General features: G+C 46.4%; 1 protein-coding gene across 1 annotated transcript; it reads left to right on the top strand.

Moving 5' to 3' along the window:
- Nucleotides 1-32,226: 32,226 nt before the first annotated feature.
- Nucleotides 32,227-105,975, top strand: P3H4 (prolyl 3-hydroxylase family member 4 (inactive)). The gene is made up of 7 exons (XM_063959838.1): nucleotides 32,227-33,127; nucleotides 55,208-55,357; nucleotides 58,196-58,367; nucleotides 59,644-59,772; nucleotides 83,102-83,247; nucleotides 85,970-86,056; nucleotides 105,307-105,975. The coding sequence occupies exons 1-7, from the start codon at nucleotides 32,660-32,662 to the stop codon at nucleotides 105,442-105,444; spliced, it is 1,290 nt and encodes a 429-aa protein (XP_063815908.1). The 5' UTR covers nucleotides 32,227-32,659; the 3' UTR covers nucleotides 105,445-105,975.
- The last annotated feature ends 23,469 nt before the right edge of the window (nucleotides 105,976-129,444 follow it).

Below are 129,444 nucleotides of genomic sequence, written 5' to 3'. Positions count from 1 at the left end.
CATCTTACCTGTGAAGCGGCTGGCTGTGGCTCCTCAGGTTAATAATGGGCTGGGAGTGGTATCACAGCCCTGTGCCAAACTCGCTGGAAGAGAAATATCACCCCTCCCCATTACCTTTTAAAACACACCTAAAATATACCATGCAATCGGTAATATTCAAAAGTCAAGTCATCAAAATACTGGACAAAAACCTGTTGTAGTCTGCAAGAATAGACCTACACAGGTAGGACTTTAGAGAAGATTCACATTCCAGAAAGACAGCAATACAAAAGTTATACAACAGAGTGTGGATCATTGTGTTGACCAGAATTAGGTCAACAATCAGTCAACCCCATATGGTCAACATGCAATAGGTTGACCGGGTCAATAGGTCAACATGTAAAAGGTAATACAAAAGGTCGGCAGGTACAAAAGGTCGACAGGGTAAAAAGGTCAACATGGAAATGGTCGACACAAAAAGGTTGAGAAGCTTATTTTTGCATTTTGGGTGTTATTTTCTGTTAAACCACATGTGACCCCCAATTAGTGTACCACTTCGCTTGCCACGCTTCGGGAAAGGCACCTCGCTGCACTTGGCACAGGTTACTATTCCCAATCATAGTTCACGTGGATGGTAAATAATGAAAAATTTGAAAAAGATCCCAAAAATTTATATCAACCATATGTGTGTCGACCATTGTCATGTTGACCATTTGAACCTGTCAACATTTTGTACCCGTTTACCTTAAACACTGTCGACCTTTTGACCATATCGACCTTTTGTACCTGTCGAACTAATGCATATCGACCACATAGGGCCAACCTATTGACTGTCGACCTATCATGCAGATCCCATACAACAAAAATCAGACTGGAGTAGTTTGAGCCACAAAACAAAATCAGTGGTTCAGTCAAAGCTCAGACCTCAATCACATCTACAATCTGTGTAATGATTTGACAATTGATAGTCACCCATGGCCCAATCCACCATAATGGATTTCAAGAAATATTAGGTAAATATGGATGAGCTTTGCAGTTCTTAAACCAATGGTGTATATTAGATTGAAACTAATAGTTTAATAATGCACTGGGTATTGTTTATAGCTCCACCTAATTGATAGATATCTATTTTATAAAGTTTTCTTGTAGTGGAACAAAGACAACATAATCTGAAAAATAAAATGTATAATTTATCTTGTCACATGCAAGAATAGCAGCATCCTCTGTACTACTTACACACTGGGACAGGACTCTATGTGTGTATCTCTCACTAGACCTGAATGCTCTCATTACGTAACATGTTACACAGGACCCAGGCACCCAGGCATTGAGGAGGAGAGGCTGTGATCCCTTGGTCACATACAGCTCTCTCCGCTCTCCTATCTCTCCTCTGGTTGGGAAGCTCCATCAGTAGCTCATGAAACCTGATACTCCTGTGTGATTCTGCCTGCACTGCATACTGTCCTGCTCGCATTCTGGCGGGTTGGTTCTGCTTCTGCACAAGAGGGAGAGCTACTGATGTCAGCATACTAAAGCCAGGGGTACCCCGCTGACAGAGGGGGGCCTGGGGTACAGTATCCCCTGTGCCCCCCCATTAATCTGGCTATGGCTGGCAGAGACTTAGCAAAATAGACTCACAAATGTAATTGTAGTTAAATTTGCTTCCAGAAAGTTTCAAAATATAGGGGTTGATTGCTTGTGTTATTGTCTGATTACTGTTTATTTGCGATTTAGAACATACAGTATGACAAGTTATTTTTTTATTTTATTTTATTTAACATTACAAGGTATTCAGTGTTTGATCTGTTGAAAGAATAAATCCATATTCTATTGCTATTGTCATAATCTGAGTCGCTGGCCAAGAGGAGAGGGGTTTCCAGGCAACCGGAAACACCCCCCCCCCCCCCCCCCCCCTGCGTTTGCCTATGGGATAGAAGAAATCCAACATTTTGGAAATCCTCAATTTGCCTAATAAATTATTGGGATCATTGAGTTTTGGATTAACATGATTTTTTTTTTTTTGCCAATTCCCAGATAGATTGATTATCATCAATAGGGAATCAGGCTGTAGATGTATGATCCACATTAGTGCCTGGTGTTAAGCAGCTCTGTCAAATCCCAAGACTTGTGATGTATTCTATTCACCAGTAATCTGTTCAACGTTACATGATCACAGGATCAATGAAAGAATGTCACCTGCATTAATAGTCAAGAATACATTGGTATAATAGACCTTCTGTTAGAGGTAGAATATAGGGCCTAATTCAGAAATGTACGCAAACCCCTTTTTTTTTATCAATCTGCGCATGTACAGATCTGTGTCTTTGACCACAGTTGAAATGCCCCCTAAGCCACAGCATGAGTGACATGCTGCACCTATTTGGGGGCAGGGAAAGGGCAGCGAAGGCCAGCGATTCACAAAATGTGGGCATATTTATCTCATTTTCTGGGCATACTGAGGCTTCACTGGCCCCGGCAGCATGAAAATACCGGCCATCCTGTGTAACCTGAGGGTTACTCAGATGTCGGATGTTCACGCAGATGATCCAATGCAGCGTCTTTGGATGCAGCAGCGGGTCACAGAAGCCAGCAGGAGGCATCTATTTACATTAGTTTTAGCATATTGTTTTGTACAACAGCTGCTTTATGAACTGCGTCCATCTCTGAATCAGGCCCATAGACAAAGCAGCATTTCTACGTAAAATACTATTCCTATAATAGTCACATTTAGTTGCTACAGTGCTTTTAATTAAACCAAGGGTGTTCAATGCAATAATCACGCATATGCTATTTGGAACCCTGCGGATAAGTAAATGGTGTTGGTGCACAGTGGATATATAGTTAAGAAGAACAGTGTTTGCTTGAGAAAACTTACCACATGCAACAGCTGTCAGCAGCAGGATGTGCAATTCCCTTGGGAAGACTTTGGGATAGATACCTAGCAGAGCTTATATTTAGATTTCCCTAACATTGTATGAAATCTCCAATGATTTGTATTCAGTACCGTCATTACATCCATGAAACATGAAGTTTGCTCAGCCTATGAAATCATCTTTACATTTTATTTTAAGTTACAGATACTGTAAGGTGAAGTGTTTTAAGAAACCATTTCCACTTACGTTAATACAGGCCTAATTCATGTTTGCACACAAATACAATTGCAATTCTCTAAGCTACGGAGCCATACACTCCAACATTTCCCACAAAAAAAACAGTACAGGGAACGTGGCCATGGGTAAAGAAGGCTCAAGAAGAATCAGCGCTATTCTTTCTATGATACTAGAAGCTGTTCCTGGGGGCTGGAGACACCCGCTACAAATGGTACAGCCCCTGTTTTGCCGGTACAAATCATAAAAAATGGTACTATACCGGCTAAAAGGGTACAGTCGGAGGTGTGCAGAGCTGCTAATGTTAGCAGTGGAAGCTGCCACCCAAGAATGAAAAAGGATGCTGCTGGTGCCATCGCAAACTCATTCACAATTGTGTACACGTTCAAAATCTATACGCAATAAAGGAGAACATCGACTGCTAGGGTAGCCCTATGGCTATGCAGACTGGATGCCATAATAGCAATGCTGGCGCCATGTTTCCCTGCATATATGATCGCAGATGAGTGAATGTACATGGCCTGAAACCGGCAATGGAACGCCTGCATTTTTGCACTCCCTGTAAACTCACAGTTAACATCCAAATAATCACTTCCTGTTAATCACTTCTCCATGAAAACCTCATTGTGAGCGGGATGAAGTCAGTGGCACCTTGGAGCATGCGCATTGGAAGGAGCACTGACAGCGCTGTATGTAAATGCAGCAGGAGGCATCTATTACAAGCAGAGCCCTTCTGCTGCAGTAGTGATCCGAGCTGTGTCCTAGGACACAGCAACAGATCAAAGCACCCACCATTGGGCGTCTTGCGGCACCCATGGTGCAGCGCAAGCCACCCGTCACAGAGGTCAGGAAGCCTCCATCCTATGACGGAGATCTCTGGCCTCTTACCACCTCTTAAATGGCGGCGACGTGCCTCCGTTTTCCCAAATGGAGTCCATCACCACCCCCTCTCCACCATCAAAACAGCATCAGACCGTCAATGACAGTCTGATGCCGGCCTGCATCCTATGTGAAAATCAATACTTTGTAATGATGGGAGCATTGCGTGATCATCGACCATTGCGTAGAAAGTGCGGAGTGGAAGTATTATTGATAGCCTAAGCAAACATCGTATTTTTTTTCTTCAGAAAATTAAACAGCTAGGTACACACTGAACGATTTATCTTGCAATCATGGTACCTGCAACCACTCTGTATGACTATCATGTAGTGTGTACACACAATTCATTTTTTGATGAATTGTGTGGTTGCAACTCCCATCTGATATTCTGCTTATCAGATGGGATGGTGCGATACATGATGCGGTGCAGTTACATTATTCATGTAACAATATATTGTATCATTGTACAGTGGATCTTGTAGTGTGTATGCAGACACAATGGGGGTAATTCAGACCTGATCGCTGGGCAGCGATTTTTGCAGCCCTGCAATCAGATAGTTGCTGCCTACAGGGGGAGTGTATTTTAGCTGTGCAAGTGTGCGATCGCATGTGTAGCAGAGCTGCACAAACTGATTTTGTGCAGTCTCTGCGCAGCCCAGGACTTACTCAGCCGCTGCAATCACTTCAGCCTGTCCGGTACCGGATTTGACGTCAGACACCCTCCCTTCCAATGCTTGGACACGCCTGCGTTTTTCCAGACACTCCTTGAAAACGGTCAGTTGACACCCACAAACACCTTCTTCCTGTCAATCTCCTTGCGATCGCTAGTGCGTTCGTAATTTTCGCACCATCCCATCGCTGACTGCCGATCCCTGTTGCTGTGGTCCATCGTGCCTGCGCACTGCGGTGCATACGCAGGCGCAGTTCAGACCTGATCGTAGGCTGTGAGAAAACACAGCCTAGCGATCAAGTCTGAATCAGCCCCAATATTACATTGTATCAGTCCGTGTGTGTACCCAGCTTTAAGCTTCAGGCTGGATTGAATTTATAATTAGGCTGGAGGTGAAGTTGATGTTACAGGTAGGCAGGCGTCAGACTGAGTCGAAGTTGTTGTTCTCAACCTAAACCCTCAAGTTTCCAAACAGGTCTGTGGAAGCAGGTGGGATAATTACTGACCCAGCAAAACAGATTTAGGGGTCTATTTTTACTAAGAATTGGACAGAGCTAAAGTGGATGAAGATAAAGTACCAGCCAATCACCTCCTAACTGACATTTTTCAAACCCAGCCTGTGACATGGCAGTTAGGAGCCAATTGGCTGGTACTTTATCTCCGTCGACTTTATCTCCATACAAGGCTTAGTAAATAGACCCCTAAATCACTGGATAAGATTAAAGAAATCCACAAAACATGACCTATTGGTAATACTTCAGCACTGGAATTGAGAACACCTGGGTCCTGGGTTAGAGTTAGACTGCAGACTAGTTTGAAGTTAGAGTAGGCTGTACGCAGGGCTGACAGAGTATAACGGAAAAATCAAACACTTTAGAAAGCACTATTGATCCTGTTAAGGTTCCTGGTTAATACTAAGATTATTACCAAGTTCCACCCTAGAATCAAATATATAAAGAAAGAAAAATAGGTAGAGTATCTTACCAGGAGTAGACTTAAAATACAATATGGTGGATGATGGTAGAGTAAGGCTGCAGATGGGGTTCAGTTTATTGGTAGGCTGCAAGCTTGACTGAGGTTAGAGTCAGGTTTTAGGCAGGGTTGAGGTTATAGTTAGGCTGCAAACAGGGTTGAGGATGGATGTAGGCTGCAGGCTGGGATGAGGTAACAGTCAGTTTGAAAGCTGGGCAAAGTTAGACTTAGGCTGTAGACAGGGTTGAGGTTGGAGTTAGGTTGCAGACAGGGTTGAGGTTGAAATCGGTAGCTGGCAATGCTGAGGTTAGAGGCAGGCTGTATGTGATGCAGAGGTTTGCGTTAAGTTGCAGGTAATGTTGCAGTTAGGCTATAGGTGGTGTTGAGGGTAGAGTTAGGCTGCAGGCGGGGTTGAGGTTAGAGGCAGGCTGCAGGTGGTGTTGAGGTTAGAAGCAGGCTGCAGGCGGGGTTGAGGTTAGAGGCAGGCTGCAGGTGGTGTTGAGGTTAGAAGCAGGCTGCAGGCTGGGTTGAAGTTAGTGTTAGGCTTAAGGCAGTTTGAAGGTACATTGAAGGTGAGGGTAGATTGAAGGTGGGACTGAGTCTATAGGTACGCTGCAAGCCAAACTAAGGTTAGAGTCAGACTGAAGGCTACCTCTAAGTTGGAGTTAGGTTGCAGGCTGCTCTAAGGGTATGTAATAAACTGGAGTCTTAGTATGTCATTTCCTGTACAGCGCTGCCATATTCAGATGGGCTGCTGTATTCCAGGCCTGTCACATCATTCCTGATTGTTGCTAAACCACCTGCATGGGCACAGCCGTGTTGTTTCCAGGTCAGGTGAATACACCTTCCAATCATGTCCTGCTGCTGCACTCACATGATTCCTGCCTCCAATTGCAGCCAACGGCTTGCCATTTAAACCTGCACCTGTGTCTCAACATTAATCAGAACCACTCACTTCCTATAAGTGTATGTGCGCTCTGACCCTGGTCACTCTGTGTGATTATCTGCACTTAGCGCCTATCCAGCTTCTGCCAGTGCTCCTGTTTGTTGTCTCCTATATCCAGCATCCTATTTCTCAGTCTGAGCCATTACTCCTGCTAATCAACCTGGTCTCAGTACTACTGCCAAATGCAGGTGTCAGTACTCCTGTTCCAAGCTGTATCCAGCGCTTCTGTCATTGCGAAGCACTCAGCGTACTGTCATTCCAGCACTCAGTGCTCCTATCACCATGGTGCCTGTGTTAACTACTCAGCATCTCCAGTGTTTCTCACAGCACTTCTACTCATGTCATCTCAACTGCTCAGGTTCATGCAAATTGCCTCACTATCTGTGCTACCAGTACTCAGCATCTGCACTAACTCTCAGAAAGTATGTATTGCAACCAGTACTAGCTTCTGAGATAGACTCTAGCCATCAGTGGCACCATCAATGGTGGTAAATTGTACTTTTGGTTTACTGAGGCCTCTGCTGCATTCCTGGTGGTAGAGCTAGCCCCAGGTGCTGAGGTGTGGGTCCTGAGTTGTGTTCCTTTATTAGAAGACAAATCCCAGCTGTCCAGCCTGAGTTCCTGGGAAGTGCACAATTTACCAGTTTCAAGGTTGGTCACTGGGCCTAATTCAGAACTGATCACACCGAATTTGCAGAGGTTTGCAATCAGATAGTCTAGACAGAGTGAAATACCGCCCCGTGCAAGTCTGTGTACGCCATGTGAAAAGCTTTGCAAACGCTGGCCAGCTGCAAATCCATTCGCAACTCTCTCACCATCACATGATTTTTCCAGTCTGTGCAGTCTTACTCCTACTGTGCGAAAGAAACAGGCTGATCGGGTCGGAGCTGACTTCACACACCCTCCCTGAAAACATTTGGGAATGCCTGCGTTTTTTCAGGCACTCCCAGAAAACCTCCAGTTACCACCCCCAAACGCCCGCTTCCTGTCAATCAGCCGGCGTGCGCTTAACAATCAAAAAGATGCAGGATTTTTTAGCAGTTTGGCCTCGCTACCTGTGCATTAGGATCGTTCAATAATCGTCCGCTGTGCGATTTTGCACAACAGTGATCAGGTCTGAATTAGGCCCACAGTTCGCTGAGTTCCTCTAGTTCAGTTCTCTGAGTTCCTGGTTGAGGGTTCCAACCTCAGGGTTCTGGGGTTCAGACCTGAGGTTGAAGTCCTTTCTCTATGTTCCAGGAGCCTTCTGGTTATTTCCAGTTACATGGTTCAGTAACCATCATGGGCCAGAGTCACTCAAACTTGTTGGTTCATACTGGTCTATGCAGACAAGTCAAATCCAACCTCCTACTGTAAGTTCCTATTTTCCTTGACAGTCTAGTCTAAGGGTGCTGTTTCAGATAAACCCCAGACAATGACAGGATAGAGTTAAGCTGCACACAATGTAAATGTTCGAGTTGAGATGCAGGCATTTCAGAGGTTAGAGTTAAGTTGAAAGTAATATAGAGGTTTTTAATTAGGCTGTAAGAGGGGGTTCAAGTTAGCGTTAGACTGCAGGCAGGATTGAGTATAGAGGCAGACTGCTGGTGGTGATGAGGATGGAGGTAAACTGCAGACAGGGTTGAGGTTAGAGGTGGACTGTAGTGGGGTTGAGTTTAGAGACAGGCTGCAGACAATACTGAGGTTAGAATCAGGCTTAAAGCTAGTCTAAAAATATGCCTGAGCTTGGTTTTACCCATATTTTACGTGGTGCCAGCTGGATGGCAATATTAATGCCATATATGTGTACAAAACAGAAAGACTTTTGTTATCAGTGCTAATAATAGTGTGCTGTAAATCTGGGTGTATCTATCAAAGAAAAGCATGGGGTTGTATTGATATTTATAACAAAACATTTAAGCCTGTAGTCCGTTGTCAAGGGACCCCAATATCTGTAAATGCCTAAGACACCATTAAATTACAATTAAATACACTCCCCTCTCAAGTATATAGGGTGCCATATAGACAAGAACTGCTACACCCAACTAGGTCTTATATAGCCCTGACTGGAAGAATTCATGATAACACTAGGAAATGTTTTCAAAGAAGACTCGTCTGCAGCTAAAGATGGACTTCAGGCTGGTATGAGCTTAGCGGTAGGCTGGAGATGGTTTGATGACAGAGTTAGGTTGCAGGCGATGATGACAGTAGAGGTAGGCTGCAGGTCATGTTGAGGGTAGAGTTAGACTATAGGCAGTGTTAAAGATTGAGGTAGTATGCAGGCTAGGTTGAGGTTAGAGGCAGTCTGAGGGCTGGGATGAAGTTAGAGTTAGGCTATAGTCGAACTTAAGAACAGAGATAGGCTGCAGGTGGGGTTGAGGTTAGACAAAGGCTGCAAGCTAGACTAAGGTTGGAGTCAGACTGAATGCTAGGCTGAAGTTGGACTTGGCAAAGGATAGAGTTAAGCTTCAGGCTGGCTTATAGTTAGTGTCCAGGCTGGGTTTGGTAGGCTACTTGGTGGGATGATGTACAGGTGTGGATAACGCTAGCGATAGCAGTGGCAAACGCAGGATTTCTAGAGGGGGGTTTCCAAACGCAGTCCACAATCTCCAATTGGGGGAGTGGCTGAGGAACCTAGTAATTACCCTTCACATTAATGTACACATTTGTCTTTTTATACACTGTATACTGTATGGAATGCTTTATTAATATTTAACAATATATATGGTCTATAGTATAGGCTGTATCAAACATATTTAAATAATCTAAATAAGTGGTCAGGAAAAGGTTAAACATACCATAATAACTAAATACACAAACATAATACAACCAGTACTGCACTTTCTAAGCACACATTCTCCCACCTCATGGTATGGCTCCTGTCTCTTTTTCCTGCTATCTACTGTACTCTCTGGTCCAGTGTACTGATTGAGCACTCAGATCCACACACACAGTAATCTCGGTAGAAGAAGCTGCTACCACTGGGCATGTGAAGCAGCTCTGGTCTGTCCCTTAAACTGCAAGATGTGACGGCAGTTCTAGTAATCGTATTATATACCATTGATATTGCGGTTAGAATTTCCACTTGCCAAGAGGAGGGGGTTTCTGGGCAACCGGAAACCCCCCTGCGTTTGCCTATGGATAAGCTGCAGACAGGGATGATACTAAAGTAAGCTGCAGGTGCATGTACTGACTATAGGCTTCTGGTATGTTTGATGTTAGAAGTACGCTGCAGTGTTTAATGAAGATTATGGTAGGCTGAAGGTAGAGGCTGGTAGGCAGGCTGCCAGCAGGGAAGAGGGTGAAGACAAGCTGCAGTTGGGAGAGAGGCTGGAAGCAGGAAGTTATGAGAATGAGGTAAGAGGTGGGCTACAGGTGGGAATGAGGCAAAAGGTAGGTTGCAGGCAAGGAAAAGGCTAGTGACAGACTTGGGTCAGTGATGATGCTACAGGCAGGCTGCAAGCAGTAATGAGCCTACAGATAGGATGTAGGCGTGGATGAGGCTAGAGGTAATCTTCAAGTTGAGAGGAGGTGAGCATTACGCAGCATGTGGTGATGAGACTAGAGGTAAGCTGCAAAAATAGGTTAGAGGTAAATTGCAGGATGGGATGATGTTATAGGTACTCTGCAGCATGGGATAAGGTTAGTGGTATGCCACAGTGTGGGATGAGGTTAAAGGTAGGGTGCAAGGTGGAATAAAGCTAGAGTTAGGCTGAAGTTAGATGCAGATAGCAAGGCAGGATGAGGTTAAAGCAGGATAATGGTAGGGATAAGGCTATTTGTAGGTTGCAGGCAGTGATGAGATTAGTGCTAAACTGTAGGCAGGTATGAGACTAGAGGTAGGCTGCAAGTGTGTATGAGGTTACAGGCGGGGATTAGGCTAGTAGAAGGTTGCAGGTGAGGACAGGGCCGGTGCACGGTCTCTATGCACCCTAGGCAAAGCATCAGCCTAGCGCTCCCTAACCTGCAAACATCCCCTTCCCCCCCCCCACACACACACATACACCTAACAAGGGAAGATGCAGGTGGCCACTAGGTGGGCTGGGGTAAATTGCATCTTCTACTGTACATATACAGAGAAAAGGGACAGCACTCAATGACTTTTAAAGTGATAAAGTATATTGTAAACAAAAATTTTGTGACTTTCTTTACAATATACGTTTATAAATACACTGTATAATACTGTATATGGGGTCTGGTGGGGATATTCAATTGCGGTTGGGTACAGGATGCCGCCGGACAGAATACCGACAGCTGCATCACGACCACCATAATACCGACATTTTTAATGTAATTAATGAAACTTATCCTAACCCTCCCCAGCATATTAACATTCAGGATGCCGGCTGTCGGGATTCCAGCGTCGGCATTCTGACAGGTGTCGTGATTCCGGCGCCAGCATCCTGTCTGCCGGGATGCTAAATACATCCCTTTAATTGTATGGGTGTATATACACTGCTCAAAAAAATAAAGGGAACACTACAATAACACATCCTAGATCTGAATGAATGAAATATTCTTATTAAATACTTTGTTCTTTACATAGTTGAATGTGCTGACAACAAAATCACACAAAAATTATCAATGTAAATCAAATTTATTAACCCATGGAGGTCTGGATTTGGAGTCACACTCAAAATTAAAGTGGAAAAACACACTACAGGCTGATCCAACTTTGATGTAATGTCCTTAAAACAAGTCAAAATGAGGCTCAGTAGTGTGTGTGGCCTCCAAGTGCCTGTATGACCTCCCTACAACCCACACAAGTGGCTCAGGTAGTGCAGCTCATCCAGGTTGGCACATCAATGCGAGCTGTGGCAAGAAGGTTTGCTGTGTCTGTCAGCGTAGTGTCCAGAGCATGGAGGCACTACCAGGAGACAGGCCAGTACATCAGGAGACGTGGAGGAGGCCGTAGGAGGGCAACAACCCAGCAGCAGGACCGCTACCTCCGCCTTTGTGCAAGGAGGAACAGGAGGAGCGCTGCCAGAGCCCTGCAAAATGACCTCCAGCAAGCCACAAATGTGCATGTGTCTACTCAAACGATCAGAAACAGACTCCATGAGGGTGGTATGAGGGCCCGACGTCCACAGGTGGGGGTTGTGCTTACAGCCCAACACCGTGCAGGACGTTTGGCATTTGCCAGAGAACACCAAGATTGGCAAATTCGCCACTTGCGCCCTGTGCTCTTCACAGATAAAAGCAGGTTCTCACTGAGCACATGTGACAGACATGACAGAGTCTGGAGACGCCAAGGAGAACGTTCTGCTGCCTGCAACATCCTCCAGCATGACCGGTTTGGCAGTGGGTCAGTAATGGTGTGGGGTGGCATTTCTTTGGGGGGCCGCACAGCCCTCCATGTGCTCGCCAGAGGTAGCCTGACTGCCATTAGGTACCGAGATGAGATCCTCAGACCCCTTGTGAGACCATATGCTGGTGTGGTTGGCCCTGGGTTCCTCCTAATGCAAGACAATGCTAGACCTCATGTGGCTGGAGTGTGTCAGCAGTTCCTGTGTAAGGATGTGCCCTGTGGGCACATCTGTGTTGTCCCTAGTTGGGGACAGCGCTGGGGCAGCTTGTCTGTCCCCAGCGCTGGGTGCGTGGCGGCGGCGGCGGGTGTCCGGTGCAGGGATTACCCTTTTCCCTGCACCGGACCCCAGGCTGGAGGGTTTGAATGTTGGCGCCCTCCGGGAGCCAATCGCGGCTCCCGGAGCGGCGGCCAATCAGGAAGAGACGCGGCGAGCCAATCAGCGCTCGCCGCGTCATAGGCCCCGCCCCCGGCGTCTGACGTCAGACGCCGGGCGGGAGCCGTTCGGACAGGAGGCCGCGCCGAAGAGCGGCGAGGAGGAGGAGCCCGCGCGCAGGAGGAAGAAGAAGAGGATCGCGTGGCTGAAGAGAAGACACGGCCGGGAGCAGCGGAGGAGGTCGTCGGCGCGCCGGAGCGCAGAAGAGGATCCGGCGCCGAGGAGAAGACGACGACCGCGGGGAGAGGAGGTCCTGAGGCCGCGGAAGAGGCCAGAAGACGTCGGCCTGCAGAAAGAAGATGTCCAGCGGCGGCTGGACGCAGGGAAGAGACGGAGGCGCCGCTGGCCAGGACGGGTCAGCGGCAGAAGACGTTGGAGGCCCCCAGGTTAGGTAAGGCCTCAGTGAGGCTATCCTCCCCCTCCCCTTTTCCTCCCTCGACCACCAGGGACGGGCATTAGGCCCGAGGACACAATTCAGGCGCTAGGCCTGGGCGCAGTTAGGAGTTTGGGCCCCCAATATTTGATGAGGTGGTTTGGGCATTAGGCCCAAGCCACCCCACTCATGCGGCACCAGTTAGGCGGGCACTAGGCCCGGGGGACAATCTAGGCCTGTGGCTAATAGAGGGCGTTAGGCCCTAGGGTATTTGTGGCCAAATCAGGGATACGATAAGGTGACCCTGGGCACAAGGCCCAGGTCACCCAACGGGCGGCAAGTAGGCGGGCGCTAGGCCCGTGGGTAAAGTCAGGCCTCCGGCCTGTGGGCAGTTAGGGGGCGCTAGGCCCAGCGAAGCAGTGTTTCCCTGAGGTGAGTAAAGGTGGTACTGGGCGCTAGGCTCAGGCCACCCTGAGAGTACGGTAGGTGGGTGAGCTGTGCGGTCCCCACTACTGGGTGTTCTGGGTCGGGTAGATAAAGGGACAGCACCGTTTTATGTTGTAACTCCGATAGTGTGTTATATGTTGTTACCGTGCAGGGCAAAGTGTATGTGTTGTGTAAGTTGTGCATAGTTGTGTTGCACCACACCCACAGAGCTAGTTTGAGGGCTCCGCTGTTGTAGATAGTATAGGGTGTGACACTAGGTCAGAGTTAGGCCCTGCACGGCTGTTTCTCTTTGCCTCCTTACAGGGACCTGTAAGTGGAGAAGATCGGAGTGCAAGACTCGTGACGGTGAGTAGCATCCGTGTACGTCTGTCCCTTGTTTGTCCCCGAGCGCCGGAGTTAGGATTGCTCACGGACGTGAGAATCCCTTTCATCACACTACGTGCGAAAGCGCGAGTGTGTGAAAGCTGGGTAGCTGAGGCTTTGTGCCGGTGATGACCATTCACCCAGCCGGTGAAGGTCGCAGCCACCCCTGGGGTATCCCCTGTTCCACCGGAAGCAGGGTCGATACCCCCTTTAATGTAGACCATTCTCTCCTCAGCTCGGTCGTCGGTCAGCTCCGAGAGGGAATCGCCGTGTCCGGATCCGAGTGAAGATTTCCAGGTCCGTTGAAGGTTCCGGTACCTGAAGGTGAGAGAGAGCGGCGCCTGGTGAGTACCGAGTCTACACCTGCACGGCAGCAGGCACCACCACACGCACTCGCAGGCCCCCCGCACCTCTCACATTTGGCGTAGTCGGCAGGATCAAAGAGACCGGATCACGGACACGATGTGGAACGCCACCAAGAAGACCTCCCTGCGGACGGCTCCGGAGAAGACTCACCCCCTGACGTGTGCGGACCAGAGCGACTGGGTGACGGTGTCTGGGGCAGACATCCTGAAGATGGTGCAGCGGTCGGTCCAGCGTGAAAAAGAAGAGCGCCGGGAGAAGGGGCGCAAGTAGGCCGCTGTGACGCCCTGCAAGAAATGTCGGCAAACAGGTCACTTTGCCGACGAGTGTACTTGGCGAGAGACGTCCCCAAAGAAGGTGGTTCAGGAAGCGGACCGAAGACGTCAGAAGGGCCAAGCGAAGGAGTCCTGGTGTTTGCTCTGCGGAAACTACGGGCATGAGCACAACAGTTGTCCCTGGGACGAAGAGTCGAGCGAAGACGAGGTTGATTCCCGGTGTGAAAGCTGTGGAGATCCCCGACATCGGCTCCTGGAATGTCCATGGACGGAAGACAGGACGGACTACGAGGCCACGGTGAAGCAGCTGACGGAGTCTCGTCAGCAGCTTTGGGACCGGGTGGCTGCAGAGCCTGTGTGTGCGCTCTGCGAGGCGAGAGGACATGCGCTTCCCGATTGTCCGTGGAACGAAGACCGGATGATTGCGGATGGTCGCGCCCAGAGATGGGAGGAGGAAACCAGGGAAATGGAGCGGAAGGCCTTGCTTGAAGTTAATTCGCAGGTGCCCATTTCCTCTGAGCCGGAACCAACGGGTGAAGATTCCCCAGTGAAGGAGGTGGACCAGGAACCCGTCTTGGAGAAGGTGGCAGTGGCCCTCCCTTGTTGGAAGTGTCGGCGACCAGGACATGCGGCCAGTGAGTGCCCTTGGGAAGATGCCGCGGACCTACTCTGTCCCAAGAAAGTGACCCCAGTAAGGCAGAATCCTTTCCCGCATGAGGCGGAGGTGGACGACTGGGAGGTGAAGAGACCACGCTGCGAAGAAAAGCGTGAAGACCCAGTGACTGAGACGTCCGGAATCTCCCCGCGATGGAACCGTCCACGACCAGGACGTGCGGAACAGGAGTGTCCTGGGTACCAAGAAATGCCAGCGGAAGCAAAGGAGTACGCTGAGGAAGTAACGATGCCAGCGGAAGCGAAGGAGTATGCTGAGGAAGTAACGATGCCAGCGGAAGCGCAAGAGTACGCTGAGGAAGCAGAGGTGCCAGCGGAAGCGAAGAAGTACGCTGAGGAGGAAAGTAATACCCCAGTCCAGATATCGGAGGAGGACTCGGACTACGGTGAGCTGTCCGCCGACGAATCCCTCCCTGAACAGATGGAGGACGACTCTGGCATCGGAAGCGCCGACGAGAGTGACTGGCAGGATCGGGTGGAGTCATGCTCCCAGTTGAATGCCCTCCGGAAAGAGGAGGAGATAGTCCTGGAGCAAGAATACCTGCCAGGAGTGCCGAAATGGACCGACGTACGGGGACAGGACTGCGATGCCGTGGGAGGACCCGTTCCAGAGGAAGAGATAGGACCTTTGGAGATGCCCCACGAGGAAATGCGACATGTGGTGGCTGTTGCCCGGGAGGAAACGGATGCCCCGGAGGATTCCGCTGTTGGGTGGTGGTCGATACCACACCCGGACGACAGGGACGAAGCCACAGACGATATCGGAGGCCAAGAGTGGGTGACTGTTGTCCCCGTGGAAGAAGATTCCCCTTGGTGGCCAACGTCAAGCGACCGTGAGGAGATGCCACTCCCCCAGAGGATCCGCCGATGGAGGTCAGGACGCAAGAGGAACCCGGAGCTGGAGGAGGAAGGATGTGGGGTCACAGCTGGTCCAGGCTGGGCCCCCGAATGCACCCTCGCCGGAGGGACCTCGGAATTCCCTGACCCGCGGACAATGGGCGTCGTGAGGAACTTTGTAGGGACTACAAAGGAAAAAGGGGGGGGAAATGTAAGGATGTGCCCTGTGGGCACATCTGTGTTGTCCCTAGTTGGGGACAGCGCTGGGGCAGCTTGTCTGTCCCCAGCGCTGGGTGCGTGGCGGCGGCGGCGGGTGTCCGGTGCAGGGATTACCCTTTTCCCTGCACCGGACCCCAGGCTGGAGGGTTTGAATGTTGGCGCCCTCCGGGAGCCAATCGCGGCTCCCGGAGCGGCGGCCAATCAGGAAGAGACGCGGCGAGCCAATCAGCGCTCGCCGCGTCATAGGCCCCGCCCCCGGCGTCTGACGTCAGACGCCGGGCGGGAGCCGTTCGGACAGGAGGCCGCGCCGAAGAGCGGCGAGGAGGAGGAGCCCGCGCGCAGGAGGAAGAAGAAGAGGATCGCGTGGCTGAAGAGAAGACACGGCCGGGAGCAGCGGAGGAGGTCGTCGGCGCGCCGGAGCGCAGAAGAGGATCCGGCGCCGAGGAGAAGACGACGACCGCGGGGAGAGGAGGTCCTGAGGCCGCGGAAGAGGCCAGAAGACGTCGGCCTGCAGAAAGAAGATGTCCAGCGGCGGCTGGACGCAGGGAAGAGACGGAGGCGCCGCTGGCCAGGACGGGTCAGCGGCAGAAGACGGTGGAGGCCCCCAGGTTAGGTAAGGCCTCAGTGAGGCTATCCTCCCCCTCCCCTTTTCCTCCCTCGACCACCAGGGACGGGCATTAGGCCCGAGGACACAATTCAGGCGCTAGGCCTGGGCGCAGTTAGGAGTTTGGGCCCCCAATATTTGATGAGGTGGTTTGGGCATTAGGCCCAAGCCACCCCACTCATGCGGCACCAGTTAGGCGGGCACTAGGCCCGGGGGACAATCTAGGCCTGTGGCTAATAGAGGGCGTTAGGCCCTAGGGTATTTGTGGCCAAATCAGGGATACGATAAGGTGACCCTGGGCACAAGGCCCAGGTCACCCAACGGGCGGCAAGTAGGCGGGCGCTAGGCCCGTGGGTAAAGTCAGGCCTCCGGCCTGTGGGCAGTTAGGGGGCGCTAGGCCCAGCGAAGCAGTGTTTCCCTGAGGTGAGTAAAGGTGGTACTGGGCGCTAGGCTCAGGCCACCCTGAGAGTACGGTAGGTGGGTGAGCTGTGCGGTCCCCACTACTGGGTGTTCTGGGTCGGGTAGATAAAGGGACAGCACCGTTTTATGTTGTAACTCCGATAGTGTGTTATATGTTGTTACCGTGCAGGGCAAAGTGTATGTGTTGTGTAAGTTGTGCATAGTTGTGTTGCACCACACCCACAGAGCTAGTTTGAGGGCTCCGCTGTTGTAGATAGTATAGGGTGTGACACTAGGTCAGAGTTAGGCCCTGCACGGCTGTTTCTCTTTGCCTCCTTACAGGGACCTGTAAGTGGAGAAGATCGGAGTGCAAGACTCGTGACGGTGAGTAGCATCCGTGTACGTCTGTCCCTTGTTTGTCCCCGAGCGCCGGAGTTAGGATTGCTCACGGACGTGAGAATCCCTTTCATCACACTACGTGCGAAAGCGCGAGTGTGTGAAAGCTGGGTAGCTGAGGCTTTGTGCCGGTGATGACCATTCACCCAGCCGGTGAAGGTCGCAGCCACCCCTGGGGTATCCCCTGTTCCACCGGAAGCAGGGTCGATACCCCCTTTAATGTAGACCATTCTCTCCTCAGCTCGGTCGTCGGTCAGCTCCGAGAGGGAATCGCCGTGTCCGGATCCGAGTGAAGATTTCCAGGTCCGTTGAAGGTTCCGGTACCTGAAGGTGAGAGAGAGCGGCGCCTGGTGAGTACCGAGTCTACACCTGCACGGCAGCAGGCACCACCACACGCACTCGCAGGCCCCCCGCACCTCTCACATTTGGCGTAGTCGGCAGGATCAAAGAGACCGGATCACGGACACGATGTGGAACGCCACCAAGAAGACCTCCCTGCGGACGGCTCCGGAGAAGACTCACCCCCGGACGTGTGCGGACCAGAGCGACTGGGTGACGGTGTCTGGGGCAGACATCCTGAAGATGGTGCAGCGGTCGGTCCAGCGTGAAAAAGAAGAGCGCCGGGAGAAGGGGCGCAAGTAGGCCGCTGTGACGCCCTGCAAGAAATGTCGGCAAACAGGTCACTTTGCCGACGAGTGTACTTGGCGAGAGACGTCCCCAAAGAAGGTGGTTCAGGAAGCGGACCGAAGACGTCAGAAGGGCCAAGCGAAGGAGTCCTGGTGTTTGCTCTGCGGAAACTACGGGCATGAGCACAACAGTTGTCCCTGGGACGAAGAGTCGAGCGAAGACGAGGTTGATTCCCGGTGTGAAAGCTGTGGAGATCCCCGACATCGGCTCCTGGAATGTCCATGGACGGAAGACAGGACGGACTACGAGGCCACGGTGAAGCAGCTGACGGAGTCTCGTCAGCAGCTTTGGGACCGGGTGGCTGCAGAGCCTGTGTGTGCGCTCTGCGAGGCGAGAGGACATGCGCTTCCCGATTGTCCGTGGAACGAAGACCGGATGATTGCGGATGGTCGCGCCCAGAGATGGGAGGAGGAAACCAGGGAAATGGAGCGGAAGGCCTTGCTTGAAGTTAATTCGCAGGTGCCCATTTCCTCTGAGCCGGAACCAACGGGTGAAGATTCCCCAGTGAAGGAGGTGGACCAGGAACCCGTCTTGGAGAAGGTGGCAGTGGCCCTCCCTTGTTGGAAGTGTCGGCGACCAGGACATGCGGCCAGTGAGTGCCCTTGGGAAGATGCCGCAGACCTACTCTGTCCCAAGAAAGTGACCCCAGTAAGGCAGAATCCTTTCCCGCATGAGGCGGAGGTGGACGACTGGGAGGTGAAGAGACCACGCTGCGAAGAAAAGCGTGAAGACCCAGTGACTGAGACGTCCGGAATCTCCCCGCGATGGAACCGTCCACGACCAGGACGTGCGGAACAGGAGTGTCCTGGGTACCAAGAAATGCCAGCGGAAGCAAAGGAGTACGCTGAGGAAGTAACGATGCCAGCGGAAGCGAAGGAGTACGCTGAGGAAGTAACGATGCCAGCGGAAGCGCAAGAGTACGCTGAGGAAGCAGAGGTGCCAGCGGAAGCGAAGAAGTACGCTGAGGAGGAAAGTAATACCCCAGTCCAGATATCGGAGGAGGACTCGGACTACGGTGAGCTGTCCGCCGACGAATCCCTCCCTGAACAGATGGAGGACGACTCTGGCATCGGAAGCGCCGACGAGAGTGACTGGCAGGATCGGGTGGAGTCATGCTCCCAGTTGAATGCCCTCCGGAAAGAGGAGGAGATAGTCCTGGAGCAAGAATACCTGCCAGGAGTGCCGAAATGGACCGACGTACGGGGACAGGACTGCGATGCCGTGGGAGGACCCGTTCCAGAGGAAGAGATAGGACCTTTGGAGATGCCCCACGAGGAAATGCGACATGTGGTGGCTGTTGCCCGGGAGGAAACGGATGCCCCGGAGGATTCCGCTGTTGGGTGGTGGTCGATACCACACCCGGACGACAGGGACGAAGCCACAGACGATATCGGAGGCCAAGAGTGGGTGACTGTTGTCCCCGTGGAAGAAGATTCCCCTTGGTGGCCAACGTCAAGCGACCGTGAGGAGATGCCACTCCCCCAGAGGATCCGCCGATGGAGGTCAGGACGCAAGAGGAACCCGGAGCTGGAGGAGGAAGGATGTGGGGTCACAGCTGGTCCAGGCTGGGCCCCCGAATGCACCCTCGCCGGAGGGACCTCGGAATTCCCTGACCCGCGGACAATGGGCGTCGTGAGGAACTTTGTAGGGACTACAAAGGAAAAAGGGGGGGGAAATGTAAGGATGTGCCCTGTGGGCACATCTGTGTTGTCCCTAGTTGGGGACAGCGCTGGGGCAGCTTGTCTGTCCCCAGCGCTGGGTGCGTGGCGGCGGCGGCGGGTGTCCGGTGCAGGGATTACCCTTTTCCCTGCACCGGACCCCAGGCTGGAGGGTTTGAATGTTGGCGCCCTCCGGGAGCCAATCGCGGCTCCCGGAGCGGCGGCCAATCAGGAAGAGACGCGGCGAGCCAATCAGCGCTCGCCGCGTCATAGGCCCCGCCCCCGGCGTCTGACGTCAGACGCCGGGCGGGAGCCGTTCGGACAGGAGGCCGCGCCGAAGAGCGGCGAGGAGGAGGAGCCCGCGCGCAGGAGGAAGAAGAAGAGGATCGCGTGGCTGAAGAGAAGACACGGCCGGGAGCAGCGGAGGAGGTCGTCGGCGCGCCGGAGCGCAGAAGAGGATCCGGCGCCGAGGAGAAGACGACGACCGCGGGGAGAGGAGGTCCTGAGGCCGCGGAAGAGGCCAGAAGACGTCGGCCTGCAGAAAGAAGATGTCCAGCGGCGGCTGGACGCAGGGAAGAGACGGAGGCGCCGCTGGCCAGGACGGGTCAGCGGCAGAAGACGGTGGAGGCCCCCAGGTTAGGTAAGGCCTCAGTGAGGCTATCCTCCCCCTCCCCTTTTCCTCCCTCGACCACCAGGGACGGGCATTAGGCCCGAGGACACAATTCAGGCGCTAGGCCTGGGCGCAGTTAGGAGTTTGGGCCCCCAATATTTGATGAGGTGGTTTGGGCATTAGGCCCAAGCCACCCCACTCATGCGGCACCAGTTAGGCGGGCACTAGGCCCGGGGGACAATCTAGGCCTGTGGCTAATAGAGGGCGTTAGGCCCTAGGGTATTTGTGGCCAAATCAGGGATACGATAAGGTGACCCTGGGCACAAGGCCCAGGTCACCCAACGGGCGGCAAGTAGGCGGGCGCTAGGCCCGTGGGTAAAGTCAGGCCTCCGGCCTGTGGGCAGTTAGGGGGCGCTAGGCCCAGCGAAGCAGTGTTTCCCTGAGGTGAGTAAAGGTGGTACTGGGCGCTAGGCTCAGGCCACCCTGAGAGTACGGTAGGTGGGTGAGCTGTGCGGTCCCCACTACTGGGTGTTCTGGGTCGGGTAGATAAAGGGACAGCACCGTTTTATGTTGTAACTCCGATAGTGTGTTATATGTTGTTACCGTGCAGGGCAAAGTGTATGTGTTGTGTAAGTTGTGCATAGTTGTGTTGCACCACACCCACAGAGCTAGTTTGAGGGCTCCGCTGTTGTAGATAGTATAGGGTGTGACACTAGGTCAGAGTTAGGCCCTGCACGGCTGTTTCTCTTTGCCTCCTTACAGGGACCTGTAAGTGGAGAAGATCGGAGTGCAAGACTCGTGACGGTGAGTAGCATCCGTGTACGTCTGTCCCTTGTTTGTCCCCGAGCGCCGGAGTTAGGATTGCTCACGGACGTGAGAATCCCTTTCATCACACTACGTGCGAAAGCGCGAGTGTGTGAAAGCTGGGTAGCTGAGGCTTTGTGCCGGTGATGACCATTCACCCAGCCGGTGAAGGTCGCAGCCACCCCTGGGGTATCCCCTGTTCCACCGGAAGCAGGGTCGATACCCCCTTTAATGTAGACCATTCTCTCCTCAGCTCGGTCGTCGGTCAGCTCCGAGAGGGAATCGCTGTGTCCGGATCCGAGTGAAGATTTCCAGGTCCGTTGAAGGTTCCGGTACCTGAAGGTGAGAGAGAGCGGCGCCTGGTGAGTACCGAGTCTACACCTGCACGGCAGCAGGCACCACCACACGCACTCGCAGGCCCCCCGCACCTCTCACACCTGCAAGACGAAAGCCTTGATGCTATGGACTGGCCCGCCCGTTCCCCAGACCTGAATCCAATTGAGCACATCTGGGACATCATGTCTCGCTCCATCCACCAACAGACTGTCCAGGAGTTGGCGGATCCTTTAGTCCAGGTCTGGGAGGAGATCCCTCAGAAGACCATCCGCCATCTCATCAGGAGCATGCCCAGGCGTTGTAGGGAGGTCATACAGGCACGTGGAGGCCACACACACTACTGAGCCTCATTTTGACTTGTTTTAAGGACATTACATCAAAGTTGGATCAGCCTGTAGTGTGTTTTTCCATTTTAATTTTGAGTGTGACTCCAAATCCAGACCTCCATGGGTTAATAAATTTGATTTCCATTGATAATTTTTGTGTGATTTTGTTGTCAGCACTTTCAACTATGTAAAGAACAAAGTATTAAATAAGAATATTTCATTCATTCAGATCTAGGATGTATTATTTTAGTGTTCCCTTTATTTTTTTGAGCAGTGTATATATATATATATATATATATATATACATATATAATGTCAGAGGTAAGCGGAACTCCCGGACTTATACTTATCACTCAACAGGTCATCATCTTGGAAATTTTTGCAACGTTTCGATTTATTTCAATCGTCATCAGTATATGCCTGACGACGATTGAAATAAATCGAAACGTTACAAAAATTTCCAGGATGATGACCTGTTGATTGATAAGTATAAGTCCGGGAGTGCTGTATCCAAAGTGGAGTGCCGAGTACCTGCATGAGTTATTTATATATATATATATATATATATATATACATACATACACACACACACACACACACACACACACATATATATATTTGTATACTCCTTATTGTTTTCCATCCCCCCCATCTGTATGTTCATTACTGACCCGCATACAGAGACATCCTTCAGTTTTTTGCTAGATGAATTCAGTGGTGCCCTCCAGTGGCCGGCGCCCCTAGGCAGCCGCCTAAAGCTACCTAATGGTAGAGCCGGCCCTGGGTGAGGAGGAAGCTAGAGATAGGCTGCAGGCAGTTATGATTCTAGAGGTGAGTGAAGGCACATACAGTATGAGGCTGCAGGTATCGGCTAGATAATTGCAGCATGTCCAGCATGTCCCTCTGATACAATATTTTCTAAGTGTCCAGCCGGCCGCATCGGGCAGTGTATACCCTACCATGTCCAACCGACAGACATTCCCCTGTTGTTTCACATAGGAAGGAACATGGAAATGTCTCCTCCTGCGAGAGATCTCTGTATGTCCCGGATATCGGCAGTGACAGATAATTGGCGGCCTGACAGGCATTTTATCTGCCCATGTTTGCCTGGCATTAGATATACAGTATGTAACAGGTTTTTGTAGACAGATTGGATGTGGAAACAAAGGGCAGTCCTAACTCAAGGTTAGCAACTAGGTAACATGTTGCTAACCTTGACTAGGGTAGGTAGGGTTTATTATTATTTTTTCTTTTTAAGAATCACTACGTACATGAATAATAATGGCAAGATACCAGTGGAGAGAAAGCAGAGATGAGCACAGGAGGCAGTTATCAATTCTTATAAGGGGACAGAGAATACAGTGGAGGAGAAGAAAAAAAGTACATATTTCCTCTTCTTGTTTGGTGTCAAGCGAAGAACAGGTGTCAAAGGGTGCAGGAAAGGAATTGAGGGCCTAATTCAGCATGGAACGCTGCTGCGGCAGTATTCGCATGCTGATGCCCTGTGAAGTGTGTGCATGCGCACAAGCCGCACTGCACGTGTGCACACTATGAGATGCGACGGTATCTCACATCTGCGAACGCCTCTGCCTGATTGACGGTAGAGACGTTCGTGGGATGGGAGGGGGTGTCGCGTTGGCGTTGAGGGAGGCAGGGTCCGAGCAATGCAGGCGTGTCTGGATCTTTTGCAGGGCAGGCCACGGGGGCTGCAACACGTCACACGCAGCCACTGTGACCCGAAACATGGCGCGTAGCCGCTTGCCTCCGCAGCTAGGCTGCGTAGGAAGAGAGCTACCCTAAACATGCGAAAGCATTGCCGCCGTGTGATGCTTTCACATGTGTGCGGGGTGGCTGAGTCTGGCATGCGGGGCAGACTTGCCCTGTGCTGGGCGTACTCCCGCATGTCAGAGTAATGGATTGTAGATGTGCGTTTTTTCGCACATTTACGATCCATGCTGAATTAGGCCCTGAGTTACCTGTTGCTCAGATAAGGGAATATCATTTCATGTTCCATGTTGTCAATCTTGTCCTTGAAGTAGGAATCCATATCTTGAGCAGTGGTTGTGGTCAGAGGGGTGGGAGGGCTAAGTAGAGGTATAACTATTATGGGTTAGAAGCATACGTGGATATGATGGACTGGGAGTTAGTGTGTTAGCAGTTAGCAGCATTATTGAGGAAAGAGTGGCTGGAGCCGCCTGATCAAGGGTTGCTGCTGGCCTTTAAATAAGATAGGTACTGTAAATTCAGGACAGGAGAATCTAGAAATTGGGAAGCAAAGTTGTTTCATAGTCATGTGGAAAGTTGTTGAAAATGAATAGAATTGACATTTCTGTGATATGAGTGTAAGTGTAGAGGTTATAGCTGTGGAGAACAGATTGTAGGTGATACGGTATGGGTCAGAGAGGGAAAGGGTGATAAATAATATCCTCTGCAAAGTCAGGCTAAAACAATATGGAGGCAATGGCCTTTATAATGAGGAGAAACTGTAAGTCAGCCCCATGGGAGATACCCAAAGAGGAGATTAGAGAGAGTAGTTTGGAGGCACAAGGAGAATGCGGATAATCAATAGGGATGTTGAGATCATCCGAGATGATAGTGGGGATGTTGGAGGATAGAAATGAGGGACAGGCCCACTGTTAGTGTGGTCCAGGTCAATGATAGAAGTACCATGCGCTTGTGGTATTTTGGACTAAGGGGCCTTTTTGTTAACATTATTTTTAGTAAAAAAATTTTTGAAAAAGGGTGTTTTCACACGCGTTTCACATTATTTTAGTATCACTCAAATGTATTATAGGGCTTTTGGTGCAGTTTTCGTGAAAAACTGCTCCAACTCCTTTAATTCACTTTTTTTTTTAGTAATCAGATCGCATTACCCATATTTATAATGGTAAATGCGATCTTGGCAAATTTACTAAAACAAAATTTTTTTAAAAAATGCAATGAGTCCTGTGATAATTACGCCAGCTTCAGCTGGCGTTTATCACAGGGCACCACTGCAATATGCAGCCTTCAATGCGGGGACCAGGCTCCCCTGATCAGCAATATGTGTGATCACAGTTTTAAAAAAAAAGTTGAAAAAACAAACATACTTATCAGTCCCAGGAGCCGGTCATCGGTGCTCTGGTGTGAACTGCCAGTCATCGGGTACTGCTATGCGCTGCTGTGACCCCCAGTGCAGTAAAGTGATGCTGCAAAATGGCAGCCCACTTTACGGCACCAGGGGTCACAGCAGCGTGCAGGATCCGATACCCAGAAGCCCTGCAGGAGCACTGAACGCCGGCTCCCTGGACTGCTAAGTATATTTACCACAGGGTGGGGTTCACGGCGCATGGGGGTAGTCATGACGGGGGGATGACCTGGCAGCGATGTTGTTGAATGCGCAACTGGACATCGGGGAATTGTTTTACAAAAGAAACTTTTGACACGTTGACTGCTTACCTGTGTGTACAGAGTCTGATTTCCTGAGTGCCACCGAACACTATATATATATATATCAGGGATTGGGAACCTTTGGCCCTCCAGCTGTTGTTGAACTACACATCCCAGCATGCCTTGCTACAGTTTTGCTATTTGGGATGTGTAGTTCAACAACAGCTGGAGGACCAAAGGTTCCCCATCCCTGATATATATATATATATATATATAAAGAAAACAAATGCTCAGTCGTTACACATGCACTGCGCTGGCCCTACTCTGTACTTTGTACCATTGAAGAGCCAGGCAGCCCAGCAGGACCTGCTCACGGACAGTCGTTGAGTCAGAGGCAGCCCATAGAAGCCACCCACAGCCCCACCACTGTCACAACTCCCTACAGACAAGTGACACCCCATGGTGAGTCCCTTTACATATATAAATTATATATATATATATATATGTATATATATATATATATATATATATATATATATAGAAATTGTATAGCCCGGCACTCCCCCAATTAGGTTCGTGCCCCGGTGCCTTCAGAAGAAACACTCAATAAAGAAAACAAATGCTGCGGCACTCAGGGTCTTGTATCAGAAGTTGTGTATTGGTAAACAGTTACATCAACCGCGCACCAACTTTTCGGGGAGTTCAACCTACACCTTGACAAAGGGGTTGAACTCCCCGAAACGTTGGTGCGCGGTTGATGTAACTGTTTACCAATACACAACTTCTGATACAAGACCCTGAGTGCCGCAGCATTTGTTTTCTTTATTGAGTGTTTTTTCTGAAGGCACCGGGGCACGAACCTAATTGAGGGAGTGCCGGGCTATACAAGTTTATATATATATATATATATATATATATATATAATTTATATATGTAAAGGGACTCACCATGGGGTGTCACTTGTCTGTAGGGAGTTGTGACAGTGGTGGGGCTGTGGGTGGCTTCTATGGGCTGCCTCTGACTCAACGACTGTCCGTGAGCAGGTCCTGCTGGGCTGCCTGGCTCTTCAATGGTACAAAGTACAGAGTAGGGCCAGCGCAGTGCATGTGTAACGACTGAGCGGGAGAGGGGGGCGGGAACTCCCGGACCGGACCAAGTGACGGCAGGTATGATTTTTTTACTTAATTAAAGGGCAGCTAAGGAGTACATTTTAAAAACCATTATTAGGCATAGTGGCCCCGTTTTTGTTCCCCTGATTCTTGAGGCCCACCAGAACCTCGGAGCCCTGTATGGGTGTCCCCTTTGTCCGTCCCCCTGTCACCGGGCCTGGCCATGCAGAATGGTTGCTGGAACTGAGATACTGGTGTCATGTTTTCTGCATATGAGATTCCAGATGCAGGCTGAGACACACCACAAAAATAGTTGTGACAAGCCTGTGTATTTTGCACCACTCCTCGAAACTGTACTGGCACATTCACAGTCTGCAAACAATTGTTTAATTGTGTTGGCATTGTGCACATCTCTGAATAAGGGCCTTAGTTCAGGAGTATTCCTGAAGAGGGCACCCTCTGTATAGTATAGCAGTAGGATACTGCTACACTACCCACATATTCAGTATGATGAGTTCACTTTATTCTTTAGGGAACTCCTTTATAAAGTATAACGCTTTGTGCCTCCAGGACTACTCAGAGCCATGCACAGTATTGTTAATGATCCCGTCTCTCTCTCTTGGGTATGGTCCAGTCAATAGGTACAGTATAGTCCAGTACATGTTACAGTAGTGAAGTCCACACTTAGATAGCATACCAGAAAGATGCTCCTCCGGTGCCCCAAAGGTTAAGGAAGGGTGGAAGTGCAGGTATTACTGCCTCTAAGATGTCATGTATGCCAACTACCAGGGAGCCTTTCTGGGCCCAAGTCTCTAGTTGGCATCAACCAGTTCTCAGAGAGTTGGTGGTGAAGGGGTTATCATTAATCCTTCCAGAGATGGATCTGTGATGTCGTAGTATTGTGGTATGTTCCGTGATACAACGTATTTAAGTTGTCAAGTCTTACTTAAAGATACGGTAGTCTTTAAGTGTCTTGAGACTCATTCTGATTGGTGCGGATTGAAAAGTCCCACTTCCTTGGGCTGGACTTTATTAAATGTTGTGGATGGCTCTATATTAATGACGTGGGAGTTGTTTGGTCTGTGGGACCTGACATATGTAGTACCATCATCTGAGCCAATCTACCAGTGAGTTGGAAGCATTCCTAAGTTGATTTGACTCTGTCTTACCTCTGCAAGAGAGTAGGTTAGAAAGAACAGTTTGGAGGCACAAGGATGAAAATAACCAGCAGAGATGGTGAAATCATCCCAGATGATGGTGGGGATGTTACAGGATAAAAATGAGAGAGATGATTAGAAATGTTCAAGGAGTTGTTGGTGTGGTCAAGGGAATGATAGTGGTGATTGAACATCAAGATAATATCTGAGTGATGGAACAGTTGATAGGAACTAATGTGTAGTGTGGTGAAAGGAGACTTTTCTGCATCTTGGCTTGGAGGTCTGTGTGAAGTAGTTACCACTTTTCTCTAGATCACTAGATCAGGGAATCCAAGAAAAATATCCCTTTGAAGAACAAAGTACATTCTCGTGTTTTTACACATCAGAACACAATAATCATCTAGTCTTCACCAAGTTCTAACATTTAATAAATCTAACCATATTTGACTAATATCACATAATAGATTTTATTGTTGTGTGCTATTGTTGTTACATAATTAATAACATGAAGAAAAAATTTATTGAAAGAAAGTACACCCCGTGATTCAGCAGCAGCTACTAGAGCAAACTTTATCAGGTAGAACTTGAAGTAAATATTTTCTGCATGAGTTTCAGACTTTTACATCATATTTGAGGAATTTTGAACCAGTCTCCCTCACCGCACAGTTTAAGTGCATTGATGTTTGAGGGTAATCACTTATACGCAGCTCTCGGAAGATCCAAACACAGCATCTCAATAGTCTTGATGACTGGACTTTCATTCCAAAACTTTGCTCCATTTGCTTTTTTAGACTTTAGGCTGTTGAGTTGTGGATTTTCTTGTATGTCTAGCATCACTGTCCTATTTCATGATCCAATTTCATGCAAGCTCCAGTTGTCGAACAAATGGGTGCAGTTTCCTCTAGAATACTTTGGTATAAAGAAAAATTTATGGTGGATTTTGATCAGAGCCGTTTCTAGAGCACCTGTATAGGAAGCAGCCTCTCAGACTGGTAAGTATGAGGCTGCCATACATAAAGGGCATTGCCATACCTCCCAACAAGACCCTCTCCAGGAGGGACAGAATGCTCTGCTCCTGGACTTCCCTCTTAATTTATGATTGCCATCTCCTGTGCTGAAACGCCTTTCTTATACCTTAACCTGTTCAACACAGGTGCCAGAAATCATAAATTAAGACAAAAGTCCAGATGCAGAGCATTTTGTCCCTCCTGGAGAGGGTCATGTTGGGAGGTATAGCATTACTGTGAGGCTTAATGTGTAAGGGGCATTACTGTGAGGCATAATGTGTAATGGACATTACAGTGTGTGACATAATGTGTATTGGGCCTCACGGTGTGTGTGGCATATTTTGTAAAGGGCATTACGATGTGTGGCAAAATATGTAAGGGGCATTACTATAACAGGAAAAATTACAAATAATGGAGTTTTCCCCTCGTGGTGGCCAATGTCTAGAGGTGCAGGGTGCAAAACTGGGGTGTAAGGTAGTCTTTTCCTGCAAGGCCATGCCCATTCAGAAAGACATGCCCCTCTTGTTTGCCAAATTGTCTAGAAACGGTCCTGGCTTTGATTACAAAGTGTCCAGATCCTGTAACTGTAGAAAACTACTAAAATCATCATCTCTCAATTACCATGCTGGAAGGTTGGTTATTGTGTTGATATGCTGTTTGTTTTTTTTAAACATGACACTGGACCTTATTTAGCTTCAGTTATAGTTTTGCTAAAATAGCAAAACTGCAACTGGCTGCAATCGCATGTGGGGCTGCCCAGCACAGGGCAGGGCCGCCCAGCATGCAAATGCCCGCCAGCGATACCATCGCAATATAATTGTGATCACATCGCTGATTTGTGGAAGCCCCCTTGCCTCTGCCGCCAGGCTGTGAAGGCAGTCACAGGGCGCCCATTTTTCAGGTTGCAGACGTCATACAACTGTTCCGAAACCCGCCCCCATTTTTGACGCCACACCAGCCCAACACTGAGTCGATGTTCCAGCAACACCGTCCTGCGAACGCCTCTGCCTGTCAATCAGGCAGAGGTGTACGCATAAGTGATATGTGATCGCCTCTCACTGTGCACACACGCAGTACAGCTGCTGTGCATGCGCACTGTGCACGGGATTGTCAGTATTCAATTGCATCGCTGATGCGTCGCATACTGAGTTAGGCACACTGTGCATTAAGACCAATCACTTCCACTTTGGTTTTGTCTATGCAGAGTACATGGTTTCATTTAAAATCAACTATACAAATGTCCTTTGGGGGGGAGAAGGACTTTTCTGCTGAGTAACCTTCCATTAAAGCCATACTTGTTCATTTTTTACCAAAGGTCATAACCTTTAACATTTTTTTGTGTTGACAGATGTCGGTACATTCCTGGATGTAGTTTTTGGGCTCTCTGTGAATTTCTGACGATGATACAGTTTGATGTTTGGTTGAAACTTCTGGGACACACATTCCTGGTCTTCAGTATACTCAATCGGCACATAAGCTTTCTCACAGTCTGGTGACAGACTTCAAATTGTTTGGCCTTGTAAGTTATAACCTTTTCAAAACTGTTGTGAAGCATCAATTGCTTCTTTGAGATCACAGTTTTACTTTCTCCTTGGTGTGTTATTAATACTGGGGGTAATTCTGAGTTGATCGCAGCAGCAAGTTTGTTAGCAATTGGGCAAAACCATGTGCACTGCAGGGGGGGCAGATATAACATTTGCAGAGAGAGTTAGATTTGGGTGGGTTATTTCGTTTCTGTGCAGGGTAAATACTGGCTGCTTTATTTTTACACTGCAATTTAGATTTCAGTTTGAATACACTCCACCCAAATCTAACTCTCTCTGCACATGTTATATTTGTCCCCCCTGCAGTGCACATGGTTTTGCCCAACTGCTAAAAAATTTCCTGCTGCGATCAACTTGGAATTACCCCCATAGTCAGACTGTTCCTGACCAAATTGCTAAACATTCTGCTTTTCTCTAAATGTGATGATCAGCAGCACCTGGCTCAGATTATTTTCTTAATTGCTATAGAAGCAGTAAGGATGTACTTACTTTTCACACGTTTTCAAGTTGGCTTATTTTCTGTAGAATAATTAGAAACTGTTATGGTTTATTTATGATCTTAGTGTTAGGACTTGGTGACAAACAGATTGTTACTTATATCCTAACAAATAAATACAGATGACTGTTGTGGTGGAAAAAACACCAGGTCCGGGATGTAATGCCACCCGAGATGCATGGTTTAGCCTTGTAAATAATTGCCCCTTTAAAAAAACTGTCCGAGTTTGGCCAGCAACCAGCACAGCCGCTGAACTCAGGGGCAGATTTATTAAGCCTGGTAAAGGGGTATATTCAATAAGAGTCAGGTCCATTCCGACATGCAGTTGTCGTAATTGCCCCGACAACCCCTATTCAAAGGAGCGGCCAAATCCGACTGTCGGATTTGGCCGCTCCCGTTGTCATGGCCTGCTGCTGCTGTCAGTGGCGCCTGGGGGAGAGAGCTGTCTGCGGCGCCGGGGGTTAGCTGCCCGCCGGGAGGAGGTGGGGATGGCCGCCCGGGGGAGACGGAGCGGCCGGCGGAGGAGAGGAGGAGACGGGGGACCAGCGGCTGCAGCAGCGGAGACTCATGGCTGCATTCACCCGCCTCCATCAAGCGGGACTTCGCTTGCTGGAGCCGGGTGGACGCTGCCGCTGGGTCCCTGCTCTCCCCGCTGCTCCCCCGTCTCCTGCTCTATGCTCACTTATCTCAATCCGACTTTTTTTTAAGTCGGATTGAGATTGTCGGAAACGGGGCTAAAACCTGTCGGGTTTGGCCCCGCTTCTGACAATGCACGCTGATCAGTGGCTGAAGCCGCCGATCAACCAGCATTCCGACAAGTCGGGTTTCCCGACTTGTCAGAATAAATGGGGCCGTAATGAATAGGTCGGAACCCAAGTTCCGACCTAAAACTGTCGGAAGCTGCCGTCTTTCCGACAAGACGGCAGCTTCCGACAGTTATTGAATATACCCCAAAGTGATCAAGTGGAAGGTGATAACGAACCAGCCAATCAGCTCCTGTCATTTTTCAAACCCACCCTGTTACATGGAAGTTAGGAGCTGATTGGCTGGCGCGTTATCACCTTCCACTTTATCACTTCACCAGACTTAATAAATCTGCCCCTCAGACTTCATTATATCCCGGCCCTGTAGTCTATTTTGTACATGATCCGACTGACCCTTTATATAAAGTGTGATATAAACATGTAACAAAATATATAATTTATTTTTGTAAACATTGTTTTGTACATATGAACAGAAATCATTTGTCTGGTATTTTCAGATGACACCAGGTGGTAGGTAACTATTGCAGCATCTACAGTTGGTGACAGATGGTATCCGTTTAGATGGTCGACCATGTTATGGTCGACAGTCATTAGGTCGACCACTATTGATCAACATTGACATGGTCGACATGGACACATGGTCGACACATGAAAAGGTCGACATGCGTTTTTCACTTTTTTTTTACTTTTGGGGAACTTTTCCATACTTTACGATCCACGTGGACTACGATTGGGAATGGTAATCTGCCCGAAGCATGGCGAGCGAACGCGGTGCACTAATTGGGGTTCCCCGTCACTTTACGCAGAAAACGACACCCAAAAAAGTAAAAAAAACTCATGTCGACCTTTTCTTGTGTTGACCATTTGTCCATGTCGACCATGCCAATTTCGACCAAAAGTGGTCGACCTAATGACTGACGACCATAACATGGTCGACCATTCATACCGCAACCGTGACAGGGACCTTTAAAATATTTTGTCCTAATTATTTTTAAGATACATGCTTTTTTTAATTTCTACAACAAGAATGCAAGTGTAACAAACCTACCCACTGTTTAATCTGTATTCTAGTTGTAAAAGTAGTCTGAAAATCTGCTAGTGTCTTTAAGACCCGGTGGAATCTGAAGAGAGCTCTGCTGCAGCACTTACCCTAGAGAGCACTCAGATCACACATCATCATCATTATCACCCAGCACTCCCCTATGTTATGTGTTACAGGAGGATGGGTGCTGTGAATGGAAAGAGTTTCTGAGGGACATGTGGAAAGATCTGAGTGATGCAGGAGGAGCTGATGTGGGGTCCCAAGGAGAGAAGAGCCCTGCAGGGAACACACTGGCGTCTACTCCCCAGTACATGGCCTGTTCCTGGCTGTTCTCAGTGTCCCAGCCAGCCTGGCAGTAAGAGACCCCGCAGCCCCCCTGCTCTTGGCTAATTCCTTCTTCGTCTCAGTCTGCTTATACCTCGCTGGGCTACACAGTTCCCCAGTCCTAGCTCCGCATTACAGGAACTTCTTATCCCCCTGCTGAAACCTGGCTCTCCCTGTGCTCCTGGCATCCCCTCTGCCCCCGGCCATGCTGCCCCTCATCCTCAGCGCACTGCTCCTCTCTCTGTGCCCCAGCCGGGCACAGTATGAGCAATATAGTTTCCGCGGCTTCCCCCGCTCCGAGCTGCAGCCGCTGCAGCCTACCTATGCCAAGGCTATGGACCTGTACGAGGCGGAGTCCTGGAAGGAAGCTACCCGCACACTGGAGGCCAGTCTGAGGCTTCACCGGCTGCTGGAAGACAGCGAGGCTCACTGTAGTCAGAGCTGCACGGAGGGCTCCCCCATTCCCGGGCTAGAGGCTGAGGAGGGGACGGAAGAGCCCCGGGACTGGAATCTGGAGCAGAAGTTATTTGGGCGGGTGCTGTCACGGGCTGTGTGTCTGAGGAAGTGTAAGGCTACCCTGCCGGTCTTCCAGCAGCCCTACCCCGACAAGGAGACCCTGCAAGCCTTCCAGAGGAGGGACCCGTACCAGTACCTGCACTACACCTACTTCAAGGTCAGAGGGGAAACGTCTCCTTACTGTATGTGTATTTGGGGAAGATATACTAAGCCTTGGAGAGTGATAAAGTGGAGAGCGGTAAACTACCAGCCAATCAGCTCCTGTCTCAATTTTTCAGTCAGCCTGTAACATGGCATGTAGGAGCTGATTGGTTGGTAGTTTATCTCTCTCCACTTTATCACTCTCCACATCTGCCTCTGTGTGAGGTAAAACCGAGGGATCAATTAAAGCAGGGGTGGGGAACCCTTTTTCTACCAAGGGCCATTTGGATATTTATAAAATCCTTCGGGGGCCATACAAAAATTATCAAATTAAAAATTAGCCTTCCCCCAGTCAGTAGTTATGCCCCCAGTCACTTGTTATGCCCGATTAGATTTGCCCCCCAGTCAGTTGTTATGCCCCATTAGATATGCCCACTGTCGGTTGTTTTGGCCCATTAGCTATGCCCCGTCAGTTGTTATGCCCCATTAAATATGCCCCATGTAGTTATGCCCCATTAAATATGCCCCCTAGTAGCGCCGCTTACACACACACACATTTAAAGAAAGAAGAAAAAACACAATGCTCACCAGCCCTGCGCTTGCTTCCGGACCGCTGCCCTCCCTCTCCTCGAAACTATGGGAGATGTCATGACGTCTCTCCCATAGCGCCGCACAGTCGCACATGTACACTGCCTGAGCCAGAAGCTGGAGCTCAGGAGTGAGCTCCTGCCTCCGGCTGCTGCTGAGGAGAAGGGCGCCCGCTGGTGGTAAAATCTCAGCGGGCGCTCGGCATCTCCTCTCATTTAGGTGAGCCTGGCTGGGCCGGATCAAGTGGCTTTGAGGGCCTTATACGGCCCTCGGGCCTGAGGTTCCCCACCCCTGTATTAAAGGATCAATTAAAGATATTTGAAACCATTCTTACAAGTAGTTCCAGTTTAAAATTCCAGTTCTTTATCCCGGGCCTCTACTGCTGGGCATCAGTCTCAGATTCTCTAGGAAGAGATCGATGTATCACTATTTTTAGGGGTAAATTTACTAAGGTTGGAGTTTTTTTAGAACTGGTGATGTTGCCCATAGCAACCAATCAGATTCTACTTAACATTTATCTACCTGCTTCTAAAAGATAATAGAATCTGGTTTCTATGGGCAACATCACCTGTTGTAAAAAACTCCTGCCTTAGTAAAACTCCTTTCAGGTCGCACCCGGGAGCCTGACACGGGAGCTCCCATGGTGCGAGCCGCCTGTCCACACACAGTGAACAGGAAACGGGTCGCATAGACCCGGTTCCCGTTCACACTGCACAGTAAGCCGGGTTCAACCCTGCTCGCAACCCGAGTTGGAATACCGGGTTGCGCAATCCGTTATTTCAACCCTGGCACCTTTCAGACCGCACATGAACACAGGTTTTGCACGTTCATGTGCTAATAACCCGTGTTCATAGCAGGCGGTCTGAAAGGGGTATAAATTTACCCCTTATGGTGTGTACACATGGTGAGATTTTTTCTTTCGATTTTGACTATATAGTCAAAATCGCAAGAAAAGTTAGTGCAAATCGCAAGGTGTTGTGCCACTTGCGATCCCGATTCGATCCCGATGCGCGGTCCCCCCAGGTCGGTATCGCAAGAAAAGATAGACTGTGCAGGCAAGTCAATCCTTGCTAGATCGGTGTATCTAGTTCATCTCACATGTCAATTAAATCTCACATAAGCCAAAATCTCACATAAGCCAAATTTATAAGCACACATAGGGGTATATTCAATAAGAGTCGGGTCCATTCCGACATGCAGTTGTCGGAATGGACCCGACAACCCCTATTGAAAAGAGCGGCCAAATCCGACTGTCCGCTCCGTTTGGCCCCGCTTCCGACAATGCACGCTGTTCGGCGGCTGAAGCCGCCGATCAGCGTGCATTCCAACAGCATTCCGACAAGTCGGGTTTCCCGACTTGTCGGAATAAATGGGGCCGTAATGAATAGGTCGGAACCCCTTCCGACCTAAAACTGTCGGAAGCTGCCGTCTTCCCGACAAGACGGCAGCTTCCGACAGTTATTGAATATACCTAATAGTCCATATCTCAAGAAAAGTTAGTCAAAATTGGTGGTGCTGGGCTCCGGGGAGTTCAGGGGAAATCGCAAAGTGAAAATCGGGCATAGCAAGGATCTCACCGTGTGTACACACCATTAGAGCGATTCTGGAGACATTGGGGTATTTATCCAAGAACTGTAAGCACTAACCAATCATCTCCTGTCATTTTTCAAACACAGCTTGTAAAATTAGAGTTGGAAGCTGATTGGATAGTGCTTTATATCTTTCTGCTTTATCTCTCTCCAGGTTTTGAAAAATAATCCCCATGATTTTATTTACAAAAACACGTTATTTACAAAAACATTGGGTTTATGCACAATATTTAAAATAGCAATGCTTGGGGCATATTTAATAAGCAGCGCTAGCAGATTTCTTATTAAAATATTTTTATTTTCATAAAGTTTTGTAAAATATAAACAATGTCCTTTTCTTACCCTGAATAAAGATATTAATTTCTAAAAAACAGCAATGTTATATAAAATAACCATAATGGCACACACAACTATATGCTCTATTGTGTGGAGTATCTCCTTTCCACAAACACCCACAGCAGTTAACTGGATACAATTAGCTCACACTTTAATGCTTCAATGTTACAAACGTGTCCAAATCTCCTATTCAGAAACTTGGTTGCTCTTTCGGCTCAAAAGCCAGACAAGGTGACAATTTATCAGACTTCTATAACAGAGCAGTTGTCGCAAGATCTCTTATTAGAGTATAAATTAATATTCACATGTCCATACTTTTAAACACACTGATCCTTGTTTCCAGACAGATTGAATTGAAAGACAAAGTCTCAATGGTTATTCTCTCCCCTTGAGAGTAATGGTATTTTCAGTGCACATCAGCAATCATTTAGTTGTTATTCAGCTGATACCGGTATATATTTATATAATGCTTTTCTCACGATAGCACAATCATTCATGAGTCTCAGCAATTTAATTTAAACATGGCCATGTTCAATGTAAATATTACCACAGTCCTCAAGGGTTCCGTCGCTTTTATACTCCCGGCTCTGGTGCTCAGAAACCTTTTAAATAAGCCTTATCAGGAGATCTTCAGCGTTGTATCCCAGCATGGTGGAGCGGACTCATGACGTGCTGATTAGCGGGTAAGTAGGGTTAAATGAGACGCGTTTCTCCGCCTATGGATGTCAGCGGCTTCATCAGTCAGAGCATATAGTTGTGTGTGCCATTATTGTTATTTTATATAACATTGCTATGTTTTTTAGATATTAATATCTTTATTCAGGGTAAGAAAACGAGATTGTTTATATTTTACAAAACTTTATGAAAATAAAAATAGAAATATTTTAATAAGAAATCTGCTAGCGCTGTCTATATTTTTTTTTTCTTTTTTAGATATATTCGAGGGGCAGAGAAGGTCCCTTTTTTATAGTGAGCTGCAGACGGATTTCTTTTTTTAAGATCTTTTTGAAAATTTACGTTACATATACACTAATTGAATTATTTAAGCAGCGCCAGGGAGTTATTGTGTTGTGTTTGTGTGATATTTAATAAGCAGCTGTAACCCCTTTGTCTGCAAAAAAAAAGGGTAATCAATTTAAACAATGGGTTGCTGCCAAGAAATCATAGATCCCCGTAGGACGTTACTTGGATTGTGGTCTTTTGTCAATTAGCGCAGCTTTTGAAACAAACCTAAAACCATCTCAGGTTGGTGCTATGCTTAATTACCTTCCTGTGCCACTGCAATGTAAGGATGACTATCGATGGTAGATGTTTTTACCAACGATGGTGGAGTTCCAATGGTTTTCTGACATTGATGGCACAAAGCCCCCCACTGTTTTTTTTTTCTTTTCTCCTTGGATCCAGGACAGAGGTTCTCAAACACGGTCCTCAAGGCACCACAACAATCCAGGTTTTAGGTATATATATGGCTCAGCACAGATGGTTAAATCAGATTGACTGAGGTGCTAATTAAGTCACCTGTGGCCAAGAATGGATAAACTTAAAACTTGGACTGTTGGGGTGCCTTGATGATCGCATTTGAGAACCTCTGCTCCAGGACACAGTCTATACGTAGCCCTTGATGTGACCAATGAAGCCCCACCCACTTCTGATTGGCCCGCTGCTCGATAAGTCATAAAGCAAAGGTTAACCTTGGTGAAACCATAGATGTTCCCCAGTTGATGGTTTCATACCATCAAGAGTAAACAATGGTCCCATTGCTGTTTAACCCACCGATGGCCATCCTTAGTGCAGTTTCTCATTGCAATGTGTTGTTTAAGGAACATGGAATACAGTTGGCATGTGCAGCATTATTGACTTACACATGCCAGGTATGTAGATAGGTATACTTTTAAATACTCCCTGCCATGAAGCCTTACGCTAGAGCAGTGATGGGGAACCTTTGACACTCCAGCTGTTGTTGAACTACACATCATAGCATGCCCTGCTACAGTTTTGCTATTTGGCTATGTTAAAACTGTAGCAGGACATGCTGGGATGTGTAGTTCAACAACAGCTGGAGTGCCCAAGGTTCCCCATCACTGCGCTAGAGCAATACGCTGTTGGTGTAGGTTTCATATTTAGACAGAATGCGCTCAGCGTCCCAGTGGTCGGGATGCTGGCGGTCATGTGACCATGGCCGGATTATGGGAGGGGCGATAGGGGCGGCCGTTCCGGGCCCCCACACGCTGTCCCCCAGACTCACAAGTGTTAGTAACATAAAACCGGAGTACAGCATTTAGCTGCGCCTCCAGTTTCTTCCTCCGCGGCGGCTCTGGCTCATATATTTTCTACTGGCCGTCGAAGAGCTTCATACATTCAGAGTCTCGCGGGATAATGACGTCAAATCACGCGAGACACTGACTGTCCAGAGCCGCGGCCGGGATCAGTACTAAATGCCGCCGGCCGGAATCCCGGCGGTCGAAATACCGTCGCCGGAATCCCGACCACACAATCCCGACAGGGGTGGCGAGCGGAACGCAGCCTCTTGCGGGCTCGCTTCGCTCGCCATGCTGCGGGCACGGTGCCTCGCTACGCTCGGCACACTATTATATTCTCCCTCTATGGGTGTCGTGGACACCCACGGAGGGAGAATATGTCGGGATTGTGGCGGTCGGGATTCCGGCGTCGGTATTTCGACCGCCGGGATTCCGGCCGGCGGCATCTTGACCGCATCCCCCGCGGCCACAGCGGCACGTTTGGTTCTAAATCGGAGTGGGATAAGGAACCTTTGACATCACCAGGGGGAGGAGCCACGTCACCAGGGGGAGGGGCAATGCCCGGACAGGGTACCCGAAAAGTACCCTCGCGGGCTTGCTTCGCTCGCCACGCTTCAGGCTCTGTGGCTCGCTCCGCTTCGCTCGCCACCAAGTTACTAAGGGTAATAGTTGGTGGCGTGGATAGTAGAAGAACTATCCCGCTGGCCTAGCTCCTTCCCCTGGTGACATGGCTCCTCCCCCTGACGTTATAGGTCCCTTAGGCCACTTGGATCTAGCATCTACATAACCAGCGGCACAGGCAGCCACAGCTCATCATCAACAACTCTTCAGTGCAAGTCTCCCCACCGTTGTACTGAGCACTCCATGCAATCTTCAGATGCAGGTATCCTGCAATCCGACTCCCACACTGCCATCAGTGTCCACATAAGGCTGCCTTTGTATGTGTGTGTGTGTATGTATATATATATATATATATATATATATCTCCTTATAATAGCCCTGTGACTCTGTGCCTGGAGCTCTAACGCTGGGCGTGGCTAGGAGCTCTCCTTGGGTTAGTGCCAGGTCTATCACATCCAGTCCACACCTGATTGGGCGAGAAACGCCCTCCCACACAGGTTACATCCAATGGGAGGCTCTGCCCTTTGCCTGCTGTGTTTTCACAGAGCAGGATTAGCAATGGGACTGATGGAGCTGCAGCTCAAGCTCCACACCCCAAAATAGGCACACTGCATCTGCAGCAAAATACCCTCCAACCATTTACACATAAACATTGATACACATTCGAAAAGGGGGCGTGGCCATGGGTACAGTGGTGTGGCCACGCCCTTCTCATATACTTTCAATGGAAGTTTGGAGAGCCAAAAAAATGGTACAGACCATTAAAAAAAGTACTGTACCCGCCAAAAAGGTCCAGCTGGAGGGTATGCCACTGCAGCAAGTCTCTGCGCTGTACATAGGGAAAAAATAATCCTTTTACTGCAGCGTCCTATGTCCTGCTGCCAGTCCAACTGCACCCTCCACCATCAACAATCCCCACTCCCTAGCCGCAGCGCAGGTGGAACAAAAACTGCTGTGGCCACCGGCATAGATGTGTATGAAAGCGGCGCAGCGGAAGGCTTTCATAGCCCTACCTGCGCCGCATACTCTCTGAGCCCCGGAGACTCCTCTGCGCGTTGTGTCACAGAAGTGCCTCCCTGCCACAGCCGCGCCCAGATTCCCAGAGGCCCTGACTCCGCAACACAGCACCTGGGCTGTCGGCCTGGAAGCCCCAAGTTGGCTAATGTAACAGATAGAGTGGGTGATATCGCGGAGGGTAATGTCTGGATGCTGAATCAATGTAAAAGGTGACAGTGCTGTGCAGTGCAGTGGGTGTGCAGTCAGGGCCGGTGCTACGGTGTTCGCCGCCCCCCTGCAAACTATAAATTTGTACCTTTGCATACTTTACAAAGGCACAGCGCACATAATACCCCCTGTAGTAGAGACACTTACACATGTAATGCCCCCTGTACAAGAGACGCTTACACATGTAACCAGTGACGCTTACACATGTCATGCCCCCCTGTACCATTGACGCTTACACAAGTAACACCCCCTTTAGCAGTGACGCGTACACACGTAATGCCCCCTGTAGCAGTGCCTCTTAGACACGTAACACCCCCCTGCACCAGTGACGCTTACACACGTAGCGCCCCCTCTACCGGTGCCACTTACACACGTAACGCCCCCTGTACCAGTGCCGCTTACACACGTAACGCCCCCTGTACCAGTGCCGCTTACACAAATAACGCCCTCTGTACCAGTGCCGCTTACACACGTAATGCCCCCGTAGCAGTGACGCTTACACACGTAACGCCCCCCTGTAGCAGTGACGCTTACACACGTAATGCCCCCTGTAGCAGTGATGCTTACACACATTGGGGGGTAATTCTGAGTTGATCGCAGCAGGAATTTTGTTAGCAGTTGGGCAAAACCATGTGCATTGCAGGGGAAGCAGATATAACATGTGCAGAGAGAATTAGATTTGGGTGGGTTATTTTGTATCTGTGAAGGGTAAATACTGGCTGCTTTATTTTTACACTGCAATTTAGATTGCAGATTGAACACACCACACCCAAATCTAACTCTCTCTGCACAAGTAACACCCCCTGTAGCAGTGACGCTTACACACGTAATGCCCCCTGTAGCAGTGATGCTTACACACATTGCACAGGCAAACGCAGGGGGGGGGGGGGGGGTTTCCGGTTGCCCGGAAACACCCCTCCTCTTGGCAAGTGGCTCAAATTATGACCACAATAGCAATGATGTATAATACAGTTACTAGTGCTGCCGCCACATCATGCAGTTTAAGGGACAGAGGAGAACTGCTGCACATGCCCAGTGGTAGCAGCTTCTTCTACCAAGTTTGCTGTGTCTGTGTGGTCCAGATCCATGCTCTGGACCAGAGAGTAGCTCTCAGGAATAAGAGACAGGAGCCTTACCATGAGGTGGGAGAATGTGTGTTTGGAAAGTGCAGTTCTGGTTCTATTATGTTTGTGTATTTATTTATTATGGGATGTTTGACTTTTTCCTGACCACTTATTTACATTATTTACATATGTTTGATACAGCCCATACTATAAATTTTCCAGTATATAAAAAGACCAATGTTTAGGGTCATTACTATTTTCTTCTAACGCTCACCTAGACTCCTGCTCTTACTCCATTGTTCCGCTGAGTAGAAAATTGTGGTTTGTATTTGGAAACCCCCCTCCAGAAATCCTGCGTTTGCCACTGCATTGGGCGGTAATTCTGAGTTGATTGCAGCAGGAATTTTGTTAGCAGTTGGGCAAAACCATGGCCCTCATTCCGAGTTGTTCGCTCTGTAAAAATCTTCGCATCGCAGCGATTTTCCGATTAATGCGCATGCGCCATGTCCGCACTGCGACTGCGCCAAGTAAATTTGCTATGCACTTAGGAATTTTACTCACGGCATTTTCATCGTTCTGGCGATCGTAATGTGATTGACAGGAAATGGGTGTTACTGGGCGGAAACAGGCCGTTTTATGGGCGTGTGGGAAAAAAACGCTACCGTTTCCGGAAAAAACGCAGGAGTGGCCGGAGGAACGGAGGAGTGTCTGGGCGAACGCTGGGTGTGTTTGTGACGTCAAACCAGGAATGACAAGCACTGAACTGATCGCAGATGCCGAGTAAGTCTGGAGCTACTCAGAAACTGCTACGAGGTGTGTAATCGCAATATTGCGAATACATCGGTCGCAATTTTAAGATGCTAAGATTCACTCCCAGTAGGCGGCGGCTTAGCATGAGCAAATCTGCTAAAATCCGCTTGCGAGCGAACAACTCGGAATGACCTCCCATGTGCATTGCAGGGGAAGCAGATATAACATGTGCAGAGAGAGTTAGATTTGGGTGGGTTATTTTGTTTCTGTGCAGGGTAAATACTGGCTGCTTTATTTTTACACTGCAATTTAGATTGCAGATTGAACACACCCCACCCAAATCTAACTCTCTCTGCACATGTTATATCTGCCTCCCCTGCAGTGCACATGGTTTTGCCCAACTGCTAACAAAGTTCCTGCTGCGATCAACTCAGAATTACCCCCATTATGCAGTAGACACACACACACACACACACACACACACACACACACACAACAGACACACATATATATATATATATATATATATATATATATATATGGGTGTGGTTCATCAAATCGACAGTATCTAGGTCGACAATGTTTAGGTCGACCACTATAGGTCGACAGTCACTAGGTCGACATGGATGGAAGGTCGACAGGGTTTCTAGGTCGACATGTGCTAGGTCGACAGGTCTAAAGGTCGACATGAGGATTTTTTTTTTTTTGTGTGTCGTTTTCTCCGTAATGTGACCGGGATCCCAAATTAGTGCACCACGTCCCCTCGCATGGCTCGCTTCGCTCGCCATGCTTCGGGCATGGTGCCTTCGCTCCACTACCGCTTCGCTCGGCACAGATTACCGTTCCAATCGTAGTCCACGTGGATCGTTAAGTATGAAAAAATTCCAAAAAAGAAAAAAAATGTGAAAAACTCATGTCGACCTTTAGACCTGTCGACCTAGCACATGTCGACCTAGAAACCCTGTCGACCTTCCATCCATGTCGACCTAGTGACTGTCGACCTATAGTGGTCGACCCAAACATTGTCGACCTAGATGCTGTCGATCTTCAGACCGGATCCCATATATATATATATATATATTCAAACACACACATACATACTGTATGTACAGTATACACACATATGTACAGTATACACACACACACTCACTCTCTTTCCAGACACTTATCTAATGAAGTCTGGCTGCCCCAAGCTGTAGCAGCTCATCCTCCTGCTGCAGCATGGTCCTGTCTAGCTCCGCCCCCTTTGGCTCCCGCCCGGCCACTGAATGTCATACATGGGAGGGGAGAGGAGGCTTTGTGCTGCCGGCGCCGAGGGGGAGAGGAGGTTTTGTGCTGCCGGCGCTGCTGCATGTGTGACAGCAGTCGGCAGCAGCAGCAGGGATAGCAGCAGCAGCTCAGCACAGGAATGCAGAGCAGGGAGAACGCCTCTCCTTCCTGGTGCCTCCCTGCACTGCATCCCTTTGCTGAGCGGCTAGCGCCGAGCCTGTGTGCAGTGACACTGACACTGCACAGCACTCTCACCTTTTACATTGATTCAGCCAGTCAGTCAGTTCTGCCAGCCAATCACTATTGCTAGCACCAGTGTCCCAACGCGCCGCATTACAGGGAAGTAGACGCACTAAATAAACTACAGCTCCCAGCAGCCCTTAGCGCCAAAGCATTCCGGCCCTTAGGGCTGCTGGGAGCTGTAGTTTATTGCATACATCTTCTACCCCGGAATGCGGCGCGTTGGGACACCGGCGCTAACGATAGTGACTGGCTGCTGGCGAGTCTCTTGGAGAGCCACTGCCAAAGAGAGGACAGCAGCTTAGCTGCTGACAGGAGGAGAAGCATTACCCGCCCCTCCCCCACTCGCAGCACCTCCGGGCCCCATCCGGGGCACCCCCACACACCCCCTCCAGCACCCGCGGTAGCTCCGGACCCCCTCCCCCACCCGCAGCAACCCCGCACCCGTACCTTCCACCGCATCCGCCCCTCCCCCACCCGGGGCAACCCCGCAACTGCTCCTCCCCCACCCGCAGTAGCTCCGGACCACCACCCGTGGCACCCATGCACCCTCCCCCACCTGCGGCACCACCGCACCAGCCCCTCCCCCACCTGCGGCACCACCGCAACCACCCCTCCCGCAGCACCCCAGGATCCCATCCGCCTCTTCCCCGCACCCCCTACTCCCCCAACCAAAGCACCTACTAGGTGATTCACCAGGCCCTGCGTGCGCTGTTCACGCCGTTGCAAGGGGCTTCCACCCCTTAACCATTGCAAGCCCTTTGTCCGTGCAATATTTAACCACTCACACAATTACGATTGGATGTAATACTCCATATAATAAAAATATAGCATGCCACAAGGGTGTGCAAGGGTTAAGGGGGCGTAGCCCCTTACGACGGGGTGAAGAGCGCCCGTAGGGCGCGATGAATCACCTAGTATATATATATGTTATAAAGACATATGATATGTATGTCTATATATGTATGTATAGTGTGTGTGTGTGTGTGTGTATGTATATATATATATATATATATATATAGAGAGAGAGATCTATATAGATCGCTAGTACATTGATAATTTGATTGATATGGGCCCCCACAAGTTTGTTGCCCAGGGGCCCCCACAGATCTTAATCCGGCCCTGCATGTGACCGACACCGGAACACCAACTTCCCGAAGGTAAGTATCGAGGTGACGGTTAGGGCCCAGGGGAGGGAGGGGGTTAGGCACTAGAGAGGGTATAGCCATAGCAGCCCACCCCTTCCCCACCGAGTCTTAGTCCTAACTGCCACCCCCGGTGACTTAGGGGGACATTTACTAAGCAGTGATAAAAGTGGAGAAGTGAGCCAGTGGAGAAGTTACCCATGGCCACCAATCAGCTGCTCTATATACTTTTATAATATGCAAATTATAAATGTTATGTCAATGCTGATTGGTTGCCATGGGCAACTTCTCTACTGGCTCACTTCTCCACTTTTATCACTGCTTAGTAAATGTCCCCCTTAGTCCTAGCTGCCGCCCCAGGAGGGTTAGGGTAGGGGACAGTGGAGGGGTGAAATAATTACCCCGTCACCTCTACGCATTCTAATTGGCGGGATGCTGGTGTCGATCATGTGACCATCGGCATCACGACAACTGGGAACCTGTATCACACCCGTTTGGACCAGATTGGCACTTCACATAGCAAGAGTACTTTAGTGAATTGCAGCAGTAACCTGTATAGAGCACCAGTACATATTAATTGTTAGCGCTGGATGTTGGTATATACATGCCTACTGTATGTCTTCATACATATGTGATTTATATTGGCCTTGCATAGGACTGTATTGATATCACGTAACCTGTAAAATAATTCCTAGGGAAAATAATCAAATGCAAATTCTTGAATTTTACAGTAAAAGATGCAACTACTTGTGCATATAATAATTCCACTTTAAAATAGTCAATACCTGATTTTCTGCAAGAGTTCAAGAAAAATGGCTCCAGAGGAGGAACTATAGAGCTCCATGTGGCAGTGAGTTTTAAGTTAAGTGCTTATAATTATGGAACATAAGCGACACCTAATGGCATAACTAGAGGCTTGGAGGCCCCTGGCAAACTCTCAAGGCGGCCTCCTATTTGATTTCTTTAAACCCTTAGGTCTACATGTGCAGCTGCAGCGGTATAGGTACCAACTAAGCCAATCAGGGAACCAGCAGACGAGGAGGGAGCTGTAGAGAATGCTGCTCAGAGGCACTTCCAGGGGACAAACAGGGGTACCTGTGGAGATACCAACCTCCACAGAAGGACCCCAACGACAGGGGAGCCCCCTCAGGTAAGCTACAGACAGCTGGGGGTCAGGAAAACCTAGCAGGCAGCTGCATCGGCGTGATCATGGTAGATGATCTGGAAATCCAGGCCGCGGCTTTGGGCCTATCCAGACACCGGAGCTCAGATGCTGGAGTTCGGTGGTCCCCCTTCACCTTGTGGGTCTTAGACATTTGCCAGTCTAGCCTCCCTGTAGTTACACAACTGGCAACGCCATATTTTAAGGACCACGAAACCTCAAATTTCACATTTAACATTTTACAATACAAGGAACCATAAAAGCAAAACATTATTCAGTGCTAATCACACATTCCAGTACATATTTCTACTGATACCGCCACTAATATATCTATCTATGGAAATTTTAAGTCATGTGGTAAAGTTATTTAGAGTCATTGAAACTTTTGTGACATAACTGACTCTGCCCCATTACGTGAATAAACCATTCTTTCCAATGCAGTCCTGCAAAGCTGACTGTTCACGGAGAGAAACACATCCCTCCAAAAATGCCTAAAATGGCAATACACCACCTTATATATAGTGTGTGTATAAAGAAGTGGGTGTTTTCTTGCTCTTTATAGCAGTCTTGGAGAGTGCTGATCCACATGGCACGTAAGGTAAAAAGGGTATAATTGTCTGAATCTATACAATTTAGGGCAAGGGTTATATTTTTAAGATGGCTTTAGGTAGCCCTTTTTACTCGACTACCTGTGGTTTTCTCAAATGTTTACTACATGCTTTGTAATTGTCGTGAGGCTTCTTAGGCAACTATTGGGTTTCCCTAGCTGTAAAGGTGACATGGAAAGCACAACAATTACTCCATCTAAGGTCAGACATAGACAACCTGTGGCTGTCTAGCTGTTGTTGAACCATAAATATCAGCATGATGCACTGCTAGGTATAGATTTATTTAGTGCAGTGGTTCCCAAACTCAAGGATCCCTAACGGTTCACATTTTCCGGTTACAGATTTACCACTTCTCTTCTGGTGCGTGCAGCAATCAGTGGGTATTTCAAGGGGCGTATGTGGCCATGCACACATTGTGATGTATTCACACCCTCTGTTATTGTTACCTCAACCTCAACATGACATGGGCACGCTAAGTGTCTTCACGGGGGGAGTGAGCACAGTTACTAGATACAATGCTTCCATCCCCATGTAGAATTTATGTCATTTTGCGCCTTAGGTGTCAGATGTATTAATGTACATGTAGTTTGTGTATTAAGCCTGAAGAAGTGATAAAGTGGAAGGTGATAATGCACCAGCCAATCAGCTTCTGACTGTCATGTTACAGGGTGGGTATGAAAAATTACAGTCAGGAGCTGACTGGCTGGTGTGTTATCACCTTCCACTTTATCACTTCTCCTGGCTTAATACATTTGTCACCAGAAGTCTTAAGAGAAGCAGAATTAGGTGGGAAATAGGCATGCTTTGGCCTAATCCAGTAAGGATATGTTTACTTAAAAGTGGCTCAAGCAGACCACAACAAAACATTCACATCCAGGGCTGCCGAGAGGTTGGGAAGAGGCACATCGGGCAGGATGAGAGAGGGTCCTGGGAGTCTGCTGCCGCAGAGCATCGGCACTCTCCTCTCCCTACATCTGGGATGGGGAACCTTCTGCCCTCCAGCTGTTGTTGAACTACACATCCCAGAATGCCATGCAACAGTCTTAGCATGGCCAAATAGCAAAACTGTAGCAAGGCATGCTGGTATGTGTAGTTCAACAACAGCTGAAGGGCCGAAGGTTCCCCATTCCTGCCCTACATGATGTGTGTGTGTGTGTGTGTGTGTGTGTGTGTATGGGGGGGGGGTTTGTAATGCCTGATTGCCCTCCTTCCCCCCCTGGGTGGATCCACCCTTGGCTGAACAGCGCGCAACACCCCCCTGGGCAGCGTGGGATGTCCATCTTTTTTTTTTTTTTCACATTTTGTTGTAGGGGGCGTGACCATGCCTCCCCAATTTGTACCTGGGTCCATCCCCACTTTTTACAGGTCTGTGTACATCTGTCCAGCTCTACAAACTGTTCAAGATGTGTTTGACTGTACATCAGCACCTAATGCTTTGTTAAAGCAAAAACTAAGGGGTCTATATATTAAGCCTTGGAGAGAGATGAAGTGGACGAAGATAAAGTACCAGCTCCTAACTGCCATGTCACAGGCTGTGTTGTGAACAATGAGAGTTAGGAGCTGCTTGTTGGTATCTTATCAACGTGCACTTTATCTCTCTCCAAGGGTTAGTACACAGACCCCTTAGTACCAGGTGTTGTGTATACTTTTTTCGGTGCCCTTGTGTACAAGCACTTAGCAGCCTAGGGAGCGGCCGGTGGTAATTATGCCTGTCTATGCCATAATGAAGGATGTATTTTCACTTTTACCTATAAAATACAGAAATTGAAACAAGTGAGTAACAGACCAGTATCATATAGAAATTAATTTTGTGTGTGAAATCTGTTTACTTCTACATTCTTGAACAAATGTTTTCATATTATATTATTTATTTGTTTTTCTAAATCCCTTTTTTGTTCAAGTAAGTGTTAGCATAAATGTAAAAGGCATCAGCAATCATAGTAACTGGGCAGGGAGGCTGCGATGGTGGCTGCCAGTGACTTCTGTAATTCGGTGTATGTGTGGTTGACCTGCAGCTCACATTTCACAGCAGAGGACTGGGACTGCCACGTCTTCAGATATGCACTGAATCTGCCTGAAGGGTTCCCTTCTATCCCATAGGCACTTTCTGCTATATGATTCCCAGATGCAAAAGTTTGTGTTATTACACTTAGAAATCCATATGGACTGCACATTGCAGCCTGTCACTGCTTATTTAAATTTTACTAAACCTAAAATACTATTTTATTCATAGAATTTATATGTTCAAGAGCTTAAGATGTTTCAGATAAAGTAAGAGATGGTAAGGGAGATCATTTTCCTTTGCACAGCAGACTTCCTGTCCTATACACCCATCAGAGGACACAGCAATCGTACTGTTTTTTTACTATTATAATTATGCAGCATACTACACACTATTCATGTTACTTCATAGCTGCTGGGCGGTGCCGTAGACTCTTGGCATGCTCTGCTGGACTTCCTGGGAGTTTGATGATGTGATCCACAATGCATTGCATTATCATGGCTTCAGAGCCATTACCCCAGAATCCCCTATCTGGACTGAAAATAAAATATTGGCAAGTATTGTGATATTATACAATTCTAAGGTAATGTAATTCCCCAGGTAGTCTTACCCGCCTGTGACATATTTAAATATGTTTGTGCATTTCATGTAAGCTGCACTGTTTTGAATGATGTACGCACTACGGCCCTCATTCCGAGTTGTTCGCTCGCTAGCTGCTTTTAGCAGCATTGCACACGCTAAGCCGGCGCCCTCTGGGAGTGTATCTTAGCTTAGCAGAATTGCGAACGAAAGATTAGCAGAATTGCGAATAGACATTTCTTAGCAGTTTCTGAGTAGCTCCAGACTTACTCAGCCATTGCGATCAGTTCAGTCAGTTTCGTTCCTGGTTTGACGTCACAAACACACCCAGCGTTCGCCCAGACACTACCCCGTTTCTTCAGACACTCCTGCGTTTTTCCCAGAAACGCCAGCGTTTTTTCGCACACGCCCAGAAAAAGGCCAGTTTCCGCCCAGAAACACCCACTTCCTGTCAATCACAGTACGATCACCAGAACGATGAAAAATACTCGTTATGCCATGAGTAAAATACCTAACTTTTGTGTAAAATAACTAAGCGCATGCGCTCTGCGAACCTTGCGCATGCGCAGTAAGCGACTAATCGCAATATAGCGAAAATTGGCAACGAGCGAACAACTCGGAATGACCACCTACATACGTTCATGGATAGCTTTTCATTCAGCTGCATGTGTTGCACTTATTCTAGATTAAGGAAAAGGGGAGAGGGAGATTCTCTGCACTAGACTTTCATCAATTTATTTTTACTTATATTAAACTGATATGATTCCCCAATTTTACTATTACAAATCAATTCATGATATTGTCTGGGGGTGCTGCCATAGACAATGAGGTAGAAGACAAGTACGGGAAAGGAAAGGATTGTCTCTTTGTTGGCGCACTTGAAAGAAAGAGGTGAGTTTATTAAAATGTAACTTTTAATTTCATATATTAAAAATGCCTGAGATGTGAAAAATAACAGGACACCAATTGCAAACAATACACTAAATAAAAATAAATTAAATCAAATTCTCCTATGTGTCTTTATTGTATTCATATAGTTTTCCAATTCTTGAGTGTGTGCAAAAGTTTTTCATGAAACCAACCATAAATTGTTTACTACTGTGATTGTCTCCTTATTTACTAAAAGACTCTTATTAATTCCAAGTCGTAGAGGGGTACAACACAGTTGTCTATCAAATGCTGGAAATGTGCGGTTGAACCATTATATTGTATTTTTTAATTATACATATATACATGGATCCGATCGTATCAATTCTAATACACAGTAACAATATCCCGTTCCTGTTTATTACAGTTTGACAGTTGTGGTTCAATTCTCTCTCTCTCATGTGGTCATTCTATTGCTACCACAAAAGTGGCAACAGTCACAATAAATGTTGCAAATTTGTTATTTGACAGTCATAGGCTTTACATTAGTTATTGGTTGCCTGAAATGCCCCAGGCAAATGAATAATTGTATCTGTATCCACTTCTAATGCGGCCTACAAGACGTGCAAAATGTTATGAAGAGTGTGTGGGGATACACTGATGCTGCATTGTTCATAAATCTTAGCACTCACGGTGAGGGCATACTAAAAACATGCCAATACTGAACCTGCCGCAGATTTGCTGTTTACACGTCTAGGCACCCAAATGCTATCTCATATGACGTGACAATTGCGGCTTATGTTGATCCTTGCCAGTATGGCTATTATGGTACCATCATGAGGAGTGCATCCGTGATAAATGGGTTACAGATGTTTATAACCTCTATCAGATATCAATAAGTGGCCCCTATGTCCGTTTGTTACTAGATGTATTCTGAGCAGGCGTGAAAATAAATCAATATAATACACTGATTACGATCCTGCTGGAAATGCCTGTGTTAACACAACGGAAATGCAGCTCTGCCGCATTGGCGTTTTTTGATAAATAAATGAAAGTTATTTGCTACATGCCAAGGTGGCTGTTACATTTCAATGTTCAGCCTCTCTAATGTAGCTATTGTAACGCTGTCCTAGAAGTTGCAACAATTATAACTGGAGTTGTAAAAAATTGTTTCTATATTAAACAGGCAGGGATTGATTCCTGTGTCTGTTTATTACATAAAGTAATCTGCATGGGATGCTCACGTTTGCACCCCAAAAGGTATAGCGCTCTACCATGTGAGCTTTTACTATTGAGCAAGTATTAAATTAACCACTGTGAGCATTTATTAAGCAAAATTGTCCCAGCTTGTATCAAAATACTTCTATATATTGAGCTGGTTAAATTTACATCACATCAGTGTGAGCATACCTTATTAAATTTAACCAGCTCAATATATAGAAGTATTTTGATACAAGCTGGGACAATTTTGCTTAATAAATGCTCACAGTGGTTAATTTAATACTTGCTCAATAGTAAAAGCTCACATGGTAGAGCTCTATACCTTTTGGGGTGCAAACGTGAGCATCCCATGCAGATTACTTTATGTAATAAACAGACACAGGAATCAATCCCTGCCTGTTTAATATAGAAACAATTTTTTACAACTCCAGTTATAATTGTTGCAACTTCTAGGACAGCGTTACAATAGCTACATTAGAGAGGCTGAACATTGAAATGTAACAGCCACCTTGGCATGTAGCAAATAACTTTCATTTATTTATCAAAAAACGCCAATGCGGCAGAGCTGCATTTCCGTTGTGTTAACACGGGCATTTCCAGCAGGATCGTAATCAGTGTATTATATTGATTTATTTTCACGCCTGCTCAGAATACATCTAGTAACAAACGGACATAGGGGCCACTTATTGATATCTGATAGAGGTTATAAACATCTGTAACCCATTTATCACGGATGCACTCCTCATGATGGTACCATAATAGCCATACTGGCAAGGATCAACATAAGCCGCAATTGTCACGTCATATGAGATAGCATTTGGGTGCCTAGACGTGTAAACAGCAAATCTGCGGCAGGTTCAGTATTGGCATGTTTTTAGTATGCCCTCACCGTGAGTGCTAAGATTTATGAACAATGCAGCATCAGTGTATCCCCACACACTCTTCATAACATTTTGCACGTCTTGTAGGCCGCATTAGAAGTGGATACAGATACAATTATTCATTTGCCTGGGGCATTTCAGGCAACCAATAACTAATGTAAAGCCTATGACTGTCAAATAACAAATTTGCAACATTTATTGTGACTGTTGCCACTTCTGTGGTAGCAATAGAATGACCACATGAGAGAGAGAGAATTGAACCACAACTGTCAAACTGTAATAAACAGGAACAGGATATTGTTACTGTGTATTAGAATTGATACGATCGGATCCATGTATATATGTATAATTAAAAATACAATATAATGGTTCAACCGCACATTTCCAGCATTTGATAGACAACTGTGTTGCACCCCTCTACGACTTGGAATTAATAAGAGTCTTTTAGTAAATAAGGAGACAATCACAGTAGTAAACAATTTATGGTTGGTTTCATGAAAAACTTTTGCACACACTCAAGAATTGGAAAACTATATGAATACAATAAAGACACATAGGAGAATTTGATTTAATTTATTTTTATTTAGTGTATTGTTTGCAATTGGTGTCCTGTAATTTTTCACATCTCAGGCATTTTTAATATATGAAATTAAAAGTTACATTTTAATAAACTCACCTCTTTCTTTCAAGTGCGCCAACAAAGAGACAATCCTTTCCTTTCCAGTACTTGTGTTGTTTTCAGAGCGTATCTTGTGTACGATCTGCACATGCTCTGGAAGATGGCATACACAAGTACGGGTGATGCAGAATTGTATGTATTTTAGTTGCATCTGAAATACTGTAACATTGTTCTCATGCAGATAAAGGGCCTAGCTCATGTTTCTACACAATGCCGATGTTCACGCAACTGAGCGATTATGACAGACTGCACATGCACCGCACTCGTGCTGCGTACGCGCCAAGATACCGCTGCAATGCCGCTCGCAGTCAGATTTTATATCGGAGTGATTGACAGGAAGTGACCGTTCGGCTGGAGGTAACAAGGAGTGATGGCAAAAATGCAGATGTGTTATGGCCGTTTTCGGGGCATGTATCTGCGTTCAGCTGAGATCATGTACGTAGAGAAACAAGGTGACAGCCTCACTACTGCTGTGGCCAGTCTGCGTGACCATAAACTCACTGGGAGAGTGTGTGTTCCTCATTATTGCTTCTGTGCTGCATATGTGTATGCAGTTGCTGAGGACTATGCGATGGCTCACTGGTAGTCTATTTTCTTTTCTGGGTGGCAGCATCACTTGCGATGATTAGCAAGTCCTTAGTCTGAAAACTGGCAGCTGCGTAGGCATGTGCTTACAAACATGAATTAGACCCAAAGTCCAATGAGTGCATGGCGACTGGATTGCGGGCTCTGTAGAGTTTACCAGAAGTGTATTTACGCATGTTTTCAGAAGTATCTTTTACGCCAAGTGTAGAGCCGGTTTAAGTGTGCACTGCTGATGATTAAAAGCATTTTACAGAACAGTGTGATAACTTCTCTTTCAGCCACTTTTGGGCCGATGCGAAGTTGCACATATGCCTGTTAGCAGAGCATATCTTACGTATTTTCACGCGCTCTGGAAAAGAGCACAAACAAAATTGGGTGATGCAGAATTTCAGGTGCACATGTAGGCTATGTAGTGCTGACCAGAAGTGTAAATATGGTCGTTTTCAGGTATATCTTGTGCACAACGTGTAGTTCTGGTGTATGTGCAAAACAGTTCTGCTAAAGATCTATTTGGTAATTACTGCAGACCATTGCTACTTTCTTACTAAAGATCTATTTGGTAATTACTGCAGACCATTGCACATTACATTGCATGTTTACAAAATTGTTTTAAGTGGATTAATATCTGTAGTCTGCAAAAACTTATAGTGATTGACTGGAGTTTACTGACCTCACATTTGGTAGTTATGATTAACACCTTTTGGTGGAGGGTTGCTGTGTGGGGGAGGGGGTTGTAATCAGAAAGGACATGTGTTTGTAGACTTATTTATTCAGTATCGCCTAGGACGCCAGTCCTATAGGATGCTGCAGTGGCTAGTTTATGAAGTGGCTATTTATCAAGTGGCAGCTAAAATCAAAAGCAGTGTTATACCTGTGTTAAACCGAATGAAAACAGAAGGCAAACAAACTTACAAGTTAACAGAAGGACAGCATTACAACCACAAAACTCTGAGGAGAGGCCACATAAAGTTACAAACATGAGAACACCAAGACCGGGCTTACCACCACTCTGGCTGAGAACATCAAGTCTGCCCCTGGGCCTAACCATCAAGATGAACAGGGAACTGTGGGGGCACAGCACCAGGACCAGGCTCAGCAGGGACATCCCCATTGCTTCTGAGTATGCCCCCCGCATTCTCCTACCCACCCGTACTAAGATCTTATCAATATAATGTTATCCCAATCCTACTTCTGCCACTAGTTACCTGCTATTGTGGTTTTTGTTTTTTTTTTCCCATTCCTCGCTTCCACCCCACCATGTGTTTTTCTTGTAATGTTTACCTCCACTGATTGCACACCTTGCCATTGTGCCCTACATGCACGGTACATCATACTACTACATAAGCGTCAGTTTTCCCATATATGAACTTGGCCCTTGTATGGCTCACCGCCCACAGTGTAACCTTCAAAGTGCGCCCAACATGGCTGCCCCATATGGTACACTTGTGGATAAGATGAAAAATACATAGGCCTGATGGTTTTGATGGAACCCTACTCTGAACTGTAGGACTCTGAAATCACCCCCATTTTGTGTCATCTCTTCTAGGGGTGGACTATTCCACCCTGGGTAATCCTACGCTGAGCGCCCAAGATGGCTGCCGCACTTGGTACCTTGTGAGGGTGGAATACACAACCCTTGGAAGTTATTACCCAAAATGCCTACACCAATCCTGCATTATGCTTTCTGTGTGCTTAAGGTTTTCTTTTATGTCTGTGTGGCTTATCTATTGTTGTATTACTCAAATCCTCTGTATTATGTGCAATGTTTTTGATATCTGTAAAGCGCCTTGAGTCCTGTTGGAGAAAGAGCGCTATATAAATAAAATTATTATTATTATTATTATTATTAATGATGACAAACATACAGCTGTGCATTTGGACTGAATGTGCACGTAACGTAGGAGTATTTGCAGCTGAATTGCCCTGAAGTGCGCTGCAGTCTGGGATTTATTTATGAAGCCTCGAGTTGTAAAACCTGGCGATTCTGATCATGTTTATGCCCAATATTTAAAAGGACAATGCTTTTACTAGCCTGTCTTGCCAGTAAACATGATCAGAAGCTGGGGTTTTACAAAACTTTGTCATAGTTAACTTGCAAAAATAAAATACATTTTTAGTACAATAACTTACTGAGGTTGGGCAGCACTTGACAGCTGATATGACTATAAACTAAGAGGACAACTGTTCGCCTTTGTCAGCCTGTCATATCTTATGGGTTGACTACAGTACTAGCGTTTAAGGAGTTTCACATTTTAAGCTTATGTTTTAAAACTTGTGGCCAGGAACTCTCAAATACATAATTGCACATTTTTGTCCGGTGTGGGGAATCCAACCTTTCCGGAGAACTCTGTAGGTCAAAGATCTCAAACGCTCGTATAGGCCATCACAAACTGAAAGTAACTCGTTTGAGTCCTACCATGTTTTCTAGACCAATGCATTGGAAAAGGCAGTGTCTGCAGCCCACACATATTTGCAGAAGAACCCCGACCATGAGATGACTGTGCGATATATGAATTACTACAAAACCTTGCTGGACGTTGATGAATTTCTTATAGATCTGGAGGCTAAACCATTTGAGGTAAGTTGTTTTGCAGGTAATTAATCTGGTAAGTATATGCTGCTTGGTTGCCATTTATGTTTCCCTGAAGCATTGAGGTGAAGAGAAGACAATCTAATCATGTTGAGAGATACAGTGTATTAACAAGATGTACAGTGTATTAAAAAGTTACAGGATTTTGGAATACATTCACTAACTGTATATGAAGAGAGCACCTTGCAGTGCATCTGAGACATTCTCATCCTGTAGATGTACTTTCAATGGAACGCTGGCCACATTGTCGGGCTACCAACAAGGCACAGCCCACGAGAGTCAGAAAAGCGGGTACTGTGTACAAGGGCATTAGGATAAATAATAACTTTGGGGACAGTCTTAGGTCGTGGTAGGCTTAAGGAGCAAAGACAGTCCAGGGTCAACAATACAGACAGAGTAGGACCATGTCAGTATAAGGTAAATTCAGTAAGGTATAAATTAGAAAACTAATAAGGAGACTATAAATCACTGAAATTAAAACCAATCTATGCAAGGTGGAAGGAAAATGCTTTTGTTAAATAGGTTACCCCTGTGATATCACAGATAACATGCCATCAGTATGTACCTGCAAATAGAATGTGGGTGATAGAACACCAATTTAAAATGCAGATATGGCATTGGGAGCAGCAGAAAGATAACCAGTCATATAACCCTCACATTATTTAGTGGTTGTCTCAGGGACATTGGGGTACCAGAGAGGTAACAGAGTCTCCAGACATTTTTAGCCAATTGGACTGAGTGAGCCACAGCTGTGAGAGATGGACATGTTTGTGGAAGGCAATCCCAGACCTTGCAAATATAGATATCTATTAACTTTTGACTCAAGTGCATGTTGTCTTCATGAGGCATGGTAGTCTATACAAAACCCCTCTACAGCTTGGTTTACAGCCAAATTGTCTCAGTTGTTTGCTAGATTATATAACAAAAACCCTATTTTCCCCACTTAGGGCTATATTCAGTTGACGTCGAAAGCTGCCGTCTGCCGAAAAGACGTCAGTTTTCGACTTTTTTTTTGGTTGGATGGGGTTCCAACCTATTTAGTATATTCAACAAGTCGAGGAATTCGACTTGTCGAAAAGCACGTTGATCGGCGGAATAGCTGCCGATCCACGTGCTCGTGTCGGAAACGTGGCCCCCTTTTCGACCATCTCAGTCTGACATAAAAAAATGTCGGACTGAGATGTGGGACCCAGAGGAGGAGAGAAGGGGGGAGCCGCGGGTAGACGGGGCAGAGCTGCGGGCATACAGGGCAGAGAAGCGCTACAGCATAGTACTGCAGCAGGATGTCTCACAGCCACGCCGCTCACGGCAGCGTCCACCCGGCTCCAGCAAGTGAGGTCACGCTTGCTGGAGCCGGGTGGACACTGCCGTGAGGTCGGGCAGCTGTGTGACATCCTCCTGCAGCGCTACTGTAACGCTGCTCTCCTCCGTCTGCCTGCGGCTCTCCCCGCTGCTCCTCCCCCCCCTCCTCCTCTGGGTCCCTCATCTCAATTCGACTTTTTAAAAGTCAAATTGAGATGAGATTGAATAGGGGTTGTCGGATCCATTCCAACAAATGCATGTCAGAATGGATCCGACTCTAATTGAATATATTCCTTATACCCCTTTCACATATGCAGCTATATCCTGGATTTTTGTACGTGAACGCGTATTAACCCGGGATTTTTGCATGTGTGAAAGGAAACAACCCAAGACTAAGGGGGTCATTCTGAGTTGATCGCTCGCTAGCTGCTTTTAGCAGCATTGCAAACGCTAGGCTGCCGCCCTCTGGGAGTGTATCTTAGCATAGCAGAATAGCGAACGAAAGATTAGCAGAACTGCTCGAAAATCTTTTCCTGCAGTTTCTGAGCAGCTCCAGACCTACTCCTAGATTGCGATCACCTCAGTCCGTTTAGTTCCTGCTTTGACGTCACAAACACGCCCTGCGTTCGGCCAGCCACTCCCCCGTTTCCCCAGCCACTCCTGCGTTTTTACCTGTCACGCCTGCGTTTTTTAGCACACTCCCTGAAAACGGTCAGTTTTCGCCCAGAAACACCCACTTCCTGTCATTCACACACCAATCAGCAGAGCGACTGAAAAGCGTCGCTCGCCCCTGTGTAAAATTGCTTAGTTTTGTGTGAAATAACTTGGCGCGTGCGCCCTGCGGCACATACGCATGCGCAGAACAGCCGGTTTTTAGCCTGATCGCTATGCTGCGAAAAATGGCAGCGAGCAATCAATTCGGAATGACCCCCTAAGTCCTGGGTACACACACTGCTTCAGACCAGGGTCATAGAACAGAGACCCGAGAATTTGCTGGCTTGCTAGACTCTGCAAATTCATGTCTGAAAGTGTCTTACATATCTGTAGTGCACTTTGAATCTTTTCCTATAATTCAGACTCCCAATGCATCCATATGAGCAGTATAAGTGGAAATAGGTGTAGGGTAGGTCATATCCGAATATTCACATGAGTGAACCTATTTTTATTTGAACAATTTGGAAGCACTTCCCCAGTAGAATATTTTAATATATCAGAATATTACATGTATTTTCTTATCTGAAAAGACTGCAAAATATGCAGATGTTGTAAGTTTTGCATAATGCATTTAGCATAAAAAAATGTGCATAAAATATATGATTTTCAGCCCTAAATTTGGATTTTAATTGGGTTCACTGGTGGATGCTAATGATCCCATCCAAGCCTACTATGCGACTCAGATCCTGTAGATTAGACCATTTGTATTGGGCAATAGTGTAATAGAACACTAGGTTCATCTCACCTTCTTTGGGTCTGTCAGCATCTTTTAGTAGCCTCATAGTTAACAGAAGTCCTAACTCTCTACAGGGAATATTTGTGAAAGCCGTAAAATCTTACAATGCTGGAGACTTCAGACTCAGCATCGAGGAAATGGAGCAGGCTTTACCACTTTATTACAAAGCATACAACAGCTGTCTGACTGGCTGTGAGGGAGTCTATGAAATGAGGGAGTTCAAAGACTTCTACCCAGCAGTTGCAGGTAAGAAAAGGCCACAATTATATATTCTATTTAGAGAATCAGGGATTCATACATTGATGGACAATCAAACAATTAGCTGCTAAGTAAAGGCATTTTGTATTTCCTGAAATCCTGGCCTGTAGATAAGAGTTGTTCTGTAAATCACATCCGTGGCACTGTACTATTTTTCAAGAGATTAATGGGACATTATAGCAGATAATTTATTTTTCAAATGATAACATTTATTTTTGTGTTGAATAAAAACATGGTACTCCCATATGTGAAACAATAAAAAAAAAACCAGCCAAGTGTAGTACCATTAGCGTGTAAGTGTGACCACTGGGTATGCGGTTGCTTTGCAGTGTACTGTATGATCTAAATCACGGTTTCCCAAACACAGTCTTCAAGGAGCACGAACAGTCCAGGTTTTAAGGATATTTATGTTTGTGTACAGATGGTATAATTAAACTGACTGAGGTACTTATTAAGTCACCTGTTCGTAAGCATGGATATCCTTAAAACATGGACTGTTATTGTTCCTTGAAGACCGAATTTGGGATACACTGATCTAGCTAGTATTACATAAAGGGTAACATAGAAACAGAATTTGACGGCAGGTAAGAACTTAATGGCCCATCCAGTTTTTCCCTTTAGGGTTAGATTTTTAGGGTTGGTTTAGTGGTTAGGGTGTAAGGACTATTGTATAACAATGTACAAGTGTAAGAAGCTACTCTAGATTTTAGCCAATACATCAGCGAATTAGGACATTCCATAAATACAAAATATCTTTCAACAGCAACATAACTATTGTTATGGAGAATATGTGATAGCAGCAGAAATGTGACGTATGCTACTGGCTGAAAGTACTGATACAGCAATCTATGGGGCAGATGTATTAACCTGGAGAAGGGATAAAGAAGTGATAAACGCAAGGTGATAACGCACCAGCCAATCATTACGGATTTGAAAAATGACAGGAGCATTATGGTGCACCTTGCACTTATTACTGCGTTATAACTTATTTATCCCTTCTCCAGGCTTAATACATCTGCCCCTTAAGTGTCTGACTAGTGCTGTTTCGTTATGACATATTAACTTGACTGAGGAGAAAGCTATAATGGCAGCAGAGTACCCACTGGCCTATGATTCGTGGGGGCTATTCACCAACATCTTCATTTGTAGGCCCCTGGGCCATGGACTGTACAGCATGTTTCTTCCACTGTGTATAAAACCACTTCAAGCATCATCTTCCAATTTATCTCAGCGTAACCTTCTCCATATTGTTTTTTCCTTTCAGATCATCTTGCTGATGCCCTTGAATGTAAAGTGGAGTGTGAGTCTAGCCTGACTCCCAATGTCGGGGGATATTTTGTTCAGAAATTTGTCGCCACCATGTATCACTACTTGCAGTTTGCTTATTATAAACGTAAGTAACAATAAAACAGGTTGTTAATGCCTAATTATTTTAAAAGAATTAGGGAGTCTCCATTGTGATAATATTCAGCATATAGAATTTATTATCAAAGAAGAGGTCATGCCCATATTTTCTGCGCAGAGAAACGTGACCCAAGACAGACTTCATCAATGATGCCCGTCCCTTCAGGGGATTTCGGGCTTACATATATAGTGCATAATTATACAATAATTCATAACTGATTAATCAATGGGGCGTGTATTCAGATAACAAGGGGATCATGCATTGGTTGATGGTCACCAAGAGGAAATCTCAAATATGGTCAGCTGGGCTAGATGTAATGGCTGATCTTTTCCTGAAGATGGCAGACTGGTTCCATGAGTCTTGGATCTCCTATTCACACCAATAGAGTCTCTCAATAAGCTTTATCAGCAAAGAGGTTATTCCTGTTCATATGTCATGGTGTTCTTTTCAGAGCCGAAGGTTCATCTGATATTTATTTATCAAACCCCATAAAGTGTCATTAAGTTCTGGTTATCTAAGTACAAGGGTCTCTATTTAGACACGTATGCTCTTAGTCACAAGCTAGGATAAAGGTTGACAGAAAATTCCACTGTAAGAAAGACTGACCATTATGGGAATTAAAGTGTCAGTTACAGATATCTAACTATAAGTTTGAAAGCACAATTTCTGAGGCAATACAGATGTATATTAGATTTTTTCTCCATCATTCCTGTCTTTTGTTTAATCTCTAAACACAACATATAGTAAATCAAATATTCATCATGTTCAAATTAATTTTCAAATGAATGTGATGTGAGATGTGAGATAGGAAAAGGAAAATCCGTTCTCTGGATGCGATCGCTGGCACGAGTCCATTGAGTATCGATGCGAAAAGTCTCAACCCTCCAGAAAACTTGGACAGATAAGAGAAATGAAAGAGGTAGCGACAGGCTGTATTCTTGTCTTCTTCAACCTGGCTATAGGTCGAGGTTCCTTCTTACTAAGTGTACATATATGATGCATGAGTGTATAAGCACCTATTAGGGTATATTTCTGATAATCTGACTATGTGTAATAAACTACTGATTCACTATGCGTGGGCTACTGCAGTGTAGGTAACGGGAGTCATTACCATAAGCTTGGTTCTTGGCTTCCTTTCAGGCCGTGTGAGTACTTTCCCACACGATCGTCCAAGAATAGGCAGGCATTTGATTGTTACATAAATTATAAAAATTATAAGTATTATTATCATAACATAGTGTAGTATGTGGTAAAGCCATTTTGAAATTCCGGCTCCCATCTATCCGAAGGGGTCCCAATCAGCCGATTGGGTCATATGTTCTTGTATATCCTGCAACAACTTAACCTTTTGTTCAATGGGATTATAATTATCTGAGATGTTAAAACAACACATTCCTTTAAATTGCTCACAACCACTTCCTGCTTTAAGTAACAGGTAATCAATGGCTACTCTATTTTGTATCATACCATCTCTTACTTCTCTGAGTTCTTCATTTATGAGAGCTATAGCAGTACGTGGTGCATTGATAGTTGTAGCTAGTCTATAAAAGTTAAACTTCCTAGGTCTATCACAAGTCTGTATAACAAGCAAAAAGGCATATCAGTATGGGTATGGTTTTATAGTAGTTTAATTGTAAATATTTTTATTTTAGCTCTATAAACACAGATATTTTTGATAAACGTCCGAGATGTAGCTAACAAGATACAATTGGTGCAATTTAGCCAACCATATAGGGGTTGATTCTTGAGTCAGATGCAGTGGCGGTTGCATGTGTGTCTTTGCCGCAGTCGTGTCTACAGCTTCATGGTAATGCAGCTACAGCGCCTTTCCCACTTTCAGCATCTTCAGACATGGCAATCATGCTCTGTGCGTCTTTAGATGCCACTATCGGTTGCACCATCGAAACTTCCACCAGCCCTATATTAGGTGCAGAATCTCCATCTGAGTATGGCCTCCAATTTACACTATTAAGAGTCTGAGAGGGAGATGTATTAAGCAGTGAATAGAGTGGAGGAGTGAACCAGTGGAGAAGTTGCCAATTGCAACCAATCAGCTGCTCTGTATAATTTTATAGTATGCAAATTATAAATGTAACTTCAATGCTGATTGGTTGCCATGGGCAACCTCTACACTGGCTCACTTTTCTACTCTTTTCACTGCTTAGTACATCTCCTCCTGAGTATGGATCACTTTCGTCTGCACGCCGAGACACTACCATAGGATGCAACATCTCTGTATCTGAATAGCCACCTTCCAGTCACTACCAGGAACAACCAATGCATTTAAAATACATTTCAAAGATTGTGCGTCTGAATCAGTGCTATGACTCTGTGCGCTGACAATTGGGAAGCATGCGGGGTGCAACTTGGATGCATGTGCAGAGGAAAAACATTGTCCCACTGTGTCCAACATCGACAGTGTCTGTGACTCAGAATCAGGCCCATAGGGTTTTGAAACGCGTTTCATTATATTCTTTGCTATTATATTTTGCATTGGATTGCCATTGACTGTTAGTGACACTGTACAATTGGAATAGACATTAGAACATATTCTTTGGCGCAAGACACTGCACATCACAGCTACACATATTATTATTATCCTTTATTTATATGGCACCACAAGGGTTCCGCAGCGCCCAATTACAGAGTACATATGCACATAAAACAGGAAAACAGTGACTTACAGTTGAAGACAATATAGGACAAGTACAGGGTAACTAAGCATAACTACATCAGTAGACGACACTGAGATTAGTATCAAGGTGGCCGAAAAACTGCAGGATTTGGGCAGTTGAGGATTATTAAAGTAAGAAGAGGATAAGCACATGAGGGAAGAAGGCCCTATGCGTGAGAGCTTACATTCTAAAGGGGAAAGGTAGACACGCAGGGCTGACACAGATGGGGTAGACTGAGCATGGAACAGAGGGTTAGGATGAGATTTGGCTGGGTTTGGTAAAGAAGTGGGTCTTAAGAGCCCGTTTGAAGTTCTGTAGAGAGGTGGAGAGTCTGAGGGGGGAAGGTAGAGAATTCCAGAGTAAGGGAGCAACATGTGAAAAATCTTGGAGATAGGATTGGTAGGAAGTAATCAGAAGACAGGAGAGTTGGTGTGCATTGGCAGAGCGAAGAGGACGGGTGGGAGAGTAAAGAGAGATAAGGTCAGAGATGTAAGTGGGAGAGGAGTAGGTGAGTGCTTTGTAAGTGAGTGTGAGAAGTTTGAATTAGATTCTGAAAGGGAAGGGAAGCCAGTGAAGAGCTTGTAGGAGAGGGGAGGTGGATGTAGTGCGTTTGGTGAGGAAGATGAGCCGGGCTGCAGCATTGAGGATAGATTGGAGTGGAGGGAGGTAATTGTCAGGAAGGCATGTTAGGAGGAGATTACAGTAATCCAATCTGGAAATAATCAGTGAGTGGATAATGATCTTGGTGGCATCCTGGGTGAGAAAGGGTCTGATCCTGGAAATGTTTTTGAGATGAAAATTACAGGTTTGTGAGAGGTGCTGAATGTGTGGTTTGAAGGAGAGGGAGGAGTCAAGGGTTACGATAAGACAGCGTACTTGGGGGCTAGAGGAGATAGTCGTGCCATCAATGGAGAATGAGATTGTGGGAGGTGAGGTTGTGCGGGAGGGTGGGAAGATGATCAGCTTAATCTTGGACATGTTGAGTTTAAAAAAGCGCTGAGACATCCAGGAAGAGACAGCAGAGAGACAGTTGGAGGTACGAGTGAGGAGAGCCGGGTAGAGATCAGCGAAGGAAAGGTAGATTTGAGTGTCATCAGCATAGAGGTGATATTGGAAGTTAAAAGAACTAATTAGTTCACCTAAAGAGGACGTATATAGAGAGAAAAGGAGAGGACCAAGAACAGAACCTTGGGGGACACCAACAGACACCAAATCTCCCAGCTATTGAAGATATATATCCGGCAAGGGTTACTAAGCAGGCGGAAAGGATCATCGGTGATCACTCCCACCCCGCTCACGACATGTTCAGAAGGCTGCCGTCAGGGAGGCATTACAGCTTGTAACTGGTGAGAATTGACAGACACAGAAATATTTTTTCCCCCCAAGCAACTATCCTAATAAATTCGGTGGGCGCCTAGCCCATTCCATTTGCAATTCAACCTGGCACATGTATCTACGTACCTATCATGCTGCTCTTCCTCATGTGTGTTTGGTCTTGTTATGTATGTATACTGGGGGGTCATTCCGACCCGATCGCTCGCTGCAGTTTCTCACAGTGCAGCGATCGGGTCGGAACTGCGCATGCACGCCGGTGCATGCCAGCCATCCTTGCCTAGCGATCGCCTCTGGGGGCCGGGGAGCGACGAGTAGCTCCTGGCCAGGACGCTAAATCTGCGCTGGACGGGAGCTACTCTTGAAGTGCAAAGGCATCGTCGCTGTGCAGTGCCTTTGCACTTCTGTGGGGGGCGGGCCGCACTGACATGCGGGGCGGACTAGCCCTGTGCTGGGCGTCCCCCCGTATGTCAGTGTGAATGATCGTAGCTGTGCTAAATGACCCCCACTATCTGAGAGCGGTGGCTATCTGAAACAAATTCCTTGTGTATTGTGCACTGATATACTTGGCAATAAAGTGATTCCAGTTCTGAGTTTGTGAAAGTGGGTGGGGGGGGGGGGGGGGGGTAGCGTCATGAGAGGAGACAGAGAAGGAACTATCAGAGAGGTAAGAGGACAGCCAGGAGAGGGCAGTATCATGCAGACCAAGAGAGTGAAGGATTTGCAGAAGGAGAGGGTGGTCCACAGTGTCAAAAGCAGCAGAGAGGTCAAGAAGAATAAGCAGAGAGTAGTGACCCTTAGATTTGGCTGCATGGAGGTCATTGCAGACTTTTGTGAGGGCGGTTTCAGTGGAGTGGAGAGAGCGGAAATCAGAATGGAATCGGTCAAGCAGTGAATGGGAGGAAAAAAAGGCAGTGTGGCGGTAATAGACCATATGCTCAAGGAGTTTGGAGGCAAAAGGGAGGAGAGAGATGGGCCGATAGTTGGAGAGGGTGTTTGGATCAAGGGTAGGTTCTTTAAGACTAGGGTAGAGAAGAGCATGCTTAAAGGCAAAGGGGACAGTGCCTGATGAGAGGGAGAGATTGAGAAGGTGGGCAAGATGGGAACAGGCAGAAGGAGAGAGGTAGCGGAGGAGGTAGGAGGGGATAGGGTCAAGTGGGGAGGTGGGGGTTGATGAGGGCCATGACTTCCTCACCAGATACATGGGAGAAAGATGTCAGAGTTGTTGAGAGGAAAGGGGATGGGTGGTTGCTGGTCTGGTGGGATGTGATGTCCTAAAGAATGGAGTCAATCTTGGATGTAAAATAAGAGGCAAAGTCAAGAGTAGACAATGAGGATGGGAGAGTAGGTGGTAGTGGGCAGAGGAGGGAGTTCACAGTGACGTAGAGGCGCTGGGGGTTGGAAGACTGGATACACATGAGAATTTTGAAGTATGATTGTTTAGCAAGGGAAAGGGCAGCACTGAAGGATGAGAACATAAATTTAAAATGGAGGTAGTCTGTCCTAGAGCGTGATTTCCTCCACTGTTGCTCGGCAGTACGTGAGCATTTTTGAAGATATCTGGTGCATTTGGTGTGCCAAGGTTGAGGTGTTGATCTGCAATGGTGAATAGTGGTTGGTGGAGCGACAGAGTCAAGAGCAGAAGTAAGAGATGCATTGTATAGAGAGATGTGTCTTGTTCAGGGCATGAGAGAGAGAGAATAGGAGAGAGAAATGAGTCGAATAGGGAGGATAGGGATGAGGTGTTAATAGCCTCAATGATATGCTTAGTGACGGTAGCCTTAGGAGGGAGAGATGGGGAAGCGGAGATAGAAAAGTTGAAAGAGAGCAGGTGGTGGTCAGAGAGGGGAAAAGGGGAATTGGAGAAATCAGAAATATTGCAGCGGTGAGTGAAAACCAGATCCAGTGAGCTCCCGTTCACATGGGAAGGTGAGGTGGTCCACTGGGAGAGACCAAGTGAAGAGGTGAGGTTAAGTTTAGAGGCAGGTGATGTTGTGGGGTTATTGATAGGGATGTTGAAATCACCTAGGATAATTGAGGGAATGTCAGAAGAGAGGAAGTGAGGTAGCCAGGAAGCAAAGTAGTCGAGGAATATGGAGGAAGTGTCAGGTGGACGGTAGATGACAGCAACTCAAAGATGAGTAGGTTGGTAGAGGCGTATCGCATGGACCTCAAATGTAGAGAATGTAAGGGATGGTTCTGGAGGTATAAGTTGGTATGTGTAGCTAGAGGGTAAAAGGACAACAACACCACCACCATGGCATCCCCGGGACGGGGTGTGTGTGAGAATGTGAGCCCCCCAGCAGATAGAGAAGCAGGAGAAGTGGTGTCATAGGGAGCAATCCAGGTTTCTGTAATGGCCAGGAGATGCAGGGAGTTAGAAACATAGAATTTGACGGCAGATAAAAACCACTTGGCCCATCTAGTCTGCTCCTTTTTTTTTATCCTTTAGGTAATCTCAACCCTTTTTGAACCTTAATTCTTTGTAAGGATATTCATATGCCTATCCCAAGCATGTTTAAATTGCTCTACAGTCTTAGCCTCTACCACCTCTGATGGGAGGCTATTCCACTTATCCACTACCCTTTCTGTGAAGTAATTTTTCCTTAAATTTCCCCTGACCCTGCCTCCCTCCAGTTTCAGTGTATGTCCTCGAGTTCTAATACTTCTCTTCCTTTGAAGAATGTTTCCCTCCTGAACTTTGTTAAAACCTTTGGTATATTTGAAAGTTTCTATCATGTCTCTCCTTTCCCTTCTCTCCTCCATACTATACATGATAAGATCTTTTAGCCTTTCCGGGTAAGTTTTGTGATGTAGGCCATGCACCATTTTAGTTGCCCTTCTTTGTACACTCTCTAATGTATTTATATCCTTCTGGAGATATGGTCTCCAGAACTGGACACAGTATTTCAGATGAGGCCGCACCAATGACCTATACAGTAGCATTATTACTTCTTTTTTCCTGGTACTGATTCCTCTCCCTATGCAACCAAGCATCTGCCTTGTCTTTTTCATTGCTTTGTTGCATTGCTTTCCTGCCTTTAAGTCGCTTGAAATAGTGACTCCTAAATACCTTTCCTCCTCAGTAGTTTCCATTATAGTACCCTTTTTACTATATTTAGCCTTTGGATTTTTGAGTTGGAAATGAAAAGGTCATGAGTAGGGGCCAGTTTGTTACAAACAGATCTGTCATCCCAGAGGGCACAGGATAGGGGGTAGGAGTTTGTGGGAGAGATGTGAATGAGATTATCAGGGTTGCTGTAGCGTTGAGGTAAGTTTAATTTGTAAGGAAGGGATATAGAGGGTGTAATGATGGTGCTGGGTCCTTGGCTAGGAAGGGAGACTGCAGGAGTGAGGCATGGAGGGAGTGCAGTATGGAAACAGTAGGCCTGAGTCACAGCTGCACGCAGTGCCAATGTTCACGTAGCTAAGCAATGTATTTTTACTGCATGTGCATGAAAATCCCCAATAACTTGTTACACATAGTGTACGCACAAAGGCGCTGTTGCAGTCAAGATGCACGGTGCTAGAAATGTCTAGGAGATGATGGGCATTCCTGGATGGGTACTGGGAGGTGTCTTAGCACAGCACGGAGGTGGTCTGTGTTATGGGGGTGTCGTTGGGTGTACCGGTGAAAGAGGCCATACTCGTACGAAAAAACTGCACCTGCCATAGGGCTGGTGCAAGTTTCAATGGTGCAACCGATGGTGCATTTAACATGCACCAATCGCTATTTCAGCATCTACAGACGCTGACAGAGGGTGCCTCCTTGCACATTCGGACACAAGGATGTACAAATAGGAAGGACTTTGTAGCAGTATTTGCATAAAGCCGCAGACAGGAGACTGCCAATAAGTTGCAGTCACGGCAGCTTCTGCATCCACTTCTGAATCAGACCCTGTACCTTTATTGGTGAGTAATGCTGCAATCATTTCTGCTCTATTTATAACTTTGCATTGTGATTTCTGCTGCGGGGTACACTGGGCTCCACAAGGATTCACATCGGGGTGTAGAGTAGGATCTTAATCCGATGCACCAACAGGCTCAAAGCTTTGACTGTTCCCAAGATGCACAGTGCTGCCTCCTCTATAACCCGCCTCCGTGCACAGGAGCTCAGTTTGTAAGTTGGTGCCATGCAGTAAGCAGGCACTTAACAGGAGGGCTGCCTTTTGCAGCCTATTGATAGCTTTTTTTGAAGAAAAAGCCAGAAGAATACTTCTACAAGACTTCAGGGCTGCAGCGTGTAAAGTCGCATAGACTTTTCTGACTGCAGCTCCATCACCCCCAGCGGCACTGTATACTCCCGCGCCCTGGTTGCCGGGTAACTGCAGCGGAGGCTCCGGTTCTTTCCAGCGTCAGTCACACACACACCGCTGTCCTCCTGGATCGCGTGGCCGCAGGTACAGGGGAGGTATGGGGTCTCTTTGTCTACACTTTACCGCGATCCAGCGCGGCTGTGGGAGGTGGGCCGCGCGTGTGCTGGCGTGGACACTGTTATTGGGCAGCCGCTCTACTAGCCACCAGGGACATTAAAAGGGCACGGGTCTGGTGGTCTTTACTCAAATAACCCCGTTTTCAAAGCCCGCAGCACCCGGTGGGGAGTCCAGCAGGGAGAGCAGGTGTAACCTGTAGCCCCTCCCCAGCCCCAGGGCGCCATTTCTGTAAATGTTCCCGCCCTGGAGCTGCATTTCTCTCCCTCACTCCCTGTCAGCAGCCATCACAAACGGAGCTGAGCTGTTCCTGGGACTGCTGGGGCAAATCCTCCTCTGTAAAGCCGCCTGATCGCCAGCGCTGTGCATATTACAGGACACCTAAGTATTCTACCTGTCACTGGGACAGTGTTAGTTAAGAAATAGTGCATACATTCAGGGTTGTGTGGTACAAACACCCTGTGATATACATCCAGGTTCTACTGTGCTTTGTTATATCTATTGTTGACACATATAGCCATACTGAGTATTACTTGTATTGCTAGTCCAGTGCAGTTTTATGGTACATAATTTCTGCATGGTACACCTGTGACTATGTGTGTGTGTGTGTGTGTGTGTGTGTGTGTGTGTGTGTGTGTGTGTGTGTGTGTGCATATAGCTGCTGCGTGGCTGCCTTATTGGGTATTTCACTCAGCGTGCTACTCCTATATTCCTATACCTGAGGGGGCTAAGTGTATCAGTTTTTTTCTATATGATATAGGATTTGTTTCACAAGATATACTTGCTGTGTATTTTTACTTGTGATCTATAGTCACCCTGTATATATCTTGGATTCCCAGTTTGTGCTGTCATAGTCACACTTCACTGGGTGTTCTTGCTAGGTATATCGCTGCTAAGACTTGTACAAGGTTGCCTGATATTGTGCACATTAGTATGTCAGCTACACGTGGCAACGGAGCTGGGGCTTCTCCCACATTGCGTGGTGGTGATGCCGCAGACGCGTTGGAGGAAAATATGGCAGCTGCGAGTTCAGGTTCAGGGGGTTCCTTACCTCCCAGTGGGTCTGTAGCACCGGGGGCATCACAGGACCCACCTTGGGCTACCTTTTCCACGCTGTTAAACACGCTTGTAACTAAATTGACGCCCCTTGTGGGACCACCTGTGCCACTGCAGCAGTTTATGGTCCCTGCTATTAATCCGCCATGGGCAGATCAAATCTCCACTCAGTTACAGCATTTGAACCGGTCATTGATTAAATCTAAGTGTCACTCTCACCCGCCTAAGACTAAGTCATCTTCTAAACGGGCCATTACCTCCTCCCAATCCACTGCTATCCCAGACATGTACTCTGAGGAGGATGGTGCATATACTGATCCCACAGACACTGACTCGGATGTTTCTGATGGGGAAGGGAAATCATTGGTGGATGTCCCGGATTTTATTAAGGCAATTAGGTTCATTCTTTAGGTGTCTGATGATCCTGAGCCTGAGGCTGTCTCTAAAAAGCCGGATAGGTTTAAACATAAGAAGGTGGTTAAACAAGTTTTACCTCATTCTGAACATCTGGTTGACATATGTCAGGAATCCTGGGAAAATCCGGGGACAAAATTCACACCAAATAGGAGACTGTTAGCTCGCTATCCTCTCTCTGCGGAGATATGTAAGAATTGGGAAACTCCTCCTCCTGTAGATTCTCATGTGGCGTGCATGGTAGTTTCCTCTGCTCAGCCAGTAACTACCGTCACCTCTCTGAAGGAACCGACGCATAGACGTGTGGAGGGTTGTTTGAAAGCGATTTACACCCTAACGGGGTCTGTGCATAGGCCAACCATTGCAGCGACATGGGCTGCCGAAGCTGTTGAGGCGTGGGCTCAGGAGCTTGAGGCGGAAGTGACTTCCAACGCATCTGAGCATGCTCGACAATGTCTCTCATATATTACCATGGCTTCTCTGTACCTTAAGGAGGCGGCCTCCGATGCCGGGGTGCTGGCGGCCAAGGCTGCTACTACGTCTGTCTTGGCCAGACGTATCCTTTGGTTGAGATCCTGGTTGGTGGATATGGATTCCAAGAAAACCCTGGAGGTGCTTCCTTTCAAGGGAGCCATTCTCTTTGGAGAAGACCTCAATAAGATTGTGACTGATCTGGCTACTGCTAAAACAGCTTGTCTACCTAGTACGGCTCCTTCCGCACAGAAGGCTAAAAGTACTTTCCCTCGGCCCTTTCATCCTCCAGGTAAAGCAAAAGGTCAGGCGTACCCAAAGCAAGCTCGTGCTTTCAGACCTGCAAAGCCCAGACCGAAGCATGCCTGGGCTGCCTGTCAGCCTGCTTCCAATACTGACAAGCCTGCCGCATGACGGGCGGGCCTCCCTCTGGGGGATCCCAGCAGGATGGGGGGCCAACTTCTAGGTTTTGCCCAGGAATGGTTAAAGACCACTTCAGATACCTGGGTAAGAGAAGTCGTCACTCGAGGTTACGCCATACCCTTCAAGAATCGTCCCCCTCATCGATTTTGCCTGACAGATGTGCCTCTGGATCCGGCAAAAGCAAACACTTTGCACTCGGTGGTACATTCCCTCCTGACCACAGGAGTGTTGGTACAGGTGCATCTGGCTCAGAGAGGCAAGGGGCACTATTCACCGCTGTTCCTAGTACAGAAACCGAACGGGTCCTCGCGGCCCATTCTCAATCTGAAGTCCTTGCACAAGCGTATGCGGGTCGCCAAATTTCGTATTGGATACTCTGCGCTCTATTGTTCTAGCCTTGGAGCCTGGGGACTTTATGGTCTCCCTGGACATACAGGATGCCTACCTACATATTCTGTTAGGGTCTCCTGCCCTGTGCTGCCACGTCGTCATGGCAACCGGGAGACAAGTGCTAGCGGAGTAACCTGAGCGCAGCTGATACTCCGGTTCGGGTCTTTTGCTGTGCAGTGGTTACAGGCTCTGTGCACGGCAGGGGATCCGGTGCTGGTTTTTGTGCTCACAGTCTGTGAGGTCTGTGTGGGGCGTGGACAGCACCTGCTATATAAGGCCTCTTCTCAGGTTAAGCAGAGGCTGCTGAATCTTTGTTGGTTAGTCAGTTCCTAAAAGTTAGCCAGTACTGTGTAGCTTTGTATTTGTTGTTGCTTACTGCAAATAGGCCTGGGGATTTGGTATTACACTCTGCCAATCCAGACCTAGCAGTAAGACTGGAGTCAGTCGTTTAACTTGCTGGGGTTCTTTTGCTACTCTGTGAACTTAGCAAGTTTGCGGCTGTATTCTCAGAATTGCCTGCCTAAATCCTGTCTCACTGTGCAAGGTGTTCAGGGGTCAGTTTAGTGGCAGTAAGCTGAACCTGTGCACTGCAAGTGAGGATTAGGATTGTGGAGACTCTCCTTGTGTCTATCATTCCATCTCTGACCAAGGAGTTTACTGCCACACCCGTTGGTAACCCTTTAGGGTTTTGCTGTTGCCCTTAGCAACAGCATTTCGGGTTCTCTACGTATTAAAACACAACATCTTGCTTTTTCCATCTGAGCATTACTAATACTAGGGAGACACCCAGTTTCTTAGCCTCTGGGCTTCTCTGTTCACTTTGTGTTTATTTTGTTACCCTATCACCTTCTGTGTACGTAATGTCATATTCCCCAGTCTGTCTGTGAGTTCATTTGTTTTGCATCCCTATCCGTTCAGACACCAGTACATTCCTGCAGGCACTGGTGTGCATAACAGTTCAAACACCAGTACATTCCTGCAGGCACTGGTGTGCATAACATATTCAGCAGCCTAATACTCCTGTTGAAATTTTGTGGGAATATGGAGCATACCCCTCAAAATACGTTGCAACAGGTGGTCGATCAGGTGCAGGTCCTGACTCGACAATTTAATGATTTGTCCATTAAAATGCACACCTCCCTGGCCGCTGGCGGAGCTCCCGCAGCAGCAGCACCTTCAGGGGTTAAGGAGCCGAAAGTAAATCTCCCGGATCGTTTTTCTGGGGATCGCTCGCAGTTCTTTTGTTTCAAGGAGAGCTGCAAGCTATACTTCCGGCTTAGGCCTCAGTCTTCTGGGTCGGAGATTCAGCGGGTGGGCATAGTGATTTCCTTGCTACAAGGAGACCCACAGGTCTGGGCATATGGGTTGCAGCCTGACTGTCCGTCGCTTAAAAGTGTTGATGCTTTTTTTACGGCACTGGGCATGCTGTATGATGACCCTGACAAGACGGCCTCAGCCGATGCTCAGATTTCGATCCTTAAGCAAGGGCGAAGGCCAGTTGAGGTTTACTGTACGGAGTTTCGGAGGTTGGCCCATGATACCCAGTGGAATGACCCAGCCCTGAGACACCAGTACCGAAGAGGTCTTTCTAACCAGATAAAAGACCAACTGGTTCAATATCCCTTGCCTGATAGCTTGGATCAGCTCATGCAGTTATCCATCCGGGTGGATAGACGGCTGAGAGAGCGTAGGCTTGAAAGGGAGACCGAGTTTTCCTTCTTTCCCAAGGGAACCTCAGACTCTGAGGAATTTTCCAAGGAGCCTATGCAGATTGGGGCTACCCGCCTCTCCTCGCGTGAGAAGACGCGGAGGAGACAGCAGGGGTTGTGTTTGTACTGTGGGAATAAAGGTCATGTGGTAGTATCATGCCCAGAAAAGCCGGAAAACTTCAGGGCCTGAGGGTGATGGGAAATATCCTGTCAGGCCAGAAGTCAGAATTTCCCAAGAAGACTTTTATCATTCCGGTGACCTTGAAGATCCTCGGTCAAACTGTCAAGACAGAGGCCTTTGTGGACAGTGGGGCCGACGGGGTTTTTATGGACCGCCAATTCGCCCTGAAACACTCTGTTCCCTTAGTACCCTTGGCATCGGAAATTGAGATTTGTGGGTTAAACGGGGAACCATTATCCCAAGGTAAAATTACCTCTTGCACTAGCCAGATTTCTTTGTTTATTGGAGCCACACACTCTGAAAAATTGTCCTTTTATGTGACTGTCTGTACTTTTGCCCCATTGGTGTTGGGGTTACCCTGGTTAAGGGCCCACAATCCTCAATTTGACTGGGTCTCTGGGGAGATTCTTAGTTGGGGTACTGATTGTTTCAGGAGTTGCTTGAGCCTTCCAGTCAGGCTCTCGCAGCTAAGTTTGCCAGGATTGCCAGGGTGTTATGCAGATTTTGCGGACGTGTTCTCCAAAAAAGTTGCAGAGGTACTACCTCCCCATCGCCCCTATGACTGTGCCATTGATTTGTTGCCAAATGCTAAGCTTCCCAAGAGCAGGTTGTACTCCCTGTCACGTCCTGAGACTCAGGCTATGGCCGAGTACATTCAGGAGAACTTGGCTAAGGGATTTATCAGACCTTCACAGTCTCCAGTTGGGTCGGGGTTCTTCTTCGTGGGTAAAAAGGACGGTTCGTTGCGACCCTGCATCGACTTCAGGGAATTGAACCGTATCACGATTAAAGACTCATACCCACTGCCTCTCATTTCAGTCTTGTTTGACTAGCTTCGTACTGCCACCATTTTTTCTAAGATTGACCTACGCGGTGCGTACAATCTAATCCGAATAAGAGAGGGGGATGAATGGAAGACTGCCTTTAATACCCACTCAGGGCATTATGAATATTTGGTGATGCCTTTTGGGCTCTGTAATGCCCCGGCAGTCTTCCAGGATTTCATGAATGATGTACTCAGGGAATATTTGGATAGATTCTTAGTTGTATACTTAGATGACATCCTAATCTTCTCCCATTCCCTGGAGGAACATCGGAAGCATGTACGCTTAGTCCTCCAGAAACTCAGAGACCACCAGCTTGGGGCGAAGCTGGAGAAGTGCGAATTTGAAGTTCAGCAAATCGCATTTCTAGGATATATTATCTCCCCAGAAGGTTTCCAAATGGAGGGTTCCAAGGTACAGGCAGTCCTGGATTGGGTGCAGCCCACTAGTTTGAAGGCGCTTCAGCGTTTCCTGGGCTTTGCAAATTTTTATAGACGATTTATCGCTGGATTTTCGTCTATAGTGGCGCCCTTGGTGGCACTCACTAAGAAAGGGGCGGATGTTGCTCACTGGTCTTGTGAGGCTAAAGCGGCTTTTGCCCGTCTCAAAATGGCATTTGTATCGGCCAAGGTGCTGCGACACCCAGATCCAGAGCGTCCTTTTGTGGTGGAGGTGGATGCCTCTGAGATGGGTATTGGGGCAGTGCTCTCTCAGATGGGAGTGTCTGATAATCGCCTTCATCCCTGTGCTTACTTTTCCCGTAAATTTTCGCCTGCCGAGATGAATTATGACGTGGGTAACCGGGAATTGTTGGCTATTAAGGATGCACTCGAGGAGTGGAGACACTGGCTTGAGGGGGCTAAGTTTGTGGTCTCAATTCTCACCGACCATAAGAATCTGGCATATGTAGAGTCAGCGAAGCGTCTCAATGCCAGGCAGGCATGATGGGCTTTGTTTTTTGCTCGCTTTAATTTTTTGATAACATATCGCCCTGGGTCAAAAAACATCAAGGCTGATGCGCTCTCGCGGAGTTTTGCTCCAATCCAGGAGACCACCGAGGAGCCGTTGCCCATTGTGTCCCCATCATGTATTAAAGTGGGCATTACCCAGGACCTCTTATCATTAGTCCTTAGAGCACAGGAGCAGGCTCCTCCAGACCTTTCGGTAGGTCTTTTGTTTGTGCCTCCTAGGTTAAGACAGCGAGTGTTCCTGGAATTCCATGCCAAGAAGTCGGCAGGTCACCCGGGTATTGCCAGAACTCGGGAGTTGCTATCTAGGGCGGTGTGGTGGCCCTCGGTGGCTAAGGATGTGGATCAGTGGGTTCGGGCATGTGACATCTGTGCCCGAAATAAGACTCCTAGAGGGGTTCCTGTTGGCCCATTACATCCACTCTCTATCCCATCTAAGCCATGGACCCACATTTCAATGGATTTTGTGGTGGACTTGCCCAAATCCTCGGGGATGACAGCCATCTGGGTTGTCGTTGACAGGTTTTCGAAGATGGCGCACTTCGTTCCACTGGTTGGGCTGCCATCGGCCAGACGCCTGTCTGAATTATTTATGCTGCATGTTGTGCGTCTCCACGGGTTGCCACTTGATGTGGTCTCTGACCGCGGATCCCAGTTTGTGGCCAAATTCTGGAGGGCATTTTGTTCCGATCTCCAGATTTCTGTCAGCTTGTCGTCAGGCTACCATCCGCAGTCTAATGGGCAGACTGAAAGGGTGAACCAGTCCTTGGAGCAGTTCCTCAGGTGTTATGTCTCCAAGTGTCAGACTGACTGGGTTGCTCATCTGTCCATGGCGGAGTTTGCCTATAACAACGCGGCTCACTCTGCTACAGGGATCTCTCCCTTCCTTTGTGTGTATGGGCATCATCCTAAGGCCAATTCTTTTGACCCCCTGGACTCCACGCCTGGTGGTTCCTCTGTGGTTTCGGTCCTTAGAGGTATTTGGAGGAAAGTGAAGAAAGCCCTTGTGTCTGTGTCATTAGTGACCAAAAGGGTTTTTGATAAGCGGAAAAGACCCTGCAGCTTCAAATTAGGAGACTTCGTCTGGTTGTCTACCAAGAATTTGAAGTTGAGACAGCCATCTCATAAGTTAGGCCCCCGGTTCATCGGCCCTTATAAGATCACCAGGGTTATCAATCCGGTGGCATTTCAGTTAGATCTGCCCCGTTCTTTGGGTATCAATAAAACATTTCATTGTTCCCTTTTAAAACGGGCGATTAGTAATCCTTCTTCCAGTGGAAGACCTTCTCCTCTTCTGATACGTGGCCAGAGGGAGTTTGTTGTTGAAAGGATTCTTGACTCCAAGATGGTTCGGGGTCGGCTGTCATTTTTGGTGCACTGGAAGGGGTATGGCCCGGAGGAGCGGTCGTGGGTGCGCAGTTGTGATCTTCATGCCCCCAGACTGATACGCTCTTTCTTCTCGCAGTTCCCCGATAAACCCGGTGGTAGGGGTTCTTTGACCCCTCGTCAGAGGGGGGGTACTGTTAGGGTCTCCTGCCCTGTGCTGCCACGTCGTCATGGCAACCGGGAGACAAGTGCTAGCGGAGTAACCTGAGCGCAGCTGATACTCCGGTTCGGGTCTTTTGCTGTGCAGTGGTTACAGGCTCTGTGCACGGCAGGGGATCCGGTGCTGGTTTTTGTGCTCACAGTCTGTGAGGTCTGAGTGGGGCGTGGACAGCACCTGCTATATAAGGCCTCTTCTCAGGTTAAGCAGATGCTGCTGAATCTTTGTTGGTTAGTCAGTTCCTAAAAGTTAGCCAGTACTGTGTAGCTTTGTATTTGTTGTTGCTTACTGCAAATAGGCCTGGGGATTTGGTATTACACTCTGCCAATCCAGACCTAGCAGTAAGACTGGAGTCAGTCGTTTAACTTGCTGGGGTTCTTTTGCTACTCTGTGAACTTAGCAAGTTTGCGGCTGTATTCTCAGAATTGTCTGCCTAAATCCTGTCTCACTGTGCAAGGTGTTCAGGGGTCAGTTTAGTGGCAGTAAGCTGAACCTGTGCACTGCAAGTGAGGATTAGGATTGTGGAGACTCTCCTTGTGTCTATCATTCCATCTCTGACCAAGGAGTTTACTGCCACACCCGTTGGTAACCCTTTAGGGTTTTGCTGTTGCCCTTAGCAACAGCATTTCGGGTTCTCTACGTATTAAAACACAACATCTTGCTTTTTCCATCTGAGCATTACTAATACTAGGGAGACACCCAGTTTCTTAGCCTCTGGGCTTCTCTGTTCACTTTGTGTTTATTTTGTTACCCTATCACCTTCTGTGTACGTAATGTCATATTCCCCAGTCTGTCTGTGAGTTCATTTGTTTTGCATACCTATCCGTTCAGACACCAGTACATTCCTGCAGGCACTGGTGTGCATAACAGTTCAAACACCAGTACATTCCTGCAGGCACTGGTGTGCATAACAGTTCAGACACCAGTACATTCCTGCAGGCACTGGTGTGCATAACATATTCCTATTGCAGTGTCTCATCAGCAGTATCTGAGGTTTGCAGTGGTCAACCTCCATTACCAATTTCGGGCGTTACCCTTTGGTTTAACAACGGCTCCCTGAGTTTTCACCAAAGTTATGGCGGTCATGACGGCTACACTCCGCCGTCAAGAGGTCAGGATCCTACCGTATTTGGACGATTTGTTGATCCTGGCGAATTCCCCAGAACTTCTCCTGTGTCATCTCGATCTGACGGTCCAGTGCATGAAACCCACGGGTGGCTGATCAACTGGAAGAAATCCTCCCTGGTTCCTGCTCGGAGCATGGTACACCTGGGAGCGTTATTGGACACTCACAACCAGCGGTTGTTCCTGTCTCAGGAGATGGTCCTGAAACTTCAGGACAGGATTCAATGCTTCCTATCTCGTCCGCAAGTGTCGATTCATTCGGCGATGCAAGTGCTAGGTCTCATGGTGTCGGCTTTTGACATGGTGGAGTATGCTCAATTCTATTCTCGTCCTCTACAGAAGTTGATTCTGTCCAAGTGGGACAGACTGCCTCACCGGATCAGATCTCACATGATCTCCTTGTCTCCGAAGGTCCGCCAGTCATTGAGCTGGTGGCTTCAGGACCAACGATTGAGCAGGGGCCGTCCCTTCTGGACATCCAGCTGGGTCCTGCTGATAAAGGATGCCAGTCTGAGAGGTTGGGGACAGGTGTTGGAACAACACTCTCTCCAGGGTCGGTGGACCGCGGAGGAGTTGCTACTCCCGATAAACATTCTGGAATTGCGGGCACTGTTCAATGCGTTGACAATGGCCCAGCATCTGATACAGAATAGACCTGTTCAAGTACAGTCGAACAACGCCACCACGGTGGCGTACATCAATCATCAGGGCGGCACTCAAAGCCGCAGGGCAATGAGGGTAGTATCACGGATTCTTCAGTGGGCAGAACGCCATCTGCCGGCAATATCCGCAGTGTTCATTCCGGGCATTCTGAATTGGGAAGCGGACTATCTCAGTCGTCAGACCGTGGAGCCTCCATCCGGAGGTGTTTCAACTTCTCGTGGACACGTGGGGCCTTCCAGATGTGGATCTGATGGCATCTCGAAACAATCACAAGGTTCTGGTCTTCGGAGCAAGGACAAGGGATCCTCAAGCTGCGTTCGTGGACGCTCTGGCAATTCCATGGAACTTTCAGCAGCCGTATGTGTTCCCTCCGGTGTCACTCCTGCCCAGAGTAATACGGAAGTTCAAGCAAGAAGGAGGAAACCTACTTCTGGTCGCTCCAGCGTGGCCCAGGCGGCACTGGTTCTCCGATCTACAGGACCTCTTGTTGGATCGTCCCCTTCTACTTCCACAACAACCAGACCGCCTTGTTCAGGGCCCCTGTGTATATCAGGATTTAGCCCGGTTGGCTTTGGCGGCGTGGCTCTTGAAGCTTCCGTCTTGAGGGCCAAAGGTTTTTCTGAGGCGGTCATTCAAACTATGTTGAAGGCCCGGAAACCGGCTTCTGCTCGGATTTACCATAGGGTCTGGAATTCTAATAAGCCCTACACACTGGGCGATAATAGTCAGAGATATGAACGATCTCCTTCATTAATGAACGAGATACCGTTCATATCTTTGAGTATGGAGGCACCAGCGATGAACGATGCACGGCCCTGCGCTCATTCATCGCTGGTGCCCTGTCGGCTGTGCATGCAGGCCAATATGGACGATCTCATCCATATTTGCCTGCACTTCTATGGAGCCGGGTGACGGGGGGAGTGAAGAAACTTTACTCCCTCCGTCACTACCCCCTCGCCGCCGGGTCGCTCGGCAGCGGATCGTTAAATGTGTAGCGCCCTTTACTTTGCTTTGTGCGCATCTAACAATCATGATGCTTACAAGTTTAGTACAGCCAAACTTTTGGCCTTTCTACAACAGGGCCTGGACTTGGGCCTTCGTCTGGCCTCCATCAAGGTTCATATTTCTGCCTTGTCAGTTTGGTTCCAGAGAAAAATTGCGACTTTACCTGATATTCATACGTTCACTCAGGGTGTGTTGCGGATTCAATCTCCTTATGTCCCGCCTGTGGCTCCTTGGGACTTGTCGGTGGTTCTAGAGGCGTTGCAAGAGTCTCCGTCTGAGCCCCTTGAATCTGCAAACCTTAAGTGGCTTTTTCTTAAGGTTTTGTTTCTGCTGGCTATTGCCTCTGCTAGACGGGTGTCGGATTTGGGTGATTTATCTTGTAGGTCACCATATCTGATTTTTCACCGTGATCTGGCAGTTCTTAGAACACGTCCCGGGTATTTACCTAAGGTGGTGTCTTCTTTCCACCTTAATCAGGAGATTGTGGTTCCGGCCTTTGCCTCTCCTGAATTGTCTTCCAAAGAGCGGTCTTTGGATGTGGTACGGGCTCTCCGTATCTACGTGAAGAGAACTACCTCCATTAGGAAGTCGGAATCTCTCTTTGTTCTGTTTGGTTTTCACAAACGTGGCTGGCCTGCTCACAAGCAGACCCTAGCCAGATGGATTAGAATGGTGATTGCACATGCTTATGTACAGGCTGGCCTTCCAGCTCCTGTTACCATAAAGGCCCACTCTACTCGGTCGGTTGGACCTTCTTGGGCGGCCCGTCGTGGTGCGACCCTTGAACAATTGTGCAAGGCGGCTACGTGGTCCTCAGTGAACACGTTCATAAGGTTTTATGCCTTCGATACTTCCGCCTCCCAGGATGCTTCCTTTGGACACAGAGTTCTTGTGCCCGCTACAGTGCGTCCCCTCCCATGAGGAACTGCTTTAGGACATCCCCAATGTCATTCCCTGTGGAGCCCAGTGTGCCCCGAAGCAGAAAATGAGATTTATGGTAAGACTTACCATTGCTAAATCTCTTTCTGTGAGGTACACTGGGCTCCACAGGGCGCCCACCCTGACGCACTTTGCTTCTTTGCGTTGGTATGGCATTAGCTGCTGACACTTTCTCCTGTTGTGAGAATGTGGTGTATGTGGCTACTAACAGTTGTCATCTCTTTTGCCTGCTACTGCATTGGACTGGTTAACAAAAACTAAGCTCCTGTGCACGGAGGCGGGGTTACAGAGGAGGCGACGCTATGCATTCTGGGAACAGTCAAAGCTTTGAGCCTGTTGGTGCCTCGGATCAAGATCCTACTCTACACCCCAATGTAATTCTCTGTGGAGCCCAGTGTACCTCGCAGAAAGATTTAACAACGGTAAGTTCTTACCATAAATCTCTTTTTTTTTCTTCTTTTTTCTTTTTTGAGCATGTGTTTTGAATATTTTGTTCAAAGTAAATGTTGTTTGTGTGGTACATGATATGCTTTAATTTTGATGCAAAGTTTGTCATGAAAACTGGTAACAAACATTACATAAATAGACCATTTTCATGGAATGACCCTCTAGTCGTACTCTTATATACTTTCACTAAAGTCTCTCAATGTACCAGACAGAGCTATTGTTTCTGTTTCCGTGACATCCCTTTTCCACTGCTTCCCGGGATATGGCCGGCTGTATCAGCCCCGGCAAATTCCTGGGTGTCAGCTTCATGATCCTGGTCAGGAGGAGGGTGGGGGACCCAGGACTTAGTCCCAGGTTGTCTCCTTTTATACTGACCAAAATCGTGTGATTTTATTGTCAGTGGAAAAGGGATAGTAGATATGCTCTTCTGTGTTCTTTGGATACATTTTTTTACTGGGCAGTTTATGTTGAATGCTAAGGCCTAGATAATATAAAGACTATAGTTTAAAGACACAGTGAAACAAGAAAGATGAAATAAAGCTGTCGAGGTCATTAACACAGGGGTTCCAAATAGCTGTCCTCAAGGTACCCAAACAGTCCAGGTGTTAAGTATATCCATGCTTGGCCACAAATGACTTAATTAGTATCTCAGTCAGTTTGATGTAACCATCTGTGCTAAGCCATGGATATACTTAAAACCTGGACTGTTAGGGTGCCTTGAGTACTTTTTTTGGGAACCTTTGCATTAACACACAAATGAAAGATATCTGAAGGTGGAACAACCCTTTAAGGCAATGTTTCTCAAACTTGGTCCTCAAGGTTATAGTTCAGGTTTTAAGACTATCCATGCTTGAACAGGTGACGTAATTGGTATAGCTTTCATTTTAATGTAACCATTGCTTAGGGACTGTTAGGGTCACTGGCATATTTCTAATTGGTGCAGTGCACACGGGTTCCAGGGGGCACACCCTGCACCTATTTATTTCAATACTTATCCTCCTGAGTCCCACATCAAGGCAACAGCAGCAGTGCAGAAATCACTGGGAGAATGGTGCATTGGCCATTTTTTCCTGGTGTTTCACGCATGCGCGGTAGTAAAATCATTGTGAGACTTGCGCGTGTGCACTGGGATACGGTCATTAGGTCGACAGTCCACGTGGACTACAATTGGGAATGGTAACCTTGCCCGAAGCGCAAGCCATGTGAGTGGACACGGTGCACTTATTGGGGTTCCCCCTCACTTTTACGAAGAAAACAACACCAAAAAAGTAAAAAAACTCATGTCGACCTTTTGAACTGTCGACCTAGTACATGTCGACCTAATGACCATGTCGACCTAGTGACCCTGATGACCTAATGCATATCAACCAATAGTGGTCGTCCTAGTGACTGTCGATTTAAGTCGTGTCGACTCAACGACCCATACCCGTGTGCACTAGACGCTGGGGCAGTGCTAGGGTCACCTAGTGACCTTCGTGCCCACAGTCAAGAGCGCTACCGGAAAGAGAGGAGGGGGCTCAGAAGGAGACTGCACACGGAGCTCCTTCTCTCTGAAGGCACCCCTGGTTAGGATGTCCTGAGGATGGAGTTTGGCAAATACTGCTTTAAGCGTAAGTAAAACTTTAAGCTAAAAAAATATTAATACATTTTCTTTTTTTATGCACATTAATTAAATTCATGACTCGACAAAAGATGAAATGCTACCCCAAGATGGACATTTCCACTGTCCCAACAAATCTCTGGTCTGACCACAAGGAAAACAAAATAAAGTTCTATAACAAAAATAGCTTTAGGGTGCGTATACACGGTGAGATCCTTGCTATGCCCGATTTTCACTTGCGATTTCCCGGAGCCCAGATAGCACAGATTTTGACTAACTTTTCTTGAGATATGGACTATGGCCCTCATTCCGAGTTGTTCGCTCGCTAGCTGCTTTTAGCAGCATTGCACACGCTAAGCCGCCGCCCTCTGGGAGTGTATCTTAGCTTAGCAGAATTGCGAAGGAAAGATTAGCAGAATTGCGAATAGAAATTTCTTAGCGGTTTCTGAGTAGCTCCAGACTTACTCAGCCATTGCGATCAGTTCAGTCAGTTTCGTTCCTGGTTTGACGTCACAAACACACCCAGCGTTCGCCCAGACACTCCCGGGTTTTTCCCAGAAACGCCAGCGTTTTTTCGCACACGCCCAGAAAATGGACAGTTTCCGCCCAGAAACACCCACTTCCTGTCAATCACAGTACGATCACCAGAACGATGAAAAATCCTCGTTATGCCGTTAGTAAAATACCTAACTTTTGTGTAAAATAACTAAGCGCATGCGCTCTGCGAACCTTGCGCATGCGCAGTAAGCGACTAATCGCAATATAGCGAAAATCGGCAACGAGCGAACAACTCGGAATGACCACCTATGTGTGCTTACGATTTTGGCTTATGTGAGATGTCATTGACATGTGAGATGAACTAGATAGTACACCGATCTAGCAAGGATTGACTTGCCTACACAGTCTATCTTTTCTTGTGATGCCGACGTGGCGGGACAGCGCATCGGAATCGAATCGGGATCGCAAGGTGAACGTCACCTTGCGATCTGCACTAACTTTTCTTGCGATTTTGACTATATAGTCAAAATCGAAAGACAATATCTCACCGTGTGTACACACCCTTAGAACTGCTTACATTGGGAAGTGGTATACATTTATTTCCATAATATTTATATATTGCAGTTAACGATGTTAAGAAAGCTGTTCAATGCGTATCAAGTTACATGCTGTTTGACCCTCTGGATACAGTGATGCAGCAAAACCTGGCATACTACAAGTTTTACAAGGAGAAATGGGACCTTGAGGACAAAGATTTCAATCCTAGAGAGGTGAGATAAATGGGCAGCTGCACAACACATGTTATTTTGGTTCAGTGTGCCTATTTGTTGCTGTGGACAGAAATTAGAGCTTGCTTAGCAGGACCACATGGGCCAAGGACTGAAACTGATCAAGCACCTATAGTGAGAAGTGGAGGCATTATATATGTACACACCCATACACTATTAGCACTATAAATGTCTCCCAAAATGCATAGAATAATAAAAATGCGTAATTTTGTGAGGAATAAAGATATAAAATGTTAATACAGATGATTTATGGACGGACCCTGTTGCCAGGTGGGTGACTGGTCATCATCATCATGCTGTCATGATGGTGGGCCTATTTTTATGTGCAGGCCTGGGGCTATAGTCCCACCCTCCCCATTGTTAATCTGGCCCTGACACTCACATTCCAGTTCTTGATGTTTCTCTGTACAGATGCTCTGCTTATTATTTTGAGATGCAATGTATACTAGCTAACAAGATAATTGCTTATTCCAGCCACACGAGTCACTCCTCTCTCTGTTGCCCTCAGGAAAGCGTTTAAGGTATATTGGGTGTCATACTAGCAGATTGTGGATTAGCTTCTTCCCATCTATGATTGTTAGTGTATATTCTGAAATTGTTGAATTTTTGTGTCATTTTATTAAGCTGTGAGTTTGCATTGTACTTTTGCTGATCCATTTTTGTAATGTGGAAATGACAATAGATTAATTGATTGATGCAATCTCTCCTCTAAGTATTGCCTACTATAACCATTCCATAAGCACCCTTTATGCATGGGAATGTGTTTCTTTTTGCTAATCATTTATATCTTAAATATGTCATAATAGTAAGGAGATGCCAGTGTCACTTCTTTAACCTATTAATGTTGATTTCATTGTTTTATGTGGTATTGTACTTCCTTTATAAAATGTACCTACAGTAGATGGAGCAAAAGGCATTACGTAGCTATTAATGGAAGCAGCGGTTCCATTCCTGCAGCAGTCACCTGTGAGTTGGTGTAGAAATGTTGCTGTGGGATCAATATGAAATGTCAGCGCACGGGATCCCAGCGTTTGAAATACCGACGCCTGGATCCCGTTGGTGAAAAAGCTGACAGGAATGAGTAAGGGGTGTTCTCCCCTAACCCTAGCCCTCCCTACCCGCAGTCTAACCGTAACCTCCCCCCTTGGTGCCTAAACCTAACCCTCACCCCCCACAGCCTAATCCTAAACCTCCCCCCGGGGGTGGCTAACCCTTACCCGCCGGGACGCAGCCTAACCCCCCTCCCCCCCCCCCCCCCGTAAAACAACCTAAACACCCCCACACACACACACACACACACACACACACACAGCTTACCTCTCCAGCACTGCGGTGTGTCTTTGTTCAGCATCCCGGCTGCCGGGATTCAGGTGCCGGAGTAGTGCACCCACTCTGAATGCCGGTGTCAGCATTCAGAATAGGGCCGGGATTCCATCATTGGTATTCTGACTGCCGGGATCCCGTTGCTGTTTTGAATGAATAAGAAAGCTGTGTGCAGTGCTGCTACACTGGGAATTTCTCCAAATACAGTATGCACAGTCACGACCCTTCGAAGTTTATTAAAATAATTCCTCCACAAAAATACTATCACCAAGTTCATTCTTTCAATGACTCACATTCCGTATATACTGTATATCATGACTAGCCATGCCCAGCAAATTGTTCTAATCGTAAGAAACAAGAACCTGCTCCCCTGCAATCAGCGATACATCTCCATATTAATCTATGCTCGCATCTGAAGCAAATACCTCTTGTATTGTATCACTATATAAATTCAAAGCTTGCCATCTGGAATATTGTTTCTTTCACCCCATTCTGTATAGTGCCAACATTAAATAATATCCACGTACAGCGCGCTACTGGAAATTATGTTAGTTTGAGTGTTTAATGGACCGTGGCAAAATACTTATCCAATCAGAACAATATGTTGTCTATCAATTGAATCTAATCATAAAAATAGTGATGTATTTCCTAAAAGAAAATGATGGATATGGCTTTACAGTATTTTCGTAGTACAGGTTGAGTATCCCATATCCAAATATTCCGAAATACGGAATATTCCAAAATACGGACTTTTTTGAATGAGAGTGAGATAGTGAAACCTTTGTTTTTTGATGACTCAATGTACACAAACTTTGTTTAATACACACAGTTATTAAAAATATTGTATTAAATGACCTTCAGGCTGTGTGTATAAGGTGTATATGAAACATAAATGAATTGTGTGAATGTAGACAAACTTTGTTTAATGCACAAAGTTATAAAAAATATTGGCTAAAATTGCCTACAGGCTGTGTGTATAAGGTGTATATGTAACATAAATGCATTCTGTGCTTAGACTTGGGTCCCATCACCATGATATCTCATTATGGTATGCAATTATTCCAAAATACGGAAAAATCCGATATCCAAAATACGTCTGGTCCCAAGCATTTTGGATAAGGGATACTCAACCTGTAGTAATGATCTATGGCTCATTTATAATTTACTAGCATTGCATTTATGTTCAAAGTTTGCGCAAAATTTTGGCAACCAATCAGACACTTCCTTTCATTGCCTAATTTGCACTCATCAGATAAAGGTGAATTCTAACTGGCTGCATTGGTTCACTGTAAAGTTTGCACGTACATGCACCTAAGTGTTGGTAGAGAGAACCTTCTGACTTTCTTCCCTCCTCTGGGGGCAATGTTTGTTTTGTTGACAGGAAGCTCTGCAATATCATAACCAGACCGCACGGCACAAGGAGCTATTACAGTTTGCTCAGGACTTCTTACACCGGGATGATGATGAGGTAAGCCAGAGTTCTGGAAAGTAGCTTAAACCTAATGTGTGATACCAGAGGTGGTCCTGGTATCAGTGGACTTTCTAATTGATGAATATACACCTCTAAGGGTTTTGTAGAGTCATGTTGTATTTGTTTACACAGACTTAGTTTAAAGGAGTCATGTAATGTGCAAGTACTAAAGCATACAAAAATGGTCTGGGTTCAAGAAGCCTTCAGCAGGGCTGCCTCTACAGTAGATATGGTATTCCCTTGTGAAAGCTTTTTTGTCTCCAAAACATTGAATTAAATAAGCTGCGATTATGGATGCCCGTTATCCTCCAAAAACAGACTCAAGAGATGACACCCCTTGGAAATTCCTGTTCCGAATATCATGTTAAGCCACCCAGTAGTAGTATCCATCCATGTACATGTTACACCACACAGTAGTTGTGCCCCATTATACTCGTTACACCACACAGTAGTAGTGGCCATAATACACATGCTACACCATAGTAGTGGCCATTATACACATGCTACACCATAGTAGTGCCCATTACACACATGCCACACAGTAACAGTACCCCATGCACGTTACGCCACACAATAGTAGTACCCCATGTACACGTTACGTCACAGAGTAGTAGTGCCCATTATACACATTATGCCACACAGTAGAGCCAATTATACACATTATGCCACACTGTAGTAGTGCCCATTATACACATGCCACACAGCTGTATTACCAACTATAATTGTTATGGCACATAGTAGTAGTACCCCATATACTCAATACGCAGTGGTGCACCCAGGGGGGGTTTCCGAGTACCCAGAAACCCCCCTCCACTAAAAAAAAAAAAAAAAAAAATGTTTTTTTTCTGCATGAGTATTATTAATGACTGTCTAGCGTCCTCTGCAGCCTGCTGTCTTCCTGGTGGCACTTGCAAGTGCAATAAAAGTTTACTTTATTTTAATTATAGTACATATGTATCCATGTGCATACATATATACACATGTATACATACATACATATAAACACACACATATGATATATATATATATATATATATATACATGTGTATATATATGTGTACTGTATGTGTGTGTACATATATATATATGTATGCATGTTTAATATGCTATGTATATGTGTATATGTATGTGTGTGTGTGTGTGTGTGTGTGTGTGTGTGTGTGTGTGTGTGTGTGTGTATGTATATATATATATATATATATGTATATGTGTAGATATATGTATGTATATATATATATATATATATATATATATATATATACACACACACAGACACACTAGTTTTACGGACCCAGCATATACTGGGTCACCTCAGTCCCCACCCCCGTGATTGGCTCCGCCCAGTTCTGGAAACCCCCCCATGCAAATCCTGCGTTTGCCACTGATACGCCACATAGAAGTAGTACCCCATATACATATAATGCCACACAGTAGTAGTACACCATATACATATTACATCACACAGTAGTAGTACCCTGTGTACACATCATGCCAAACAGTAGTAATACCCTGTGTACACATTACGCCACACAGTAGTAGTACCCCATGTACACGTTACACCTCGAAGTTGTAGTGTCCATTATACACATTACACCACATAGTGCAGGTCCACCATCCACCTTGAGGCAGTGGGTGATGCTGGGGAGAGGGAGTGGGTGACGCTCGGGAGAGGCAGTGGGTGACAAATATACCACAGTTTGTTTACCTGGACCCAAAACTGCAACGTCCCATCACATTTTATTATTTTGACCTCCCCATGTGCCTCCCACATTCATCATACCATGCCACATGCCCTAAACATTCACCATGGCAAGACACACTTAAATATTTAGTACTAATAATGCTTATAGATGCATTACCTTGATCTCACATAGCTAACCGGTTCAGTGCAAGGGGCAGAGATGGACAGGAAGCAGTTGGGATAGTGCTGGGGTGGTGTCTGCTGGCATCTTTGGCAGTGCAGCATTTGGGGTAGAGCTGGGGTTGAGGCAGACGGCAGCTGGTGTAGTGTTGGGTGTTGAGGCAGGGAGTAGTGTAGGCAGGGAGGGGGGTCAACGAAGCTAAGGACAGGCAGTGCTGGGGGTAGAGAGGGTGTAAGGGAAGATAGTAGTTGGACAGTACTGGAGTCAAGGAAGGAGTTCGGAGCAGGCAGTACTGGGGCCAGTATTTCCCTCCCTCCTCTTCCCCAGTGGCCAGCAGTGTAACCAGAGCCGTCTCATCCAGCACCACTGCTATGTCCTCCACACACTGTAGGGAGCACCTATCAGCACCCCAGCATGCCACATATTATAGAGGGGCCCTGTGACAACCACAGCAAATTGCCACACATTAGAGGGCACACCTAAGAGCACCCCAGCTTCACACTATATTATAGGAGGCACCTATGAGCACCCCAGCATGACAACACATTATAGGGGGCACATATGACTACCACAGCAGGTCACCACACATTAAATTCAATGAGGGCAGCAGGATAAGAACAGAGAAATTAAAAGGTGGAGAAATCTGTGATTTTCTCTGAACTTTTCGCTTTACTTTAAATGGAGAACTGGTAGTTTAGGCTTTCTCCAGTTATCTGTTGGAGAAAAGCCTTTTTTATTTTATTAAAATGATCTATAAATGTTGTGGAATAGACAAAAATCAGTATATTGTAGCCAGCTGCAATTATGAAAGAGAACTGACTACAATATGTATTTAGGGTGGGCTTTCACAAGTTTTATATTCACCTTCAGTATAATCATAACTTAGAATTAATGATATTTGTGCCTCATTAATTCTTATACTATACCGCCTCCTCTATATCCCCGCCTCCAGGCACTGGAGCTCAGTTTTGTTAACCAGTCCAATGCAGTAGCAGGTAAAAGAGACGATAGTAGTTAGTAGCCACAGATAACCATATTCTCACAAGAGAAAGTACCATACATAAATAGGGCTGGGGAGCACAATATGCACTTGGGTCAGTATTTGGTTAGATAATAGAGAGCAGCGCGTTGTGGTAAATTGATAATTTTCAAATTGGACTACAGTACTAAGTGGTGTGCCACAAGGGTCTGTACTCGGACCACTTTTGTTCAACATTTTCATCAGCGACCTAACAGTAGGTCTAGAGAGCATGGTGTAAATTTTCATACACGATACCAAATTGTGTAAGGTTATAAATATGGAGGGGAATGCTGAGTCTCTTCAGAACGACTTAACTAAACTGGAAGCATAAGCGGCAAAATGGAGAATGAGATTCAACACAGACAAGTGTAAGGTAATGCACTGTGGGGGCAAGACCAAAAATTACACCTACATACTAAATGGGGTAATATTAGGGGATTCTGTACTGGAAAAAGACTTAGGGGTTCACATAGATAACAAATTAAGCATCAATACCCAAAGTAGGAGTGCAGCAAAGAAGGCTAATAAGATATTAGCATGCATAAAACGGGGAATTAATGCAAGGGACGAGAGTATTATACTCCCATTATATAAATCACTAGTGAGGCCACATCTTGAATACGGTGTGTAATTTTGGGCACCATATTACAAAAAGGTTATCCTGGAGCTAGAAAAGGTTCAGAGACGGGCGACCAAACTAATCAAGGGCATGGAGACGCTGGAATACGAGGAAAGGCTTGCATGGCTAGGTATGTTTACATTGGAAAAGAGAAGACTAAGAGGGGACATGATCAACATCTACAAATATATAAGGGGTCAATACACAGAGCTTGGGAGGGACCTGTTTTTTATAAGATCAGCACAGAGGACACGTGGTCACTCGCTTAGGTTAGAGAAGAGGAGTTTCCGCACATTGAGGTGAAAAGGTTTTTTTTACAGTAAGGACAATATGTGTTTGGCATTCCCAGCCTGACAGAGTAGTAATGGCTAACTCGGTTAACACCTTTAAGAATGGGTTAGATAAATTCCTATTGGATAAAGATATTCAGGGTTATGGTGCGTAGGAACGCATTATAGTTAATATAACTAGTACTAACATAAAAATAACTAGTCCTATAATAAGACTGCATAGGAGACCACAAAAAGGTTGAACTCGATGGACAATTGTCTTTTTCAACCTTATTTACTATGTTAGTTACTATGTTACCAGCGGCTAATGCCATACAAACCCAAAGAAGCTAAGTGCTTCAGGGTGGGCGCCTTGTGGAATCCAGTGTACCTCGCAGAAAGAGATTTAATAATGGTAAGTCTTACCATAAATCTCCTTTTCTGCAGCGGGGTACACTGGTATTCCACAGGGAATAACATCGGGGATGTCCTAAAGCAGTTCCTCATGGGAGGGGATGCACTGTAGAACCCGGCGTCCAAAGGAAGCATCCTGGGAGGCGGAAGTATTAAAGGCATAGAACTTAATGAACGTGTTCACTGAGGACCATGTAGCTGCCTTGCACAATTGTTCTAGGAACGCGCCATGGCGGGCCGCCCAAGAAGGTCCAACAGACCGAGTAGAGTGGGCCTTGATAGTAGCAGGAGCTAGAAGTCCAGCCTGTACATAAGCTTGTGCAATCACCATTCTAATACATCAGGCCAAGGTCTGCTTATTCGCAGGCCAGCCTTCGCAGGCCAGCCACGTTTGTGACAACCAAAAAGAGAGAATCAGATCTCCTAAGAGAGGCGGATCTCTTCACATATATACGGAGAGCCCGTATCACATCCAAAGACCGTTCTTTGGAGGACAAACCAAGAGAGATAAAGGCCAGAACCACAATCTCCTGGTTAAGGTGGAAAAATTACACTACCTTAGGCAGATAACCAGGGCAAGTTCTAAGAACCGCACGGTCACGGTGAAAAATCAGAAAGGGTGACCGACAGGATAAGGCACCCAAGTCTGAAACTCTTCTAGCAGAGGCAATAGCCAGCAAAATAAGACCTTAAGTGTAAGCCAATTAAGGTCCACAAACTCAAGAGGTTCAAACGGAGACTCTTGTAGGGCATCCAGAACAACTGACAAATCCCCAAGGAGCCACAGGAGGAACATAGGGAGGTTGAATCCGTAAAACACCCTGAGTGAAAGTATCAACGTCGGATAGAGTCGCAATTTTTCTCTGAAACCATACCGACAAGGCTGAAATATGAACCTTGAGGGAGCCCAGACAAAGGCCTAAGTCCAGGCCCTGTTGCAGAAAAGCCAAAAGTTTGGCAGTACTGAACTTGTACGCATCATAATTCTTAGCCGCACACCAGGTGAAGTAAGAATTCCAGACCCTATAATAAATCCGAGCCGAAGCCGGTTTACGGGCTTTCAACATAGATTGAATGACCGCCTCAGAAAGTCCTTTGGCCCTCAGAACTGAAGTTTCAAGAGCCACGCCGTCAAAGCCAGTTTGGCCAGATCCTGGTAGACACACGGGCCCTGAATGTGGAGATCTGGGCGTTGCGGAAGTAGAAGAGGACGCTCTATCGAGAGACCCTGCATGTCTGAGAGCCAATGCCGTCTGGGCCACGCTGGAGCGATTAGAAGTAGTAATCCTCCTTCTTGCTTGAACTTCCTTATTACCCTGGGCAGGAGTGACACTTGAGGGAACACGGATGGCAGCCGAAAGTTCTATGGAATTGCCAGTGCGTCCACGAACGCTGCTTGAGGATCCCTTGTGTCAGGTCTGTAACTCTGTCTGTTCCCGGAGGGGGCACTAGTGGGTCAGTGGTGGTGCAGTGGAGAAAACGAGGAGGCTGTAGAAAGTTCCTGTGCATGTGCGCATTGCTGTTTATTAACACACAGGAGTATAAACAGTGACTGGAACACAAAGGTAATGCTGATGATTAAAAGTCAATGAGAGTAACTAAACGATGATTAACTTGACGGTCGGCAGTAACAGAAATTAATATGCAGATGGAAACAGATGCAATTGATGACAGGAATATCAGGCAGTAAATAACTCTGGTAAATGGTTTTAAAAAGTCAATGATATTAAATAGCAATGATTGGTTTTGTAGTAGATAAAACTGAAACAATATGCAGATGAAGCAGATGCAACTGAAGACAAGATTATAGGCAAAACATAACTCCGCTGGATAGTTTGGAAACCAACAATGAGGATACACACAGTCTGTATATAGGCACATGTCCACTAAGCCAAGCAAGGCCCAAGCAGGAGACAGTCTATAACGCAGCAAGTTGATAAATTAAGTGCTGAATGCAATTGCACAGTGCAGAGTTGCTGGTAATTACTACACAGGTAAGAATGGTGAGAAACACCTGGAGAAAGTCTCTTACTGCAAGTAGTGTGGAGGCTGACTGTGGCAGGAGTTCATAGGAAAGCTGGAGTAAATGCTGGTACCTGTAGTTCCACAGGAATACTGGAACAGGGAGATTACTTGGAGATACCAGAAATAAAAGATCGCTGGAAACAGGAGATTGAAGACTGGAGATTCGAACTGGAAACTGGAGATTGGAAACTGCTGGGACCTGTAGTTCCACAGGACTAATACACAGGGGAATCTCTGGAGACAGGAGATTGAAGCCAGGAGACACTTGTTCACAGGATGTGACACGTTGTCCAAGGCAATGATACTGAGCAGGATCTCTGAGTATATACCCCCTGGTCAGCAGGGATTGGAGAATCAAGTCATGTGAGCGCCCAATGCTCATGAGTGAATAGCACCAAGTCAGCTGCCTGTAGGTGTCATGGCGGCGCCCATACTCTGGAGATGGTGGGAATCCATCGAGGTACATGCTGTATGGCAAGCGGGGTACACACTGGAGAGAGTCTATGCGCATTGCAGGCAATCATAAAATACGCTGCCAGGCTGAGGATGTGGGTTCCGGTATGAATGGTCGACCATGTTATGGTCGACAGTCATTAGGTTGACCACTATTGGTCGACATTGACATGGACACATGGTCGACACATGAAAATGGTCGACACATGAAAGGTCGACATGTGAAAAGGTCGACATGAGTTTTTTAACTTTTTTGGGTGTCGTTTTTTTGCGTAAAGTGACTGGGAACCCCAATTAGTGCACCGCGTCCCCTCGCATGGTGCCTTCGCTCCGCTACCGCTTCGCTCGGCACACTTTACCATTCCAATCGTAGTCCATGTGGATCGTAAAGTATGGAAAAGTTCCCCAAAAGAAAAAAAAGTTAAAAAAACTCATGTCGACCTTTTCATGTGTCGACCTTTCATGTGTCGACCATGTGTCCATGTTGACCATGTCAATGTCGACCAATAGTGGTCGACCTAATGACTGTCGACCATAACATGGTTGACCATGTGAACGGATACCGAGGATGTGACCTCCGGAGGCCAGTACATCAGAGCACTGGTAAGTGACGTGATGCAAAATGCAGAGTCCTGACACCTTGTCCTTGCTCCGAAGACCGGAAACTTGTGACTGTGTCGAGACGCCATCAGGTCTACATCTGGTAGACCCCACTTGTCTTCCAGATGAAGGCTCCACTCTCCGGCGTGTACGTCCTGACAACTGAGGAAGTCCGCTTCCCAGTTGTGGACCCCTGGATTGAACACTGCCGATATGGCTGGCAGATGGCGTTACGCCCATAGAAGATTCTTTGACACTTCCATCATTGCCATGCGGCTTTGAGTGCCACCTTGATGATTTATGTACGCTACCGTGGTGGCATTGTCCGACTTGACTTGAACGGGCCTGTTCTGTATCAGAGGCAGGGCCAGTTTCAGAGCATTGAACACTGCCCGCAACTCCAGAATGTATATCGGAAGGAGAGATTCCTCCCTGGTCCACCGACCCTGAAGAGAGTGTTGCTCCAACACCACGCCCCCAACCCCGCAGACTGGCATCCGTTGTTAGGAGGACCCAGTTGGAGATCCAGAAGGGACGACCCCTGCTCAATCGTTGGTCCTGGAGCCACCAGCTCAAAAACAGACAAACTTCCATAGTCAAGGAAATCATGTGAGACCTGATCCGGTGAGGCCGGCCGCCCCACTTGGAAAGGTTTAACCGCTGCGGAGGACGAGAATGAAATTGAGCTTACTCTATACCATGTCAAAAGCCGACAACATGAGGCCTAGTATTTGCATCGCCAAGTGTATCGACACACGAGGGCGAGAGAGGAAGTATCGTATCCTGTCCTGAAGTTTCAGGACCTTCTCTGGAGACCAGAACAACCGTTGGCTGTGTGTGTCCAGTAACGCCCCCAGGTGTTCCATGCTCTGACCAGGAACTAGCGAGGGTTTCTTCCAGTTGATGAGCCACCCGTGGGCTTGCAGGAATTGGACCATCAGCTCCAGATGATGGAGGAGAACCTCTGGGGAGCTCGCCAGGATCAACAAGTCATCCAGATACGGCATGATCCTGATACCCTGACGGCGGAGAAGGGATGTCATTACCGCCATGACCTTGGTGAAGATTTGCGGAGCCGTGGTCAGTCCAAAAGGCAAGGCCTTGAATTGCAAGAAAATGTTGTGGGGACTAGCCCCAAAGAAAATTCCTTTTTTGGAGCACTCTTTTGAATTGATTAATGATATATTGTGTGAAGAATTAGTGGCTAATATTAAAACTTAACTTTTATTTCTAACCTATCTAAAATAAAAGGGAGAATATACAAAAACAAATACACCAACATTAGACACTACAATAATTATCACTCGTGTTCAATGAATATCACTTTCTCCCATTATATCAAGAGTGAATCAACATGTACATATAGTTACTTTTTTTCTTTTTTCTTTTTTCTTAAAAATGCAATTGCAAAGCACTATGGTTACTAAGAATTTTTTTTATATATAATAATAGTGCAATGTTTAGCATATGTCAATGAAACTCACATTTTTTTTGTTTAGACACGCACTCATTATAACCATACATATATCATGCGGCTGTCTTACAAAGGAGAAAAAAGATGTTTTATCTATATGTACATCATGCGGTCGCATTTAGTTTAAACCACCTCCTAAACATTTCTCACAACTTGCATGTTGCTCATTTTACTATCAACAATTATGTATTCCACATAACTGATTCAGCTCTGCAATATTTCTGAGCTCATTCTCAGCTCAAAATGACATTAAGTTGCCCTGTGGCAAATTGTTGCAAAAGCTAGATTTCTCTCCAACATATTTCCCTGATAAATCAAAAAACAGAGCTCAAGCAGCCTCCCAGTTGTGTATGAAAAAAGCTTATAATAATCACATACAATGTTGCCATAACAAACACATACAATGTTATCAAAGACATATCATCTCTTGTGAATACTCTAAAACATTTGTCTTTCACAGAAAGGTGTTACCCTCCTTGTTCATCTCCAATAATAGGGCACAATGAACTACAAATTATCACAATGAAACCTTATACCCAGACTTGATCATATATGGTATACGGTGAGGGACGAATATCACCTTGATTTTCACCTTTATGCCAGTATGATCTGTCAGAAAAATATTATTAAATAGAATATGGCATATTCGGCATGTGAAGCCGATATTTGAGATCCACTGGTGGGAGATGTCGGGCGATATCTGAGACTATTATTGGTTAAGTGTAGAGACATGTGGTGATGCCGCTTGAAATCAGAGTATTCTGCTGGGCGGCAGGAGAAATTACTACTTGAGGAATGTTTATTAGCTGTGTTTATTGGCATGTGAAAACAGCACTTAGAGATAGAGTATTGAGCTGCTGATTAACAGTCTGCAATATCAGAGATGGGTCATATCTATTAAGATATATTAATTTATTATATGACCCTTTAAGTCAAACTGATTTCAGAATATGTATTGATACATCAGGTCCATACACCTCCTTTTCTATTTTCACAGGTATTCCACTAGTCCCCACGGCCAGAGCCGTCTTAACAGCAGTGTAGGCCCCTGGGCACAGCAATGCACTGGGGCCCCTACCCACCCATCAGTGGTAGGGGTGGAGGGTGCTATCAGCAGCAGCTTTGATGTCCCGCAGGGGGTAGGGGGTGTTCTATCTTTCGCTCAGCATGTAGGACCTGGAGAAATAATTTCTGTTAATTACTCCTTTACTGTACAGATGGGGCGGGAAGTAGAACACTAAACTGCAGAAAGGGACATTGCGCTGAATGAAGGGGCCCTGGTACATGACTTCCAGGGTGGTAGGGGGTGTTTAATACAGAGGGGAGGGGTGGATAGTGGAGTGGGCTTAATATTCATCATTTTCCGAGGGTCAGGGCAGCTTGCTTTACTTCAGATATCTCCAGTTCCTGAAAATAGATTTCTTAGCTTTAATAGGATAAACAAAAACTAGAGTCCCACCTTTCAGGAGGTACTGGGTACTTGGGGATCAGACTTCAGGAGCCAGAGCAATCCACCAACAAAAATATAAAACTGCATATTAAGCGTGTGGAGCTGGAGCAGGGACCAGCTGCTTGAAGGCTGATATCTCTGGTTCTGGGCATAGTAGAGACAAGTTGCCAGTGTTCACTAAGTCAGACAGAACCCGAGATATCTGGCTGGGAAGAACAATTAACAGGCTTGTATGGGGATTACTGCTTTGAAGTCGGATATCTCCTGTTCCCCAGGGCCGATTTTCAAAAATCTGGTACCCCTGGAAAGAGGGGACCCTCAGCTATCAGCCTAGGGCCCTTTTACTCCTGGGGCCCTTGGGCAAGAGCCCATTGAGCCCATACGAAAAGACGGCCCTGCCCACGGCGCATTGCAGCCCTGCAATGCCTAAGGTAACAGGGCTGCTCTAACACCAAGAAACGGAGACATAGGGGGATACCGTGGCTCTCTTTCTATCAATCCATAAGTGCCCCTACTCTCACTCTTCTTCCGCTCTCTTGATGAGGATGGGCAGCAGATGGGGGTAACTGTGTATATTGGATTGTACTATTTCTCTCCATTTTTCTACACAAGCAGCCTAAATACTTCACAGTAATATAACACAATTGAAGCCCTAAGGGTATAATTAAGTAAAGGTGCACCTACAATCTATTTAATAATATTTTTCTGACAGATCATACTGGCATAAAGGTGAAAATCAAGGTGATATTCGTCCCTCACCGTATACCATATATGATCAAGTCTGGGTATAAGGTTTCATTGTGATAATTTGTAGTTCATTGTGCCCTATTATTGGAGATGAACAAGGAGGGTAACACCTTTCTGTGAAAGACAAATGTTTTAGAGTATTCACAAGAGATGATATGTCTTTGATAACATTGTATGTGTTTGTTATGGCAACATTGTATGTGATTATTATAAGCTTTTTTCATACACAACTGGGAGGCTGCTTGAGCTCTGTTTTTTGATTTATCAGGGAAATATGTTAGAGAGAAATCTAGCTTTTGCAACAATTTGCCACAGGGCAACTTAATGTCATTTTGAGCTGAGAATGAGCTCAGAAATATTGCAGAGCTGAATCAGTTATGTGGAATACATGATTGTTGATAGTAAAAAATAATCTCTGAGCAACATGCAAGTTGTGAGAAATTTTTAGGAGGTGGTTTAAACTAAATGCGACCGCATGATGGGGGTCATTCCGAGTTGTTCGCTCGGTAAATTTTTTCGCATCGCAGCGATTTTCCGCTTAGTGCGCATGCGTAATGTCCGCACTGCGACTGCGCCAAGTAAATTTGCTATGCAGTTAGGAATTTTACTCACGTTTTTTTCTTCGTTCTGGTGATCGTAATGTGATTGACAGGAAGTGGGTGTTTCTGGGCGGAAACAGGCCGTTTTATGGGAGTGTGGGTAAAAACGCTACCGTTTCTGGGAAAAACGCGGGAGTGGCTAGAGAAACGGAGGAGTGTCTGGGCGAACGCTGGGTGTGTTTGTTACGTCAAACCAGGAACGACAAGCACTGAACTGATCGCAGATGCCAAGTAAGTCTCGAGCTACTCAGAAACTGCACAGAGATGTATTTTCGCAATAATGCGAATCTTTCGTTCTCAATTTTAAGAAGCTAAGATTCACTCCCAGTAGGCGGCGGCTTAGCGTGTGCAAAGCTGATAAAAGCAGCTTGCGAGCGAACAACTCGGAATGACCCCCGATGTACATATAGATGAAAAATCTTTTTTTCTCCTTTTGTAAGACAGCCACATGATATATGTATGGTTATAATAAGTGTGTGTCTAAACAAAAAAATGTGAGTTTCATTGACATATGCTAAACGTGCACTATTATTATATATAAAAAAAAAAAATCTTAGTAACCATAGTGCTTTGCAATTGCATTTTTAAGAAAAAAGAAAAAAAGTAACTATATGTACATGTTGATTCACTCTTGATATAATGGGAGAAAGTGATATTCATTGAACACGAGTGATAATTATTGTAGTGTCTAATGTTGGTGTATTTGTTTTTGTATATTCTCCCTTTTATTTTAGATAGGTTAGAAATAAAAGTTAAGTTTTAATATTAGCCACTAATTCTTCACACAATATATCATTAATCAATTCAAAAGAGTGCTCCAAAAAAGGAATTTTCTTTGGGGCTAGTCCCCACAACATTTTCTTGCATATGAGTTTTTCATAATTCCAGGAGCACCTCCAGCCGATCTATGATACAAATAGGAGTGTCCTAGGCATTTAGAGTAGCTGGTTTTTGGTAAACAATGCTTAATTAATTAGTAGTAAACATCTCATATCTGGTGCAGGATAACAATTTTAGCTCTATAAGGCCTGGAAATGATAATGTAGGTTACCAATAGCAAACCGCAGATATTGCTGATGCGACATGGCAATAGGAATATGCAGGTAAGCATCCTGAATGTCCAGGGATACCATATGATCCTTGGGCTCCAAGGCCAGAGCAATAGAGCGAAGAGTTTCCATACGGAATTTGGATACCTTCACAAATTTGTTCAAAGACTTGAGATTGAGAATGGGCCATGAGGTTCCATTCGGTTTCGGAACTAGGAACAGCGTTGAATAGTACCCTCTGCCTCTTTGAGCCAGAGGCACCGGCACTATCACTCCTGTGTCCAGGAGGAAATGATCCACCAAATGTAGAATTTTTGCTTTCAACGTGTCCGAAGGGATATTCGTCGAGCAAAACTGGCGAGGGGGATGTTTCTTAAAAGAGATGGTGTATCCGTGACTGACTACTTCCCTCACACAGGCATCTGAAGTGGTCTGTAACCATACCTGCGCGAACCGCAGAATTCGGCCTTGCACCCTGGGGTCCCAGGGGGAGGCCCGCTCCGTCATGCAGCAGACTTGTCTGGTTTGGAAGCAGACTGACAGGCAGCCCAGGAACGTTTAGGTTTGTGCTTAAAAGATTTGGAAGTGCAAGCCTGTTTCGGGTACGCCTGACCCTTTGCTTTGCTTGGAGGTCGAAGGAACAAAAGGTGGTACTTTTAGCCTTCGGAGCCAAAGGATTAGTACTCGGTAAACATGCAGTTTTAGCAGACGCTAAGTCAGCAACAATCTTGTTCAGATCTTCCCCAAAAAGGATGTTTCCCTTAAAAGGGATCACTTCCAAGGTCTTTTTAGAGTCCAGATCCACAGACCAGGACCGCAACCACAGAATTCGGCGAGCCAGAATGGACGTAGTAGACGCTTTGGCTGACAGCACACCGGCATTAGAGGCCGCCTCCTGTATTAATGAGAGGCTGTGGTAATATATGAAAGACACTGCCTGGCATTATCAGAAAAATTAAAAGGTAGCTCCGCTTCAACTTCTTGAACCCAGGCTTCAGTAGCTTTTACAGCCCAAGAAGCCGCTATAGTAGGTCTATGCACAGCACCTGTAAGAATGTAAATAGACTTCAAGCAACCCTCCACGCGCTTATCCGTCGGTTCCTTCAGAGAGGTGACGGTAGTTACAGGCAGAGTAGAAGACACCACCTTGTCACGATCCAGGTAATTAGCCACTACTATTTACCTTCTAAGTGTTTCCTGAGACTGGCCCAGCGTTCCAAGCCTGGATTCAACCTGCGCTGTCTGCGTGCAGCTCGCTGCATATCATTGCCTCAAGTGTCTTCTCTGTGATCCCGGCAGCGCTGTCATGGCAGTTTCACAGTTAAAACCAACTTGTTTTAAAGAATGGCGTCTTCTGCTCTCCGCGGCCTCCGCCGCCATTACTACTGATTACCACATGTAATGTACAAACAGACTTTCCCTCCAGATTCAAACATGGGCGCAGCCATGTTTGTTCACATCACATGTTATTCTACAGCCTATCAGCTGCACTCTGGACTCTGCCTAATTACCCAGCCAATACCTGCTTACCAGCTGGTATATATATCCTGCTCCAGGGCTGGATAATTGTCAGTGCTTTGGTTGTCTAACCTTGTACACAAGTCTCTCCTGCTTGTGGATTCTACAGCTTGTTCCTCCAGGTATTCCAGCTCCTGTGATTCAGCTCCACTAAGACACAAGTCTCTCCTGCTTGTGGATTCTACAGCTTGTTCCTCCAGGTATTCCAGCTCCTGTGATTCAGCTCCACTAAGAGACTTGCATCAGTTACCATCCTGCGGTACAGCCTGACTTCTGCAGTGTTCCAGCATTGTTCCAGGTTACCTGCTGCGATCGAACAGCGTTTTCCTGCTCACAGCATTGGTCCTGCTTCTATTCTCTGCAGCATCGCTCTCTATGCTTCATAGTGAGTTCATCACTAGCTTCCAACTTTCTACAGTGCTCCTGGGTCACTATCTGCCTTCAAGCGGTGTTCTACAATATCTCCTGTATCATTCTACGTTACCAGCGGTATTCCAATATCGCTCTGCATCTGGGACCACACAACATCAAACTACAGTCTCCATTGATGCTCACCATTGGACTCTGAACTTCAGCGGTAAGTTCTGTATACCTTGTGTTCACACCGGTTCCATACGGTATTATCTGTACACCTGTGTTTACCCCAGCCTCTGTGCATCATCTGCTGGGTAGTACCAGCTCGTTCCTCACTTCAGCGGTTAGCTGTGGCATACGGACTTACCAGTTCCGGATTTGGCAAGGACTTTAACATTTTGTTCTGCAAGGCCACAGCACTTATTACCTCTGCACTTCTAGGAACTGTACCATAATATCTCTCTGCACATCTACTGTCGAAGTCATTGCATAACCAATGTGTCTATACTGTGTGTTCAATAAACTGACTTTTGTTTTTACAACTCCGTTGTCATGGTCACGCCTTCGGGCAGATGGTGCTAGATCTCCTGTATGTCTAGGAACCCAATTCTACCTTCACGGTTCACCTACATGCCAGCCCCTACAACTGAGGCTTCCCCAGGTACGCCTCAGCCCTCAGTTGTGACAGTAAACACTGACCTAATGAATCCGGCCGGAGGCCAGGCCCAGGCGACCAGGCCGATGCAACAACTTGCAGCCCGCTTGGAACATCAAGAGGCTGCACAGGGTCAAGTGATTCACTGTCTCCAGGACCTCTCCTCCCGGCTGGATGGAATTCAAGCAACCCTCTGTGGTGCAGGGGTGTCCAGTGTTCCGACTACAGTACCTCCGGTGGTAACCCCACCCACCATTTCTGCTCCTCGTCTCCATTTGCTGACACCAGCCAAGTTCGATGGTTCCCCTAAAGCCTGTCGAGGTTTTCTAAATCAGTGTGAAATAAACTTTGAGTTACAGCCTGGCAATTTTCCAACCGACCGCAGCAAGGTTGCCTACACCATCTCCCTTCTCAGTGGCTCCGCCCTGGATTGGGCATCACCTCTATGGGATTAATCCGATTCCCTGCTCTCTTCCTATACAGATTTCTGGTGACCTTCAGGTGCATCTTCGCTGAACCAGGACGTTTGACATCTGCTTCCACTGATCTTCTCTGGCTACATCAGGGGACACGGACAGTCGGTCAGTATCTGGTACAATTCTAGATCCTAGCGTCTGAACTTTCCAGGAATGAGGACGCTCTCTATGCAGCTTTCTGGTACGGGTTATCCGAGTGGATCAAGGATGAGCTTGCTACCAGAGACTTACCTCCAAAACTAGATAAGCTCATATCCCTCTGTACCAAAGTTGATCTCCGATTCCACGAAAGGGTGATTTAGCGAGGAAGGTCTATGCTTCCTAAAACCTCTGCCATTAATCCTCCTCGTCCGCCATCTCCACCCAAAGATGAACCCATGCAAATCAGCCGCTCTCGTCTGTCGCCTGCCGAGCGTAGGAGACGCCTGTCCGAACACCTGTGCCTATATTGTGCTGCTCCTTCCCATGTCATCAGCGCTTGTCCGAAGCGTCAGGGAAACTCCAAATCCTAGCCAGTCAAGGAGAGGGCCGGCTGGGAGTAATGAACTCCTCTCCATCTTCCTCTGATTGCAATCTGTATCCCTTCAAGTGACTCAGTGCTTCAGGAATGTCAGCGCTCTGCTGGATTTTGGAGCAGCTGCGAACTTTGTGACTGCGGAATTTGTCAAGCGGTGGTCCCTACCCACCGAGAGACTTTCGTCTTCTGTATGCCTGACTGCTGTGGATGGCAGCAGGATCTCTGATGCAGTCATTAACTTCAAGACCCTGCCTATCCATCTGAAGGTAGGAGCTCTTCTCTCTGAACTGATTTCATTACTAGTCATTCCAAAAGCTGCGCATCCTGTGGTTCTAGGCCTTCCATGGCTTCGTCTTCATAATCCATAGATTGATTGGAAGACTACGCATATCCTGGCATGGAGTCCTTCCTGCTCTGAGACCTGTCTCCAAAAGGTACTTCCAGCCCGCACCTCTTCTTCCAAGTCTCCAGATGTTCCGCCTCCACCATACCATGATTTCACTGATGTCTTCAGCAAGTCCTCCGCAGATATTCTTCCTCCTCATAGAGAGTGGGATTGTCCCATTGATCTCATTCCAGGGAAGACTCCACCTCGGGGATGCACTTATCCTCTGTCGCTTCCAGAGACCCACTCCATGGAGGAGTATATTAAAGAAAACCTTGCCAAAGGTTTTATCCGGCCTTCCTCTTCTCCAGCAGGTGCAGGCTTCTTCTTTGTGAAAAAGAAAGATGGCGGTCCACGACCGTGTATTGACTACCATGGTCTTAACGACATTACAGTGAAACATTGGTACCCTTTGCCTCTTATCACCGAATGCTGGGCCAGTCTCAGAAGACACTTAGAAGGTAAATAGTAGTGACTAATTACCTGGATCGTGACATGGTGGTGTCTTCTACTCTACCTGTCACTACCGTCACCTCTCTGAAGGAACCGACAGATAAGCGTGTGGAGGGTTGCTTTAAGTCTAATTACATTCTTACAGGTGCTGTGCATAGACCTACTATAGCGGCTTCTTGGACTCAGCAACGCTCCAGCGGTATTCCAACATTTTGTGAACAAAATTTTCTGGGATATCCTCTACCGACATGTTGTGGTCTACCTCGATGATATTCTCATCTTCGCCAATGATCTGAAGGAACATCGTTACTGGGTTAAGGAAGTCCTGTCCCGTCTCCGTGCCAATCATCTATACTGTAAGTTGGAAAAATGTGTCTTCGAAGTCAAGTCAATTCCGTTTCTGGGTTACATCGTGTCCGGTTACGGATTAGAGATGGATCCTGAGAAACTCCAGGCAATCCGCGATTGGCCAATACCCACAACACTCAAAGGTGTTCAAAGATTCCTGGGGTTCGCCAGTTACAGTATTACATAAGGTTAATTGAAATCCGGGGCTAGTCTACAATTGTGGCACCAGTCACCGCTCTCTGCAGGCTGCAGGCTGACCGAGAGGTACAGAACCCCCAATACCTGGACCCTCAGCTGGAATATGTTCCTCAGATAAATCTGCGGCGTCAGCACTGCATGATGCAGGATGAACCACAGATCTCCCGCCCTGTGATGCAGACATTATTGGAGAATATAGCTCTAGGGCGTAACAGTACAATATAGCCAGACACAGTACCTGACAAAAAACCCATGTGGAGTGTGATTGCAAATGCAGAACACAAACAGAGGATTTAAGTGGTATAAGGTGACTGAAATACACAGAGAAAAATACCAAACAGTATATCCTGTGAAACACTATATATATAAGACCCTGATGCACTTAGCCCCCGTCAGGGTACAGAATATAGGGATAACAATATGTGAGAGATACACGGAATATAGACCACACAGCAGTTATTGGCACACACAGTCACATGTATAATGCAGAAATTATTACAAACAACAATAAAACTGCACTGAACTAGCAATACTATGTAAAGTTATGTATGTATACAGATATAACAATGCACAGTAAATACTGGATGTATATCACAGGGTACTTGTACTAAATATCCCTGTAGTTATGCACTTCTTCTTTACTAACACTGTCTAAACAACATGTAGAATACTTAAGTGTCCTGTAAATGCACAGCGCTGATGAGGCAGGCGGCTTTACAGAGGAGACAGTGCCCAGCAGTCCCAGAATCAGCGCAGCTCTGTGTAATGGTGCCCAAACGCTGACAGGGAGTGAGGGAGAGAGAGAGAGAGAGAGAGATGCAGCTCCAGGGCGGGAACATCTGCTGTAGATGGCGCCTGGGGCTGGGGTAGGGCTACAGGTCAGAGCCTTATCCCCTCTGCTGGACTTCACCACCGGGTACTATGGAGCCTGTACTAAACGGATTTTAGTAAATCCGACCTGTGCTCCTTGCCCTGGTGGATATAGTGGGGTCCCTGCACGGCCACAGTGTCCACGCCAGCGGCGCGGTCCGTCTCCACGCCAGCGGCCACACGATCCAGGAGAGCACTGGCGGTATGTGTCCCTGATGAGACCGGAGCACCTCCGCTGTAAGTACCCGGCAACCAGGGCGCGGGAGTATACAGCGCCGCTGGAGGAGGTGAGGGAGCCGCAGCACGATATGTCAGTATGACATATAGCACCAAGTGCCTATGCTGCGGCCCTTGAAGTCTTCTTTCTTGTCAGAAAAGCTCTTTTCAGGGCTGCCTAGCGCAGCCCTCCCTGTTAGCTGCCTGCACTGCATGCATCAACTTACAAACTGAGCTCCAGTGCCTGGAGGTGGGGATATAGAGGAGGCGGTGCAGTGCATCCTGGGAACAGTCAAAGCTTTAGCCTGTTGGTGCCTTGGATCAAGATCCAACTCTACACCCCGATGTTATTCCCTGTGGAATACCAGTGTACCCCGCTGCAGAAATAGCTGTATGTTGGTAATAAGTTCCACCATGTCACCTGGGAGACATTGCAAACACAATAAAATTAGTACTTTGGCCATTAGTTGTGTTGTATGCATTAAGTTACCCTGTTGTTGGTATAGTAACAGCAATTGTTAATTACACTGAAAAGTATTGATTAGACCTTTATCCGAAAGCTTTATCTTTCCCCGATAGGGCTGTTTGATGAACTAAGCTATACATTTGCTATTACTAACTGAACTACATGAAATACTGTGTTAAGTTGCTGAGTGTTTTCATATTGTTTTGCAGATTGAAATCGGAGTGGTGCAGGACACAGAACTGCCTCCGTCTGATGCGGAATTTGAAGGGGAGGGGGATTATGAAGAAGGAATTTATGCTGAGTGGTGGGCACAACCCAAATCTAAAGGGGACCTAGCAGTAAAATGAACCTGAACTTGTATGAAAACCAGTCTAGTAATGGAGTCTGATCTATGGTTAGTCTTAACATCAACATATTGGACCAATAACATGCAAAAGATGTTTGGAAATATTATGTCCAATTTGCTTAGTAGAAAATACATTTCTGACTGTTCCTGATAGGAAAATCGTGACAAATTAGGCAATTACCCCACTTGCGCCAGGCTATGACTTCCTGCTCCACGTATTTCTTGTCTGACCACACACACTGTCCCACAGGCTACACTTCTGTGACTGCTGCAGCTTGGGCCTCAGCAAAAATATAATTATTTGTCAAATAAAATCTTGAGCCTTTTACAAACTCAGTTCTAGACATCTCTGCATATTTCTATGAGTCAGCATCATTTAAAAACAACAATCCTCATATTTATCATCCCAAGGGACTTTTCAGAAAAAAAGTGGTATGGTTTTCTTGTGTTTTTTTTATCAATTTTGGTCAGTGTATAATACCGATGCATCTGATATGTTATAAGTGCAATAAAATCATCTTAAACTGTAAAATGATATATTCTCCCCTTCACTGTCTTGAAACTACACAGATGTAATATTTATTTCTCTATCGTCCTAGTGGATGCTGGGGTTCCTGAAAGGACCATGGGGAATAGCGGCTCCGCAGGAGACAGGGCACAAAAAGTAAAGCTTTAGGATCAGGTGGTGTGCACTGGCTCCTCCCCCTATGACCCTCCTCCAAGCCTCAGTTAGATTTTTGTGCCCGGCCGAGAAGGGTGCAATCTAGGTGGCTCTCCTAAAGAGCTGCTTAGAAAAGTTTAGCTTAGGTTTTTTATTTTACAGTGAGTCCTGCTGGCAACAGGATCACTGCAACGAGGGACTTAGGGGAGAAGAAGTGAACTCACCTGCGTGCAGGATGGATTGGCTTCTTTGGCTACTGGACATTAGCTCCAGAGGGACGATCACAGGTACAGCCTGGATGGTCACCGGAGCCTCGCCGCCGGCCCCCTTGCAGATGCTGAAACAAGAAGAAGGTCCAGAATCGGCGGCATGAAGACTCCTCAGTCTTCTTAAGGTAGCGCACAGCACTGCAGCTGTGCGCCATTTCCTCTCAGCACACTTCACACGGCAGTCACTGAGGGTGCAGGGCGCTGGGAGGGGGGCGCCCTGGGAGGCAATGAAAACCTATTTTTGGCTAAAAATACCTCACATATAGCCTCCGGGGGCTATATGGAGATATTTAACCCCTGCCAGAATCAGTTAAGAGCGGGAGACGAGGCCGCCGAAAAAGGGGCGGGGCCTATCTCCTCAGCACACAGCGCCATTTTCCCTCACAGGCTGGAGGGAAGGCTCCCAGGCTCTCCCCTGCACTGCACTACAGAAACAGGGTTAAAACAGAGAGGGGGGGCACTAATTTGGCGTTAAAAATATATAAAAAAGATGCTATAAGGGAAAACACTTATATAAGGTTGTCCCTATATAATTATAGCGTTTTTGGTGTGTGCTGGCAAACTCTCCCTCTGTCTCTCCAAAGGGCTAGTAGGTCCTGTCCTCTATCAGAGCATTCCCTGTGTGTGTGCTGTGTGTCGGTACGTGTGTGTCGACATGTATGAGGACGATGTTGGTGAGGAGGCGGAGCAATTACCTGTAATGGTGATGTCACTCTCTAGGGAGTCGACACCGGAATGGATGGCTTATTTAGGGAATTACGTGATAATGTCAACACGCGGCAAGGTCGGTTGACGACATGAGACGGCCGACAAACAATTAGTACCGGTCCAGACGTCTCAAAAACACCGTCAGGGGTTTTAAAACGCCCGTTTACTTTAGTCGGTCGACACAGACACAGACAGGGACACTGAATCCAGTGTCGACGGTGAATAAACAAACGTATTCCTTATTAGGGCCACACGTTAAGGGCAATGAAGGAGGTGTTACATATTTCTGATACTACAAGTACCACAAAAGAGGGTATTATGTGGGATGTGAAAAAACTACCGTAGTTTTTCCTGAATCAGATAAATTAAATGAAGTGTGTGATGATGCGTGGGTTCCCCCCGATAGAAAATATGGGCGGTATACCCTTTCCCGCCAGAAGTTAGGGCGCGTTGGGAAACACCCCTTAGGGTGGATAAGGCGCTCACACGCTTATCAGAACAAGTGGCGGTACCGTCTATAGATAGGGCCGTCCTCAAGGAGCCAGCTGACAGGAGGCTGGAAAATATCATAAAAAGTATATACACACATACTGGTGTTATACTGCGACCAGCGATCGCCTCAGCCTGGATGTGCAGAGCTGGGGTGGCTTGGTCGGATTCCCTGACTAAAAATATTGATACCCTTGACAGGGACAGTATTTTATTGACTATAGAGCATTTAAAGGATGCATTTCTATATATGCGAGATGCACAGAGGGATATTTGCACTCTGGCATCAAGAGTAAGTGCGATGTCCATATCTGCCAGAAGATGTTTATGGACACGACAGTGGTCAGGTGATGCAGATTCCAAACGGCACAAAGGTGTATTGCCGTATAAAGGAAGAGGAGTTATTTGGGGTCGGTCCATCGGACCTGGTGGCCACGGCAACTGCTGGAAAATCCACCGTTTTTACCCTAAGTCACATCTCTGCAGAAAAAGACACCGTCTTTTCAGCTTCAGTCCTTTCGTCCCTATAAGAGTCATATCTGCCCAGGGATAGAGGAAAGGGAAGAAGACTGCAGCAGGCAGCCCATTCCCAGGAACAGAAGCGTTCCACCGCTTCTGACAAGCTCTCAGCATGACGCTGAGACCGTACAGGACCCCTGGATCCTACAAGTAGTATCCCAGGGGTACAGATTGGAATGTCGAGACGTTTCCCCTGCGCAGGCTCCTGAAGTCTGCTTTACCAAGGTCTCCCTCCGACAGGGAGGCAGTATGGAAAACAATTCACGAGCTGTATTCCCAGCAGGTGATAATTAAATTACCCCTCCTACAACAAGAAAAGGGGTATTATTCCACACTATATTGTGGTACTGAAGCCAGAAGGCTAGGTGAGACCTATTCTAAATCTAAAAAAATTTGAACACTTACAAAGGTTCAAATCAAGATGGAGTCACTCAGAGCAGTGATAACGAACCGGGAAGAAGGGGACTATATGGTGTCCCGAGACATCAGGGATGCTTACCTCCATGTCCCAAATTTGCCCTTATCACTAAGGGTACCTCAGGTTCGTGGTACAGAACTGTCACTATCAGTTTCAGACGCTGCCGTTTGGATTGTCCACGGCACCCCGGGTCTTTACCAAGGTAATGGCCGAAATGATGGTTCTTCTTCGAAGAAAAGGCGTCTTAATTATCCCTTACTTGGACGATCTCCTGATAAGGGCAAAGTCCAGGGAACAGTTGGAGGTCGGAGTAGCACTATCTCGGATACTGTTACAACAGCAGGGGTGGATTCTAAATATTCCAAAATCGCAGCTGATCCCGACAACAAGTCTTCTATGCTTAGGGATGATTCTGGACACAGTCCAGAAAAAGGTGTTTCTCCCGGAAGAGAAAACCAGGGAGTTATCCGAGCTAGTCAGGAACCTCCTAAAATCAGTGCATCATTGCACAAGGGCCATGGTAAAAAAAATGGTGACTTCCTTCGAAGCAATTCCAGTCGGCAGATTTCATGCAAGAACTTTTCAGTGGGATCTGCTGGACAAATGGTCCGGATCGCATCTTCAGATGCATCAGCGGATAACCCTATATCCAAGGACAAGGGTGTCTCTCCTGTGGTGGTTACAGAGTGCTCATCTTCTAGAGGGCCGCAGATTCGGCATTCAGTTTTGGATGTTGGTGACCACGGAGGCCAGCCCGAGAGGCTGGGGAGCAGTCACACAAGGAAAAAATTTCCAGGGAGTGTGATCAAGTCTGGAGACTTTTCTCCACATAAATATAGCTAAGGGTAAATTTATAATGCTCTAAGCTTAGCAAGACCTCTGCTTCAAGGTCAGCCGGTATTGATCCAGTGGGATAAAACATCACGGCAGTCGCCCACGTAAATAGACAGGGCGGCACAAGAAGCAGGAGGGCAGTGGCAAAAACTGCAAGGACTTTTCGCTGGGCGGAAAATCATGTGATAGCACTGTCAGCAGTGTTTCATTCCGGGAATGGAAACTGGGAAGCAGACTTCCTCAGTAGGCACGACCTCCACCCGGCAGAGTGGGAACTTCATGGGGAAGTTTTCCACATGATTGTAAACCGTTGGGAATTACCAAAGGTGGACATGATGGCGTCCCGTCTGAACAAAAAACGGGACAGGTATTGCGCCAGGTTAAGAGACCCTCAGGCAATAGCTGTGGACGTTCTGGTAACACCGTGGGTGTACCAGTCGGTGTATGTGTTCCATCCTCTGCTTTTCATACCTAAGGTACTGAGAATTATAAGACGTAGAGGAGTAAGAACTATACTCATGGCTCCGGATTGGCCAAGAAGGACTTGGTACCCGGAACTTCAAGAGATGCTCACAGAGGACTTATGGCCTCTGCCGCTAAGAAGGGACTTGTTTCAGCAAGTACCATGTCTGTTCCAAGACTTACCGCAGCTGCGTTTGACGGCATGGCGGTGGAACGCCGGATCCTAAGGGAAAAGGCATTCAGGAAGAGGTCATTCCTACCCTGGTCAAAGCCAGAAAGGAGGTGACCGCACAACATTATCACCACATGTGGCGAAAATATGTTGCGTGGTGTGAGGCCAGGAAGGCCCCACGAAGAAATTTCAACTCGGTCGATTCCTGCATTTCCTGCAAACAGGAGTGTCTATGGGCCTCAAATTGGGGTCCATTAAGGTTCAAATTTCGGCCCTGTCGATTTTTCTTCCAGAAAGAATTGGCTTCAGTTCCTGAAGTCCAGAAGTTTGTCAAGGGAGTATTGCATATACAACCCCCTTTTGTGCCTCCAGTGGCACTGTGGGATCTCAACGTAGTTCTGGGATTCCTCAAAACACATTGGTTTAAAACCAGTCAAATCTGTGGATTTGAAGCATCTCACATGAAAAGTGAACATGCTCTTGGACCTGGCCTGGACCAGGCGAGTGTCAAATTGGTGGTTTTTTTTCTCAAAAAAGCCCATATCTGTTTGTCCATTCGGACAGGGCAGAGCTGCGGACTCGTCCCCAGTTCTCTCCCTAAGGTGGTGTCAGTGTTTCACCTGAACCAGCTTATTGTGGTGTCTTGCGCCTACTAGGGACTTGGAGGACTCCAAGTTGCTAGATGTGGTCAGGGCCCTGAAAATATAGGTTCCAGGACGGCTGGAGTCAGGAAAACTGACTTGCTGTTATCCTGTATGCACCCAACAAACTGGGTGCTCTTGCTTCTAAGCAGGCTTTTGCTAGTTGGATGTGTAATACAATTCAGCTTGCACATTCTGTGGCAGGCCTGCCACAGCCAAAATATGTAAATGCCCATTCCACAAGGAAGGTGGGCTCATCTTGGGCGGCTGCCCGATGGGTCTCGGCTTTACAACTTTGCCGAGCGGCTATTTAGTCAGGGGCAAACACGTTTGTAAAATCCTACAAATTTGATAACCTGGCTAAGGAGGACCTGGAGTTCTCTCATTCGGTGCTGCAGAGTCATCCGCACTCTCCCGCCCGTTTGGGAGCTTTGGTATAATCCCCATGGTCCTTTCAGGAACCCCAGCATCCACTAGGACGATAGAGAAAATAAGAATTTACTTACCGATAATTCTATTTCTCGGAGTCCGTAGTGGATGCTGGGCGCCCATCCCAAGTGCGGATTATCTGCAATACTTGTACATAGTTACAAAAATCGGGTTATTATTGTTGTGAGCCATCTTTCAGAGGCTCCGCTGTTATCATACTGTTAACTGGGTTCAGATCACAGGTTGTACAGTGTGATTGGTGTGGCTGGTATGAGTCTTACCCGGGATTCATAAATCCTTCCTTATTGTGTACGCTCGTCCGGGCACAGTATCCTAACTGAGGCTTGGAGGAGGGTCATAGGGGGAGGAGCCAGTGCACACCACCTGATCCTAAAGCTTTACTTTTTGTGCCCTGTCTCCTGCGGAGCCGCTATTCCCCATGGTCCTTTCAGGAACCCCAGCATCCACTACGGACTCCGAGAAATAGAATTATCGGTAAGTAAATTCTTATTTTTAATTAGTATTTAAAATATTATGCAAACCTATACCTCATCACTATGAACTATTGACATCAATTTTCACAAGTTATATTCAAATGAAAATTAATTTAACCTATTTCCTACCTCAGTAATGCACATAAGTTATTTGTATACAGGGGATGGTGCCAATCGAGTGATTTATGTCATTCTAACCTAATGTTTTACGGGGAAATTCAGAGTTGATCGCAGCAGCAATTTTGTTAGCAGTTGGACAAAACCATGTGCACTGCAGGGGGGGGCAGATATAACATGTGCAGAGAGAGTTAGATTTGGGTGGGTTATTTTGTTTCTGTGCAGGGTAAATACTGGCTGCTTTATTTCTACACTGCAATTTAGATTTCAGTTTGAACACATCTCACCCAAATCTAACTCTCTCTGCACATGTTATATCTGCCCCCCTGCAGTGCACGTGATTCTTCCTTGGTTGGTGGTTGTTCTTTTTTGAAAATTCTAAATGTATTTGAGACTCATTTATATTGGTTACCACTAGGAGGCACTCCAGCACCACCCTAAGTCTTGCACTTCACATTGCGTAAAATACAAATGTGAATGTTACCTATCTTTTTTTTTTTCTTTCTTTTTTTTTTAATCTGCAGATATCATTATGACTAGATGTTCGTTACAGAATCTTTATGGTATAGCAGAAATTGTTATATCCATCACGGTAATCATGGCTTTGGTCAATCCAGTGCAAATGAGATTATTAGTGTTTGCTACGAGTTACCATATATGTGCGACATTTACATTGTGAAGCTCGGTTGTATATTAATATAGAACAGTGATGTGCAGTCAGGGTAGGCAGGGGATCCTCACCTGTCATACTCCAGTACACTCCAGAGTTTTGAATATAAAAATGATTAGAGTAATACAAAAGATATTTATAACTTATAAATATCTTTGTATTATTCATATAATCTTTTTATTAGTCTAATAATTTTTATTGTAAAAAGTCACCAAAAATTCGTATGTGTGTCTTCCAGTATACATAAATATAACACCGGCTTTGGTTCCCTGCACTATCAGACAACTCCTGTTCTGTGGATAAACAATTCTTAAATTTTGCTCCATTTTGCCTTTTTTTTTTAACCACTTAACTGACTATATTTTTCCCCAAAAACCGCTCAGAAATTGTTGGGTTTCTTTATGAGTGAATTAGGTGAAGAACATGAATTTAACCCTATGCAAAATGATTTTAGTTAAATTTAAAAAAAAATTTTTTTATATATATATATATATTTAGAAATATATATTTTTTTCAAACATCAAAACATCGGTAACATTTCGACCATCGCAATTTTACCTTTTAAAGCCCGGACAGCCGCTGGGTACACAGGGTGGAGGTGCTGGGAGGGGTTGTTTTACACTTCCCCAGCGGCTGCTATTATCTGCAACTGCTGGGGGGGGGATCCAGCCATGCTGACCGATCAGCATCACGGCAATCAGTAGGGGAGAGTACAGGGAGGCAGAGATACCTTCCGGTCCCTCTGACAACAGCAGCGGAGGTAAGTTTCCCTTCCCTGCCGCTGCTAGCACTGTTTATCTGACTGGTCACATCCTGTGCGACCAGGTCAGATAAAACACTGCCTGGTGTGGTCGCATCTGATGCAAGTGGTTACAGCCAGTGCATAATTGCATTCACTCTATGATGTACAATAAAATAGTCCATTTACTTAGAAACTCAGTAACTGCTGTTTCTGTGATTGGGGGTAAGAGGTAAAAACAAAGTACTGGCTACAGCACCTTTTTAAAACTGATCCTCATGTAGCTAGTACTGGACTTGGGGATAGTAAGGGAACATTGGCACTAACCTTATGTCGTGTCAATATTTTGTCAGTTTAGTACTTTGATTTTCTTGTGTTGAACTGCGCATGTAATTCAAATGTTGCACTGAGAATTAGGCGTATTCCCATCAGAAAATAGTGACTAACACAGTGTGTCTTTAACAAAATCATGTTTTTGTTGTCTGTTTGCACAACTTGGTGCTCTGCTGCAAGTTTTAAGGATATACCCAGGATGGACTTTAGCTGCTCACAAAAGACTTCATCTTGTTCCACAAAGCAGTATTCAGCAACCTGCATTATAAGGTAAAGGCATGACAACACAACAGATACACAGCTACACAGGCCAAACTCTGCCAATTTGTCGATTATTAGTTGGCAATTTGAGCTGAAAACACATAGATTTTTTTTACCTTTTTTTTTTTTTTTAATCCTAAAAGTAAAATAAGTATGAATACATTTGATGGGGAAACAATTAGTTGTAAAAAAATATCTTACACTATATTTTCTTTTCTACAATTGTGATTTAAAACTGCTGGGAAGTATATGGGAATTAAGGGATGCTGTCAGGATCTTGGTGATTGAAATCTCCACAGCATCCCAGCAGTAAGAAGTGGTGGATGATAGATAGATAGATAGATAGACAGTCAAAAGGTCAACAAGAGCAAAAGGTTGACATGAAATTGGTCGACGCATGTTTTTTTTCCATGTTTTACAAATTTTGCTGCATTTACTATTCATGTTACAAACTATTACCCTTAGTAACCTTGCGGCTAGCGTAGCATAGCAAGCCACCGCTCCCAAAGCGTGACGAGCAAAGTGAGCCAGCAAGGGGATGCATTTCAAGTTGGGTGAAATGTTTAAAAACACAAAATAACACACACACACAAAAAAAAAATATGTTGACTTTTTGTCGACCTTTTCCATGTCGACAATTTGAGCATGTCGGCTTTTTGTACCTGTCGACCTTTTATATGTCCACCTTTTGACCCTGTCGAACCATTGATCCTATGATGTTGACCTATTGACTATAGACCTTTTAACTGACTGTCTATTAATCCACACCTGGAAGTAAGTACTGGGGTTAGGGTTAGACACTAGAGGGAGGGTTTAAGGTAGGCGGCAATAGGGGGCTGTTAGGGGTAGGCTGGGGAGGGGTGAGTTAGGGTTAAAATACTTACCAGGATCCATCGGGATTTTGAACTTCGGGATGCCGCTGTTGGCTTTCTCACCATCGGGATTTCAACTGCGGGGCTCTCAATTTCATCCCAGAATTAGATGTAATGGTAAAATAGGTCTGTTTTTCATCATTATGAATCTCTAAAACAAACTTCAGTCCCTAATTAATAATGCTTACCATCAAATTACTTTAAATAGTTGAACTTAATGTAGCCCCTAGGATGACGTTACCAGGATTGAGGGGTTATAACCTATGATTTATAGTGTGCAATTGACCCCCCAGTGACAGATATATATATATATATATATATATATATATATATATATATATATTATATGTGGGTAACACATATGTTACACTATGATTGTGTGAATAATGGCATTATATTATCTGTACATGCATTTATGCCGTGGTTGGTGAATATAAGTGTGCATTATTATATTGCCATTGCCTCTGTCCCCGGATATTGAACTGGCACGAGAGGACTGAGGGAAATTCTTCTGGAAGCCCCCGTGCTGGGACAGGAGTTTCCGTTGGGGAAGAGAGGAGCGAGCCTGCCGCATGCGGGGAGAGAGAGAGGACGGTTAAAAAAAAACGGTTGCCCTGGTAGTAGGAGTGACGGAGGAGAAAAAGAAGCTGCTGGTGCGGGGAGAGGTGTTACCTGAGCCGCCGGAGGCAGCGGGAGCTAAAGCGGCTGAGTCTCGTTGTCGGTGCCGGAGACGACGGGTGCAGTTCCTTTTCCGCTGGTGACCTTTGGCAGAGTTAGGTAGCCGAAGGCAAGTTAGAGGCAGCGGCGCGGATCCCCTTTCCAAGGCGGGGAGTCCTTCATCCTGGGCCAGCCCTGCCCCATACTGAACTGACAAGGCAGAGAGCAAGGATGAGTTGGAGGAGTGTCCGCCGATGTGAGCCGCCCAGTATAGGGATGAGGGAGGAGCAACACATCTAGTGAGGGCAGGAGGAGTCGGGGGAGTGTCTGCCGATGTGAGCCGCCCCTTAGAGGTGTAAGTAAGATACAACACACCTCCAGCCTGTCCCTTCCAACCCATATTGAGCAGCATAGAGGGGACAGAAGAAACAGACAGAGAGACAGGGCTATTAAGATGCCTATCACATTGTAACCCTGTCCCTTGATTGAGATTGCACTTATCCTCATAAAGAGCCTAGCATTTCCAGAGCAGGGACAGAGAGGCAAGGAGACATCTTAGAGTGACTGCGGTATATTAGTCGTAAAGCGCAGAGTGAAGGACTAATCATACAGGTATCTGCGCTGGGAGAGACATATCAGCTACTGGAATTTACATGCAATAATCTAACAGTAAATAATCAAATTGCAGTATAATGAATGACCTTCGATAGAGTGCAGACTTCAATTGATATTGCATTATTATTACACTCCCTGTTACTGATAGGGCCATTTTACCTACTTTCGTGTCTAATACTGAAGGTGGTGAGGTCAGGAGGCCTTACTCGAGAAGCATTTATAACGCAGAAGCCAAAAGTCTGTCCCACCCTAACACTACCATCTATTATTACTAAGAAAGGTACCGAATATTTCCCCTTACCAGCGGTTACAAGTGAGGGGACCCATCAGATTTCAGAACTCAGTACACTGCACCTGGGTATTAAGTAATAGTCTCTCAGGGAGGGACGGAGCTGGTCAAAGATTTAATCAGACCTATTAATTATACACGGGAACTTAGGAGTGACCTGGCATTGTTCATCAGTTCCCTTCTACTTCTTGTGCCACAACGTATGGGCCCCAACAGTGCACCAACGTCAGTGGCGTAACTAGAAATTTTTCTCCCCCAAGCCAAAAAATTCTTCAGCGCGCTGCAAAAAAGGGGCGTGGTTTCGTTGGAATGGGCATGGTTTCTCATAAAGGGGCGTGGCATTGCAGGAAAAGACTACCTTATACCCCAGTTTTGCAACCTGCACGCCCAGACGTTAGCCACCACAGGAAAGAAAAATAATCCTGATTCATGCCCCTTACATTATTTGTCATTTTTCCTCCTTATAGTAATGCCCAGTATACATTATTCCACATACTGCAATGGCCCTTAGACATTATGCCACACACAATAATGCACATGACACAATATGCACACACCGTAATGCCCCAGACATATTATGCCACACACTGTAATGCCTGTGACACATTATGACAGGAATCGCAATGCCCGTTATACATTATGCTACACACTGCAATGCCCCTGATACATTATAGCACATACAATGCCTGTGACACATTATGACACACACCGCAATGTCCGTGATACATTATGCCACACACTGCAATGCCCAATACATTATAGCACATACAATGCCTGTGACACATTATGACACACACTGCAATGACCTTGAGACATTATACCACAATGCCCGTGATATAGTATACCATACACCGTAATGCCTGTGACACATACCGCAATGCCCTGCCCGTTATACCCTATGCCACACACCGCAATGCCCGTTATGTATTATGCCACACTGCAATGACCCTGAGACATTATACCACATATCACAATGCCCGCGATATAGTATACCATACACCGTAATGCCTGTGACACATTATGACACACACCGCAATGTCCGTGATACATTATGCCACACACCGTAATGCCCATTACACATTAAGTCCTACAGTAAGGCTTCTAATTACTTTTCAATTACCTGCTCGTTGTCAGGGGTTTCATGCACTGGGTGTCATGCTCGTTGCCAGGGGTTTCATGCTCTTGGTTCCATGCACGGTGCCAGGGGTTTTCATGCTCAGGGTGTCATGCTCGTTGCCAGGGGTTTCATGCACTGGGTGTCATGCTCGTTGCCAGGGGTTTCATGCACTGGGTGTCATGCTCGTTGCTAGGAGGTAGTCCTTGTTGCTAGGGCTGTGCTCCCAGTGCCACATATGTCCCCAGTGCCAGATATTCCCCCCCAGTGCCACATATGCCCCCAGTGCCAGATATGCCCCAGTGCCAGATATCCCCCCCCCCAGTGCCAGATATTCCCCCAGTGCCAGATATTCCCCTCCAGTGCCATATATGCCCCCAGTGCCAGATATCCCCCCCCAGTGCCAGATATTCCCCCAGTGCCAGATATTCCCCCCCAGTGCCAGATATTCCCCCCCCCTGTGCCAGATATTCCCCCCCAGTGCCAGATATACCCCAGTGCCAGATAATCCCCCCCCCCCCAGTGCCATATATGCCCCCAGTGCCAGATATTCCCCCCCCCTGTGCCAGATATTCCCCCCCAGTGCCAGATATACCCCAGTGCCAGATAACCCCCCCCCCAGTGCCATATATGCCCCCAGTGCCAGATATCCCCCCCAGTGCCAGATATCCCCCCCCCCAGTGCCATATATGCCCCCAGTGCCAGATACCCCCCCCCAGTGCCAGATATTCCCCCAGTGCCAGATATTCCCCCCCAGTGCCATATATGCCCCCAGTGCCAGATATTTCCCCCCCCTGTGCCAGATATTCCCCCCCAGTGCCAGATATACCCCAGTGCCAGATAATCCCCCCCCAGTGCCATATATGCCCCCAGTGCCAGATATCCCCCCCCCAGTGCCAGATATTCCCCCAGTGCCAGATATTCCCCCCCCCCGTGCCATATATGCCCCCAGTGCCAGATTCCCCCCCCAGTGCCAGATATTCCCCCCCAGTGCCAGATAATGCCCGCCGCCGCTGCTGCCGCTTGTTGGAGGGACACGGAGGGCACAGCGTCTCCTGTGTCCCTCCTGCATCATCTCCGGCGGCCGCGGGTCTAATAGGGGGAAGTGCCGGTTTGTGAGCCAATTAGAGCTCACGGACGGCACTTCCCCCTATTAGACCCGCGGCCGCCGGAGATGATGCAGGAGGGACACAGGAGATGCACACGCTGTGCCCTCCGTGTCCCTCCAACAAGTGGCGGAGGGAAGGAGAAAGCAGACTGACATGCGGACGCTCGTCCGCATGTCAGTCTGCTGTAAATCAGTGGCGCCCCCGCAGCCCCTCGCCCCCAAGCCACCGCGAGGACTGTGGGGGCAGTAGTTACGCCACTGACCAACGTAGTACGTACTTAATTGCATAGAGAAAAGTATAAACAATAGATAACTTGGCCAGTAATAGACCCCTAGGGTTGTCTTAAGACTGACTTATGCCAATATGTTTTATGAGCTCATTTTTTTTTTTATGTGAACTGGTTGTTCGAAAAAAAAATTTATAATGCATGCATGGTAATGTGTATAGGATTGGGGAAATTGTAAGGTAATTACTAATTATTAGTTATCAGTAACTTTATAAAGAATATCAGTTAAAGTTTATGGTCATGACTTTGTTGTGTTTTACTGGGTATTGGCCTACTTACCTTATCACCCACCGTCAAGTGTGGATTTCGGTTTGATACCTAGGAAGAAAGAAATCGAACAAGCCGGGTTAACCCTCGGTAAGTAAGGTGTAATCGCACATACATCTTTACTGGATTTCCCAAGCAGGCCTAGAAATATTATAACGCTTGGGTGGAGGCACGCCTAGATAAACATTACAGCCCCCCCCCTAAAACCTGACATCTGCTAATTTGGGAGGTGCTACATTAATAAGAACATGGTGCAAATGCAATTGGACAGTTTCATATTAAGAGCCTTATTCAGGTTAGCGAACCAAAAAAGTTAGCAATTGGGCAAAACCATGTTGCACTGCAGGTGGGGCAGATGTAACATGTGCAGAGAAAGAGAAAGGGCCTACACTCTGGGTGATTGTAGCGATATTATCGACCATCAATATTACCGATGGTCGATATTTTCGACAACAATTTATAGCCTACACACTGGACGATATTTATGGCCAATTTGGACGATATGAGAGTACAGACATCAATATCGTCCAAATTGACTGGCATGTTTTAACGATGACTGTTCAGTGATGAACGATTGCGCATCGTTCATCGTTGTAGCATACACACTGAAAGATATGAACGATTTATAGTTCATTTATGAACGATATCGTTCATATCTGATATCGCCCAGTGTGTAGGCTCCTTCAGATTTGGGTGGGGTGTGTCCAAACTAAAATCTAAATTGCAGTGTAAAAATAAAGCAGCCATTATTTACCCTGCACAGAAACAACATAACCCACCAAATCTAAATCTCTCTGCACATGTTATATCTGCCCCACCTGCAGTACAACATGGTTTTGGCCAATTGATAACTTTTTTGGTTTGCTAACCAACCAGAATAACCCGACTAAAGGCACATACACACTGGTCGATATATCGCGGGACCGTCGGCCAGTGTGTACGGCCGATACGTCTGTGAACTCCGTCGTTCACAGATGTATCGCGTCGGCCGCGCAGCACAGCCGACGGCCAATATATCTACCGATATATTGGCGCGTCGCTGTGTGTGTACGGGGCTGCGGCGGCCGGCGGTGATTGACAGCTCAACTGGGCGGGCGTATGTACACGCCCGCCCAGTTCATGATGTCAGTCCCCGACGGATCGGGCAGTGTGTATGCACAGCACACTGCCCGATCCGTCCATAGATATATCTGCAGATATATCTACTAGTATGTACCCACCTTTAGTCTCTTATGTAATCTAAACATATTGTGCTTCGGTTGATCATTTAACTGCTAACATTTTTTCCAAAAAACTCTCAAAAATTGTCAGGTTTTATTATGAGTGAAATAGGTTAAAAACCTGTATTTCAACTTGTCAAAAATTATTTTAATTTAAAAAAAAAAAAGGTTTTTATTGTATTTATTAAGAAAAATATTTTTCACCCCAAACATCGGAACATTGGTTGGCACCATCGGGAACATCACGACCATCACAACTTTAATCTTTACAGCTAGGCAGCCACCACCAGGTACACACACAGCTATTGTCTGCAGCTGCCGGGTGGGAGGTCCTGCCATACTGACCGATCAGCAGTGATCAGCAGCACGGCGAACACTGGGGGAAAGGGGGGTGCAGTGGGAAGTTTAGAGAGCAGCAGCAGTGGGTAGTTTCTCTTCCTTGCAGCTGCACACGCTGTGTATCTAACTGATCGCATCATGTGCGACCAAATCAGATAAGACAATTGCTGATATGGTCGCATCTGATGTGACCATGCCAGGCAAGTGGTTAAGTCTGATGTACTTCCATCTAGAAGGTCCAGTTTTGTACTTTGGCCCCTCTGAAGCGCAGTATTGTTTGGTCAAGGTGCAAAATTCATTGTGACAGTTCTGCATTCCAAAACCTGTAGAGCAGGCATTCCCAACCACGGTCCTCAGGGCACACCAACAGTGCAGGTTTTAGTGATATCCAGGTTGCAGCACAGATGGTTAAATCAAAATAACTGAGCTACTAATTAAGTCACCTGTGCTGAAGCCTGGATATCACTAAAACCTGCACTGTTGGTGTGCCTTGAGGACCGTGGTTGGGAATGCCTGCTGTAGAGCATCAGAAAAAGCTGCTGAATATAGCAGCCCTTTCGGCTTCATCTAGGTGCCACAATGCATGTATCTTGCCTTAAGATTTACATTGCTGACCCTACATCTGGTTATAAAATGATTTGGCCCCGGAGTCGTCAGAACTTGGACAGCTGCAATATGAAATCACCCAACCTAAACTGCTTATGTGACAATATAGAGATAAAAAGTTTATAGCTTCATGTGAATTCTGTGCAGTAAAGAAGGAAAAGATTAATAGGTGTCCTGTGTTCCATTCAGCCCTACACTTGCCTCGTCAGCACAAGTATAGGCCTCTAAGGCAGGGAGCTGCCACTAGTCATACAGGTGTGTCACAGAAACGAGGAGTCAGATTGCTAAGGGAGGAGGCCAGAATTCAGACTGCAGCTGTGAAAGTTCCCTCCAGTATCCCATGTTAATGTATAATCAGACAGCAATGTGACAGTAGAGAGTGACAACTGCTGAAATATTTCCCATTCTTCTGTAGTCTGTTTCTGGTATAAGAGCAATATGCATGTTATAATGCCATCTTTTTAGGAAGGCACTGAATACATTCATTTAAAAACATGCTGCAAAAATGGGCTGTAACTCAAAGCAACACGATATTTGCTTTATGTTAATGGTAGTTTGGTTACTATAATATTTGTATGTTCTTGTATAGTGCTAAACCCTTAAAAAAATGTAACGGTGTTTTATGTATCAAACTGTATTCAAAACAAAATTATAATAATTCCTTAAAAAAATCATCATGTACAACACATTCTATAGAGATCCTAACATCATAAGATCCTGGACACAACAAGGAGTGGGATAGCTGCCCTTGTACTTGCCTGGACACACCTATTGGTTGGGTTTCACGCATCATGCCCCATTTATCAACACTCTGAAAGCACTCTAGCAGCTGGTGATCTGACTAACAAGTATTAGCTCCTATTAACAACTGTGTGCTAGCAACTCTACTAACACACTATATAGGACAATATATAAGTGGCTTGATTAAAGCTTTTGCTTGAACTAAATAATCAGTGGGGTATTGCATTTCAGGTTGAGTATCCCTTATCCAAAATTCTTGGGACCAGAAGTATTTTGGATATCGGATTTTTCTGTAATTTGGAATAATTGCATACCATAATGAGCTATCAAGGTGATGGGACCTAAGTCTAAGCACAGAATACATTTATGTATCATATACACCTTATACTCACAGCCTGAAGGTCATTTTAGCCAATATTTTTAATAACTTTGTGTATTAAACAAAGTGTGTGTACATTCACATTTATGTTTCATATACAGCTTATACACACAGTCTGAAGGCCATTTAATACAATATTTTTAATTATTTTGTGTATTAAACAAAGTTTGTGTACATTGAGCCACAGAATACAAAGGTTTCACTATCTCGCTTTCACTCAAAAAATTCCATATTTTGAAATATTCCATATTTCGGAATATTTGGATATGGGATACTCAATCTGTACTATAATTGTCTATTTTGGAATTGACATCTACACAAATGTGAAATATTTTTTCTTTCTCTCCATGGAGTGCAGCAGGTCTCTGTGAGTGTAGGGCGGACCCCTAAGTGGCAGGGGCCTCTCTGAATCCTCTTGTATATCCCCTGTTTCTGGAACTACCAGGTGGAGGGTTGTAAAGTGGTTTATACCGAAGACAAGTGTGTATACCATGCAGAGAATGGCTGGCCATATTAAATAAAATGTATCTAGTGTGGCAGCTTGAAGACAGATGGCAATAGCAAACCATGGATTCTGTGTGGGGCTGGGGGGATTCACATGGTGAAGAAACAGGTGGTGTAACTGGGTGTGGGTTGATAGACAGACAGTGTCTAGTTCGACAGTCAATAGCTAGACACCATATATTAGACAGACAATAGGTCGACAGGGTCAAAAGGTCGACATGAAAATGGTAGACACAAAAAAGGTAGACACCATGTTTTTTTGCATTTTTTTGTTTTGTTTGTGTGGATAGTTTTGTCATCTGGGACCCCCAATTGTAGAAAGGCATCCCCTCATCGGGCTTGCTTCGCTCACCACGCTTCGGGCTCAGTGGTTCACTGCGCTCACTACTTTATGCCAACATGGATAGAGAAGGTATGAAATAGTCCAAAAACATGCACATTTTTTTTTTTAAAAGTGTCTTTTTTATGTCGCTCAATTCCATGTAGACCTTTTGACCCTGTCGACTTAATCAACTCGGAATGACCCCCATAGCCCGGTGGGGTTGTGGCAGGCCAGTGCTACTGACACATTCTGCCTAACGAGAACTATCAGAAATGTAAATTCAAAGTAAAGATTCTGCTCATAAAAGAAGGTATGTGGAAATGTATACAAGAGGCTAAGCCTGACCCAGTCACAGAGGAATGGACTCAGAAAGCCCAGAGTGCAATATACCTTACCTTAGATAATCAGATTGTGCAAATTATGCAACTGTGACTGCAAAATAAATGTGTGATGTTCTGCAGAAAGTGCATAAGAGAGCCAATGTAAGCAATAAGCTGTATTTAATAAGAAAGTTTTACAAGACTAAGGCCTAGATTTATCAAGCCTTGGAGAGTGATAAATTGCACAGTGATAAAGTACCAGCCAATCAGCTCCCAGCTGCCATGTTACAGGTTGTGTTTGAAAAATGATAGTTAGGTGCTGATTGTTTGCTACTTTATCACTGTGCAATTTATCACTCTCAAAGGCTTGATAAATCTGGGCCTACATTTTTTAAAGGTGCATGCAAGATTATGCATGGCTGAGTCACATTATTATAACCACCTCCTACATTTGACAACAGCATGTAGCCCATGAAGTATGTCACGTGTTGTGTGCTGGCTTGGTGGGTATATAGGATGTGCAATAGTCCGTCTGCACACATATCACTCATTGCTGTCATGGGTAAAATGGGTGATTTATCAAAGTTTCAAAAAGGGGTGATTATCGACCTTTGGCCTAAGGGTGGCAGTATTTTTGAAACAGTGTTTGAGAACTGTTTGCGTGCTGCTGTGGTAATGGTGTATTGTAACTAAACAAATGGCAAATTTGCGAATAACCGACGTGGAAACTGCGGAGCACCACGTGCCATTGATGTGTGGTGAACGTCGGCTACGAAGGTACGTGAGGGCCGACTGATACGCTACAGTGGAGTAGCTCACCATCAAAATGAACCTGGGGGCTACCAGATGTGTATAAAACCAGCCCATCTAGCTGCTGTCCATGCTGCACACAGCGGTTACTCTGGCTATTAGCTGGTGCTCATAATAATATGACCCTCCATGTTAGAAGAAAAAATAAAGAACTTTCATATAGTAACCCTGCAACTCAGTGATCTTCTAGACAGCTATGATACACTTGTAACAGCACTTGATGCCAGACCAGATGATGAACTGACAAAATATGTTGAAGAGATACTTGTGGATGAATTCAATTACAAGATAGAAAGTGAAAATATGTTACAGCATTTAGAGTTCAGGACTGTATTATTAAAAGCACTGGTTGGACCAGAAGTGTGAATATTTTGTATGCAAGAAACCTTGTCACATAAAGGCAGACTGTAGAGTCTGAGAAGTCGGAATGAATCAGCTAAAGAAACATTGTGCACAGCAAAATGCAACGAGTGCTCTAAAGGAGCTGGAAAATACTTCTAATTTTGAATGTGCTTTCAATACAAACAGGCACAGAGATAAATTTTTGGTGTATTGACTCAGGAGTTACAAGTCATATGACAAATATTAAAAATTTCTTACTCAGTTAAACCAAAATAATTGAGAAAAAATAGCCACAGCTCATGGCCACTATACGGTCTCAGAAGAAACAGGAGACAGTTATATTTTTGAATCCAGTCTTTCAACATTTACCAGAAACATTTATGAAAGGGGTATGATATATTGACATTCATAATGTTAACATTGACCATGCTGATATTCATCATGTAAACACCAATGAAATGTTGACATATTAGAATGTCAACATATCGTCCCTGGTGGCCCAGTGGTGACTTATCTGGTCCTGGTGGCAGTGGCATTTTTAGTAGCAGCTTCTGGGTTCCGGTGGTTATGTGACCATCAGTTCTGGTGATTTCATCTGATGCACCAGCATACAGGTAAGTACAGCCCTCCTAAACCTAACCCTCCCGCTTGTGCCTAACCCCACCATAACCTAACCCTAGTGACTAAATCTAACCCTTCCGCCCCACAGCCTAACCCTAATGTCAACATTCTGATAATGTCGGCATTTCACATGCTGTCATTCTGAGAATGTTGACATGTATGTGAACAATTTAGCAATGTCTATATTGTGGTGTCAAAATTATGAATGTTGGCATTGTTACTGTCAACGTTATAACTACATTCCTTATGAATACTGTCTTCTATGTGCCTAATCTTGATACCAGTCTGTTGTCTGTGAATAAGCTTACAAACAAAGACACATTGTGACCTTCAAAGGTGATAAATACATTATTATAAATTGGTAGATACAGTTTTGTGATTTTCTGCAAGTGTGTATCAGGGAAATTGTAATAAAGCTGTTAATGAGCATACTCAATTATGGCTCTGTCATTTAAGGCACAGAAATACAGAAGTCATAAGAGTACTAGACTAAGAAAAGCATGCAAATGGTATAAAGCTTGATCCCTAAACCCCAGTAATAAAATGTGTCTTCTCACACTTGATGATTACTCAGAGTTCACAACACTTTGTCTGCTGCACAGTAAGGGCCATGTTCAATCAGTGCAGTAGAGGGGCGTTTTTAAGAGAGGAGGGTACCCGCATGCAGCCTCCGTCGCATGCCCCCTCCACTCCGGCAGCAGTAGACTCTGGCATAATGCCAGAGTCTACTGAGCATGCGCAGGTCTCCTGGAACATGGCGCCCGTGCCTTAGTCCTGGGGACACCTCCAGTGCGCATGCGCAAATCACCCAGAAATGGCCATGGTGGCCATTTTCCGAATGATTTGTGCCTGCACAGCAGGGCCGCCATCGCGGTACTCCTAAGGGGTAAGTATAATATATGGGTGCAGTGTGGGTCCCCCTGGACCCAGGGACCCATTATAGAAATTATGGTGCAGTAATTTACTGTGCTAGGTAGAGGGTGGTAGCTGCGGGCTTTAAAGCCTGGGCTATTCAATTACAGCCCCTTTTACTCACGCAATAAATTACCCCTTAACACGCGTAAACCCATGGAGTTGAGGATAAGTTCCCAGAGATATGGGATAACAGGTTTGCGGCACAGACGATCAGGGCATTTAACACAGATTTCTGTTTGAGCCACCTCACCATAGTAATACAAACAAGGAGCAAAAGATATTTAAAATGGTTAAGAGACAAGTTCAAAACTGCAGGGGAGTGATCGGGATACATTAGTGAAACAAGTAACAAAAATGCACATATTGGTTACTAATGTAACAATCCTAAAGCTGCCAGAAGAAAGTATCAATTAAAAGTAAACTCACTGCATAGCACAGGGTTCTTAATGTCAATACCAATATCTAATATTATAACTACTGCGCTGGCTAGAAAAAAAATAAAATAAAACAGCCTCTACTGAATACTGATGGTTCTCGCTACCACTACACTGCAAAATGTGATGCAATAGCGGCGAAAACACGTCAAAGGAAACAGATTTATCAAATATATTAATACTCATCCCAAAAAGCTTGAGAAAGACAAAATTTCATTAAGACCGTAAGGTTGGACGGTCTGTAAACAATGAATCCATCGGGATTCTCGCTGCAGCAGCTGTCGTCCTCGATTACCCCCTCTTAGGCTTGATTGTAGATAATCCATGCTGACACTCTTTGAAGTGCCTCGCCATGGGTTGTTCAGTGCCTCGACCTTCCAATGCTGCCCGTATGGCAGAGCGATGTAGGGCTATTATTTCCTTGAACTGCCTGGTGGTTTTACCCACATAAAACATGCCACAGGGGCATCGGATAAAGTATATGACATATATATATATATATATATATATATATATATATATATACAGGGTGATTGAAAAGTCGCAGTACACCCTTGTCAGAGTTGCAGTACAACCTTTTGTACACCCTTTTTCCAATATATATGGGAAATGCTACTTGTATAAGTATTCAACCCCTGCAGACATTGGCCATAATTCAGACCTATCTGCAGCAGCAACATTTTTCTCTTATGGGCAAAACCATGTGCACTGCAGGGGGGGAGGTTGATATAACGTGCAGAGAGAGTTAGATTTGGGTGGGGTATGTTCAAACTGAAATCTAAATTGCAGTGTAAAAATAAAGCAGCCAGTATGCACCCTGCACAGAAACAATATATAGAGTGACCATGTTATCCCTTTTACCTGGGACGCTCATGGATTACACAGGTTCTGTGGCTGGCTGACTTCAAGCCTGCATTTCAGCTGCTTTTAATCAGCCACAGAACCTGTGTATCCATGAGCGTCCCAGGTAAAAGGGATAATATGGTCACGCTACACTGTAACCCACCCAAATCTAACTCTCTTTGCAGTTGTTACATCTGCCCCACCTGAAGTGCACATGGTTTTGCCCATTAGAGAAAGATTTTGCTGCTGCGATCAGGTCTGAATTGCAATAACATCTTTAAGTTTGTTTGGGAAAGTTTCTACCAGGTTTTGCACATTGTTTGAGAGTGACTTTTGCCAATTCTTCCTTGCAGATTTATTTGCTGCAGGTTGCTCAGGTTGGTTGGATGACACTTGTGAACTACAATTTTCAAGTAGTCCCGCAGTATATCTCACCATTCATCGGCCCTTCAATTTTATCAATATACCAGGTCTCCTCTGAGTAAAAGCATCCCCTACAACATGATGCACTGGTGCACCGTCACACCAGTCTCAGCCACTGAACTCTGTAGCTTCTTCAAAGTGATAGTTGTCCTCTCTGTGGTTTCCCTCACAATTAGCCTTCCTGCTCTGATGCTGAGTTTAGATGAAAGGCCTTGTCTAAGAGTAGTTGGGCGCAGTGGCATCATAAGGGGAGTGCAGGGGGTGCGGCCTGCAACCGGGTGTCACCCACCGAGGGGTGACATCAAAATGCCGGCTCCAGCTCAGTGACAGGAGCCGAGTGATGCACTGTTACATTATGTGCAGCACTTGGCTCCTGTCACTGAGCAGGAGCTGGCACTGCAGAAACAGCACTCCGCGGGAGGCAGCACGCACCTCCCGAATCTCCCAAGTGATGAAAAAGAGGGGTTGGGAAGTGAAGCCCCGCCCCTCCCACAAAGCCCCGCCTCTCACTGTAAAGCCCCACCCATTTTTTCTGCCGCTGCCACACCGGGTCTACAAGGCGTAAGTGACACCTCTGGTTGGGCGGTATGGTGCAGATTTCATTTCCTCCAGATTGATCCAACACTTTTTACTGGAGTATCCAGTATTTATCGGTTTTATAAAAAAAATCCTTAGAAAAATAATGAATTAGGTATAAACAGCTTTTGACTGGCAGTTCCCGCTCTTTTTTAGTTACAGTGTTTTGTTAGGTATTTGTGGCTTCGGTGAATTGCTGGTGGCAGTAGAACAGCTGCATGTTTTTCAGTATTGTAATTAAGAATGGTGGGTGCAGTCTCCTATGTTTTTATGATGGCAAAAAGCAAAAGACCTAATTCATGTTTGTATGCAATGCTGATATTCAAGCAACGGAGCGATAATCAGCAGACTGCGCATGCACCGCCATCACACTGTGCACGAGCCAAGGAACCTCTGTGGTGCTGCTCACAGTGACATTTTTAACGCACAATGATTGACAGGAAGGGACCGTTTTGTGGAGGTAATAGGGAGTGGTGTCAAAAACAGGCGTGTCATGGCTGTTTTCAGGGTAGGTTTCTACCTGCAGGTGTGATCGTGTATGCAGAGAAACATGGCGCAAGCATCACTACTGCCACAGCCAGTGTGCGTAAGCATAGACTCACTCGAGGAGTCGTTGTTCCTTGTTATTGCCTTGGTGCTGCGTACTTGTTGTGTTGTTTTGTCACTCATTCTTTAATCACTGTTCAGTCAGCACTCTTAACAAAAAGCTGAAACAGATGTGGTCAATTTATGCTTATGTCAAAAATAACAGTGTGCCTGGTGAGCACAAACACAATTTTGTTTTGTCATCTTCATTATAAATCCAGGGCGCAAGTTTCCTGTGGCGGCCCATTCCCCCCGCACACACACACACACACGATAAAATAGAGTTGGTGCGTGCCGAAGGAGCGTGATAAAAAACAAGGGCGTGGCTTCTTCATAGGAAAGGGGCATGGCCTCAGTTATCCCCCTGTAGCTGTGCCCCCAGTAGATGTGCCCCTAGTAGCTGTACCCCCAGCAGCCGTGCCCCCAGTAGATTTGCCCCCTGTAGTAGTGCCCCCAGTAGCTGTACCCCCTGTAGCAGTGCCCCCAGTATGTGCCTCCTGTAGTTGTGCCCCTAGTAGTTGTGCCCCCTGTAGATTTGCCCCCAGTAGCTGTGCCCCCTGTAGTTGTGCCCCCTGTAGATTTGCCCCCAGTAGCAG

The sequence above is a fragment of the Pseudophryne corroboree genome, chromosome 3, assembly GCF_028390025.1.
Source record: "Pseudophryne corroboree isolate aPseCor3 chromosome 3, aPseCor3.hap2, whole genome shotgun sequence".
NCBI classification, from domain to species: domain Eukaryota; kingdom Metazoa; phylum Chordata; class Amphibia; order Anura; family Myobatrachidae; genus Pseudophryne; species Pseudophryne corroboree.
This window is presented reverse-complemented; position numbering and strand designations above follow the sequence as displayed.

What these genes read in the sequence shown, in the direction of transcription:
- P3H4 (XM_063959838.1), top strand. Translation starts at nt 32,660, where the DNA reads ATGCTGCCCCTCATCCTCAGCGCACTGCTCCTCTCTCTGTGCCCCAGC. An exon ending in AAGATTTCAATCCTAGAGAG is followed by an intron (nt 83,248 to 85,969) that starts GTGAGATAAATG and finishes TTTTGTTGACAG; the next exon opens with GAAGCTCTGCAATATCATAA. An exon ending in TACACCGGGATGATGATGAG is followed by an intron (nt 86,057 to 105,306) that starts GTAAGCCAGAGT and finishes ATTGTTTTGCAG; the next exon opens with ATTGAAATCGGAGTGGTGCA.